The sequence below is a fragment of the Equus przewalskii genome, chromosome 7 (genome assembly GCF_037783145.1).
Source record: "Equus przewalskii isolate Varuska chromosome 7, EquPr2, whole genome shotgun sequence".
Taxonomy (NCBI): domain Eukaryota; kingdom Metazoa; phylum Chordata; class Mammalia; order Perissodactyla; family Equidae; genus Equus; species Equus przewalskii.
This window is the reverse complement of record NC_091837.1, coordinates 66,939,603-67,066,955: the sequence shown is the minus strand read 5'-3', so window position 1 is coordinate 67,066,955 and position 127,353 is coordinate 66,939,603. Positions and strand designations below refer to the sequence as shown.

At 41.6% G+C, this 127,353-nt stretch overlaps 1 protein-coding gene across 5 annotated transcripts; it reads right to left on the bottom strand.

Moving 5' to 3' along the window:
- Positions 1–47,273: 47,273 nt before the first annotated feature.
- Positions 47,274–123,935, bottom strand: ARK2N (arkadia (RNF111) N-terminal like PKA signaling regulator 2N). Of its 5 annotated transcripts, XM_008534502.2 has the most exons (6): positions 123,029–123,328; positions 90,999–91,783; positions 70,004–70,186; positions 58,684–58,810; positions 55,734–55,795; positions 47,274–51,247 (listed from the first exon to the last, which is right to left on the bottom strand). In XM_008534502.2, the coding sequence occupies exons 2-5, from the start codon at positions 91,711–91,713 to the stop codon at positions 55,768–55,770; spliced, it is 1,053 nt and encodes a 350-aa protein (XP_008532724.1). In that variant the 5' UTR covers positions 91,714–91,783; positions 123,029–123,328; the 3' UTR covers positions 47,274–51,247; positions 55,734–55,767. The 5 variants fall into 5 exon arrangements, with proteins under 5 accessions (XP_008532724.1, XP_008532723.1, XP_008532722.1 ...); XM_008534501.2 differs by lacking the exons at positions 55,734–55,795; positions 123,029–123,328 and adding an exon at positions 123,640–123,776; XM_008534500.2 differs by lacking the exon at positions 55,734–55,795 and having other exon boundaries at positions 123,029–123,488.
- Between the last annotated feature and the right edge of the window lie 3,418 nt (positions 123,936–127,353).

Sequence of the window (127,353 nt, the reverse complement as noted above, 5' to 3'; positions counted from 1 at the left end):
TCCCAGCAAGTATTCTTTAAGGCTAGGAGATAATGCCTTTCTTCTCCTCTTCATAATTTGTATTGACTAGAAGACGGATGTAAAGGCTGGAGCTGGAGCAACAATATAGGACCATAAAATGGAAAGAACATGGTGAATCTCATGCACAAGGTAGAGAAGCAGGTTTGAAAGAGCCTGGACTATAAATGATTTCATAAAGCCATTCTATAAGCCTTGGACAGCCCCTCCATGACTTCTTTAAAACAGAAGAGAATTGCATTCCTTTCTCATTGAATCCATGTTATTTTGCAACTTTCTCTCACTTTCTCCACATGCAGCCACGCGTAAAATCACCATGTGACCACTGATTCCTGCAGACAGAGGTGACCCGTTTTGGCTGTGATGCTAAGCTTAGTTCAGGTTTATGGAAATGTGCAAGTTGTCAGTTCCTAAGTAGAGGCACAACTTTCATGCACATCAAGAGGCAATCAGGAAGGGAAAAGCAGGGGGGAAGGTGCCTGAATGTAGTCAACGAATGTTAAGGGCGGATCGAACAAATTGGGTGTGACAGGATGAATGGCATGGCCTGTCCTTGCAGCCAGTGGGGGCAGTATGACTTTATCTCAGTTCCTTAGTTCCCTCATTCTCCCTCGGCAGTATCCTCCGTGGTTGGTGGGGGCGGGTGAGGCGTGGAAATCCATGCAGGGGGCAGAGGGCAGTCCCTAGGTTCACCATCCTTGGGGGCTGGTTCTCACACTTCAGTGCAGAAGAATCATATGGACAACTTGCTTAAAAGGTAGATCCCCAGGTCCCAGCCCCTGAAATTCTGACTCAGGAGACCCCAGGGCAGGGCCCAGGAACTTTAGCAAGCCCTGCCTCCTCCCAGGTGAATCTCATGCAGATGGTGAGGGGCCATCTGGGAAAACCAGCCGTGAGATCTAGACTGTGGGCCCCGCAGGCAGCCCGCACCGTGTCTGCTTTGCTCTCCACCGTATGCCCAGCACCCAGCACACCACCGGCAGCAGTGGCTGCTCAGTGCCTGTCGGTTGGCAGTGGGGGGCCACTGTGCGATCTTGAGCAAGAGAGTGACTTTCAAAACACTTCCACTTCTGCTGGCTCTGCTGCTCTCAGCCTGCTGAGGGAGAACAAAAGACATTTCTAATCCAACAGGAACTGAGGAATTTCTTTTTTAAAAAAATCAGATTCTCAGGCCAGCATTTTGATCCTCAACCTACTTTCTGACTTTGCAGCCAACATCTGATTGGCCTGCAGTGAACTCTGTGTTGGTATGAGGTGACTCATCTTCTGGAGACGGGGCCTGAGAAGATGCTGAGGGAAGAGACAAGGTGTGGAGGCGAGGAGGAGTTTGGGGCCCGAGGCCTCACATTTGCAGAGCCTCCTACTGGTGTCCTCCCACCTTCTCACCTGGTGCTCCTCGTCCCTCCCTACAATGGGCATGGTGGCTCTGCTTGTCCTCATTTCATGGGTGAGGAAACTAATGCTCTGAGAGGTTAGGTCACTTGATCCAAGTCGAGGGCACAAGATTCACACCCAGGTGAGCTGCCTGGCCCTGGTCACTCCACCACGGGACACTGCTCAGTGTTGGCATTGTGTCACTCTCTGTCCCAGCTCCCAGAAGCCAGGCTGACCCCACACCTCGTTGGAGGCATTGGCCTCACTTCACAGTGGAACTTGAGGGGCCTGGGATTCCCACCCCATCCCCTCAACATTTCTCCCCAAATCAGGCACTGTGCCTTCAAACGCCACCATCCCTTACTCCTTTAGGTTCAACGGTTTAACCAGTGAGCCATTCTGTTCGCTGGTTAAAAACGTGGCTTTGGAAAAAGCAGTAAATGTTCAAGTAAATTTATGCAAGAGCCCCCCTCTGACCTGTCAACCCTCTAGAAGCTGAGTCTTCCCACAGCTCAGGAAGCGCATGCTCAGCCCTCCTTAGCGTATTTAACGGGTCAGCTGAATTGACCTCCAGAGCCTTTTGTCTCCTTTCCACTCTCCTGGGTCTCCTGTCTATACTTCTCTGGGTAGTCTCGGTGGATGGAGTCTCAGGTTTGGCCAGGCAGGGGGGTGGATTCAAGGCCTTCAGAGGTTAGTCCTCAGAATGGGGAAGGGGGAGGGGAAGGCTTAGGGCAGAGGCCCAGCCCCTACCCACTAAATGGCTGGCCTGGGAGGGAGGTGGGAAGAGGTCAGAGGCCAGCCGGACCTCCTGGGCACGTCCCCCTGCAGGCAGATGTGGTCCAGGCTTCACCCCACAGTGTATTCAGGTTGCATCATTAGGGCTGAATTGATGGTTGATTACCAATAATAACGGCTCCAAAGCAAAGCCAGATGGGGAGTGTTCAAATTAAATGGAGAAGGAAATGAGCTACCATCCACAGGGAGAATGGCTTTGCGGGGGGCCTTGGCTCAGGGACTCTCAGAAGTAGAAGGGACAGTTTACAGAATCCAGTCCTTCTCCCGACTCCGGGTCCGGACGGGAATCTTCGTTGTAGCATCACCCACGAGTGGTCACTCATCCCTTTGCAAGAATACTTCCAGCGACAAGGGGCTGCTACCTTCCTATGTCTGTCCTTCTGGGCCCCATGTACTCGTCTGTACATTGAGGGGTTTACCCAGATTCTGTCCAGAGTCCCTGCCTGCTCCAACACTCTCTGACCCTTGGGTTCTTAAACCCTTTGGGACATCTGAGCCAGATGACTTGTCCTTAAATGAGGTTACAGCAGTAATGGCTGAAGGGAGCATCTGACATGTCTAACCAAGGGTCTGCAGTGTATTCATCCTAGGTGCTTCCAGACAAGCCTGTGAGAGTGGGTCCCAGGTCCCTGCACAGCCCAGGGGGCCAGGCGACCACAAGACACCCGGAAACCACCTGAGGTGAAAATGTTACTGCACAAAATTAAGGTTGTCTGCCCAATGCACACAAACAAGACAATTAATTATGACATCAGCCTGTGGGGGCAGAAATCAACTTTATTCTGCGAGATTGACCTGCAGGGAGACAAGGGGCATTTGCCCTCTGTCTCCCCGACTCAGAATTTGGGGCAAAATTTAAGAGGTTATGGAGAACAGGCTGGCACACAGAAACGCTGGTGGCACAGGTTTTGGTTGGTGGGCTTCAAACATTTATGGCAAGGTTTTAAACCTTTATGACGGGGTTTTAAACGTTTATGACAGGGTTCTAAATATTTCCAATGGGGTCCTAAACATTTTTGATGAGATGGGGAAGGAATTTTAAAACTGAATCTTCCTGGGTGACGGACTCCACGTTTCTGATAAGAATCCAGCTTTCAAGTTCTGATCATGTCTCTGTCCTTGGGTTCCATGGGGAGGAGAATCTTTAGTTCTGAGGTTGTTTCAGGTCACAATTTCTTCTTCTTCTTTTTTTTTTTGGTGAGGGAGATTGGCCCTGAACTAACATCTGTTGCCAGTCCTCCTCTTTTTGCTTGAGGAAGATTATCCCTGAGCCAACATCTGTGCCAGTCTTTCCTCTATTTCATACGTGGGTCACCACCACAGCATGGCTTGATGAGTGGTGTAGGTCCACACCTGGGATCCAAACCCATAAATCCCAGCTGCTGAAGTGGAGCGTGCAGCCTGTAACCACTACACCACCAGGCAGGCCCAAAAGACAATTCTTAACCACTCTGTTGACAAGAGATGGGGTCAGTTGAACCAGTCCTGGAGGGCCTGTGGTTACAGGAGCACAGGGGACCTGCAGCCATTTCCTGGCAGACCACAATCTGGCAGCCCCAGGACACACAAGGCAGCAGAGGTGGGGAGTCTGCGTGTGTGGCTGTTTAGCCAGCAGAGCCCTGGTTGTGTTTGATTTTTGTTCCAAAGCTCCTCACTCCACCACATAGCCCCACTCCCTATGGTCTTCCTTCCTATTCAGGCTCACATGTCTCATTTCGTTTCCTGCCTGCCCCTGAAGGTGTCTGAATTTGCCATTCCTGGTTCATCCCTCTGCCAGGAAGCCCTCCCAGATTAACGCCTCTGACCCCTGCTCTTCCTGGGCTGGCCCTCCCTTCACCCCCAGCATGAAGCTAAACTGGCCCTGGGTTATTATTTTGCACGTGTTCTTAACTACCTTCATCTGCCCTGCTTCCTCAAGGCCCAGACATTTTCTGCATCATTTTTCTTTCTCTACGTTGCCGATGGAAGGTGCAAATATTTTCAACCTGGGCAAAATCTGAGCCTCGCTTTTTTGTTTTGTTTTGTTCATTTTATTGTAGTAAAATATACATAACATAAAATTTACCATTTTGACCATTTTTAGTGTACATTCACATTAGGTACATTCACAACGTTGTGCAACCATCACTGCCTTTCCAGAACTTTTTCATCACCCCAAAGAGAAACTTTGTACCCATTAAGCACCTCGTTCTCCCCTCCTCACAGCCCCTAGCCCCTCTACTCTACTTTCTGTGTCTATGCACTTGCCTATTCTAGATACCTTGTACAAGTGGAATCGCACAATATTTGATCTTTGTGCTCATTTCACTTAGCTTAGTGTTGTCAGGGTTCATCCATGTTGTAGCATGTGTCAGAACGTCACTCCTTTTTAGGGCAGAATATCATTCCACTGTACGGATAGGCCACATTTGGCTTATCTAATCATCTGTGGATGGACATTTGGGTTGTTTCCACCTTTTTGATGATTGTGAATAATACTGCAATGAACACTGGTGTACAAGTATCTCTTTGAGTCCCTCTTTTCAGTTCTTTGGGGTATCTATCTAGAATATGGTAATTCTATGTTTAACTTTTTGAGGAACCACCAAACTGTTTTCCCGAGCCTTCCTTTTAGATCCACAGAATATCCCCTCCGCTGTGAAGCTTCAGTCCCCAGCTCTCTCCCAGTGTCCCAAATCAAAATCAACCAGGTCCTCCTCTGCACTCAGAGTCACCTGTGCATATGACACATGCTGCCCTTGTCGCATTGGCCTCTGGTCATCTGTTTGCTGATGTCTAGGCTCTAAGTGCCCTGAGGGCAGGGACAAGGTCTTCTCTGGTCTCATGACCCCAGAGCCTCATGTGCTCCTGGCGTGAGGTGAGCCAGTGATGAAATGAATCCACGTTTGTTTGACTGGTGGGTGATCAGCTGCTCACTTGCTGACAAGCTGCCTGGTTGACTGACTGACAAACACAGCTCTCTCCCTGTTCTCTCTGCCAAATCATATCCTGTTATTCTTGGCTGGCACTGGGATGTTCATTACCTGTCTACCTGTGAAGTGATGAAGTGTGGGCTCAGGGATCCGATGCTTACTAGCTGCATGACCATGGAAAAGTTTCTGAAGCTTTCTGAGCCTCAGTTTCTTCATCTGTATGATGGAGGTAATACCATTACACACCACAAGCAGCTGGTGTGCAGACTGCATGTAAAATGCTTAGCAGTGTGCCGGCCACCACAACGCCCTGTCTGTGTCCTGATGGAGCAGCACCAGGGGTGATCCTGCTTAGTCTCTTTTAGGTTGATGCCTCCTGCATCTTCTTGGTTTGGTTTTGGACTTCAAATCCAGTACCTAAATCAGGATGGGCACAGAGTAGGCACTCAATAAATATCGAAAGAATGAATTACTAGTTCATCTTCAACCCCAGGAAGGCATAGCTTTTGCTATGGACTGAATGCTTGTGTCTCCCAAAATTCGTATTTGTTGAAACCTTATCCCCTCTTGTGACGGTTTGAGGAGGTGAGCCTTTGGGAGGTGATTAGGATCAGATGTGGTCATGAGGGTGGATCCCCCATGAATGGGATTCATGCCCTTGGAAAAGTCATGAGAGAGCTTGTTTCTTCTCCACTCTCTGCCATGGGAGGATAAAATGAGAAGTTGGCAGTCTGCAACCCTGAATAAGGTCCTCACCAGAACTTGACCGTGTTGGCACCCTGACCTCAGACTTCCAGGCTCCAGAACAGTGAGAAATAAATTTCTCTTGTTTATAAGCCACCCAGTCTATGGTACTGTGTTATAGCAGCCCAAACTGACTGAGACAGTTTTTTCCCAGCTACCAGAAGAATCTGAGACCAGAAACATGGTCTGTGAGTGTGATTAGTCAGGCTGCTTTTAACTATAATGAACAGGAAACCTTGTTAATGGAGGCTTAAACCACAAGTTCACTTACTGTTGACTTGACAAGGCCCACAGTAAGAGTAAATGTGGTATCAGGATGGGTTCACGGGCTCAACAATGTAATCAAGCCCCATACTCTTTGTACTTTTTGATTCCACTAACCACAGTGTATGGACTTTGTTTTTCTGGTTTATTGCCTCGTGGTCACAAGATGGCTGCCTAGCTCAGGCATCATATCTTCACATGATACAGTCCAAAACAGGAAGGAAAGGAAAGAGAGAAAGTCTTCTTCTCTGTGCAGCTTTCTCTTTTATCAGAAAGGAAAAATCTTTCCCAGAAGTTCCACCACACAGTAACCACTCCTCAGCCCAGACACATGTCTCCTTGACCAGAACTGGTTGGCATATCCATCCCTGGACCAGTCATGACACATGGGAATGGGATTGCTATGACTGGCTTTGACCACTTATGACTCACCCTGGGTTGGGCCTGACACCAGTTGCACCAATCAATATTGTTACGCAGGAAGAGAGGCCATGGCTGTAGAGTGGGTACCCATGAATTACACTGTCCCTCAGGGAGAGACATAGGCTGCAGACTCCTGAGCAACAGCTGCCAACATATGGGAGGATATCATCACCAGGAAGGAGTTAACCTGATTAACAAGAGTCAGTCTGGTTCTGAAAAGGAGCCTGGGCCCCAAAATGATCAGGCTTCAGAAGGCAAGCATTTGAATGAAGACCAGGAGGAACAATGTCAGCGTCTTTCCAGTGTGTGGTCCTTGCTGCTTGCCATCCACAGTGCCCAGCCACGTGGATGTGAAGGCAACTGCACTGCCCACCCAGGCTGCTGGGTTGGGTTGCCCTTGGCCGTGCCTGGCTGGACTCCATGCCCTGTCACCAAAGGAGTCCCCACTGGCCCGTACCTCCTACCCTCCTGGCTCCCTATGTAGAGGCTTCAGGTCTTCCGGGCTCTGAGAGGCCTGGAGAGGCTGGGGCTCTGTTCCTAGGGAACCTGTCTCCGCCTCCCAGCTGCAGCAATTTGAGAAGCAGCCCGTGGGGGCCTGGCCTAACTGCCAGGTGACAGAGAGATGAAGTCAGCAGGACTGAGGTCTCTAAAAGGCTCTGATCACTTGGTAGCACAATTAGAGCACAGTGAGAGGGCAGGCAGCAATGGCAGATGGAACAACACGCCTAAGTTTGTTCCCTTCCAAAATTCACTGAAGCCAAGAAAAAGATTTTTAAAAGACATAAACCTATAAAGACAGGGAAGACAGGAGAGGAGATTGCAGCAACAAATTTGAGGGTCTGAAAGGCAAATGGACAAGTGGTAACTGGAAATGGGCAGGCCCAAGGGAGCCAGAGCCTAAGCCAGTGGGAGAAAAACTGAGAAAGGATGTGATTTCACTGCAGAACTCTCAAAGGGCTCAAGAGCTGACCTCTATGGTACCCTTGGGATTGCGAGTAAGGAGGCTGCTGAAAATTAGGGAATTTGAGAAGCACTCCATGGCGCTGGGCATCTGCCCCCTTCTCCCTGAGGGCAGGGGGTCTGGAAGTTTGTTCTCCGCAGAAGATAAAGCAGAGAGTCTTAGGGCAAGGAATTACCTAGTGCCCCCAACACCACCTGTGATTTCTCCTTCCAACTCAGCCTCCACAACACTGGCTCCAGGACTTTGCCCTCCAGACAGATCAGAAGAGAACTCTCCGGGCATTTGGCCATCTGAAAGGAAAAATCTAAATAAAGACAGGGACCCGGAGGTTCCCCAACAAAGGACCCACCAAGATCACCCTACAGTGAAGCTCAAAGTCAAGACACCCCACTCACTACTCAGAGTTTCCGATCAGCATTTTGGTTCCTCCCCACTCACCACTACACTTAATTATAAGCAGACGCTCGAAGGTTACCAGACTTCCTAGTAAAACCTCTAATAAGGAATATAGAGACCAAACGACCTGGAGGCAGCAGAGACTATGCAGGAAGAAAAAAAAATTTTTTTAAAGATCATTAATATCCCCAGGGAAATAAGAGAAGATGTGGCATAGCAAGAACAGAACATTATTTTTAAGAGAACACAAAAAGAGTTCTTGAAAATCAAAAAACATGAGAACAGACATATGAATCTCAATAGAAGGGTTGGAAGATCAACCTGAGGAAATCTCCCAGAAAGTAGAACAAAAAGACAAAGACTTGGAAAACCCAGGAGCTCCAGCATCAGAATAACGGAACAGAGAGAGAGAGGGAACACAGGGAAAGTGGAGATGATGAAATCATTCTCAAAATAATTTAAGACTGTTTCTCCACTGGGAGAACATGAGTTACAGAGCTGCTGTAAGGATGGGTCCTGGGCCTTCACCTATGACGTGTACCAGGGTTCAAGGAGGACTTCACATCTCCCAGTAAGTGGTAAGGAATAGTCTTTACTGCAGAAGGCCGGATCTGTAAGAAGAGACATGAAGACAAGGAGTGGGAACCCCTGACTCTCCCATCATTCCACAGAGAGGCGTGTTGGGGCCAGGGTGCTGCTGGGACACAGTGTGGGTCTGGTTCCAGTGGAGGGACCCCACCCTCACTGCGAGTCTCTCTTTCACAGGCAGCTGTCGGAAAGCAGCCTTTTCAAGGGGGTAATAATAGGCTACTGAGCACCAGGCAGACTGGATTCAGGGCACTTGATGTTTGCAGCTGTAGGATAAGGCCAGCTGCCCAGCATCTGGTGACCTTGGAGTCTGTGGGCATTTGCAGGTGTACCCCCAGTCCCTCACTGGGGAAGGACGAGAGAAAGGAAGCTGTTGGTCCTGTAAGAAGCTAAGCTTAGGTGTAGTTCCTCCTACCAGCAGATGTGGACCCTGAGGCCCATGTGGCTTATGTCTAGGCAAGCCAGAGTAGGCTCCCAGGGTCTTTTTAATAATTCTGCACCGTGAAGACTGATGAGCTCACTGAGCTTCCGGTATAGTGGTGGAAAACAGCCCCATTCCAATGCACATCACTAGGAATTTTCAGACCACTGAGGACAGAAGAAAATCCTGTAAATGTCCAGGGAGAAAAGGTCACACATGAGGGGTCAGTGATCCTAATGGCTCTGAACTTCTCAGCATCCATACTGGCAGAGAAGATGATGAAGCAAGGCCCTCAACTTTCTAAAGGAACATGATTTCCACACCAGATTCTATATCCAGAATAATTATTAATCAGGTGGGAGAGTGGTATTTTCCAGGCATGCAAAGTGTCCAAAAATCACCAAGCCAAATCTTTTCTTAAGAAGCTACTAGAAGTTGTTCACCACTAAAACCAAGAAATAGAGATGCAGAAAACAGAAGATCCAACTAAAAGATAAACTAAAGGAATTTACTGGAGGAAGATGGAGGGAGACCCCAGAGGGCAGCCAGTCCAGACTGGAGCAGTCATTATCTGGCTCTCTGGTGCTATACCACGTTGCTCGCCTGACGATATGCTTTACCAAAGCAAGGGAGTAAACCAAGGAAGAGAAAGCCATGATCCAGGACACACAGACTCCCGAGTCAAGAGAAAGGAAAAGGGAATTTTAAGGATGATAGCAAAAGGAAGTCCCAGGTTAACAACTGAATGACGGGCCTAGAAAACAGTAAGTCCAGATTGGAGGAAATGAAGGTCTCCAGAAGGAACAACTCCAGGAACAAAAATTGGAAATGATAGATTACCTCCAATGATTGACCTTATGGAAAAGTGTCCTGTGGGAAGAATATGCAGAGGGTATAAAGAAAGTTAAGCAAATGAAAACAACAAAGCAATTATTAACTTCAGGAAAAACAAAAGCAAAATAAAAAAAGAAAGAAAACAATACCGTGCACTACAAAGTTTAGCTGTAAATAATTTTTACATGGGCATAATAATGTAGACTCTGAATGTTGACTTAAGCAAAAATTGTAAAATAAACGTATTGGAAAGATGAGAGCGGGGAAGGAGAGAGGATAGTTAGTGTGAGAGTGTTAAACCTCATCTATCATAATAAGGAATCAATTGATAATGCCTATAATTAAGTAATCAAAAGACAGAGCAGCGTAGGTATATTTCTAGACATACAGGAATGGGTAAATTCCAGAAGAAACAGGTAATAGAGTCTGGTGGTTGCCTTTAAGGAGGAGAACTGGGAAAGTGGGGAAGGGCAGAGCGGGGAACTCAGCCTTCCTTATGTCATCAGTCTTTTAGTACTACTTGACTTGTCAAAATGTGTGTATGTATCATCCTGATTTTTAAAATTAATTAAATAAAAGTATAGCAATATTGGAAGGCTATGACTTGGAAATTGTTCCAATGTCTGATTTGACTGACTGACTTGTAAACACTGTACAAAGACTAACAGATTTGTTCTTAATAGCTTTAGGTCTATGGTTTCCTCCAGGAGGGTGACTATTTCCAACACACACAATAAGCACTTGTGGAGTGGACGAATGAACCGACAAACGAACCAACAAGCCAGATAGCCACCAGAAGTAAAGCATACTCGTAAGAACCCAGTGGACGCTGGTGTTGTGTGCACGGACGCTGTCTGTTAGACGCCAAGGCAGAGACAGCTGCACGAGAGCAGGCAGGCTCTCTGTGAGGGATAGTTGGGACCCAGGAAACTCCTCCTCTCTGTAGGAGGTCTTGTGGTCCCCATTCCAGACCTACACTGGACAACTAGCCCCAAGGCATGGGTGCCTGTGTCCACGGGGACTTGGGCTTTGTTCATTGGTCTCCTTTGGTAGAAAGAAACCAAGACTCACCTAGACCACCTTAAGAAAGGTGGGCACGATGGTCAGGAAATGTGAGGACTGAAAGTGGAACGGGACAGAAAGCCTGGGAAAGCCACCAGAGGCAGTTCTCTGGACCTGTTCCTCCTCCCTGCATGTTCTTCTCTCTTGGCACCGCTGCTTCTCTCTGGGAAGTGGACATTGTCGAACATCCTTGCTAGGTTTGGGGGAATCTCCATCCTCCTCGCTACTGAAACCAGACCTTGCATGCAGCCTCCTTGGCAATAAAGGCTCAGATAGGTGACCCAGATTCTACCAGTTAGTCTCACCCACAGGCTTTGACCAGACATGAGCACCTGAAGAAGAAAGTACCATGGGGCAGAGGCATCCAGCTTGGGGACAGTGGCATTGGCTTTCTCTATGGTGTGGCATGGGCCTTCCTTCCTGGGAGTTAAGTCTCAAGCCTTCCCAGCTCTCCAAATGATTCCATGTGGATCTTGGTTTAGGTTACCCCAGAGTAGATACTGACTCAAATATTCAGGTGTAAGTCTATATTTGAGAGGGATCCCAGAAAGACAATGATGGAAGAGAGGAGGAGAGACAGAAGAGGGAAGGAAGCTAATCGAGTATGTCTTATCAAGTGTGGTGGGTTGCTTATTTATGGTCCCTTTTCCTCCTATTCCAGTATCCATGCTCCTTGGTCACATGACATCACCACTCTTCCCATCCAGGGGTGGAGTGTATCCCTCCACCCAGTGGATCTGGCCAGCCTTGGGACTTGTTTTGACCATTAGAACATGGTAGAAGTGACATTGAGTGGGTTCTGGAGCTGTGGCCTAAAGAAGCTCTGCAGTTTCTGCTTGTGTCCTCTTGGAATGCTGCTCTGAGACTGCCTCGTAAGAAAGCTGGTCTAGCCTATGGGAGGATGAGAGGTCACGTGGAGAGGGACTGAGGTACCCAGCCGACTGCCAGACACATGAGTGAGGCTGTCTTGGACCTTCTATCCTGACCAGACTCCAGTGGAATGCCCCTGCACGGGGCAGCTTAGGTGAAACCAGCAGAAGAGCTACCAGCCAACCCACAGAACCGAGAGAAAAGATTAATCATTATTGTTTGACACAACACAATTTTAGGGTGGCTTGTTACCTGGCAATAGGTAACTGTTATATCAAGCTGTTTACCACTCAAGGTACCTGGAGTCGATCCTGCTGGGGAGCTCTGGGAGACAGTGTGGAACGTGCCTCAGAGTTATCTCAGTCGAGGGAGGGGGGAGCTGCGGAGTTTATTCACCAACTCCCCATCCGTCTTTGTCCAGAGCTGCTTCCTGGGGCATGAACTCTCCAGCACTTCTGGTTTGCCCAGCACACAGGCCAAGTGTGCTCCCTGTGGCCAGAGATCTGTACATTGTCACAGCAAGCGGACTTGGGCATGTGGCAGTGAACACAAGGGGGTCCAGGCAGGGCACTGACAGAGCCTGCTACAGTGTGTAACCTAGTGTGCTTTTCGGAAACTTCTTCCCTGTTTAATCAGCTAGAGTCAGTGACTGTTGCTTGCAGCCTGGAACCCTGACTGATGAACACGTGCCTCTTTCCAGTCCTTCCTGGCTACCAGCTGACCTGGTCCCTCTCTATTCCACAGACCAAATTCTGGAGGCAGCCAACTGGATGGGCTCTGCACACCTCCACTGGCCCTGACGGGCAGAGCTCTTCCAGCCAGATGGCCACCAAGTGGCCTGCACGTGGGCTGCTTGCAATCAGGGACCTGCCTGGACCAGTCAAGGTTCAGTTACTTCCCTGAGCAGGGCCATTGAGTGTGTGCAGGCACCGTGACTGATCTGCTCCCACGAGGTGGGGAGAGGCATTTGTGTCTGAATTCCTGCCCCGGCCTTATCTCACCGTGGGGACTTGGCCCATTGTTCCTCAATTCAGAACCTCTGGGGTGTGGAGCCCTCTGTCCACTGTGGGGGAGAAGTTAGGAGTTCTTGGTACTCAAAATACTTGCCCCATCCCCCAGCCTCCACCAGGAGCCCCCCGCTCCCTGATGCCACTTAGAAGTGAGATGCATGCCTGCACTCCAAATTGGAAGCTGAAATCCATTTTCCCACATAAACCACATTATAAATGGTGACCAAGTATAGTTAACATCGCACTGTTAATGATAAACTTCAGGAACATTATGAGTTAAATAGAAATTTGTGGACTGGCCTGAAAAACCAACCACCATTTATAACTTGGTTTCTATGGGAAAATGCATTCTGAGTTCCACATAACTGGCTCACATAGAGATTTCTGGAACACAGCCTGGTCACAATGTTGGGAACTGTAGGTGGCTTCTCAGTATACCTAGTGAACATGGTCACTGTGGGTAGTTAATAGTGGGCTCTTGCTCCAGGCTCAGAGAGCCCTGAAGAAACCTGTAGGATACTTGGGGCAACCTTGTGGAGCACCCCATCCCTTCCTCCTGGAAGCTTAAGGGGCCTTGGAGCTGATGGGGGCACCAAAGCGCATGTAGATCCACATGCTACCCAGGGTAATGTTCCTGACAGTCTCTGCTTGTATGCTCCCAAGACAAAGGCGCTCACTGCTTCAAAAAAGAGATTTTATAGGGCTAAGTGTCACTGTTCAACAATTCTTTCCTCTATTGAATTGAAATTTGTCCTCCTCTTTCTCCCATCCCAGTGCCACACCTGCAATTTCTACTCGTCCTTCAAAATTTCTTGAGCTTTAACTTCCCTGTGGCGCCTTCCCTCAGCCCCATCTTCCCCCACATCAGTTAGAGTAACACTAGCTGCTGTAATAAATACCTCAAACATTTCAGAATATATCTCCACTTACCAAATAGTGGGTGTCTTAGTCAGCTCAGGCTGCCATGACAAAATACCATAGACTGGGCAGCTTAAACAACCAACATTTATTTCTCAGCGTTCTGGAGGCTGGGAGGTCCCACGATCTCATGCTGGCAGATACGGTGTCTGGTAAGGACCTTCTTCCTGCTCATGACGCGCGTCTTCTCACTGTGTGCCCACATGGCAAGCAGAGATCATCTCTTTCGTGTCTCTTCTTATAAGGGCACTAATCCCATTCATGAGGGCTCCACCCTCATGACCTAACTACCTCCCAAAGGCCCCATCTCCAAATACCAACACACTGAACATTATGAGTTCAACATATAAATTTGGGGGGACACACAAACATTCAGTCCACAACAGTGGGTGCTCCTGGCTGGCAGGCAGGCAGCACTTCCCATCTGCTAATTTAGGGTTCTGGCTCCTGCCAACCTGCCAACCCCGCCTCAAGGGTGGGTAGGAGAGCAGGGAGAAGGCATACCTGCTTCTTAACGGTCAACACTTCTTGTCTTGGAGGTGAGCCACCACTTCTACTTAGTGCCATTGGCAAGAACTCATCACATGGCTCCACCCAGATGAAGACAGAAGAGAGGCATGGAAATGTCACCCATAGCTACACAGGTGTTTCTTTCTTTTTTTTTAAAAGATTTTTTACTTTTCCTTTTTCTCCCAAAGCCCCCCAGTACATAGTTGTGTATTTTTTAGTTGTGGGTCCATCTAGTTGTGGTATGTGGGATGCCGCCTCAGCATGGCTTGATGTGCGGTGCCATGTCTGCGCCCAGGATTTGAACTGGCGAAACCCTAGGGCACCGAAGCAGAGTGGCGAACTTAACCACTCAGCCACGGGGCTGGGCCCAGACAGGTGTTTCTGATGACAACTATGGAACAAGGAAGCAGAAGCACAAAGTTTTGATGGACTTCAAGTTGTCTTTGACACACACGCACAAACACACATACGCACGCATGCACGCATGCACTCCAAGCGTGCTCTCAGCAGATGCACGATTCTCAGCCAGTATGCATGTATTAAGACACACACAGAGCTCAGGCTCATTGAGGCGAAAGATCAGACCAGTCCCCCTGCCCTAAACCAATCCTTGTGTCCTGGGGTCACAGGATACCAGCGGGGGGTTGGGGGGGGGGGAAGAATGCTCCAGGAAACCCTTCCTTTAGCTGGAGACACAATGGGAACAGAAGCATTTCTGATGAGGACTGGATCTACCTACAAATGCACAAGCTTGAGAGAGGCCCTGAGAACTCCCTGTCCCCAAATGTTCCCTATTGGTGCATGCCAGCAATTCCACCATTAGAGCAGGCAGCTGAGGCCCGTACTGTACGTGGATAATGGGCCAGCAGCAATCAGCTCTCATATTCACCCGGCACTTACTATGTGCCAGCATTGTTCTCAGAACCTGACACTGTTGACTCAGTTAACCCTCTTTCACCCTATGACTGACTTGTATTATTAGGCTGTATATTACAGATAGGGACATTGAGGCACTGAGGTTGAGTCACCTGCCCAACATCACAGAACCAGGACATGGAGGAGCTGGGCTACAATCCCACATTGGCTGCAGAGCTGGAAGTTGAACCTTTGGACCATACTACCTTGTTGGACACCAGGAGGCCCTCAGTCTTTTGCACTCCTCTGCAAAGCCATCCCAGCTCCCTCCCATTCAAGGGAAGGCAGAGAGGGGAGGAAGCACGAAGACTGAAGACAGGAGGCTAGGATGAGTTCCTCATCACGCACCCCTCCTCCGGAGCTCTGGGCCCTCCCCATCCCATACCCGCCCCTCCCACCTGCCTGAGCATGCCCCAGTTGGCCACCTGTTGCCAGAGCATTGCAGAGCAGCTGCAGTGTCTGGAGGCCCCCTCTGGCCCCTTAGAGCGAGGAGGCCCCGAGGCGGAGGAGGGGAGGCTGACCTGGGCCTGAGACTCCTAGTGGGATTTTCTGCTGGGGCTTGCAGCAAATCCCTAGCCCAAGTTCCCAGGAGGGAGAGGTCCTTCTCCCCTGCCCCCTACACACCCCAACCCTGGCGGCCTGAACCAAACCAGCTCCGACTCTGCCCACAAGGATCCTCACTCCACTTGCAGCCCCAGTGGCTGAGAGCCCAAGGCTGGAGTAGGAGGCCAGAGGGGTGTGGGTCCCACCATCCCCAGGATGGGAGGTGGTCCAAGCCACAGCCTGAGGATCAGAGATGGAGACTCCCAGGGAAGCCCCTCCCAGAGACTCCTCCTCATACAGGGGATGGTGAAGAAGGCTCGGAACACTTGGGTCCAAACTCCTGTGCCAATGACTAGAAAATAGCTTAGAATGCACATCACCATTTGCGGTCTCAGTTTTCTCATCCATTAAATGGCCTTACCGCCCCCGGTCAAAGCCTCCTGGGACTTTGCATGGTATTGGATTGTTACTAACCCGGTGTCTGCACTGCCCCTTCCCTTAAAACAATTTGCCTCTGTAGCGAAAAAGCACCCCCAAATTCCTGTGTGTGATATTCTGCAGCCATGAAAACGAACGTCATAGAAAAACACTTCATGTCGTGGAGAAGTGTTCACTGTCCACTGCTGAGTGAAAATGGCAGGTTACAAAGCAGTGGTTCATGTGATCCAAATTTTATTTAAATATACATATGTGTGTGTGTGTGTGTGTGTGTGTATGTATGTCTAAAAATAAAAAGCTACCATTATGCTTATAGGGTAGAATAATTATGGGGAAGTTTTAATTTTCTTTTTTTTGCTTTTCAGCTTTTTAAAACATTTTCTACAAGTATTTGTTATCAGATTAAAATTTTTTTCCAGGTACCCAAAACCTTGATTTTACTGTGTTCACTCCCCTGCCCTCACAGCACCAAAGGTTCTTTTCAGCCCACATGATGACGTCGGTGAGAGAGCCTTCATGCTGGAAGCATCTGAATGGGGCAGTGGTTTTTACCTCTTTTGGGAACCACAGACCTCTTAGAGAGTCTGATCGAAATTGTGGGGCCCTCTCTGGAAAAATTCACATGGATGCAAACCATGCGATTCGGCAGGAGGTTCTTGGACTCCGTGAAGTCCGTCCATGAACTTCAGGTTAAAGGCTTCTGATTCAAGCAAATCCCCAGGTTTCAGAGATGAGGAAGCAGGCCAGGAGAGAGAAAGCAACTTACTAAAGGTCATCAGGAGGCTAGCGGCCTTCCGGTTCCTTTAAGGCTTCTATATTCTGGCTCCCACCAACCTTCCAGCTTCACCTCCCACTACTCCCCTACAGACAAATTGGCCTCTACTCAACACACTGGGCCTTCTCCAGGCTTTCCTCCAGCCATTGGTCTCCACCCCTCTGTTCATGCTCTTTCTCCTCCTCTTTACCTTCCAAATCCTCTTCATCAGTATCAAGACTGGCTTCAGTTGCACATAAGTGATATGCCATAAGACTAGCTCAAACACCCAAGGGAACACTCTATCTGGGTAAAGCACGTCTAGAGGTGAGTGATACAGGGCTCGTATGGTAACTCCATCAAGTTGTCAGGAACCAGGTGTCTTCCACCCTTTTTGCTCTGCCATCCTTAGTGTGCACAGTTCATACCCAAGGTTGCCTCAGGGACCGAGACCTCTACCAGGAAGCAGAAAGAAGGAAGGCAGGAAGAGCAGTAAGGACACCTCTGCCCTGAGTCACTTCTTTCTAAGGAGCCTTCCCAGAAATCCCACATGCCACCTCTGTTGCATCTCATTGATAGAAGCTAGGCTACTGGCCACATTGAATTGCAAGGGAGGTTGGGAAATGTAGTCTTTTCAACAGGCACGCTGCTCAGGGCTGTGTTACCGGGGAAGAAGGGTGGGGTGGATATTGGCCAGGCAATTTTCAGCGTCTGCTGTGTCAACTCTCAAGCCCACCTCATTGGTGAAGCCTTGCCTGCCCCCTCCCAGCTGCCAGCAGTCTCAGCTTCCTGTGCAACCTCCGGGTCCATGTCTAAGCCTATTCCCATCTCTGGCTGTTATTTAAATATTCTACTGCCATTAAATTAGGGGGATTTGATACATTGGAAACATTACTTACATTTGTAACATTGATGCAATTCTGTCTTAAAATCTTTTTTTTGTTTTTTTAAAGATTGGCACCTGGGCTAACAACTGTTACCAATCTTTTTTTTTTTCCTGCTTTATCTCCCCAAACCCCGCCCCGGACACAGTTGTATATCTTAGTTGCATGTCCTTCTAGTTGTGGGATGTGGGACGCTGCCTCAATGTGGCCTGACGAGCAGTGCCATGTCCGCGTCCAGGATCCGAACCCTGGGCCGCCGCAGCGGAGCGCATGAACTTAACCACTGGGCCACGGAGCCGGCCCCTGTCTTAAAATCTAAAATCTACATTCCAATTTTGTCAATCACCCCAATAATTTTCTTTACATCACTATGAAAAGCAAACTTACTAAGAAATCAAGACTTATTTCTGGTTCTTTTTGTCTTCAGATTGAGGGACAAAGTACTGTGTTCAAAAATTACTTGAATTACCTTTTTTTTTTCTTTCGATGTGGTTATTTTATTCATTTGAAATACAGTTGAATTCATTTATTTCCATTTGAATGCAGTTTTAGGGGTCTCCCATCCTAGTTGATTTTATTGTCATGTTTTAACATAGAGAGTATTAACATAATTCCAAAAGTCAAAACCACATAAAAAGATACATTCAGAGAAATATCGCTCTCATAAACTCCCCTCTGCCTCCCTCTCCCACCTACGCCTTGAAGATAACCAATTTCATTAGGTTTATCCTTCCTATGCTTCTTTTGAAAAAAAATATAAGCAGATATATGCATGGTTTCTTATTTTCTCTTCTTTCTTACATAAAAGATAGTATACTACTTGTTCCTTTTTGCATTTTTGCTTTTTTTGCTTAACAGTGTATCCTGAAAATCACTCCAGATCAGCTCATTAGATCTTTCTCATTCATTTCACAGCTGCGTAGTATTCCACTGTTTGGGCATTCCCTGGCTTATTCATCCAATCTCTTGTGCTTTGACATTTGGAGAGTTCCCTATGTTTTGCAATCACAAATCATGCTGCTACGAACCGTGTGTACTTATGTATTTCCATATTGTTGAGGTGTATGCTCAGGGTAAGTTCCTGCAATGGGGTTACTGGGTTGAAGGGTAAATGTAGACGTAATCCTCTTAGGTGTTGACAAGTTCTCCTCTGCGGGGCTGTGCTGTCTTGCATCTCCACCAGCAATGTCTAAAACAGCCTATTTCCCCACAGCCTCACCAACAGAGTGATTATCAAGCCATTGAATTTTTGCCAATCTGATGAGTGAGAAATGGTATCTCAGTGTAGTTTTAATTAGCATTTCCCTTAATATTTCCATATTTTTAAGGGCTATCTTTATATCTTTATGTATGTGTGAATTGTCTGTTCATATCTTTTGCCTATTTTTCTATAGAATTTTAACTCTTCTTTTCCTTCAGTTTTTAAATATTCTTTATATACTAAGGATATCTCATTTTATTATTAGTGTGTAGTGTTGACCTCCTCTGTGCCAGGCACCATTCTGGCGCGTAGGGATGCTGTGCCTGAGGTGGTCAAGTTTGGAAGAAGAGAAGAATATACTAAGAGTTATTATAGAGACATGAAAAAGGTGGGAAGGACCTCACTGTCTGATGGAATCCAGGAAGGCTTCACAGAGGAGGTGACCTTTAGAAAGCTGACTATCAAAACTACAAAACAGAAAGACAGATGCAGGTGGGGAAAGGCTAGCGGAGAGGAGGGCATGGCCCAGGTTCCAGGGGCCTTTCCAGTACCTTCTGACCCCTAGGCTTGGAGGCTGAGCTCAGACCCCTCCCACTCAGCCCTCTTCCTGGGCCATCCCAGTGTCTTTCCCTGGAGCCCTTGTTCTGCCTGGCCTGTGATCAGCCAAGGCCTGTCAGCTGCCACAGCTACTCTTACTTACCCAAGTTGGTTAGACTAGTTGGGGGCAGTGGATTTGGTTCTTTCCTCCTTTAGACCCAACTACTCAGCTGTTTCAGGTCCAACAGGCCTTGCAGTCTTGTTTGTGGGCCTGAAGACATCTGTGTGTGTGTGTGTGTGTGTTGGTGTGTGTGTGTGTGTGTGACGAGAGAGAGAGAGAGAGAGAGAATGGGGCACATGCCCAGGAACACCCAAGAGAAATGTAATCTACACTGAGAGGTCGTGTTTCCTCCCTATGCCTGCAACCTGCAGGTTTGTAGTTAAAATTAGCTCTCGCCTTCCCTCTGCCACCTGAGACTCCTGCCATCCCAGGCTGGGGAAGATTCACGGTCCTGTCTCCCCCACCTGTCCACCCAGGAAACGGAGGGGACTCGGGAACTGGCTGGGCAGGGAGGCACAGAGCTATGAGAGGCTTGGCCCAAAGTGGTCAGGGAGGGCTTCCGGGCAGATGTGGGCTCTGAACTACTGTGAAAGTTGAGAGGGATCCAGAGAAACTGGAGAGGCAGTGGGGAGTGTGAGCAACACAAGAAAAGATATGGATCCAGCCCCCAGCACAGTGTGCACCCAGCACAGTGTGCACATTGAGGAAGGTCCGTAGCAGCTATGGAGACATAAGTTCAGACAGACCTAACAGGGGTAAAGATGCCTGCAGGTGCAAGCCTGGGAATGCTGGGAGGATCAGTTAGGGCAGGTATACTGCTGTGATAAACAGACGCTGGATGCAGAAAGGCTTGAACATAACAGAAATCCATTTCTCATGTCCCTGTCCAGGGCACGGTCCAAACCTAGTCTGGGGACAGCTCTCCTCCAGGAGGTGATTCAGGCACCCAGGCTCATTTCATTTCACGGTTCCACCATCCCTGACCCAAGGCCCTGTTGTGTGCAACCACCTGAGGGAAAGAACTTGGCGGAGGCACGCCCACTCCTTAACAGTCCCTGTCCAGCAGTGACACACATCGTTTCCACCCACACTCTAGCAGGTAGTGGCCACCCTTCCAGGTATTTGGGAGGTAGTCAGGGGAGCCCTTTTCCTTTAACGGGCCCTGCTGGAGGCATAGACCCCAGGTCCTCACCTGCTGACCACGGCCTCTGCAAACCTGAGCCTGCTCTCTTGCGTCCCTGTTCTAGGGTTTGCTGGCCTGCATCTCCACATTTCCTGGTGACCTAAACTGCAAACTTGGGCTCTCTTCGCTGGATGACTTTGGACCCTGACACCCCCTACATGCGCACACGCACATGAAGGCTGCCCCCTTGACAGCAGACCCCCGCCTGCCCTCAACACTTGCCTCTAGAGAAGCCTCCAAAGGGGATCCAATCCCTACAGAGCATGAAGAATGATGCCCAGCTCCGGGTCCAGCCCCAGGCCTTGGGCTCACACCCTTTCAAAGATACTGATAATAGCTAACTAAGGGAATGTGCCCGTGAGGATGGGCCCACCTGTTCCTCTGCAGATCAAGGGGCCCAAATCAGCTACCTCTTCTTCCAGGGACAATATCTCCTGCCCAGCCTGGTCAGCCTCTGGCTTCTAACACTCACCTCCTCCAGGGAGCCTCCTAGATTAATACCGCCTGACCACAACCTACCATGCAAAGCCTCAGTGAGGGCTGGTACATTTGGTTCACATGTGATCTATGGAAAGTTCCAGAGTCATTTAGGCTACAGGAATCCTTTCCCTCATTATAGTATACCCCTCTAGAGCAGAGTGTACACACCTATCCATTCTCGTTTCTTCTTTTTTCCACTGGTTTAGGTGCCACCGTGGAACTGTTCTGTACCTTCACACATTGAAAGTCTGAATCTCACTAATAGCACTTTCAAACGGCATCGACATGGGGACAGTGCCGCCAATGGCCACTCATCTGCGATCTGCTCCATGGTGATCCTTTCCCTACCTATACACAGAAAGAGATTTCTTTTTCTGTTTTTAACTGTGTTTTAAAGAGAACGTTGCATCTGTCCTTTGTCCTTTGTCCTTTATCCTGCAAGCCTTGAAATGGCTTCTGGATAAAAGAAAAAGAAGTATGCCCTTAAGAAATAGTTAATCAATACATTCCCATTTTTGAAAATTGTATAGGCTTTATGTTTTTATATAAAAAATACATGTTAAATAAATCCAAACTATATTCCCAGAAGATACATTCAGAGATGGTTTTTAAAGAGTTTTCCTTCCTCCCTCTCTCTTTGCCTCCCTCCCTCTCTCTCCTTCCCTCTCTCTCTCTCTCTCTCCCCCCTCTTCCTCCTCCCTCCCTCCCTCCCTTCCTCTCCCTTTCTCCCTCCCTCTCCTCCATAGGGTACCTTTCTAACAGGTTTCATATTTTTTACACATGCACATTCTTGTTTGTGCCACATATCATTTTAATTAAGGTAAGTGGGTTGTGTTATGGATCTCGCTCTCTGACTTTTTCTCTCCGCTGTTTTTAAGCTCCTCCATTTGGCCGTCTGTACATCAAATCTGTTACTTCTGACTCCTGTATGTGGGGAGGCATCAGACAGATCTGAGGAGAGAACAGGGAGGCTGGCAGCCAGCAGACAGGACTTGTGAGAGTCCAGGGGGTTATCTGAAAGGGCACAGCCCCGAGGCCCTCAAAAATTAGATTTGTCTAATCGAATCTCCAGCAGGGCCCAGCTCCTTAGTCACACTGCCAAAAGGCTGCTGTGGCTGCCGTGTGTCCATGTCCATCCAATTAAGCTTGGATTAATTTCCGAGGTGTTGGCCTTTGTTGGGGGTGGGGGACAGCAGGGATCTGGGACACCCAGCAGGCATTTCAGGGGACAGGAGTGAGCGAAGGTAGGGACAGGCGGGATATTCTGGGTGGCAGCCCATCTCATCAGTTCAGCTGGGCTCTGGGGAGCTGCTTCTGAAGCGCTTCCTGTCTGTCCCTGATCGCCGGGCAGGGGAGGTGGGGGTCTTGGGGTTAGATCTTCGTTTTTGTCCCCTTCGCCCCAGCTCCGAGGACCAGGGAATAGAAACTTCCAGACGAGGGCTGTGGACCCCAGGGTATGGGGCAGAGAGAGCCTGGCACAGGGTCCATGCCCAAGCATTGAGGAGAGCCCGGCAGGCCAGGAGCCGGCCTGGCAGGGTGGGCGGCAAAGAAGGCCCCTCCTCAGTCCCCACTGCCCACTTGCCAAGGTCCCCGCAGGAGTTGGGGGACCGAGTTCCGAGTTCATATCAGTGCTGACTCTGCCCTGACTGGCTTCAGGAGGGGAAGGGGGTTACGGCTGAGGAGACTCTCTCTCGTAGAATGGCCGCGCCTCTCGAAATTCCCTTCCCCAGCCCTGTGGGGCCCACAGAGGCACCTCGAGGAGGGTGCCAAGCCCCCGGTCTCTCCCCAGTCTGAGTACTTGGGTGAGAGCCTTTGAAGAAAGGGCAATGCTGCCATTTGAACGTCACTACAAGGCATTGCCCTGTCTTAAATGAAATGCATTCGGTCCTCAGCACCTTCATGAAATGAATTTATTAAACCCCTTCTCTCCTGAACAGGCACTGTGGTAGTGTGAGGGCCTGAGAACCTGGGGGATCAGGGCTGCCAGGGAGAAGGGAAAGGGGAGGCTGGGGAGCCTGAGAAAAACTGCCAAAGACGCCCAGCCGGCGCCACCCCCGACCCTGCTCCCCCAGCCTCCTTCTCTGGTTCCAGGCTCCCCACCTGTTCCTGCTGAAAAGGAAAGACTGTCTGCAGGCTCTCCCCTGTGCCAGGGACAGCCCCCAGCTGCCTGCAGAAGGGACCCAGATGGGTGACACCAGAGACTCTGGTTCCCCAACCCAGTCTCCCCAGCCCCAGACAAAGGACGGTGGTCCCGGCTGAGCTGAAAGGAGATACTGGCTGAGCTGGACTGGATTTCAGGACGAGCCTCTGGCCTTTGGCATCTCACGTCCTGCCTCCTCTGTGTGAAGGAGGGAGAGGAGCCTGCCACTAGCCTGGGCCTCAGAGGAGGGAGGATACCCTTCTCTTCCCCCTTGGCCCACGTCAAGGTAGGAAATGACAGCGAGTGGCTAGCGTTTTTGAGTGTAGGTGTCGGAATCTGTGCTAAGTGCCTTCCATGCATTATCACATTTGAGGGAAGCTTACAGATAAGCAGGCAAATTCCAGGGTCAAGTGACTTGCCAGGGGAATGGTTAGGGAGGAGGTAGGTCAGGAATTCGCCCCAGGCAATCTGGCTCCAAGCACCAGCAATACACAGCCTCCGCTCCAGGCTTGTCTCGGAGCAGAAGGCTCCCCTGCAGCAGGGAGCAGATCTGGGCTCCACCGGCTTGGCCCTCGCTTCTCTGACTCTCGGTGATTCCCATGAGCCCCCCAGGCCGTGGTTCTCATCCTGAAAGTGAGCGGGTATCAGATTTGCTTAGGAAACTTTCCAAAATGCACCTGTCCTCTCCCCACTCCAGGCTGTACCAGAATAGGCTGGGGTGAGGTGCACAGCGCATACATGGCAAAGCTCCCCCAAATGATTCCGGTGCTGCCTCGCCTGCTGTCCAGGGACCTGTACCCATCAGGCCCGTGGGAGAAGCGGCCTCAGACTCATTTCATGTTCTGAAGGAGCCCCAAGGCTGCTGCCGGCTTCCTGCCCCACCCCATGGATTCAAAGCTCTGCTCATTTCCAAGTCGGGCAGAGGAGTGCAGACATGACCACATAATCACATATGTCAAGCACCATGAAGTGTGGGGACAGCATGGAGAGAGGTTTCGGGGCATAGAGGTGTAACTTCAGGCTCCTCTACTGCCTGGCCCAGTGCCTCGGGACCTCCCCAAGCCCAGGCTGTGGCATGGGCTGTGGTTGGTTATTCCACCTACATTGGCATAAATTTGAACATTTCCATAATAAAAAAGTGGGATTTTTTTCCTCAATGGTTTGCAGTGAGGATCAAGTGAAATAGTGGATGCCATGTGCTTTGCCTCCGCAGGCGTGAGGGATGATGGCAGGATTACGCCGTGACACATCTCTTTAATTCTCTGTAGCAGAAGGTCTGGTGGAAGGTCAGGGCACTAATCCTGATGGGGGAGAGACGCAGGCCACAAACACAGTCACAGATCTGTAGGGCAGGGACACAGGGGCCTGAAGCTTATACAACGTATTTTTTTTTTTTGGCGGTGGTGGGGGGAGGGGCTCTGTAAGAAAAAGAATACAAAAATGACAAATACAAAATTAGCACAAACCTGAAAATTTATCTAGAATGGGAAAAGAAAGCATAGCAAATCACAAATGTTAAAAAGATAAGAAATACCGCAAACATCACAAAATCCAGAAGAATAATATAATGTTTTTATTAATTTACAGCCCAATCCACTTCTATTGTACTTTTTTTCTATTTTTTCGGCGACATATTCTTTGATTACCTCTTCTTGGAACAATCCTGTAATTTTTTTCACTAGAGAAAATGGAAAGATATTCTAGTCTTTCCTCTAACATGGTTGATCCAATTTTTTTTTTATGGATAGTTTAGAAAATGTTCACGTTCACAAGTTATTATTGGTATTGTCATGTAAATGTTTAGGATTGTTGCTAAACTTGGGCAAACCTCTATCAGGTTTTTTTGTATGTGAGCCATAAGAATTCAGGGCATTTCAAGTTTTCATCTTCAAATCAGCCCGAAATTTAAACACAAAAAATCTGACAAATTTTATTTCACGTGATCTCACTTAAAAAAAAGTGTGGTGTGCATTATGTTAAAAAAAATTAGGGGCTCTAGAAGAGAATATCGGCAGTACACGCTTTGACATCAGCTTCAAAAGAATCTTTTCGGACACCATAACCCCTCACATGAGGGAAACAATAGAAAGAATAAACAAATGGGACTTCATCAGACTAAAGAGCTTCTTCAAGGCAAGGGAAAACAGGATTGAAACAAAAAAACAACCCACTAATTGGGAAAAAATATTCACAAGATATTTATCCGACAAAGGGTTAATCTCCATAATATACAAAGAACTCACACAACTCAACAATAAAAAATCAAACAACCCAATTACAAAATGGGCAGGGGACATGAACAGACATTTCTCCAAAGAAGGTATACGGATGGCCAATAGACACGTGAAAAGATGCTATCATCAGTAATCATCAGGGAAGTGCAAATCAAAACTACACTAAGATATCACCTTATACCTGTTAGAATGGCAAAAATATCCAAAACCAAGAGTGACAAATGTTGGAGAGGCTGTGGAGAAAAGGGAACCCTCATACACTGTTGGTGGGAATGCAAACTGGTGCAGCCACTATGGAAAACAGTATGGAGATTCCTCAAAAAGTTAAGAATAGAAATACCTTATGACCCAGCCATCCCACTACTGGGTATCTATTCTAAGAACCTGAAATCAGCAATTCCAAAAGTTCCATGCACCCCTATGTTCATCGCAGCATTATTCACAATAGTCAAGTCATGGAACCAACCTAAGTGCCCAGCAACTGATGATTGAATAAAGAAGATGTGGTATATATATATACAATGGAATACTACTCAGCCATAAAAAAAGGACAAAGTCATCCCATTCACAACAACATGGATAGACCTTGAGGGTATTATGTTGAGTGAAATAAGCCAGACAGAGAAAGACGAACTCTGTATGACTCTACCCATAGGTGGTAGTTAACATATGGACAAAGAGAACTGATCAGTGTTTGCCAGGGGAAAGGGGGGTGGGGGGAGGGCACTAGGGGTAAAGTGGTGTACCTACAACATGACTAATAATGATGTACAACTGTAATTTCACAAGGATGTTAACTTTCATAACCTTAATAAAAAAAAAAAATAGGGGCCAGCCCCGTGGCTGAGTGGTTAAGTTCGTGCACTCCGCTTCAGCGGCCCAGGGTTCGGATCCTGGGCGCGGACATGGCACCCCGTTCGATAGGCCACGTTGAGGCAGCGTCCCACATGCCACAACTAGAAGGACCCACAACTAAAATATACAACTATGTACTGGGGGGATTTGGGGAGAGAAAAGCAGGAAAAAAAAAAAGAAGTTGTTAGCTCAGGTGCCAATCTTTAAAAAAAAAAAATTACTCATGATACTTGTTGAAGACGGTGAGGAAGACTTTACTCAAAGGGAGCTACTACAATGGGGTTTTGTGGTAGGGGACAGAGAACAGGCTCAGCTCTGATTACAACAAGGAAAATTTATAGCCAAGGAGCAGGGTTGGGGGTCAGTGGATGGAAAATTACTAAGAGAAAATTTCAGGAGTAAGGATTCTGGCTAAATTGACCAGCAGGGTTCCTGCTGAGGGCAGGCCAGGGTGATCACACATCACTTGGGGAGGGGGAGGATGGGGGTGATCGGATATGGAGGGTGGGGGATTCTGGCTAAACCAATTTAGCAGGATTCTTGCTAAAATTGGACAATGCAGAGACAAAGGTGGAAGCCCAAAAGTCAGGGCCCAACTGGGCAGAGAATTCCGAGGAGCCTGACTAGAGTTTGGTCAAGGAGAGAATCTTTGTCAATTATAGGATTGCACTTCCATTTTGAATAGGGATTGACAAGAACCAAAGTTTCTGATCTTATGCAGATGATCAGAAGAATATTCCCCAGACTAGCTTCTGGCTCCACCATTTCAAACTTTGTTTCTCCTACATGACCCACATGTTCCATAGACCAGCCTCAGGGGACAACTCATACTGTGATACAACCTCTGCCCTGCACCTTTGTGTCATGGTGCTCACAGTGAGCCCTAGGAAGCCATTTCTACACTGGGACAACTGGCAAGCATCTAACTGTGCCTGGAAGTGACTGCCAGCCCTTCCTCCACTGCAGTAACTTCCTGTCACCTGCCAAATGTCTGTTGAGTGCCTACTGTTCAGGGGCCTCAAAGGACCCTTAGTGCAACTGTGAAGCAAGCAAAGACTATCTTTAAATATCACCAGGATTTCTATTCTCACCACCCCTAGTCCTGAGACTTAGAACCTCTCGCCTGGATTTGCAGGGACCTATAATCGGCCATTTTACCTTCATCTTTCAGTGTGTCTTGCACTCAGCTCCTGAAAGACCTGATTGCATTGGGTGCATAGCACTGTGTCTGGCATACAGCTAGGGCTTAATAAATGTTACTGAACTGAATGAATGAATAAGCAAATGAATGTCACTCCCTTAAGAAGCCTACAAGGCTTCCTACTGTAATACCAATTTTCTGGGAGTTTCAGTTAGTGTATGCTGTTCTCTCATCCCCATAATATGTCGTTATCGTTAAGATTATCAGTCGAGTTTGGCTCAACAATAAGGTCATTTGCTGACCTTATCTTTGCCATTGTAGTGACCATCAAACCCAAACAGTTCTGCCTATCTTTCAAGGCCTTCTACAATCAACCCCACCCTATGCATCTATCTAGAATATGCTCCCTTACCCCCTCGCTAGTCTATTGTTTCAGTAAAGAGCATATCCTTACACATGGAGGACATACATTTTACTTTACTTTAACATGATATTTATTGGATTTTAAAATAAGTCAACTGTAGAAAAGTTGGGAAAATCAAAATAGCCCAAAGGTAAGAAGCATCTCGCAGCGGGGCCTCATGGCTGAGTGGTTAAGTTCGCCCACTCCACTGGTTGGGACCCTGGGCGCAGACATGGCACTGCTCATCAGGCCATGCTGAGGTGGCATCCCACACAGCACAACCAGAAGGACCTAAAACTAGAATATACAACTATATTCTGGGGGGCTTTGAGGAAAAGAAAAAAAACAGGTTGGCAACAGATGCTAGCTCAGGGTCAAGCTTAAAAAAAAGAAAGCATCTCGCACAGTCCTTGTGGTAGTATTCATTTTCTTGCCTTCTCTGTTCAATGAACGTGTACTTAATTATCTCTATGCTTCTAACAAAATCGAGAGAACACTGTTTTGCAGCATGCTTGTTTCCGTTTGTGATAACTGAACACATTCCTTTGTGCCTTCGTGTCTTCACCTCTAGACACACGAATCTTAGAGTCGAAAGGAACCAGGGCAGGGCAAGGAATCTTCGGTACCATTCAGAGAACGTAGCTAAGAACCGGCTTGGGCTGCAATATTCCCAGTGAACGGGAACCCCTGTTCCCAGGGCAGCCTGTCTCACGGCGGGCGGGAAGACTTCCTGGGAGGCTCTTTCCTTCTCAGGGAGCTGAGAGTGGCCTCCTGGAGCCTCTGTGTTGTTGTCCCGCCCTCTTGAACAGCACAGGATAGCCTACACACTCTTCCTGACAGCCTGTCAACTCTCCAAAGAGATACACATGGACCCTTCTCCAGGTTCAACGGTCCTGAACTCCTCACCGTCTTAAATATCACCCGCATTCCCATTCTCACCATCATTCTTCTCGTCACGCTATTAAACCACGCCATTCAGGGAGAACTGCAGGTGTCTCTTAGTTACTTCTGTATGATCTTTATTTTCCAAATTTTCAACCATAAGCTTATATTACTCCCATTACTAGAAAAAAATAATTTAAGGCATTTTACTTCTCTGCTGTTCTGCTATTATTTTTTGCTCATAATTAGCTGAATCTTTAAGTGCCAACAATGCACTCAGTGGTGCCATCCCTCCCTGCCGTGTGCTTCCTCTGGCTCTTCAGTGACTGGACTAGGGCCCTGTGGCCTGCCAGCAGGGACACCTCTGCAGGTTGCTGTTGATTGACTCATCCAGCTCCTCCAGAGAAAGCTGCATTGTTGATATTGTTGCAGACCTCACCTACCTGTGCATCAGCTGCTCACATTCTCTCGTGTCCACACGGATAGCGGGGCAGCTTCGTTCAGTGCCTTCCCAAGATACCCTCTGCCTTCCCTAAGATGCCGACAATAAACATTCTGAGTGAATGAAAAAAAAATCCTTTGGTAATGGGAGTTTTGTTTGACATGCTTTAATGACTTAATTCTGGAACGAGCCTGGTTCTCTGTAAAGTGCTCCCAGACCATGTGTGTAATAATTCTAGAATGCTGTTGAGTGGCATTAAGCTTACACCCCAGGAACCATATTCTCTCTTTGAAAATCAGGACATTTTGCTTCCTATGGCTGGTTAGTCCTGCCTTTCTTCTCTAACCCATCCTATAAGTCCTGTCTCCTCAGGCCATTTGGGATCATTCAGTGGAGTCACCCTTTCCTGAACTCCTGTAATCATTCACAAACAAAGGGAAACAGCAGCAATAGTAACAGCTACCACTTATTAGAGCTTGCTCTGTGCCAGACACTTTGCTGAAGGACTTTACATACTTTATCACATGTATCATTTAATCATTGTATTGTACTTTTGAATATATAATTAACATTTCAGTCATTTGAATAACAGGGCTATTATCATCCCCTTTTAGCAGCTGAGGAAACTGAGATTCAGGGAGGTTCAGGTTCCTGCATTGCTCACCGTCCCTCAGCTGGTCAACAAACTATGGTTTGTCTGGGTCCAAAGTCCGAGCTCTCACTTCCCTACCACCCAGGCATTAGCATCTGTGTTACACAAATCAGCCCTTCATTTTGTACCATTCTCCTATTTTTTCTGGGGCTTTAGTCTTAATATTCCTGGCACGTCTTAAGCAGCACCGAACATGGCCATAGGAACATAGTCAGTGGGTCCTTAGTGGCTAAGTAGTTTTTCTTGAGCCACTGCCTCTCGTCCTGACCCTTGCTGGGTGCCGGTAGCATCTGTCACCTCCACCGCCAGGCACTGGGAGAAGCTGTCTTGAAGCGGGCTGGGCATGGGTTCAGAGAGGGCCCAACTATCTACACCCCTCACTGGAGGATGAAAGAGGGACCATATCACAGAAACCAGGGGGATGTACCCAACCCCCTGAGACCCGGAGAGAATAACATTGTGAGAAGTTTCCACCTTCTGTTCTCTCCCACTGAGCCTCTAGGGGCCGAGGCCCCAGCTGACAATTCTGATAATCTAATTCTCAACAAGGCCTTCCTGGCTGGTAATTGAATTCTGTGTTTTCCTCCCAACCCAATCAGGGGGCCGCACCCCCACGTCTGCTCAACTTAACACCCGGCTGGGCATCTTGGGAGAGGCAGAAGCGTGGAGACCCTCCTCAGCCTCCAGGCACTTAGACTTCAGTTACCACAGGTACAGGACTGACCATAGGACTGAGTGGCACATCCGTGATTGCTGTCCTTTCCAGGACAGTCCCTATGGTCAGGAGGGCTTCAGGAGGTGAGCCCTGGAATACGTCTGTGCAGGAGGGGGATGCATTGGAGGCAGGATTCTGATGGGCGGGAGGAATGGCAGGGACATGGGCAAAGCCCTGGAGACAGGAACATGCATGACACATTCAAGTGACAAAAGTGAACCGGTCTGGATGGGCCTTCACTGCCTTCAACCGAGGAATGACTCCAAAATGCTCCAACAGTTCCCAGGAGGTGTGTGTGCGTGATAGGGGGGAGGGGAGGGGAAGAGTGTGTCAAAGGTCCCCTCCAACCATGCCTGTCAGTGGCCAGTCTACAGAAGGAAGAGAAACTTGGGCTGGGGCTGGGTGTAGAGGGGTTGTGGCCCAACTCAGTACATGGACCACCCAGTTCGTCCAGCCCAGAAATGGGACATTTTCTCATCTCCAAGTCCTGCGTATTTCACCAGCTTAACAGCTCTTCTATAACCAACCCCCCTACCCCTGCCAGGTGGGCGACCATCATGTCTGACCTGCCTCGTGCCTCCCTGATCACTCTCCTCCAGCCCTGTTGCTCTACACATGGTCCCCTCGTACCTGAGGCTATCCAGTGGCTTCCCAGAGCTAAGTTTAGGTACAGAGCGTGGGGATAAAGCCTTTTGTGGCTTTGTCCTCCCATCTCTCCAGTGTCAGCTCTTGTCACACTAAGCTCCCCAGATATTCTGGCTCATGCCTGGGCCTTTAGCTCAACTTATAATTATAATCCCATACCAACAGTAATAAGCAAAATTTCTATTATGTGCTTAATCCTCATGGGAACCCCATGTGGATGAGAAAGAGAGGTTAAGTAATTGGCCTGTGGTCACACTAGCTAGGAGGGTGCAGCAGGATTCGCACCCAGATGGTCATCTCCAGATCCCACCTTCTTCCACATTAGATTACAGTCCCTTTGGAACCTTCTATGGGCACCAGCCATCCCCTCGCTCCTCCACATTTCCCTCCAACCCATGTTAACTCACAAGCCCCGACTGCATTTAAGGTTTCTGCCTACATGACACCCCCTCCAGTAAGCTTTCTCAGATGCCCCACTCCCTGGGTTTGGGTTGGGACAGCGGTTGCCCTACTTTTGTGAGGGGCTGGCCTCATGGCCAAGTGGTTGAGTTCACGCGCTCTGCTTCAGCGGCCCAGGGTTTCACTAGTTCGGATCCTGAGCGGGGACCTAGCACTGCTCTTCAAGCCATGCTGAGGTGGTGCCCCACATAGCAGAATTAGAAGGACCTACAACTAGAATATACAACTACGTACTGGGGGGCTTTGGGAAGAAGAAGGAGAAAAAAATCATCTGGGAATCTTTTAAAAAACTACTGATGCCTGACTCCCACTCCCAGATGTGATTAAATTGATACTGGGTGCCCCCAGATGACTCTGGTAACCACTGGCAGTCGTTCTCAGATTGGAATGTGTATCAGCATCACTGGGAAGACTTATTAAAACAGCTAGCCGGGCCCACTCCCGGTTTTCTGACTGCACACATGGATGAAGGCCCAAGAAGTTGCATTTCTAACAAGTTCTCAGGTTCTCTGCTGCTGCTGCTGCTGGTCTGGGGGACCACGCTTTGAGAACCGCTGAGCTAAGGAGTCTTCCAGGCATCCACGTGTCCCCAGGGCACCCAGCGCCCATCATCACCGTATCACTTTTGTTGTAATTGTCTGCATGCTATTCAGCCACATCAGCCAGGCCGGGAGCTTTCTGCTCAGCTATCTTCCGTAGGAGGTGTCAACATAGGTGTCAACATATGTCGGGTCAGTGAATCCAGGCAGGCTTTGCGGTGATGGCACGCTGCAGCAGTGCCTGCTTCTGAGTGGAAAAGGCGTGGCTATTATCACCAGTGCTGTCTTTTACTGAGCATAGAAGGGTAGAGAAGGTCGTCCAGGCTACAAATGGAGAAAAGGGCAGAGCTGGGATTCCATGCGGCAGCCTGGCTCCCTAGCCCACACTTTTTAATCTCTGTACTGAGAGGTCCTTTTCAGGTGATCCCAAATATCCCCCACCCATGTCCCCACTCCCAGGCTCAGACTCCCAGTGGGTTTCAGAGTATGGGTCTCCTTCTACTGGGGGGTGTGAGCAGCATTTTTTAAATGACCAAATCTCGGACAGAACTGAACAAACTAGAAATAGATCAGAGTGCACCCATGCAGTAAGTGTTGCTTAGCAAAACACACATGTGCATAAACCTACACTGGGTTGTGATGTAAAATGCATGTCTTCCTGTGGCTCATGGTGAAAAGGTCTTCAAACCTCAGCTGAGAGAAAGAGCCTCCCCCACATCCCCGCGCAGCCTGCTGCTCGCCGGTGAGCCAGGGCCGGCCAGGGAAGAGCGAGGCCGGCCCCTGCTGGGCGCTGCCAGCACTGCACCAGGAGCACCACATGGCGGCACAGGGGTGGAGGGGGGTGGGGGGGCGCCCTGACTTGGTGGTGGGTGGGGAGGCAGCGCCAGTTTCCTCATGGGAGAATATCAAAATACAAACAAATTTTAAAACAAAACGTTAGCTCACTTTAGCTTCCAAAATAAGTACCGCCCTGATCACCAGTCTCACACTGTCTTCACTGTGGTCTCATGGCTTTGTCTAATCATCTCATCTCCTCAGGGAGAGCTGAAGTTCGTAGGGGCCCCTTGGGTTCTTACATCTCCACCTGAGACCACTGTGGTGAGGTATGGTGTGGGTGTTCGACCCTCACTTGCTGACTGATTGATGAGCACTGAAGAAGCTGTGGAGGATCACCAAACATTTAGCTAATAGTCTCAGCACCCACACAAGAAATGTTAAGGCTCACGTCTTTTTCTTGTTGCAAAAGCAGAGGCGAATGTGGCATCTAGAACATGTTAAGCAGCTACTATGAAGCAGGTACTCATGTATCCCGTTCCATTAAGCCTTTGTCCCTCCCTTATTATCCTCGCTCTGCGGATGAGAACACCCAGGCCTAAGATCATAAGGTTGATGAGGAGCAAGTTCCAGAAGCCCAGCCTTCTGACTTGTAGGCCAGCCCTCTGGAGACAAGAGGAGAAGGTAGGGTGATCGGGACCCTTTTCCCTGCTGGGCCTCTTATTTGCCTCTAGCTTTGCTCTGCCTTTCAACTTCTCCTTGCCCTGTCTCTGGAAGAGCTAATACTTTACAAGGTGAGATGATGTCTTGAAGGGTGAGGCCTTCCTGGTTTAAAATGAGTAGTTGTGCTGGGTTTGGACATAAATCTTAGAGGTCCCCAAACCCTAACTGCTGGATCTCTTGTCTTTTAGAAAGCACATTTTCAGAATTTTTTTTTTTTTAAAGATTTTTTATTTTTTCCTTTTTCTCCCCAAAGCCCCCCGGTACATAGTTGTGCATTCTTCGTTGTGGGTTCCTCTAGTTGTGGCATGTGGGACGCTGCCTCAGCGTGGTCTGACGATCAGTGCCATGTCCGCGCCCAGGATTCGAACCGACGAAACACTGGGCCGCCTGCAGCGGAGCGCGCGAACTTAACCACTTGGCCACGGGGCCAGCCCCAGCACATTTTCAGAATTTTTAACCATAACCGCTTTCTATTGGAGGATGAGTCTGTCTAACAGGAAGCTTTCTTGTCTACTGTGCACCATGACAATTTAGCCTAAGCCTGTTTGGGGTGGGGAGCTCAGGAGGGCTGAGTAAATAGAGGGAGGATTTAGAGATGAGGGCAATTTGTGGGAAATAGATGTGGAGCAGTGAAGGGAAGAGGAAGAGAAAGGTACTCACAAAATGGCACAAGGGTGGGCACCATAAAACCCTAGAACCAGCTACACACCTAAATGCTTGGTGCGAGTGGTTTTGGAGAACAAGAGAAGGGTTTCATGTCCGAGTTTAAATCCACAGCAGAACAGGGAGAGCACAGAGACCTCAGAACCAGGAGGCAGAGGGGACCCCAAAAATCTAAACCCCAAGTCCACAAACATCTTGGAGAGAACTTGGGATGTCCATAGGCATTCCACAGAGAAGGGGTGTTTCAGCTGACGTCTCAGGGGAAGCCCGAGTTTCCACAATAGCCTTGTGCTCACCCCTGGAGCATACTAGCAAGAAAAAGGACAAACTTCCCAAGGAGACTCTTTAGGGAGAGCAGAGCATACAAATCACAATAAACAACCATATACAATCAATCAACAAGTAGTTCTTAATCACAAGCCTCTTACCCCACCACTATCCCCTTACCATGCAGACAGCTGTCTCCTGGACATGCAAAGAACACAAAGGCCCCAGGTTAACCCCTCAACAGTCTGCACCCCCTTCCCCACAATATATGTATAACTACACCCATCCTTGCCTCCTTTCAGCTTCAGAAGGAAGTTTTCCTTACCTGATCCAAGTGAGTGCACCTGTGCTCTGGTTTGCAGTACTACAGATGTCCCTGGGCTCTCTCTTCTATCAATCATCCCCTTTCCTGTAACCCTACTGGTTCTTTATCATCAGCATATACAGGACATCTGTCTTTTCAGTATCTTTTTAAACTCTCCCTCCACTCTATAGCTCCTCCTAGCCAATCCCAACACCCCTTCCTTTCCTTCCGTTCAAAGATCCTGGAAGGAGTCTGTACTTGTCTTCACTAACTGCCTTCCAGTCATGCCATCTGCTCCTCCAAACTGACGTCTACCCCACATTGCTGATTAAACTACTTTAGCAAAGGTCCTTGTTGCTAAACTAAATGAACAATTATTAGTTCCTACCACCCCTAACCCCTCTGCAGCATTGACCTGCTGGTTCTTCTGGCTCTGGGAAACTCTGGATTTCACAGCACCACTCTAGGCTGCTCGTTTGCAATCTTCTTAGAATAGAGTTTCTCAACCTCAGCACTACTGACATTTGGGGTTGATAATTCTTTGTTATGGGGATCTGAAATGTGCAGTCTAGGATGTTTAGCAGCATCTCTGACCTCTACCTACTAGATGCCAGTAGCAGCATCCATCTCTCCCCACTCCTTCCGCCATGTTGTGATAACTAAAGATGTCCTCGGGCATTATCAAGTGGCCCCTGGGTGAGAACTACTGCCTTAGAAGGGTGCTTCTCTTCCACTGGCCTCTTAAATACGTTTTCCCTGGGCCTGCGGTTTTACCTGCCACCTTATGCTAATATATAAGTCTACATCTCCAAAAGTCATGTGGCCACTGGCTGCCGCCCATTTCCACTGGATGTCTCTTCAGCATGTCAAGCTCAGAGTGAACTACCCTCTTCCTCCCTTAGTTTGGATTCTCCAGAAGCAGAGCCTGAGAGAAGGACTCAGGTGGAGGAGGTTTAATTGGGAGGAAATAGGAGTGAGGAATGAGAGTAAGAGAGCAAAGGAGGAAAAGCCAACATAAGGTCCATCATCAAAGTCACTGCTGTGAGCACTGGAGGCTCAATTCCACTGGGATCTCCTGAGAAGCATGCAGAATGCCTCCCAGAATTGTCCAACCAAAAGATGTAAAGCCAGGCACTTATCCCCTGGCTAGAGCATGTGAGCTGGGGACATCCATCCACTAGCTCCCATTCTCCATTGTTGAGGGTTGTCCCAGGGCCACTAACTGCCCTAACTTCTGGGCTGTGTTTGAGCCACGCAAGCCAGAGACACCTGTGGCTTTGACGAAGGCCCCAGAATAGACATCAGACTGATACACTCCATGTGCTTCAACTGGGTGGGCTGTCAGCATGAGTCCAGGCCTACAAAGAACTGTCTACCATGGCTGTAGCTGAAAGCAGAGGTCGATGAAGGCGACATGATGCAGAGCACCCAAAGTGTCTATCCAGTCTGCCCCTTGCACAGCTCTGATCCATTTATGCCCCACATTAAGTCTATTCAGTCGCTTGAGTCTTCAGTGGCCAGCCATAAACTAGTGAAAATACTCTGTATAGGAGACTTACTGAGACAAGCCACAACCCCACTCACTGCTGCAGCAAGTCCACAGGCTGAAACTGCTGATCGTTATCTTTCTTCCCCACCACCTGTTCTACATTTTCCTCATTGTCAGCTGGTCTAGGTTGTTTGCCTGATGGAGTGACTCAGACCTACATCCCTGAGGAGTCTGAGCCCTCTGCTGACTTGGCCTCCTCAAGCCATGACTGCTGCAAGGACCCAGTTTCTGATATCACCAGGCATGGAAGCCCCAAATTCTAGAGGAATCTCAGAGCGATTCCTGAGGGAATCTCTTGAGTCTAGACATCCTCTTACTTGGTGCAAGTGGACCATTGAGAGTGATGATGAGAGGGGCCAATCCTACACCCACCCTTGATTCCTGGACCCGGGTATTATAGCAATTGGGACACAGCACCATAGATCAGCTATGTGTTAGATGATAGCACGCAACCTGAGTGTCATCCTTGAGCTGGGACCTCAGCTGAGTTTTTTATAAACCATTCCATCATGTTGTTAGGTCCACCGCGTCCAGTGATTTGGTATATACCACACCATCGGATCCCGTGGTCACACACCCATTCTTGCACCTCCTTTGCCATAAAATGGGCCTCTTACTCTGAGGTGATGTTATGAGGCATCGTATGTAGATAAATCAGGCACTCTGTAAACCCTCACATTAATGCTAGAGTAGGTATCAATCCCAGGAAGGATTCGCTGCTCTTTCCAAGGTGGAAGGGGCCTGATGTAATCAACTGCCCTCAAGTAGCTGGCTGATCAATGACTTGGGGCCTGCCTCTGTGCTGACAGATCAGTCAGCAGAGGCAGTGACCAGATCCGCCTTGAGAGGGAGCTGTGCTGTTGGGCCCATCCCTGGCCTCCATCTCTCACCATAGCTACCCCATTCATGGGCTCATTGTGCAAGCCCTGGGATGGCTGAGGACAAGGGTGACCTCCACAGGGCGTCATGTTGTCCACCTGGTTGTTCAGCACCTCCTCTGTGGTGGGTGATCTCTGAGAAGCATTAGCATGAACATAAAGACCTATATACTTTGTGCCCACTCCCATAGGATCATCCACATGCCCCTTCCCCAGACTTCCTTGTTTCTCTTCTCATTGTTTTCCTTTCAGGCCCCTGACCAACCAATCAAGTCCTTTGCTGCTGCCTAAGTTTTGTATCCTTATGGAATACATACATTTCCTCTTATAGACTACACTGATGAACAGGTATCTGCTTGAGGTTCTGCCCACTGAGAGAGGGGTCCACTAACCACTGTCTTTCAGGGCTACCATGACTGGGGCTTTAGTGAAACTAGCAGCCTGTTTTTGGCTAATACCAACACATTAAAGCAGGCCTAGGATCTTTCTTCCTCCATCAGCTGATCACAAGAACATGTTCGGTGTGAACTGAGAGAAAATCACAGATAGAACAGGGGGGTGTGCCTTGGAGATGTGGGGAAGAGGCATGTGCAGCTAGTCTATTTGTGCAGCTTGCTTGTGCCCTCTGGCCCTGCTCACACCCAATCCTAGATGTACCACTTCCATCTTAGAATGACTGCTGTTGGGCCTACCTAGATTTATACCGTGAATGGTACAAAACCCAGCTCATGATGGGCAGTTCTGATGCCTCTGTCAATTAACATCCCATAGTCAGGGCCCAAGAGCATACTGGAAGCTGCTTTTCAAATGGTGACTAGTTCTCTGCTGAAGATGGCATAGCCTTGCTCCAAAACCTGTGGGGTCCATTATACCCCTCTCCTACTGGGGCTTGCCAGAGACTCCACACTGCATCCTAGCCACGTGAATACCTCTAGCACTCCTGGATTTGCTAGGTCATATGGTCCAAGCAGCAGGTCAGCCTGCAGTGTAGCCTGGGCTTGCTGCAGAGCCCTTCCTTGCTCCAAGTCACTCAACGAAAGGGCGGAAGCAGGATTTCCAAATTTGGTCTGTATTGTGTCCCAAAGCCAAAGAGGTCCACCAAGCACTGTCTCCTTAATGGCACAGGGTACAAAGGGCAATAACTTGTCCTCATCTTAGAGGGGTGTGATACAGGACACCAAAAAGCCTCCGTGACATTCTCCAAGCCTGATCTTTTTCTGCATTTCTTACTCAGGGAATGCAATAACCTGGAAGCCTCTCTTCCTGACTCTTCCTCACTCACATGCACTGCACCCTTCAACCCCCAACACTGTCACCAAGTCCTGAAGATTCATCAACCTCTTAAATTTCTTTATTCTGACCTCTCCTCCCTGTTCTTCTTCCCACCACCTTGATTCAGCCTTCTTCACTTATCTGTTCAATTCCTGCAGAAACTTCCTAATCAAATTCCTCACTTCCAACCTCAATTCTCTGATTACCACCAGCTCTCCCACCCATTTTACTGCCAGGGACAGGTGCTCTTATTCCTCCCCTTCACACAATACCTTAGTGCCCCCATCATTTCAGAGGTACACCTTTACCGCATTTAGATGTTTATTTTCTGCCTCTAAATGTAGGCTTTTTGAGGGTGATGTGCATGTTCCATTGGTGGAGACCAATAATTAGAGTGTCTGTGGGACGTTAGTGAGGCATTCAAGGCCCTTTGACGCATGGCTCCCAGCTACATTTCCAGCTTACTCCCCACCACTCTCCCTCTCCCAACTAGCAGCTCCTCTATGGAGCCATGCAGTCCTTCTCACCTCCATGCTTTGCCTGAGCTTTGCGCCTGGAATGACACTCACCCACACCCTCCACTCTCTACTCCTCCTGACCCCAGAGTTCCTACCCATCCTGCAAACTAAGCTCAACTGTCATCTTCTGCAGGAGCTCTTTCCCCATTTGTTCATTCCAACCCAACGTTGGCTTAGAAAGCCTTTGGTTCCCACTGCACTGAGCTCTGTCTTAGCTCGTCAGGCTTTGTGACAATGGTTTGTTAGACCAGACAGAGCAAGTTACTTGAGGGTGAGGACTGGCTTCTAGTCACCTTCATGTCCCTGGGGTCTGGCTCAGTGCCTCGCACACAGCAAGCATTTACTAAGTGTTTGCTGAACCCATGAAATCTGCATGGTACAGATGTAGCAAACTGGCAGCCTGCAGGCTAAATCAGACCTGCAAAGTTTTGCTTGGCTCACACAGCTCCTGGCTGAGCTAGGCCAAACAGGATTGATTCAGGTTACAGAGCTGGTGAGACTGATGACACGGAATTGGGTTCTATTCTCTTTGGTTGACTCTCTAGCCAACCAGAGATGTACTCAGGCAATACACCAGACCAAGGATGCAAGTGACCACAGCTCCCTGGGGTGCCCTGTCCCTTACAGCACAGATTCACTTGCAGCTCAAAAGTCTTGGCAGCCTGTATAGAATAAGGGTTGGAGCACCAGATTGCCCCAGGACCACTGCTTTTTATCCCATGCCAGAAGGATTCAGGGGATGGGGAGTGGGGTGGGGTTAGGGTGGGGTGGCACAGGTCCATCCTATTTGTATTTCTTCCTGTCAGGCCTGTTTGACCATGGCCACACAAGAATGTCCACAAATCAGAAATTTCACATTTACACTTTTAAAATCTAGATTTCCATTTTCTCTTGAAAAATCGATAGATGTGGCAACATCAAACTTGTACTCTCATGACAAGAGATGCAGCTTTCCCCTTAGGACAAAACATAAACTCTCTCCAGTGTGCCACACTCCTCACTTGTCTGGCTCAAGGCATCACTTCCATTACCAGTCTTGCTTCCGTAGCCATCTGAATCTACAACTTCTGGAGTGCTTTCAATCATCCTATGCTAGTCTCTTACCTTAGGTGATCCCCGACTCCCCACCCTGGCGGTAGGGCTGCAAGTATCCTCCCCTCATAGATGAAGAAGTTGAGATCCAGACAGGCAGCTGACTTTGGCAGGTCACACGGCTTGTTAGCAGTGAAGGCGGGACTCAAACCCAGATCTTCGGACGTCTTATTTTTCTCCAGCCCATGCCAGTTATCACATACCCAAACTGTTGCTTGCTTTCTTTAAAGCACTTCACTTCTGTTCCAAGAATGTTGTAAAGAATTAACTTTGTGAAATTGTTAGCAGCCTACAGACGAGTTTTATTTGGTCTACATGCTTCTTAGATGAGCTAGCCAAACAATGAGGACTGGTGTGGGGCTGGCAAGACTGGTGGCATGGACTTAATCTCCATTCATTTACTCCTTATGACAATCCCGTATTATTCTATTTTACGGGTAAGGAACCTGAGGCACAGAGAGGTTAGGCAAATGCAAGACTGATATTCTGACAGTATACGCTAGTTTGGTTCTATCAGTTGTTAAAATAATGACATATTTCAATTGCAGCTGGCAGACAGCCCGTGCCCTGAGCCGCTTGAGTGCATTCCCCACCACCCTGGTGGCTCCCCCAGGTCCGCAGTCCAGCAATGAAGGTGTTAACCCCATACCCACCACAGGGGCCTGTGCCAGCCATGCTTCCAGTGCTAGTCTGACTGGCTGGTGCTTGTGCTCAAAGAATTCTGAATATATCACTGCTGAATGAAAGGTTTGTATTTTTAATGGTGTACATTTTTAATGTCACAACAAACAAGTGTACTTGTTTACAAGTGTACAAGTGTACCAAGAGCCCAAGAGCTAAACAGTAGAATTTAGCCGTCTACTTTGGGATGTGGAAATTCACTAAATGGATGAAAAAGAGGTACTAGCCAGCACTGCCTAAAGTCCAGGTCCCAACACGTTTTCTGCCTCAGCACCTCTGAGGGACACCACAGACTCTCAGCAGTAACTTTCAGCACCCATCTTCAGCAGCTCACAACCAAGAAAGGGGGCGGGGGTCACTGCAGCAGAATTTCACAGGAGACAGGGGTGTGTATAATGAGAAAGTGCCTCAACTCCCACCCCAGTGTGACTCACTGCCCAAAGGATGCCGCTAGGGCCACTCCTACGGCCACTCCGGCAGGATGTCAGCTGTCAGTGGCTGCAAACATTCTAGGCAAAAGCCCAGGGTGGGTCCTAGGAGCTAAAAGGCTGCGGTCCTGACCTTGCCCTGAGGGCAAGCACTCACATTTCAGTGGGGAAAGGTTGGGCTCTTTCTATAATCTTTACCTTGGGGGGCAGGTTTGAATGGGAGGGAAACCTCACCAAGTCACATCTCTCTTCACAGAAGGTAGGTCCCCTCCTAAAGCTGCATCTCAGGGTCAGGGCAGTCTGCATCCAGTGAGGAAGTTGGTCACGCTTGCCTTCAACTACTGTCATCTTGGTCTCCTGAGTCCTCCTTCACAGCTGTGTTGCAACTTCCTACTCTTTATGCCCCCCACTAACTACACCCATTTTCTGCAGAGTCTATGGCACTCATTCATGCCAAGATATGAACAGCTTAAAGCAGCTCAAATCATGGTATCCTCAATTCCAAAAGTAATTGGTACTTTTTATAACAGCTTTTTGAGACATAATTCACATACCAAAAAATTCACCCTTTGGTTAAAGTGTCTGACTCAGCAGTTTTTAGTATATTCAGAGTGGTGCATCATTTTAGAATATTTCCTTCACCCCGAAAATAAATCTTTTACCTATCTGCAATCATCCTGTATTTCCACCTGCCCCTAGCCCATGGCAACCACAAATCTACTTTGTTTCTATAGATTTGTCTATTCCAGACATGTCCTATAAATGAGAGAATATGCAGTCTTGCGTAACTGGTTTATTTAACATGTTTTCAATGTTCATCCATGCTGCAGCATGTGTCAGTACTTTATTCCTGTTTATGGCTGAATAATACTCAATTGGATGGTTCTACCACATTTTGCTTATCCATTCCTCAGTTGACGGACATTTAGGTTGTTGCCACCTTTTGGCTATTATGAATAATGGTGCCATAAACATCTGTGTACAAGTTTTTATGTGGATATATGTCTTCATTTCTTTTGGGCATATACCTACAGCAACTCTATGTTTATCCATTTGAGGAACAAACCATTTTCCAAAATGGCTGCACCATTTCACATTTCCACCAACAATGTATGAGGGTTTTGTTTTCTCCACTTCCTCACCAACATTGTTATTTGACTTTGAATCTAGCTGTCCTAGCAGGTGTGAAGTGATATCTGACTGTGGTTTTGATTTGCATTTCCCTGATGACTAATGATGGTGAGCATTTTTTCATGTGTTATGAACCAACTGTATATCTTCCTTGGGGACATGACTATTCAGACCTTTTTTCCACTTTTAAAAATTGAGCTGTCTTTGTATTATTGAGTTGCAAGAGTTCTTTATATATTCTAGATTCAAGTCCCTTATCAGATATAAGATTTGCAAATATTTTCTCCCATTCTGTGGTTGTCTTTGCACTTTCCTGGTAGTGTCCTTTGAAGCACAAAATTAATTTTGATAAAGTCCAATTTTTCAAATTTATATTCTGTTGTTGCTTACACTTTTGGTAACATATCCAAAAAGTGTTGAGGGCATCTAAAAGGAATCAGCTTCAGATCTTAGTCATTCCCACTAATATCATCTGGAAGGTCATAAAGAACTTTATTCCTTCTACTTGAGACAGACAAAAAATTTTAATTTATGAAATACTTAAGATATACATACAGGTACAAAGAATAACATACATCTGTGTCCCTACTACTCAAGAAATTTTACCAATAAAGTTCAAGTCCTTGTGACCCCTTTCTACCTCCCCTTCTGAAGGTAATCATTACCCTGAGTCTGGTGTTTATTATTCTCATGCTTTTCTCTATATTCTTACTATATGTGTATGTATCCTTTATCAACATGTAGTATTGTTTAGTCTTTTTAAACTTCATATAAACAGCATCATGTAGTATATATTCTGCAACCTGCTTTTTCTCTACTCCACATTGTTGAGATTTATCCATGTTGATATGACTGATACAAGTGTAGAAATATAGCTCTAGTCCATTAATTTCCACAGTGGCTAAACATTGTATAAATACATTGTTTATCCATCCTATAGACAGACATCCAAGTTGAAATAGCCAAAAACTGGGAAAAATGACACTAAACATTTTTGAGCACATAAACTAGTTTCTGTAGAACTATGGCTTTGCTTTCCTTACAACCCACAGCAAAGAATGCATTTTATATCTTGACCCTATGTGCACATACATATATTTGTATGTATGTATATCACCACGTAACAAAAGTTTCATGTAACATTTGTCTCCTGTTATCTTCTATGTTGTTCTATTTCCTTAAATACATAAACAAAAGACGGTTTACAGACAATAAATTGACTTCATGACTTCCCTATATAGGCTACCACCACAGTTCAAAAACTGCTCAAGGGTATTATCCCAAGCAGTGGAATTGCTGGGTCATGGCCTGTCTTAGCTCGGACTGTCATAACAAAATACTATAGAGTAGGTGGCTTAAACAACAGACATTTTTTTCTCACAGTTCTGGAGGCTGGAAGTTCAAGATCAGGGTGCCAGCATGGTCGGATTTGGGCGAGATCCCTTTTCCTGGCTTACAGACAGCTGCCTTCTTACTGTGTCCTCACATGTAAGGCTCAGGTCTTCTCCTCTAAGAGCACTAATCCCATTATGGGGGCTCCCCTCTTATGATCTCATCTAAACTTAATTACCTCCCAAGGCCCCATCTCCAAATACTATCACATTGGGGAGTAGGGTTTCAGCATATGAATTTTGGGAGGGACACATTCAGTCCACAGCTTGAGGTACACGCATATTCAGCTTTGCTAGACAATGCCACTGTTTTCCAAAAGAGTTATAGCAAATTATGCTTGCACAAGAAGACAAGCAAGTTGCCACTGTTGTGCCTCCTCACTGGATTTAAATATAATCCTATCTGATTCTGCCTATGTGAAATGGCATCCTGTAATCTAAGTATAAATTCCCATAATTAGTAGTGAGCCTGAGCATCCTTCCTATGTTTATTGGCCATCTGTATTTTCCTGTTCCATAAACTATGAGACAGGGAATCTATCTACACAGGAAAAGTTTCCATGGCCATTTCAGAGCCTGAGTTAGGACACATACTCCAGTGTGTGGCTCTGATGTGTGACCAACCTGCCCAAGAGAAAAGGGAAGCAGTCAAACATTACCTTCTCAGGAAGACTTCCAATTCTTCTCAGGCCAGAGCAAAGTAGAATCAGCAGCAAAAAGAATAAAGAAAAACCAGGTGGAGAAAAGAGGTTTTGTTTTTCGTAAAGCTAAAAAGTCCTAACTTGGGCCACAGAAAAAATCTGCTCTTGAAAAGTCTAGCTATGTAAATCTGGATAAGTTGTTATTCTTCTGTTCTCAGTCTTCCAATCTGTAAAATTAGGATAGCAATCTGTACCACTTCTTACCCTCATGTGGGAATTTGGAAATAAAAATTCTTTTAAAACTTAGAAGATAAAGAGTTTGTAGAAATCCGAGGTTCTGTGGGTGTTAGTCATCCAACGCCTTCCAAAAGCTTAAGTGAGACGAGAGAACTGTAGACCTTTGAACAGCTTTTCAGAGTGAGCAGCTCTCCTGAATTCCTGCCTGAAAGGCCTGATGGCACTGCAGAACAATAAATTATCCCCTAAAATAACACAGCCCTACCTTTCAGTCTCAGAAAAGAAATCTAAGAAACTCTTCATGTTCAGGCATAGAAACCAAATCCCTTAGTGGTCAGATGGCCTTTCTGGGGTCTCTTGTTCTCTGGTTCAGGTCAGTCACCGCACCTTTTGGTCTGATCCCCTTCAGGCTGCAGATGCAGATCCACCCTAATGTCAGACTTGCTTGTGTTAGAGTCAATCACAAGAGTGAGGGCTCTGTAGTCCACAGCTCTTCCATCCCATTCTTAGGATGAAGCAATCACAGAAAGGAAACAGAAATGACTCCTCTGAGGTATCAATTATCAAAGCACAAAGGAAAAAGCTGGTACCAAATAGCTTTCTTTACCAAAGAATAAGAAGGTAGATCGATATAATTTATAACCAAGGGGTGTTCCCAACCAGCAGGCCAGGATCATACCAGCTGCTGCTTCCACACCTCCTTTCTGAGGTTTTGACCTCACTGCCAGCACTCACTGTCATCCTTTACTCACATCAACCCCACCAAATGGGGTGCGAAGACTTGGCAGGAAAAAATTATCCCTGAACCTTATCATACAAAGGGAAACTGCCTAAAGCCATCTCCAGCTAGAAGACATGCCACCTGCAGAGCAGTACAAAGGCAGCTGAATTGAGCCAAGTGTTACAATGCTGGTGGGCTAGTGGGTGCTCTTCCCGCATCTCTATGATGTTCATGATCAGCACTTGCATCTTTTTCTGAGCTCACTGCTGCTTCCAGTATTTGCTATTGACTTTTTTTTTTTAAAGTAGGCTTTTTGGTGAGGGAGATTGGCCCTGAGTTAACATCTATTGCCAATCTTCCTCGTTTTTTTTTTTTTTCTCCCTAAAGCCCCAGTACACAGTTGTATATCCTAGTTGTAGGTCATTCTAGTTCTCTATGTGGGATGCCGCCACAGCACAGCTTGATGAGTGGTGTGTAGGTACGCACGCAGGATCGGAACTGGCGAACCCCGGGCCGCTGAAGCAAAAAACACCAACTTAACCACTTGGCTGTGGGGCTGGCCACTACTATTGACTTCTTTTGCTCTAGGCAGACTCTCTCAGCCAAAGTTTCACCTTAGCTCAGGAACTTCCCTAATTCTGTGAGTCAGTGTTCTAACACATGGAGTTAAGGAAGGAAAGGAAATCATACCTACCAAGGACCCAGGAGGATCACTCCTTCAGAGATCAGTAATATGGTTAAAACAAGACCTAGGAGAAATTCACTTTGGTTGCAAAATTGGACCTAAAGAGATATTTACACATTCAGTAAAGATTTATCTATAATTTTCCTCTGTTTGGACTAAAATTATAAATAGCTGTCATCTACTTTCATACAAAAAAGGGATGGCAAAGCCAAAAGCCGGCAAAGAGCAGGAGGAGGACGCCAGAATGAGAGTAAGCACTACATACAGATTTTTTCACTTACTCACAACTTGTCTTCAGAAGCAGCATCCAAGGACAAAAGGATTCAAAAGCAAGGCCCTAGGTAAACAATTTTCTTCTAGAGCCCAAGAAAAGAAGTTTTTCACAAGCACTAATATGCTAATATGTCTAGGTCTCAGTAAAATATAGTATAGAAGAACTATTGCAAAAACCTGAGAACATTTCCTAATTATTAACAGATCTCTTTCCAGTGCAAGTGGAACTAAAAAAATTCTTGAGGAACACTAAGAGATCCAGGAATTAGTGTTTTAATAAATATAGGCCTCACTCTCCCTGGTTCCTCATTCTCCTTTATGTGAAGATAGTTACAAAAGTCATGAGACAATGTTAATATGGTAGTTCCTATCATTTTGATAACCAAATAAAAAATAGGAAAACAGAACCAAATTAGGGGAAAAGTTCTTTAAGCTATTTTTGAAACATCCTATATTTGCTCCCAAGTTCAACTGCATGCAAAGTGCATGCAGTTACCGCGTTCTACCCTGGTGCACTGGGCTCTGGGAAATAATGTCAGCTGAATTTTGTTCTCAGGAGCAAAGGTTCCTAGCACAAGGCAGCCTTCAGCCCTCTTTGAAATCCACTGGTCCTAGCTGGCAAAGGAAGTGGGGGCTACAGGAAAGCTAACATCCAAAGACCACTTGCAAAACATTTTGGGAGTAGGATACAGCTATTGCTTGGAAAAATCAGACATCTTATAACAATAAGATCTGATAACAAAATATAATTCACTTTCACATCCAAAAGCTAACTTGGGAGCTGCTCCAGGCACATCTAATTAACTGAAGCAGATAGAAAAAAAAAATCCTCAGAAATTATCGTTGTTTAAATACACTCTATTTTATTTTGTCTTAAAATAGTTTAACCTTTATGCTACAGACTTATTTCAAAAAACAGAAAATCTTATCTTGCACCAAAAAATATATATATAACACTCTGTTTTATTATTTTTTTCTCCAAAGACCATTAAATACTAAATGGAAACAAAAACTAAATAATGAATGTAAAGAACCAAATTTCGTTTTAAAAACTAGAGTTGCACATTTTAAAACAATTCTAAGCAATGATTTGTCGTCACTGCATCAAGTCCACGCTCACACTCCAGCAACAGCAGATCTGTTAACCACCAAGTGCATTGGTTCCTAGCCATACAATGGCTAACATTTCATTTTCATGGTAAGAGGAGCAAAAGGCTTCAATGACCTTTGTACTCTTTAAAAAACAAAACAAAACAACAACAAAAATATTTCCTAGTTATCCAGTGATTTTTTTTTTAAGATCACTACCCTTTAAAATTCGTTAAAAGAATAAGAAGTACGTAGTGTTTTAAATAAAATGAAAAAATACAACAGCATCAGACTAAAATACGTGATTATTTTAAACAAACAGTGCACAATCTGAGGAAGTCTGGTTAGGGCGCAATTATTTTTATATATACATGGAAGTCACATCATACACATACTGGAAAATAGGGATTAGGGGCTCTTTACCTTTAAAAAAAGTTTAAACTGAAAGTCAAAATTGTGTCCCCAGCTTTTTGAAAAACCTTGTGACACAGTATAAAAAAGCAGGCAACACATTCATTTTTAAGTTACCTATGGTGCTAATCTGCTAAAAGTAACAACGAACAATTGACTAAATTAGCAAATCAGACGGTTCATATTCACAATTGATAATAATAAAAGCAGAGTTTATGGGATGCTCAATCGTAAAGAATAATGGAGTTCATTCAGTCTGGCCCCTTCCATCAAAATGAAAAGACAACTACTGGTGAGCAGCAATTACATGTTACAGGGCAGTGATGATGATTCAACAGCTAGGTTACAGCTCTGTGGTTTCAAATTGGGGAATCGGGGGGACAACCAAATTAGTGCCATAAACCGATCTGTGATCAAGTGTACCTCTTCAGCAGAGATATTACTTTGAACAGACGATGTCCTGTGAAGCATAAAGAAGTATTTATGCTACCAAATGCAAAACTTTGGTGAAAAAAGATCTCTTTAAAAAAAAATTCAAATGTCACAGGAGTTGTTTACCACAGAATTTTATCATTAATACCTTACCAGAAACAACATCCCCATTCTATGGGTTCTGGCAGTGAAAGAAGAGTTGAAACATAATCTCTCCAGAGTTAGTAGGTGGAAAAGTCCCAACCTCACAGGAGAAAAAGCTGATGGTCTCTACCATCCCTTCCCCTCCCCTTTTTTCATCTTAATTTCTAAATCTCTGTTCTGGTGCATGAAGTCAGGTAGTCAGGGTGCTGGGATAGGGACAGACGAGGGCAAAGTTCAACCTGATGTAAAAGCAAAAGGCCAGAAAGAGCTTGGTTACAAGTTCACTCTGATCCCAATCCACAGTGCAGACAGCACACCAAAAGAATTCTCTTTAGAGGATGATTTTTAGGGGCTAAAGAAAATATGCCATGGGAAATCATGTGCTGTATAGAACTGGACAAAACATACTGTTAACATAAGAATAGGTAATACAAAAACTTTATAATGGGGCTCTGCCCTGATACTGGGGAATAAATAAGCTGTAAAAACTTCAAGTCATATGATCCACTCTGTTCTTTTCCCAATGATTTTCCTAGAAAACACAGACCAGAAATGGTACATTTCTGCTTTGTCTAGCATTTTAATTCAAGTCAAAAACAATATGTAACAGTAAAATTCAATAAGTTAATTCTAGAGTAAAATGTGAAGGTCCAAGTTACACCAGTAGTGAATCTGCAGAAGGTCCTACTTCGCTCTGCCCTCTGGGTCTTTGGTTTTGTCTAGAATTGTGGCAATGTGAGACTTGATATATGAGGTCTAAAACTGGAAGTTCATGATCTTTTAAAAGCCTGATCTATTAAAAGTAGATTGACAGAAAAATAAAAAGTTGATGAAGAACAGAGGCCAGATCCAATGAGATGCTATCAGAGAAGATCAAAGAACACATGCTTAAATACACGCCTATGGAAGAGGTAAAAAGAAGAACTACAGCAGCAGGAAGCAGGGTAAAGAGATAAACAAGTCTTTACAAAAAAGAGAAGAAAAGGCCAGGCAGGTGGAGCCAGGCAGACTGATGCATGCGCACGAAGGGGCGTCTCATTCATCTCAGCGGCCCCACAGCACCCACCCCGCACAGTGCCTTATGCAGAACAGGCACTTGGTAAATGTGTCCGCTGAATGAAGACTGAAAGTGGTAGTTCTTATGATAAGAAAGAGCCACCAAGGCATTTGGGGAGGGAGGCAAAGGGCTATAGCAACATTATGTGGTAAAAATGGAAAGAAAAACAGCAAATAAAGACTGTGGACAAACAAAAGGTGAGGTCTTCTAAGCCAATGTTACTTCACTCCTTCCTGTGCACAGTATATAGTGTTCTGACTTTAGGTATTGCTTGTAAAATAATTCACTAGTAACTATAACATGTTATAGGAAAAAAGGTAGAAACTAATGCCACAAAACTCCAACACTGGCATTTCCTGAATTCCCTAAAGCTCCTACTACCCTTTGCTATTCCTTTTAGATACTATAAAACCTACAGTGCCAACAATGTGCTTTGCATATGGTTTCTTATGGTGTATTTTGATTTTTCCACTTTTAGAAGGTAGAGGAGACAAATACCCAAATATAGCATCAGGTCACCTTCAGCTCAAGTGTTAAAAACTTTTTGAAGACCCTTTATGGGAATACTAGCTATGAAAGGCGGCACTGTCCTCTTAGATTTGCAAGTGCCCACAGCCTTAGAAACCACACAACTTTTTATATTCTTCCTAAGTAATAGGTTTCTATGTTCTCCCGTTATTTGAATAAACCAGGAAAAAAAGTTGAGGGAGAGAGATTTTCCTACTGATCTCTCAATACTCTCTTCAGATGCCCAGAAAACCTCGTGGTGGGTATCCATCTGAAATGCCTCTGCCCCAAAAGGAGACATGTGCCAAAGAGTTATGAATTATTGCAACAAGGAGACCAGCTAAGTCACCTTAGCAGTATTTATAAACACAAAGGGGCATGTCAATTACTTGTGTTGTGGGAAGTCAGCCAGGAGCAAAGTCAGGAAAGAAGGCAGAAGACTTAAGCTGGAAGAAAATACTTTTGTCTTCTATTTTCAAGGACAGGTTTTCAAATGCACATGCCCTACTAGGTGCCCACAAGGACCTACTAATATGTGTGCAAATGCCCTAAGGTGGGAGTGCCAATGGGTGGGCTGACAGTGGTCAAGTCTAGACATTAATTTTATTCCACAGAAAAATAAATACAAGATTCAAAAACTGAAATCCATTTCACCTGGTAATTGAAATATTATTCTAAAAGGAAGGCAGAGTTTCCTAAGATTAAAAGTCACCAAGTAAAATGAAGTTGTCTAATAAAATTCATCATTCTCATATTCCTACTGAGGGAAAGAAGAAATTCTTTTCTCTGTGATAAGTTATTTTCCTACGTGACTTCTTTTAATTACCAAAAAAAAAAGGGAGGGGAGCAATTTTCCATGAGTTTTGATTATACAAATGCCACAAACAGCTTCTGAGGCTGAAGCTATGACAATGAACTTCCATGTCACAAAGAGGAGGAGGAAGAAGTGGAAGGGAACAGTGCAGAGGAAACACAGTGACATTGTATTACAGTAGGTATTTACGTCTGCTATCCTCATCCAAGGTAAGGTCAACAACTTCTGCAGGTGAAGCCCAAGTCTGCTGGGGAGTCACAGCAGTCCATGACTGTGTTTGCCGGCTGCTAACATACTGCGTGCCCGAGCCATGCTTCCACGAAGAAACACTCTGAATCACACCTCCTCGAGGATGAACACATCTGCGATTGAGATGAGGAACAAAAGCATGGTTAATCCCACAACAGGAAAAACAGAAAGCAATACAGCTTCAGCAGCACTGAGCAACACTTTCAGTAAGATAAGCCTACTATGCAAGTTCATGAAACCCACAGCCAGTATCCTTCCCTTTTTCCTTCCTCTCTCCATGTCTTTCTGTCTGTTTCCCTTCACCCTCTCTGTTTAGCCTAACAGAAGGCCAAGGGTCTTGTCAGAAACTCCTGAGTTACGGGCCAGCCCAGTGGCATAGTGGTTAAGTTCATGCGCTCCACTTCAGCGGCCCAAGGTTCAAAGGTTTGGGTCCTGGGCTAGCACTGCTCGTCAAGCCACGCTGTGGTGGCATCCCACATCAAACAGAGGAAGATCAGCACAGATGTTAACTCAGTGACAATCTTCCTCAAGCAAAAAAAGGAAGACTGGCAACAGATGTTAGTTCAGGGCCAATCTTCCTCACACACAAAAAAACCCCCGAGTTATGTCTAGATTTGTTGCTGACAAGGGACAATGGATGTTTCTCTGAATTCATTTAAACCTCTGGAATCTTCAGGACAGTCAGCAAATAAATCCAGAGCAAAATTAAGATGCCCAAACAATGTTAGTCTGAACAAATGAAAGAGTAAGGAAATATAGGAGAAATTTGTTCTTAAAATAAGTTCGGTGCCATATTTGGTAATAATACCTTCAAAGACAGTAATAGTAATATGCCTTTACAGATTAAATTTCTAAAAGTCTGTGGGTACTAGGTCACTCATAATGGATCAATTTCCCTCATCATGAAGGTCACAACAAAAACACTTGGCTGCTTATGCTTTAGATTCAGTGATAGTAACACTACTGAAGTACTCAGTTAAATTCTCTAAATGTGTTCTAGAAAGAGACAAAGTACTGCCTTGCTGACAGACAAATCTCACCAGGAGTTCACTGGAAGAAAATTGTTTCAGAAACAGTGACATGTTGAGTTTCACATTCCAGTCAAATGACAGAACTGTGAGCCTCCAGGATGAACCACTGAGTAAGTTCTGTTTCAAATGAGAAGGTGGGCAGCTCAAGCTATCATTGTTACTTATGTCCTCCTATCTAAATTACTGACCAGTCCCTATGTGGCATATGTGAGAAGAGACAAGTGGCATGACTCTAGTCACATAAACTACTATAACAGATCTTGAGCAGCTGTCCTGACAACCTGTGTACAATGAGTGATGCTAGGTCACTTGAGAATGCCAGCTTTGAGATTCAATGCTACCCACACCACCACGTTCAAAAGAACATTAGGGTAACAATGGTCAAGGCTCAGTGGCAAAACTGCCACAAAGATCCTTAAGCTACTGGAAAGGGCCCTGCTCCTACAAAGGCTAGCCTGAAAATGACTCCCTTACCAAGAGAGGTGCTGAAAAGCAGATCCCTTGAGGCCACAGCAGGGGGAGAATGTAGATTTTTTACAGTCCCAGAGGCCCATCATCTGTTCAGAAATGGGCTAAGTAGCTCCTAACCCAGAGGCTACCACATTTTCAAAGATTAGCTAGTGAAGAGCATTAACATACGGGACATAAGAGTCCAAAGTCTAATCCAAATCTGTCCAACCCATTAAGTACACTCTGATTAAGTGTTCATGTAGTCGTGGAAGAATGTCAGCCAAAGGAATCCATTCAGCATTTATAGAAATGGTTTTGATGACTGATGGTAATAGAATACTAAGTTAATTAAGTAGTTTCACCTCATTTGACAATCCCAACAGACCTCTGAAGTAGATGTGGAAGTTATTATCCATACTCTACAGACAGGGAAACTGAAGTTTAAAGAGGTTACATGATTTGCCCAGGGTCACACTGCTTGAAAGTGGTAGGCTAAGGATCTTCAAAGCCAGGTCTGATTTTGGATCTAATGCTTTTCACAACATCATGCTGTCACTTTACAAATCTGTATACTAAATTAGGTAAGGCAAACAGCAAGAGTCGGCAGAGCACAAAGATAGGCCAAGACTAACAATTTAAAAATATAAAGTTCTTCAACAGTTGAAAAGCTCATCTGTACATGTACTAATGGAGTAAAGATGACTAGAAACTTAGTAGGAATTCAGGGAATAAATGGCTACAAAGAGAGTCAATGCAATCTCTGGCAGAATTCCTAGAAATATTTCTGCATTAAAGAGGTATGTAGTCCCAACTGTTAATCTGTGCTGCTCCCTAAGTGATCATACAATGTAACATCAGGTAGTGGTTTTAAAAGGGATCTGATCCATGGGGCCGGCTCTGTGGCCGAGTGGTTAAGTTTGCGTGCTCCACTTTGGCGGCCCAGGGTTTTGCCGGTTCAAATCCTGGGCGCGGACATGGCACTGCTCATCAAGCCATGCTGAGGCGGCGTCCCACATGCCACAACTAGAAGGACCCACAACTAAGAATGTACAACTATGTACCGGGGGGCTGTGGGGAGAAAAAGGAAATAAATAAAATCTTTAAAAGGCATCTGATCCAAACTGCTCATTTTACAGAAGAGAAAACCAAGACCAAAAGACAATCACCCTGGGTCGTAAGCAAATTAAGCACAGAACCAGAACAAAATCAGGTGTCCACTGCGGAGTTTATTTTCCACTAAATAAATATACCTTCCTCAGACTAGACCTAAAGTACTATACTATGTTTGATTGTGAAGGGCACTGCCTGGCCCCTCTTTGCAAAAGTTAAAGTGCACACATGACTTTTCTGTGTGTGGTATAAGCCAATAAACATTCAAACAATTTTTTATGATTTAGTGACTTCAACGGTCTTAAATAAATGGTAGCTAGGAGATGGAGGAGCATAGAAAATGGCTTTTAAGAAAATTTTTTCTTTAAAAACTAAAAAAAGGTCAAGCTAGCAAACAAAAGAGTGCTGGAGAAACACTTCAACTATTTTGTAAGACAGTGTACCTTACAAAATAACTTATCAGACAGAAAAAAATTTCAGGAGAAAATGGAACCACAACAACTGTTATAAGCTTATGAAGATGTTCCATAAAGAAGGATGTGAGAGGCTCAAAATTTTGTAAGGCAACTAACATAAAGCACAGATTTTCATATATTATCACATATCCTTTTTGTAGATTATGAAAGATACGGGGTGAGAGGATATTCAGCTATATTTTAATTGGCCCAATCCAATTGCAGTGCAGATACCAGCTTTGTTCTCACAAAGCATTTAATCTGTATATGACTGGTAATAGGTACAAAACACAACCGAGAGTCATATTTTGAGTCTTATAACCAAGAAAATGCTTGCGCCTCGCTTCCCAAAAAAGCACTTTATAAACAATAAGTTTTGATGGAATAATTCCTGCTCTTCATACACTAAAACCAAAACAGGAGAGACTTCACAGTGGAAAAGAAGAAAAAGCACAGAAAGAGGGCAGGCTCTGATAGTCAGCTTTTGATACACTTAACTATTCTAAGAAAACATTAAAAATTAATTATTTTTGCTCTCATTTACAAAGCCTGAAGGTGATCTCTTAGATAATATTCCTACTTATTTTTCCTAAGGATCAAATGAATCCTTGCCGCTTTAGGGAAATGCTTCTCAGCCTCCCTGGCTTTTTTAGAGTTAACGTTAGTAATTGGTTCTAGGAAGCAATCAGTCTTAAATGCAAAAGACTTCCTGCATCAATCCTTCTGCTGAGAGATGAACCAACATTAACACCAATGACCACAGGATCAAAGACTACAGTGAAATGAAGTAAGGGTCTGATTAGTCACAAAAGCTTCAGATAACAAGTACTGAAGGAGCTGTTTCAACATAGTTCCATCACAGAAAGATCTGCACTATATGGATTCCCGTTCCTACAGCAATTACCAAAGAGGCTGATAGAAGAGAAGGAAAAAGGACCAAGGACGAAGAAAAACACTGGCATGAAGGTCCTAAATTAAAACTTCTGGCAAAATTAAGTGGGCAGAGAAGAACCAGAGATGCTGGAAAAATCTCTCTCTCATTGGCAAAGAACATCTTGTGAAACAAGACTGCCCCAAAATTAACACTTGAAAATGGTAATGTTTAGGTAACAAGAGTTCATCACAGCAATACAAGGCAGCCATAAAAGATGCATTCAACCATTAGTTCAGAAAGCATGCTTTCTAGTCTATGACTAGAGCAAATACAAATGCTAAGTGAAAGCATCAAAATCTAAAGTAAGAGTAGGGAAAGAAATTAACATGCAAGAAAAGAAAAACTATAAAAAAAAAAAGGCACATCACAACTAGAATTACTGAGTGCAACGGTCAAACAAAATGCTTCCAAATACAGAAAAATGGTACCCAGTGCAAATCAGAGCAACCACAATGCCAAGGAGAACAACTCAAGGACCAACTCTGAGTTTTTAAACTCTCAGAAAGCCCACAACAAGGCAGAATATTGAAAGAAAAAATAAGGACAGGATAATTAAACCCAAACAAAACATCTATGCATGCAAATCAAATTAGAAAAGATGTGGATCAAAACCTAAAACCTTTTTTCCAAGTGATAACCCTGCCAGAAGCCCATCAATACTTCATAACTGCAACCCTAGACCTGTAAAAGAAATAAATTCCAGATGAGATACAGGTAGCCAAGGGGCAATTCTGAAGCAACCAACAAGCAAGCCTCTTCCCCACCTGATTCTCAGCTTTTTAATCTCAATGTCTAAAAGATTATCAGGCTTCTTCCAAAGAAACTGCAGAAAAAATTTTCAGAAAGACAGAGAAAAGTCAGTGAGGCTCTAATCAGTCCTAGAACCAATGACCAAAATAAAAGATCCCCTCAAAATGATACAGGAGTCAATTCACAGTACTCCAACAGAATCTGCCAACTCTACATTCCATTGCATGGATAGTATTAACCACCACTGAGATTTCAGAATGGATCTGTCACCTCCAAGATATGATTTCCCCAGGGTTCAAACCAAAGGATCAGAATAATACACATCTTTATACTTTAAAGCATGGAAGAAAAAGTCCTTGAAAGTAATATTACAGCATATTATATAAAATGCAGCCAAAGTCACTTGACTCAGTTCAAGAGTAGAACAAACATGTTTATAGAGTAAAATAACAATCTGGATAAAAGACCAACAAATTCAGAGAAGGGTAAACTAGAGATAACTTGTGTGTATGTCTTGTGTATGTTGGAGGTGAGGAGGAACTTAGAATTTAAATTTCCAAGCTTTAATAGACATATAATGATAATTTTAACTCCAGATACCAAAAATATGGGGAGAAAAAGAAGCTAAAGATTTCATGATGGAAGAAAAATTGAACAAAGGCGCTGAAAAAGAAGGGTGGCTCACTCTATATATTTCGAAGCACAAGGAAACAGTAAAGAAGGAAGAGCTGGTGGGAGCTAACAGAGAACTGGACCTAGTGATGTCTCAGCACAGAGTAAGAGATTACGTAAACAACACAGGTTATTACCTACCCTTTCCGACTTAAGTAGGAACACATGAGCAACACTGAATTAAAATTTGAAATGTAACTCCAGAGAAAGCTGATGAATGCATAATGTGCTCTTGGCACAATTCAAGATAATTTATTTACATCGATCTGTCTACAGGCAGGGTAAGTTTTATAGTAGATAGTCTGAAATAAAAATACTATAATATTCTAGAAATATCCTGACATGAAGCTTAAAAGGATAATAATGCCGTCTATGTTATAAAGAACAAAGGTGAAATAAATTAATGACAAATACATGCTGAAGTAAAGGAAGAAATCAGGAGTTCTATCTTCCTTATCAGATGGATAAGTCAGCTTCAAGGGAATAGATGGAAAAATGGAAGAGAATTTAACAGGCAAAAGTTTTGGATTAAGGCAGAAAAAAGAGAAAAAAGAATGAGATGAAAGACTAACGAATGAAAATTCTTTCTCACCAGAACAGGTGAAATGACCATCGAAAAAGAAAAGAATAAAAGGAAGCAGCTATGCAAGGATACTTATGGCATAAATATAGGATAGAGAATGAAGTGCCAGCCCAATACTAGTTCTGATAAAGGGAACTGGCCACTTTTGGGGAGACAGCATGTTAAATTATAATCTAACTCTACATCATTAAAGTCCCAATTGTCTAACTGAAAATTGCTCTCAGAAAGTAGTCCTCATTAGAAAATGGTATTCTTCAATTTATGTGCCTGTGTATTTTCCCCCCCTCTCTACTTCTTTTATATAAGCAACAGAGGAAATGCTGGCGAGTGTTTTATTACCTTGCTAACCAAACAGTAAACAGTAAAATCAGCTCTAAGAGCAAGGTAATGTAGATACTGGTTTACATACCTATATATATAGGTATTGGAGAAATAACGACTTAACTCTTGTGGCATAGGAAAAAAGTTGTTTGCTATAGAAAATACAGACTTCCCCAAAGTGTGAATTTTTGGGGGCGTGTGTGTGTGTGTGTGTGTATGTGTTCCTGAGAAGGCTGCAACCAATTCTTAGGAACACATCTTAAAGCAAAAGTCAGTAAATATTTTCTGCAAAGGGTAGACAGTAAAAATATTCTGCAAAGGGTAGACAGTAAATATCTTAGGCTTTGAGGACTATAAGCTGTCTGCTCAAACTCCTCAATTCTGCCAATGGAGTGCAAAAACAGCCACAGACATTAAGTAAATGAACACACAAGGCTCTGTTCAATAACTTTATTTATGGATAAATTTTACTTTAATTTCATATAATTTTCACATCACAAACATCTTCTTCTTTTTACTATTCCCCCCAACCATTTAGAAATGTAAAAACCATTCTCAGATCAAGGTCCATACAAAAAAAGGCAGCAGGCCAGATTTGGCCCATGGGTTATAGTTCACTGGCCCCTACCTTAAAGAATGACAAACTTCATAAAATTATTTTTTAATACTACACACTAATTTGATGTCTTGTGGCTTTTTTTTAATCCCAAGAAACAAGATGCCCTGAGTCACGTGAACATCACTAGAAATACACTCTGTTAGGAACAGATCAAAGTAACATGCAAGTTTTCATGAAAGACAAGGAGAGGCACTCTAGGAAACAAGCAAAAGAGGTATGATGTCATATGCATATTTCCCAATTGTTTGCTCCCAATATATTTCAAGATAAAGTGAAAGGCAAGAAAATATGAATGAAAGGGGGAAAAGAATGGTGATAGATATGCCATAAGAGAAAAATCTGTCAAGCCATCTAGACATTTGCTAAAAATAAGAGAAAAACATCAGTTCTAATTCACATATACGTATGGTTCAGAGGTTTTTGATATGAGACAACATGCAAAACATTCTGAAACTCACACCATGTCTAATCAAAAAGTGTTTCTTAAACCACAAGAAGCTGAGAGAGAGTTCCCACCATTCACACCAGCCATGCCGTGAGGCCTAGCCTTTTCTTCTCACTTGTTTTCTGGTTAAAATAAAATTCAGAATTTAAAATATCAGAATACTCCAATTAATACCTTACCTTGCATGTTCCTGAACTCCCACGATCTCCACTTCACTATCTGAAGAGGCAATGTTAATTTCTTCATTGAGTGGTGCATTGCCAGCAGAGGTTTTGTCACTTGCTAGGAATCCTGGATCCAAATGACCTGAGAGAGAAGGGGAAAAAATAAACACTACATTTTGACTTCTCACAAGCAGCAGAAACAACTCATTGACTCATTGTTTAATCATAGAAACAGAATGGCCTTATGAGAGCTTGCCATGGTGAAACTGCTACCAAGTCAAATGAGCTGGGGCAGTGTTCTGTTAAAAAAAAAAAAAAAAAAAAAGGAAAGAAAAAAGGTTTTGGGGCAGCATAGTGGTGTAGTGGTTAAGTTGGTGTGCTCCGCTTCAGCAGCCCAGGGTTCACAGGTTCAGATCAAAGGCACAGACCTAGCATGGCTTGTCAAGCCACACTGTGGCGGCATCCCAAATAAAATAGAGGAAGATTGGCACAGATGTTAGCTCAGTGACAATCTTCCTCACACACACACACACAAAAGTTAAAAAAAAATTAAACAGAATATACACACTCATGGCTAAAAGAATGTTCAAACATGGAAGTAGATAAAAGTAAGAACTCGAAATCTCTCACTCTCTAACTCCCATTCCTTAAGAGAAAAAAAACTTCGAGTACTTTAATAAACATGTATATGTACATATAGGTATATACACAAACTGTGATAATACTATTTTATTTCATAATGCTTTTTGCATTCAACTCCAGTCTGCTATTAAATGACCCGCATAACAGGTTTGTCACCACCTAGAGGGCAATGAGGTTCTCTACTGCTTATTATTTTAATAGAACAAAATTCTAAACCAGAAAAGCTCAAAGGCATATATGGAATAAGCAATAGAAGTAATCATTAATATCAAATTTATACTGGGATGCTTTATGAAAGATTTAACAACTTCCTCTCAATTATTTTAACAATTTTCCCTAAAGGAATGAAAATTTGACAAAATCTGATCTAAAAGGGAAGACTAGAGGCAGATCACAATTTTTGCTCTGAGCAACTGAAACATAACCTGTATGTTGCGAACAGTCCTCATTAGACAGAAACAAATCACATGCTCTGGGGAAAGCACAACAGTTTGGGGCACTGGGGCATGTAAGGACTTTTTCACGAGGGTCTTCATAAAGCATCTATTACATGGTGCAATAAAACACATTCTCCAACATCACAGAAAACATGAGCTTCACAGAAGCCTCTTTGAATAAAGGCTAACGGCACAGCATCAAAATACACAGCTCTATTAACAATCTTAGCAAGAGTTAAAATAATTCGGCCTATGTACCCAGCTCTTGAATGCTCTGACTTAAAAGAATATATTTTAGAATATCTAGAAGTTAACATAGAATAAACAGAGTTGCAACAGGTACAAATTTTCATTTACTCTTTAAAAGATATTTTTATTTGCATACAGTCATCTGATATAAAATTATTCCTCCATATTAAAAAAAAATCCTCTTTGTGACACCTCATATAAACGAAACCAATGTCAGTAAGATTTTACACATAGAACTCTCGCTTTCCTCTCCCTCACCCCCTCACTTCACTCATTCCAATGCTTCAAGGTCACTGGGAAACCTGGTATTTTCATACTCCTGCCAACTTTTAGTGTAATCCTTTTAGAAAATTACAGACAGTCCCAAAGCAAAAACCTTACAACTTTTATACTCTCTGACCCTGTCATCCCATCTCTGAGAATCTAGTCTAAGGGAGAAAGTTTTAAATAAGCAAAATGTTATGATGTCCAAAGATAGTCACTACAAGAGCTATGCAGAAACTTGGTAAAAGTGTATGTGTCACGTACAGTGTCACATATAACACTATAAAAATATGTAGTAATGGGTAAAAGCTGTGAAAAGTAATCAAGTTTGAATACGAGTGTGATTACTTTTACTTTTTTTCTTCTATTGAAAATGATGCACATATGAGAAAACAGAAGATTAAAAAGACTTTTATATAAAACTGGTGATTGAGATTGTATTACAGTCTGCAAGAGGTTGTTAACCTTTTGTATTAAAGAATAATCTAGATAAGATTCTATATGGCATTGGCAGTACGCACCTATCTTCAAACCCTAAAAGCATACAAAAGGTGGCGTTCACCAGACAAAATTGTTTTGTTAAAACTAGGGTGGTCACTTAAATGGAGTTTGGTTAAGTCTGGATTTGGTAAACCTAGATTCTTACTCTGGCCCCAATATACCGTGCCTATGGCTAAGTCTTTTATCCAATTTCTACTTCAACTTTTGTCAAGCACACTGTTCCTACTGTACCACAGGAAGGAACACAAATTGAGTCTTTTCTTTTTTCAAACCTTCAACTTGTCCATAGTCACTATTTTGAGCAGCTTTGCTTTGAGCATACTATCACAGTTTACTTCATCCATTTGTTCCTATAGTAAATACTTGTTTATGACATACTACTTACTGTGCTAGATGCTAGGAATACTATGGGGAACAAATAAGGCAGGTATAGTCTCTACCTTAAATGAGCTTCAATATATTCAGGGATAATAAAAAGCAGTCCATTGCATTACAGCTTGAAACTGCTCTGACAGGGAGGTAAAGAGTGCCCTGGAAGCACACAGAAAAGGAACATTTCCCAGACTTGAGGATAATCAAGGACGCTGACCTCTCAGGGAAGAGTAGCCACAGGTGAGGAGAAGCAGCATAAGGAACATTGTGTTGCCCTTTAGGGTATACAAGTTGGGTGAGATTTGGGGTAATGGCAGTAAAAAGAATAATGAGAAACCAGGCTGGCAAATTCAACAGAGGTCAGATGTGGTAAAGAGTCTGACCTTGACCTTAAGAAGTAGGAAGCCACTGAAGGATTTAAGCAGAAGAGTGACATGATCTGATTTTTCATTTTAAAAAATTTCCTTTTGGAGTGTAGAAACAGAACTAACAGCAAGCAGGGAATACCAGAGGCAAGGAAACCAGTTAGACTGATAGTTTCCTGGGTAAGAAATGATTACAGCTGTACTAGGAAACAAACAAAAGGGAGAATACTTTGTGTTCATGTACATACGGAGGGTTAGTAATGTTGGGAATCAGGCAAATAAAAGAATACAAGAAGCAAAAAATGATGCCTAAGTTTCTGATTTAAGAACTGGATAGAGTCACAGTGTCATTCAGTGCACCAATGAACAGCTGAGGTTGCTTAGGTCATGATGATGACGTGCCTCTGAGATGTCCAATAGGCAGCTGGAGGTACTGTTTGTTCTAGAGCTCAGGTCAGAGGTCTAGAGAGGAAATAAAAATGTGAAAAATCCTCAGCAACAGGTGGGAAGATAAAGGTCATCTAGAGGAGTGAAGGAGGCCTGGAACAGAATCCTGACGAACATCAATAATTAAGGGAGGGGCCAGCCCTGTGGCCGAGTGGTTAAGTTTGCACGCTCTGCTTCGGTGGCCCAGGGCTTCGCCAGTTTGAATCCTGGGCGTGGACATGGCACCGCTCATCAGGCCATGCTGAGGCGGCACCCCACATGCCACAACTAGAAGGACCCACAACTAAAAATATGCAACTATGTACCGAGGGGCTTTGGGGAGAAAATGGAAAAATAGAACCTTAAAAAAAAAAAATATATATATATATATATATATAATAATTAAGGGATGGGCAGAGGAAAGGGAGCTTGTGAAAGTAAGCAAGAGAGAGATATGAAGCCAAGACACCATGGAAAGAGCATTTCTAGGAAGAAGTGCTTAATAATGTTCAACAGAAAGGTCTGATAGGAGGAGGAAGTAAGTAGAGTCTACCAGAATCTGTGGTAAGATGACCATACATGACCTTGGCAAGGGGAGCCTCAGAGGAGTGATGAGGCAGAAGCCAATGTAGCAAAGCAAGCTGAAGAAGAACAGAAGGAAAGGAAGAGCAGACACATTTGAAGAAGTTTGGTTATGGAGGAAAAGGCAATAGGATGGTACCGAGAGGAAGATGGGTTTGAGGGAGCGTGATGTGTATGTATGTATAGTTTTTAAAGATGGGAGAGATCTGGCCATATTTAGAAAAAAGGCAGAGAACAAACAGGTTTCGTGGCAGAAAGCTGAGGTAATTTTGATCTGTGAAGAATGCAGCCAGGCCATCTGCAGAGCACAGGTGTGGGCAGGGAGGCAGGGTATGGGTTTAGAAAAGCGAGTAGCCACTATGAAGAATGCTGCCTAAGGAAAGCGGGGTGTGCTGGGCAGCACTGACAGCCAGGATGAGGTTGCAGATTAGAAAGTTAACATGACCCTTAACTCTGCAACTACGTGATTTTCTCCAGCTAGGCTTAGCAGTGTGGACAAAGGCTCCAAGTGTGCGTCCAGGGGTCAGACTTTGCCAGCTGCATACAACAGGAAAGCCATCTATACAACGAGCTGAGCATATTGGCAAAGGAGAGTTGGGTATATATGCTAGATAGGGAAAGAAGAGAAGCTAGGAGGGGACTGACAAAGGACTACTGGATGGGTTCAATGAGGTAGAAGAGTAGTGTAGTGAAGTAACAGTATGAGAATACAGAAAAGCCCCCAGTGGAAAAGGAGAAAGCATTAGGAAGAAAACCAATGGTTATGAGAAGTAAAACGCTGTACTGCCACCCTCTCAGCCACCTACAAAATAAAGCTTCTGGGACCATCCATTTTTCTCCCATCTTATCCCTCACTCTGTTGTTGCTGCCCTTTGCTCCAGCTACCCACTACTCATCTTCCTACAACTTTACCACTGCCCTCTGGAATGCCAGCTCTATGGAAAACGGCACTGAACTTTCTCTTCAGCTCCTTGTGGAAACCTGACTATTCTGAAAATGCTGCCCCCCTGCAGTCCTCCTCAGTTTTGGGTCCTGCATCCTTATGTACGGACACCAACAGCTCTTATCTTCCAGGATGCTTCCCTTTCACTGCCATAGATTGAGTCCAGGACAGTTTCACCCATTCATGAAACATGATTGGCACCTGGCTTAGTTTCTCTGTCTCCACTTAAAATCCTATTATTATTATCCAGTACTATATGTATACTCATTCATATGAACAACCACCCCAAAACTTTCCATGCCTACTCACTAAGAAGCAAGGAGCTGAGCCACAGAGCCACTTAAAGCCCCCTGTGGTAGACTCACAGCAAGGGGCTCAGCCCTTACCATCCTAAAAGACAAGCTAATTGAATTAAAGCAAAAAAAAAAAAAAAAAAAAAGGCAGATCGTAGGAGTCATAGTTGCTATAACCAAACTCTTTCTCCTTGATTACTCAATGCTTTTAAAAAACAGTAATTAAGGAAACACCAGAACACGACTTAATTAGTTAATTCTTAGTATCTCTGTGCCCAGTTGTATCTCCATAGTTCTAATTTATAATTCTAACTTGAGGAATGTTCTGTGAAATGTCTCAGTCATCAATATTTCTGAACAACCAATTTTCACTGATTAGGTCCATCATCCTGATCCTACCACCTACACAGCCTCATTTCAGATTTGGAAATATCAACACTTTCTTTTTAAAGGAAGAGGAAGAAATAAAAAATTACTATGCTGCTTTTGCTCCTAATTTTATAATATCTTAAGAAAAATAAGGTAACTATCACCAATATTTAAGATTCTTCTGACTTTATTCATCCATTATGGATCCAGAAACTAATAATTTATATACTGCTTTCACATTATTACATCAATCTAAACCATTCTGGCAGTGCAATTTTGGCCATAAAAATTATAATCCAATCCTGCTGGCGTTCAGTATTGTTACAAGACCTGTACAATGCTTTAAAATTGATCACTGAAAAATCAGGGTCTGCTCTTACAGTCAATATCTTTATTATTAGTTTAAAAATGAGTAGAAGATAAAATAAGGGATATGAAGTAAGTGATGGGGGCCTAAATACAAGTTCCCTGGTGAATGCTCATAACTCTAGAATAATAGTGTGAGAGTTTTGCCACATTTCACGTCAGAGCCATTAGATAAAATGTGCCACCCACATAACAAGTCACCTGGGATACACACTAAGTCTGCAGGATGCCATGCTCTAGAAGAGACACTAAGACATTATCCAATAGCCCAGAATGCCTCCTCTCTTCTGTCTATTTCAGAACCAGCACAATTAGTCCTTTTCTCTCGATGTAACCCTCTTCAGCAGGTCAGACATTCCTTTGGGAGCTCCTGTGCAGAGCCTGATGTTCTCTGGCCTTTGGGCCATCCCCTAGTTCCACCCCACCCATGACCTCACAGGAATCTAATAGCAGTGCAGTGCCTAAAGCACACATAAAAGTGAGTCAAAGATGCTATGAGGTTCTTCAAATACTGTCAGTGGTAGTAATCTATTCCTGGTCTAGGATAAGAATAAGCCCTGCAGAAAAAGTGTAAATACCACAATTACCATATATTAAACTGAAAATAAAGTGGAGGACTTATATTTAGCTATTGTGGCAGCTGGCTGTCTCTGTGTAGGTCTTTGCCTATGTAGCTCTTTCGAAAGATAACTTCTTTCACTCTGGGAAAATTCTAAATTTTTGTCCTCCCACTACGGACCTTTCAACAAATAAATAAGTCAGAAAGAAGCAGCATAGAAAAAGTAGTACCTAAATTATTATGGCAAACATTTTCTTTTTGTCTTCAAAAGAAATAATTTAGCTACTTTTTAAATCATAAATCTACTGGGTAAGAATTAGTCTTGAGCTTTTTGCAACACATTAAAGGAAATTATTACATACTGGATGACAGTGGCATGTTAGGTATAATGAAGGTTAATATCTTAAGTCACTGCTCATTTAGCTTTAAAATAAGCAAATTATTACCTTGTGTTTAGTTTTTTCAACAAGAATGTTAAAAACAACTTTTAAAAGCAGGGGAAGAGGAGGTCAGAAACTAAAATCTTACAGTCCATATGAAGCATGTAAACAAGAGGAACCTGACCAAATTTGATCTCCTTCACAAGACTGAAGTGCTAAGAATACATGGCCATTCTCATCTGATTATAAAAAATACAAAGCTCTACACTAAGAACAGGAAACCCAAGATTTACTTCTCTGTACCACAACTAAGCCTGTGTTATGGACAAATCAAGATTACAATCCCTATTTTAAGGATGAGGGAAATACTCATAGCCTACCTTCTTGACGAGAAGGCTGATGGAAAAATGAGATCATTTGTTTAGAATTTTTAATTTCCCAGGGGGAAAAAAGCTCTAAATAAATTTAGTTTACCATAATTATAAGCCTTTCACACCAAGAGTACTTCAGAATTCTGTTTCTCTTAGCTTCATTTACATCTATGCTTATAGTGAGCTATTACCAGCAATAAAAAAATTAAGCCTTTTTCAGAAATCCTGGTAGTTTCCTAAACATGTCCGACGCAAGAGTTATCTGGGGGTGATTATTACAAACACATTCCCAAAGCCCATTTCAGATCTACTTACAAGAACACTCAGGGAGAAATCTAGGCGTCTGAATATTTATAAACACCCCAGGTAATTTCCATGCTCAGGCAAAGTTTAGGAAATACTGTAGCAAGAACAATTAATTCCAGGGCAGGACAGTAAATCAGATATCCACTGATTGGGTCCATTAATCACTTTCTTACTCAAGTCTACTTCAGCATAAATATATTAACACAATGCTGGTTAGCACACCTGAGGGCCTACTGTGTGCTGTATCCTGTACTATGCACACTATATATGTTATTTCACTTAATGCTAACAGTAGCCTTTTGGGGTGGATACTAGTTTTATCCCAGTTTTTTAGTTTTGTAGCTAGGGAAAACTGAGGCATTACATAATTTACCTGAGGTCACAGCATTTCTAAGTAGCTGCTGGTTCAAAACCAGGCTGTTTGTTGGCAGCAGCTGCCATCCACTACACTGTTCAATTCTAGCATCAAGTGAGAAAAGTAAACATGTGGCAAGAGTTGAAAAGGAAAGTTTAGGTCTTTTGTTCACACCAGTGGCTTTCCTAATTTCAACTCTTTTGCCTTGGTCAAAACTAAAACTAAACCATAAAAACTGTTTTGCATACAAGAATATCATCTAATTGCTTGGAAAAAGAGACAAGCTATTCTATCTCCATGTGATCCCAAATGGAGTGGGGCTGCAGACCTGGTCTGAGAAGTTGCTGTTGATTAACCCCTGAATAGTCTGTTTAACGACTGGGTTTTTATTTTATTGGGAGGGACAGAAGGAGGGCTCAGATTAACCATTAGAACATTTATCTTAAACTCAAACCACAAGAACGACCATCTAACTAATACTAATAGTCCAAGTCTCAAAACTATAAACTGGCAATCGAGCATAAGTTCTATTGACATTCTGTAGTGACACATCCCACATACAAAAAGCAGAGGAAGACTGGCACAGATGTCAGCTCAGGGTGAATCTTCCTCACCAAAAAAAAAAAACAAAAACAAAAAACCCTCTATATGAAAAGCAAAAACAAAAAAGTAATTGCTCATGTTTTTCCCAAGAATTTACTATAAAGTGGTCTATATTTAATGAGAAGCATAAGGAAACAGGGAAACAAAACTGAAGTAGAATGGACCACTTAATTTTCACGGATGAAAAATGAAGATAAACTATCCAGTATACAGAACAAATTATATAACTTACAAAAACAGATTCCACAAAATGTGGTCCAATTGCTCTCCTTTGATATAAAGTGACACTGTAAGTGGATTCAAATTTGCAAGGTGGGTATCCACTATGACAGTTACATCAAGACTAGAGTGTGTTATTGTTTTATTTATTACTCACATACCTGCACAGTCAGATCTAGAAAAAAAAAAAAGACTCTGAATGAGCCAATAAATGGCTTCACAAGAAAATGTCATGAGGATCTGTTGAAGAATGATGACCACATCCCATGATATACAAAAATTTACACATAATTTATGGCCCAGTACACACATATGCTCCCTTACATCCTAGAGAAATTACCACACACAGGTACCAAGAGACACGTACAAGAAATGTTAATGGCAGCATAATTTGGAATAGTACACTAAACGTCCAATAAGAGAATGGGTAAGTCAACTGTGATATATTCATCCAGTAGAATACTAAATAGCAGCGAAAACTGAATGAACTAGAGCCACACTTATCAACAAGAACCTCACAAAACATTGAACTAAAAAAAGCAAGTTGCACATGATTACCTTCAATGTAATACCAATTAGTATTAAAACATGCTTGTTTACAGATACATAACAAATGCAGTAAAAATATAAAGAAATACACAGGAATACCAAATTCAGGACAGCTTTGGAGTGAATAGGGGAAAAGGAAGGAGAACAGACAGTCGAAGCCATGGTATTTCCCTCCTCACATATTTTTGCTATGTTCTATTTCTTAGACTAGCTTAGAGCTTAGAGGTAAGCACACAAAGGCTAGTGATGATTTAGATAATCAAGGTAACAATTACTTGAACCTGAAAATGTGATGCCATCGCCAACACTGGTGACTTTAATGATATTTTAAGACCCCAAACCTTGCACTATTAAGTTAAATAAGATGAAACTGCTGGGTTTGTTGTAGGTCAAAAAGTCAAGTATTAACAATTCCATATGGTTCAAGCTAACATTAAAATTCTTGGGGCTGGCCCTGTGGCCGAGTGGTTAAAGTTCCACGCAATCTGCTTCAGTGGTGTGGGTTTGTGGGTTCAGATCCCAGGTGCAGACCTACTCCACTTGTCAGCCACGCCGTGGAGGCATCCCACATACAAAAAGCAGAGGAAGACTGGCGCAGATGTCACCTCAGGACGAATCTTCCTCAGCAAAAACAAAAACAAAAAACCAACCTCTATATGAAAAGCAAAAAAAGAGAGTAATTGTTCATGTTTTTCCCAAGAATTTACTATAAGGTGGTCTATATCTAATGGGAAGCATAAGGAAACAGGGAAATAAAACTGAAGTAGAATGGACCGCTTAATTTTCAACGGATGAAAAATGAAGATAAACTATCCAGTACACAGAACAAATTATATAACTTAAAAAAACAGATTCCACAAAATGTGGTCAAACTGCTCTCCTTTGATATAAAGTATTACTACTTAATTCTTTTCAAAGTGCTTATACATATTAATAAAGCCTTAAAAGATCATTATTGGCCAAAGCAAGTATTTATGCATATAAAAATTGAAGTCCAGGGGAGAAATGCTTTGTCCAAGGTCAAATAGGCAGTTAGCAGTCAAAACATAGTTAAAACTAAACCCAGGTCCTGTTCCAAAATTAGCCACAATAAATTAATCAGAAACTCAACAAATGAAATTTTTATTAGTTCCAATCAAAGATTATGAAAGGAAACATTAAGGACAACAATCTGTGGGGTTCTGTCTTTTTTGTTTCCTAACAATCTGAATATAAAAAGTTCTAAACTATAACCCATTGTTATTTTTATAATACAAAACTCATTTCCCATAAACACAGTATTTTAGGTAGTAATTAAGTTACTAGATGAGCTCACAAAAGCCGGTGTAATTTATAATTTAACTAGAAACCTACAGTCCTTCCATAACACTAAAGAAAATACACATGACATAAGCAGTCTGTCTCTCACTCCTCTCCCCCTCTTTTCTCAAACTTAAGCACTAGTACTTTTATAAAAAAGGTTTAAATTAGAAAGAATATTGAAAGAAAGACTTTTGAAGAACATATTGAAGGAGTGTTGGAGGCACTGTGCAAGGTTTTCAAAGGTGATAGGAATGGGTTTTTTGATGAATAAATATCACTCTTAAGAATCACCACAGAACCAAGATAAATAATGCAAAACAGGGAGATAGATTTTCCTGAGATAACAGAGGCAGAAACTGAAAGAAAAGGGTTAGAAAAGACAAATATGAGAACTACCGTAGGGGAATTAACAGGGACACCGCACTGAGTGGCAGAAGCAGCAGCACAGCAGTGCACAGGAACAGCCCCACAGGGCAGGTTTAAACAGTTCCTTCCCCGAGCTGTCAGGTCACCGTGCAGAGTTAAGTGAGGGAAATCACGGAGAAATGGGGAAGGGATGGGGGAGGGAGGGAGGTAAGTCATCTAGGTATTTTTCACATTAGGCATTTTTAACTCAAGAAATATGTCTACTGAAATCTACCTATGCCTACAATTAATGTCTTATGTATTCTCATTTTGCCTCCTTCTGATGAGGAAAGATGCATGACGTGCTACCCAAATCTCCTTTTCAGTTATAACTGGCACCCTGGATAGTCACAATCATCTAATGCCAGATGTCTCTGGTTGGCCTGCTCTCCTCAGCAGGGTCCACTACAAGGAAAACAGATGCCAGGACACATGCACATTACACCATTAGAGAAGGGGGAGGGGAGGGAGACCAACCTGCCTCCGCATTCAGCTCCTCTAGAAGCCCGCTGGTCCTCCAGGTAGCTCCTGTGTCCTGGCCTCCTACAGAATTACTGTGCTCTTGAACTACTGCAGCCGCCAATAAATTGTCCACATTTACCACTTCTGGGTCAGAGCTGGTGTCAGACATATCATAATGAGCTACAACTGGAGGTCCATCTAGGGAGGAAAAAAAATGTATACTTGTATCTAACTTGTGGGGTGAAAAATACTTCCGAAACTAAGAGCCCTAAAAATGCCAGTGGCCTTTATCTTATTATTCTCTCATCAGAAAAGCTGCACTTTATACATCTATTTTGCATATGACGTGAAAGTGGAAAAGATAACCCGAGTTTACAAAGATGAAGGACACATTTGGGAAGGAGGAAAAGGAGTGTTATTATGAAGAACAGAAGACAGGACTATACTGAACAATGTTACACTGAATCCCTGTCATACTTCTTTAAAGAGCAAAAGATTAAGGGGGAAGACTCCACAGAGCAAGTAAAACAGACTGTTTAAAGGAAAAAACTGATGCAAACTATTAAAATTCAATTTAGACTTTTTAAGAGAATGAATCTAGCTCTTTCTCTTAGTAGCTAATACTAAAAGTCCCTAGTAGATTCAGAGAAGAAAATCAAATACATATTTTCATCTTTCTAAAGAAAAAAGATTAACACTAAGAGCTCTACTTGACTGACTGATCTACTTCCAGTAAAGCCCTTTTATAAAATCAGGGATGTTATGCATTTTACGACATTCCACAAAAAGAAAATATTCGCAAAATCCATCTTCAGGATTTTGCTTTGGATGTCTTAGAGGGGTCCCTTATGAGGAATATTTATATTTTCTTTTCCATGAGAAAGACAACCAGCTGACACTCCAAGGAAATGATATGCAATCTTATGGGTTATTTTAGTGGAAGATATTAAGAGTTCTTACTGGAAAAATAAGAGATCCTTTCCACCTCCGAATCACCCTAACTAGCTGAAAAAGGCAGCTGAGTTCCAAAGTAATTACACCGCAGTGATTCATGCTAAAATAACTCAATATTCATGCTTGTAGAATAGATCCATGCTTTAAAACGCTAATGCTACCCTTTTTCTAATGTAACAGCAAAAAGCAAAAACCAAGTTTTCATTCAAGTATGAAATACATCCCTTACTACCTCCATTTCAGAATAAAGCAGAAATAAAGGAATGCTGTTTCTCCCCCCAACAGCTATTTATGAAGTGCAGGCAGATCATTTATTTCCATAAAGATTTTTTAGTATCATCCAACAAATTAACATTAAACACCTCTATTTTATGAAACTCTTGACTATGAAGGAATACATACGCCAATGAATTATTAAAATAGAACACAATGAAGGATTACTGTTTTAATACAAACATCCATTGTGTAAACTGTTACTGAACAAAACATGGAACACACTTGGGGTATTTATCCCTTATAACTAAGTTCCTAAACCACAGGTTTATGTAGCAACATTTTTAAAATAAAAAATGACCAAACATAAAGCAAATGGGTTAAGTGCCACCGTGTAAAGGACAGACATGTCACAATATGAAATTCTGACGATCATGACAATTTCAGTTGACTACTTAGAAATAATTTCCAATTCCCCCAAAAGGGTAAATCAAGTTCATAAAATTCAACAGTGTAGCCTTGGGATCAGTTGGTAATGGATTTTAGTTGGTAATGGATTTTAGTTCAAATAGCAAAAAATTGGTTCATGTTTGAGGTTTTTCTTTTCTAAAAAAAGAAAAGAAAGCTGTATCATTTATGGAGTTCTCGTCAGAGTTCAAAATGACTATTATGGAATCAAGATACCGTGTGATGTCCAAATACTTGAGTGCAGAAGATAAGAGGGTCAAGTACAATATTGACTATTTGACCAAATGTTCTAGTTTAAAAGGGCTTTATTAAGTGTTTTGTGTTTGCAAAATAATTAGAAATTTATATCACTAATACCATTCACAGACTCTTGCCCTCACATCCCTCCCACAACCACCAAATTGAGGCAATAGGTCAACAGTCAAGTCAAAATTGTACCACTCCTATATGTATAATCATGCAAATAGTATAAGTATATATGTACATGCAGAGTAACATCACCTACCCATGGAAATAACTTGTCTGAAAGTCTTCATCAGTAGGAAATACAAGCATAAACTTGTTATCTGGCTTCATTCTTGTATCTTCCATATTTCCAAACAGCACACCTTATAGCTTAGCTTAAATTTAGTATTCATCATAAACAAAGACAGTAATATTTTCATATTTTAATTACACTTAAAAGTTAAAATAAATTATCACTGTCACTTAATTTTCAGTATATTCAAACGATGACAAGTCAATACCATACAACTTTAACAAAACAATGGTTGCCTTTCCAACCTTGTCTTCCAACAAGAAATCACAATTAAGGATCTTGTGTTCCAAGGTCATCTTACACTTCTCGTTGGCAAACCAAGATTACATAAGATGTGTTTAACGCACTTAGCAGGGGGTCCTGGACTTTTAATCACTAAGTGAATATTAGTTAACTGATGGTGACAATTTGTGATATTCTTTTAAAACGTGATTCCTGCTACACAGCAGAATTAAGAGACAGGTAAGATCCTGTAATGATTTCATCTGCCTTTTAAAAGAAGCATCTCTTGGGGAAAAAAAAAAAAATCAAACCACTAAGGAGGAGCTAGGAAAACTCAGCACATTAATAACAGAGGCAGCTATTTATGGTTCCAATTTGACTCTCATCAATTCATTACAGGATGGAATAAACATGGAGGCATTGTCCTTCCTCTCACTTGACTACTCCTCTCTGCAGTTAAAACAATTACACTGCTACTAAGATTATCTGACTTTCAAAAACATCAAAATAGTCACTTCAAGTTACACATGGAAACATTTCCCATTTAAAATTTAGTCACTAGGGGCTGGCCCCGTGGCCGAGTGGTTAAGTTCGCGCGCTCCGCTGCAGGCGGCCCAGTGTTTCGTTAGTTCGAATCCTGGGCGCGGACATGGCACTGCTCATCAGACCACGCTGAGGCAGCATCCCACATGCCACAACTAGAAGAACCCACAACGAAGAATACACAACTATGTACCGGGGGGCTTTGGGGAGAAAAAGGAAAAAATAAAAATCTTTAAAATTTAGTCACTGGGGCCGGCCCCCTGGCCCAGTGGTTAAGTTTGCACACTCTGCTTTGGAGGCCAAGGTTTTCACCGGTTCGGATGGTGGGTGTGGACACGGGGCCGCTCGTTGGGCCACGTTGAGGCAGCATCCCACATGCCACAACTAGAAGGACCAACAACTAAAAATATAGACAACTATGTACCGGGGGGGATTTGGGGAGCAAAAGGAAAAATTTTAAAAAATAATAATAGAATTTAGTCACTAATGTAAGCACATTCCATGTTTACAACATTTAAGGTTATCCAACCTGCACATTCTCCTATCTGCTAACTCTGATGTGTCACAATCTTAAAACATAAATTTATAATAATGAACTTCCTAGTTTTTCTACAACCATTAAAAGCATCTCTCAGTAAACGTAAATTTAACACAATTAGTTAATAACTATTTGGTCTAGGTTAATCCAAGTGCTGTTTCTCCTGACTGAAATTTTTGCTGCTCGTCACAAGGCAAGAAAAATTAAAGTTGGGCAATCCACCAACTACTTTTTGTTTAAGAACATCACCTCATCCATTTTATGCTAGAAACAGGTTTGTACACTCTCACTGACCTCCTAGACGATAAACAGGTTCTAACTTTTCAAATACCAAAATACAGATGTATCTGTGTCATCACACATCCCTCATACAGTGAGGTTTGCCCTTTTATGACCTTAACCTTAAACCTTCTGTATTATTGTCATCAAATGTTTAATTTTATAAATTAGTTTTCTTTCAGTCAAATATGTTCTAAGTCTCATGGAAATAATTTGAATCAAGAAAACAAAAAACGAGGCAAAACAAAACCTAACATCCTTTATTGTGTTTATCCCTGACAAATCCCTCTTTTCAAATCTGACAAACAAAAGCTCAGAATTTTAAAACTATATAAGGTAATACATAATTTACCACTCTTTGTCTTATAGACGAGAAATTGGAGTCCTAGTTAGGTGGAACCGGAACAGACTACAGTTGTTCTCACTGTTGAGGGAACAGGGAATATACAGGATGAGACTGGGAGCAGCATACGAAGTACATACAGATTTTTGGTAGCAAACACATAGGTTAAGGTCCTGCCTACTATTACTTAGCTGTATAACTCAGTTTCTTCACAGGGTTACGGTTGGGGTTAAAGAAGATATAATGCAGAACACAAAGCAGTTCAAATATTGGTCCAATGCCCCATCTACTATAATTAGCACCTGCTCTACTTCATTATTTATATGCTTATCTTCACGTGTAAACTCTGCTGTACACAGACTGCAACTTATACTGATCCTAGATTAATGCGAATTGTTAAGTAAATGCTTTGCTGAGATTAGAGATCATCACTAATGTGGCTTTTGTATTTTTATTTTTGTATGAAGTGAAATGTCAGCTTGGATGTATTCATATAAAAGTGTTTCAAAGCCAAACAGACATCATTTTGGATTATTTCATATTTAGCATCATCCTTGCCTACAGAGGCCTTCCACTAACAAAGTGTTGTCAGTCTCCTAGTATGAAATCTAAACAGATCTAGGAAACAGGAATTCCTCTTGTATCCCAGAAACACCTGGAAATGTCACTCCTCCTTCTCTCTCTATTGCTAAGTCTTAGGCCCAAGTAAAGGTGGGGCAATGGACCAATACATGGTCTGCCCCTTCAACTCCCAGTTCTATGGTTATAGTAATATACAATAAAGCTCAGAAAAAATTCCTTCTCTTCTCCCTACTACAGCCAATCTCCCAAAACCCCTCACTAGAAGAGGAAAAATCTATCTTGTTGCTGACGAAGGATGCCATACAGTGCCATTATCTACAACATCAAGAGAAAGGGGAAGAGGGCGAAAATCACAGTCAGCTTCAATCCAGATAGCAAGATTAAAAAAAATTACACCCGAAAGAAGAGTTCTTAGTAATTACCTAGCCAAGGGATCTAAGAAAGGGAAGTGTGTGTGTGGTGGTCAGGCGAAGAAAAGACGTGTGGGGGAACGAGGTGTGGTCAAGATGGATTGAGGGAAAAGAGCAACCACCTCAAGAGTTGCAGAAGGGAATTTGCATTTTACTAGAACCTACCCAAGAAAAAACGCTTTTTCACTACACACCAAAATATTTACCAAGATGAAAATTTATATTTGCAAATTAAAAAGAATATTTGAGAATACCTATGCTGTATTTTAGTACTACCAATCAAAAATAAAATATATATACCTAGAACAATTTGAATAAATAGCATTTTCAAAGCATCTTAGAAAAGATGATTACATCAACTAGAAAAGACAAAAATCTATATAGAAAAATGCCATCTCTAGAAAAACAGCTTTAAATACCAAAAACTACAAGTGTATATTTTAAGAATAATATCATAAAGCTATTTTAATAGAAAAGAAAAATGCCTGAGATAGAGCTAAATGAAAATGAAATCCAGCAATATGCACTGAAATTTTACATTTAGAAGTTAAGTCATTTTTAAAGTAAAATTGAATCAATGTTAATTTTGTACGTTTCCCATTATACTCATCTCAGTTATTAAAAATTTAGATGTTATAAAGTTTCCAAGGTGGGAATAAAGTTTTAAGGATTATGCCTGTTCTTATATCAAACTGGTAAATGACAGATCATTGTCTGCCCAGAAAAGTTACCTATGATACTAATGAAAGGATCAAAGAAGAGGCAAAAGCAAATACTCACGATTATCAGAGTAGTTAAAAAGTTGACCATAAGAAAGATTTAATTTTAACCCTTCACCACTAACTAGAGTTGGGAAGACTGAATCAAGAGAGCTTATTCAAAAGACAACTTAGGTAATTTATCTGGATATTCAAAGGAACCTAAAAATACAGAAAACAGGGCTCAATTTATCTTTCTATTTCAGGGACAAATCCATGACCTACTGCTTTGAGGATTTAGATCTATAGAGAACAAAACTAAAATATCTGCACTACATACACAAAGGAAGAATACAAAAATTAGATACAACTTTAGCCACATGCCCATGTCTGCGTACCCTGCTAAAGATAGATCCATTCCAGTTTTTTGATTATTCCTCAATTAGTCTAAATTTTGCTATTTTCCAAATATTCCTCAATTTTCAACAGAATAACTTAGTAGGACACATAAAGGAAAAGAATCTCAACCTTTTATGTTAACACTGGTATTTTGTTATTTCCTTTTTCAACATACCAATTACAAAAACTTGAAATTATCCCCAAAACATCATGTAAAAATCTATCATTAGTTATACTGACTACAAACTAATACTATTCATTTCATTGTGGAAAGGCAGTTTTCTTGACTCAGGCACACCTAATGTAGATTAACTGGTAGGGAATCACTAATGTAACAATGCTGTCCTCAACAGAGCAACAAGAAACATTTCTCTTTTAACATTTTTATTTATCTAGGTTAGCCGTTACACTTCAAATGCAGAGTTAGGTAAAAGGTATAAATAAAATAACAGTAATTTGATAACATTCTTCCCAAATCTTAAAGTTATAATATGAATAAGACTTCATTACCAAAGAATACACTTCCTCGTGGATGATTATTCCTTCACCTTTTAGGATGTCTTCTATTTTATGTTGTAGTAATTTAATGTAATATGAAAAGATGTACTCAATATTAGTAAACTAACAGTTTGGTTTCAATCCCCACTAACTTTCCTAAAGTTAGAAGAATTAAACACAGAAATCAAGAAAAAAACAAAAAGTGAACAAATTTGGAAGTAATTCATGTTGTTTACAATTCATTTACTCCTACAACTGTTATAGACAAATTAAAAAGAGAAGTTTCTTATCTGTACAATGGTTGAGTGCATAAACACCATTTTTTGGAGAAGATTTTGAGAAGAATATTTCTTTCAGAACAATTTTTAGAGAAGGAACTTAATAATAATTTAATAAATTTTAAGTTTAATAAATTTGCTGAAACTGTTTTGATACTTTATTTTCTGATATGCGGTATTCCACAAAACCTTTTTCATTGTACCCTCACTGTACTATTTAAATAACACAAACACGAGAGAGGGAAATCAATACAAGCTAAACAAAATATAACAGGTACAATTATTTTTAAAACGTTACCTTCTGTAATATAACTTGCCTATAATTTGTTATTCTGAACAAACGATGACAGCACAAAGCCTATTTACCATCTTTTCTATTACTTCCATGTAACTGTACCATTAGATAAATTCAGCTGTATATTAAAAGTGAAAATTATCAGTAATATTAATTTGGGGTGCTTTGTTTGCTCAACAAAAGGATTCACTACAGCATTTCTTTCATTAACAAGCAAACTGAATACATTTTAAATGATTTCATTCCTAATATTCTGACTTGCATATAAACTTTAAGTAAAAACTCTTATGTAAATTGAGACAAACCTAGACGCACAGACCTTTGCTGTTAAATCTACATAACACTAGGGAATGACAAAAGCAATGAAGCAAAATCAATCAGTTCTTGTATAATCTTTTACTCTGTCTGCTAGTGAAACAAACAAGAGGTCAAAATCCTTACTTGACAATTAAAAAAAAATAGATCAACTTTTTTCTCAGAGTTAATCACCCTAACTAGGTTTATGTATGGGCAACTCTTTTTTTTCCTCCATACATTTAGGAAGGAATGAATAGACAGTATATTAATGACCTGAATCCATTAAAATCCCTGTAGACTATTGCATAGTTATCTGTCTCCAGCAACTTGTCAAATATAACAATAAAAATACAGAATTTACTAATTAACTCAGAATTTTGAAGGTGAATACACATACATACACACACACACACTTGAGACTAGGTTCATTCCTCTGACTTGGTAACTAAAAAACAGATTTTTCTCTTGGAACCCCAAAATGACAGCATAAAACTTCATGCAAAATATTAAATCTTAAGATTTTAATTTTACTGTGTTGTGTTCTACATTAAAATTTTATTTGGGCTTTTATTACACTCAATTTTAATACTGCACACCAAGTACACATCAATATAATTAAGAGTTACTATTATCTAATAAGTTGCTCAAACAACCAGATAATTCTAATCTGCTGGTTAAACTCTCTTAAAATGATTAGGTAGCTAATGTCCTAGAACACTGAACTAGTACAAACTAGGCAGAAAGCAGTCTGTAGACAGATTCAGACAACACATTTACCTTTAGTGAGGGGATAATGCCCCCTTTTAAATACTAGCAACTGAATTCTATATGCACATATTAGAGAAATGAAATAATCCAAATATGGGATTTTATTCTTAAATAAAAAGCATTTCAACCACATCTAGATTAATGTCATATATAGGATGAAAGAAGTTTCTTCCCAGCATTAGCCCTTCATAGACTACAAAAAAGTCCAGACAGGACACATTCCCTATCCTTCTTAAACTTCTAGGGAAATTAAGGGAAAACCACACTAGGCACTTCTAAAACTATACCTACATAAAAATGCCACCACATAATCAAAAAGTAATCTCCACTTCTTAGTATTTATACTTATAAGTACTTATAATCTTAGGAATACAGACTTTGCCTCAGGGAAAGCGAATTCAGTAATTCACAACAGCAGTCACGTAAAAAAAAGTATTAAAACTACTTCAAATACTTACTTCTTTAAATGTCCACTATACAAAAGAAAACTCTTTTTTTTGAAAGAGTAACTTTTAAATTGTGTGACCTGGAAAAAGTATAATCATTTTAAAGCACAACTCATTATAAAACCTATTGTTTTCCAAAACAATACTCCTTAAGACAGTAACACATTTTCAAGGCACTGTGAGAAACTGAAAATCAGGATAAAATTTGTATATATGTTTCTGCTAAAAATTATTCTTAAGGTTAAAATCTCCAAATCACAAAATATCGAATTTTGCTTTAGAATAAGTTATAACATTTTGGCATATATTCTATGAATTAAATCAATGTATTCTAGTGTTCCTTTTCTTTCTACCAAAACCTTTATTTCCAACAAAACCTTTCTTTCCACATCTTTATCCAAAATTATGTAGAAAAGGTTTCCCAAAATTATTATCGTTCAACATCTGAAATGTTATTCTCAAAATGTTATTCTTACCTTGAATAACAATCATTAAAACCTATGTTTGATAATTCCATTGCCTTGAAATTTTTTCATTTTTCTCTATCTGTAGACCTCTTACTCAATTATATAATAATAACAAAAACTAAAGTATATCCAGTCAATACTAGGAATATGTCTCTATATCTTATTCTTAAAAGATAAATTCATACTTTCTATTTTAAAAATAAAAAGTATTTCAGTACATGCTTAATACATCAAATATTAAATCATGAAACAAAAAAGAAAGCTGGTAAGTGCCTGAAGTAGTTCATACATGCATAGAAAAGTAGTCATGTTAACACGTTGAAATTAAATTAATATTTTCTCATGTCTAGTAAAATCTCTGATCCCAGGAAGAAGTTGAAGACAGAAGAAACTTCCCTGGAAACATCTCATCTTCAAGTAAAAATTATAGATTAGTCAAAATCCAGTCAGTCATCCAAAACCACTATGCTCTTCCCGTTGATATAAAACTTAATTTAAAAAAAATATTAGCTGAAGTAGTTTACAAGTGTGGTACTATCATTTCAGAGAAAAACCCATCAGTTACAATAAATTCCTATATATTTTATGGTGAAAATTCATACTAATATTATGTATGTTAATGTTAAGAAATGCTTAGCATATGTTAAGAAATTTATTACAAGTTGCACAGTGTTCAAACTTTACCCCATTTGTCAAACACTAAGTTCAGGAAATCTGACAGTCATTACACAATAAAGATACTACTAATCTTTTTCATAAATGAGAACCGAGCACACTAACAAGGTTTTCCCAAAGTTAACTCCAAATTCTCATACATCAAGTTCTAAAAAGAAAAAACCAAATCACAGATATTTTTCAGTTCAAAACTAGGAAAGGAAAAAAAATGAGCTCAGGCTATTACAGCTAATTTACAAGTTGCAACTATTTGGATATAGAACTAAAGAGAAAAAACGGTGAGTTTTTCTGAGTAAAGTTACTGAAAAACTATTAAAATAAAGGTCTTGATTGTTTATATATGTAACTCCAAATACGCCATCTATCCCTCCTCTCACAAAACACAGAATTAGGTTTTTTCCAAAACTGCAACTTCATTAAATATTAAAATAATTAACTTTTTTCATACTGAGAAATTAAGTTATAAAGTTGGTAAAATTAATAAATTTTTATTGTAAGGAAATCCAAAAGAAAGCACAATTTTTTAAAAACTGGTTAGTGTTAGCAAAGCTACATATTCCTATTGAAAAATTTCATGCTAATTTAGCTGTTTCTCACAATATTCCTACCAAAGCATAAAAGATAAAACACCAGTATTTCGGGGGCTGGCCCCGTGGCCGAGTGGTTAAGTTCTCACGCTCTACTTCGGCGGCCCAGGGTTTCACCAGTTCGGATCCTGGGTGCAGACATGGCACCGCTCATCAGGCCATGTTGAGGCAGCGTCCCACATGCCACAACTAGAAGGACTCACAACTAAATAAAATATACAACTATATATTTGGGGATTTGAGGAGAAAAAGCAGAAAAACAACAACAACAAAAAGATTGGCAATGTTGTTACCACAGGTGCCAATCTTAAAAATAAAAAACAAAAAACTAGTATTTCCCAGTCCTAGGCAGCACATAAAAACAGATATCACACTGCAAGACTTTCAATCCTGTGATATTTCTTCCCCTTGACACACTCCACCGGTCCTTTAGCATGCTGAATGGCCATTTCTTTTCAGTCCAGGAATGGAAAACAAAGTTAAATTAGTAGTACATTGGCTAACACACTTAGCCACTAGTAACTTAAAAATCCATTCAATATACACCCTTAACAGAGTGACCATTTCATCTGTATCCTCTAGAGTTACCCCTTATATCAGGGTACTGGACAATTTCACTAGATGGTGTCTGCCAGGTTATTACCTCAGGCACTCAGCTTTAAGTTAAAGCTCAAGGTAAAAATTCACTTTTGTAGCAATGAAAAATAGTATTTTTCTCATGCATGATATCAAACTCCAGTCTAATCCTGCTCTCCCTACAGCATCTTGGATAGTACATCAGAGTATATATTTGCTCAAAAATTTATTTATTCTTCCTGCATATAAATCCTATTTAATATTATAATTCACTAAGACGAGCAACAAACTAGTTCATTAAATGACATATGGAAGAATGATGATATAAAAATATTCACGCAGTACATTTATTCATGATCTTCAGAGTGGGGTTAATTACATGATTCCCCCCACTGGAATCAGAAAAGAGTCAACAGTTTTTGTAGGGAATAAATGCTTAACCCAAGGAATTAACTACTTACCTATTTGGATTCTCTTAAGATTCCCTATTTTATATGTTATTTATATTTTTGGCAGGAATAAAAAGCATAAAGATGAGGGTCATTCCTATTATCGTATAAATATGGTTCTATGTTCCCAAAATATGCAACAAAACTCAAACTAAAATTTGTCAAACTCTGCTGCTTTGTTTTGAATATCTAATTTTTTAAAAAGAAACTGTTTACTATCGTAATTTTTAAAACATCATCAAAAGAAACTTACAATGGGCAAAAGCATATTCCCTCTTATACAATTCAAAAAGCAGACAGTTAACACAATTTTGTGATAGATTCAAAGGTTGTTCTGTAATATTCCCATTTTCAGCAAAGTTAATTGGAAAACTGTTATGAATCCTTGGGAATTCTAACATACTGTCAACATTTCAACAAGTCACATAAAAACCAAAGGGCTGCTGTGGCAGTTCTTGGGAATCAGGCATCTGCATGTAAGCACATGATTGGGTGATAGGGGAAATTCTTTGGCCAACTAGTTGCATTTAAGTTCCCTGGGTTCCAGTAGCTGCTTGTTCTCTTCGCCAGTGTCAAGGTGAGTTAGCTTTTCCATCCACACGCAGAACTTCTCCTCTGTCTGCCTCTGCATCTCGGAAAAACAGCTCATGGCCTCTTCTAGGACACTGCCTATGCAGTTCCTATCACATACAGCACCCCTGTCAAGTAATCCTGGAATTTCCCTGGGCGCTCCTTCAGATCCCCCAGCACGACTGAAGTCAGCTTTAAAGACATTGAGGCCATTTGATAAAACATCATTAATTAAGAAAATTGTATTTTTATTAAGACATGCTTATTCAGGAAAATGGTATAAGCATTACTAAGAACAGCCATATAAATATAGCATTGATAAGCAGCATTTAAATTAATTAGCCAAACAAAAGTAATTCCAAGAAAAATAAAATAACATACCACCACCATTTTTCATAGTTTCAATATATCTGCCTGGGAATATGTATTGTTACTATACAACTAACTATTTATCTGTAACAGTGGTTTTCAGCCTTTGCTGAACATAAAAACCTAGAGTGGTTTAACAAATACCAAACCCTAGGCAGGCTCCAAGGCACGGGAGGTCTGTTTTGTTTTGTTTTAAGCTCCCACATGATTTTAATGGACAGCCTTGGTTGAGAACCACTGCATCCTTGAATATTTTCACTGCTTTAACTTTAAAATTTTCAAAGTCATTCTGGCACCTAACTCATAATAAATTAGTATAAAATAATTTTCAACTGATTGATTCTTATCAAATCCTCTTGTTTTAAGTTAAAAAAAACATTTCTTATGGAAAACCACATAAAGGATATACACAATCCACGTGTCTCTCTGGGTCAGCTTTTTAGAAACCCTGGCCTATACATGGTTTTTAAAAGGTATGCCTCAAAAACAAAACCAAAAAAAGTTTGTGGTTTAGTCTGGGATACACTACAAGTCATATCCTCCCCCTCTGGAGAGTACATTAATGGCTCCAAGTTGTCCTGCAGTTAAAAAAAAACCTGTTTCCACACGATCCAGCACTTTCCAAATGTGTGATAGTGTACAGCTATTAATATCCAGCAGAACAGGAGTTTCATAGGATTCCAGTTTAGGATGTGCTCCTCTACATACACTATTTTATCCTTGAACTAGGCCAGATCATCTTTAGTTTGGTCCCATATAGTTTGGGTCTCTAATAAAACTAATTCTACTGAACTCCTCATTTCTTCAGGAAGCTATTAAAAATGTTACCTCCTCAGACCACTCGACTACACTATCTAAAATGGCTTTTCTACCTTATTCCTAGTCAATCTTTATCACTTATATCCTGCTTTATTAACATTTATAGTGCATATTCCTACCTGATAGCATATGATGAACTCATTTATTGTCTGTCTCCTCAAAAAAGATTAAGTTCCATGAGGGCAGGGACTTTTCATTCACTGTTGCGTTCTCAATGTTGCATAGTAGGTGCTCAAATATTTGCTGAATAAATCAATGATTGATGGAATCAATCAATCTTGGCCTTATACCATCTACCTACATTAAGAAGTCTTATAAAGAACAGTCCTATGCAATACTCTGTTGTATTTATCGCAGGGTATTTCTGAAAATGTGGTTCACTTTATCTCATAGTGGCTTTTTATGAAGATGCAAAAGAAAAATTTACCAGGTCTCAGTATCAAGAACAGCAATGTTTCTCCTGGACAATGAGAACTGTTTAATCAGTCATACCACCTCTTTTCAATGCCTAAAAGGATATGGAACAAATTTTTAGCCCAATTCTACCCAGCAAATAAAAACTTTACAAAGTTTATTGTTAACAACTTTCCCTCTAACTTCATCTTATTCCTTTTCCCCTGATTACTTATCCCCTTCTTCATGTTTCAAAAAAATCTTGTTTATATGTAAACTTCCTCAAAAGGGACATATGCTTCCCCAAAGTCTAGTATATTTAGCTTATGGAAAGATTAAACGGAATTTAAAGAATATTACACGTTCTTTAAGCAGTTTATCCCCATTTTAACTGCTGGGTAAACTTAACATACATAGAACAGGAAATGAGACAGCTACTTTGACCTGTTTCAGATTCTGGAATTGCTTATTTTTCAACAGGCATTGAAAAATGGGTATTTAAAAGCTAAATTCAGAAAATGGTGTGAAAATACTTATGCTGGAGACAGCGAGATAAGTTGCAGCATCATAAAGATGACTACCACTGATAAAGACTGACAAGACATTTGGAGGGCTTAAAAACAGGGACCAAACATACATTTGTCAAAACTCATAAAATGTACAACACTAAGAGTGAACCCTAATATAAACTATGAACTCTGAGTGATGATGTTTCCATGTAGGTTCACTGACTGTAACAAATGCACCACTCTGGCGGAGGATGTTGACAGTGGAGAAGCTGAGTATATGTGGGGGAAGGGAGTATATGGGAAATCTCTATACCGTCTGCTCAATTTTGTGTGAACCTAAAACTTCTCTAAAAAATAAAGTCTATTAAAAGAAAAAACAAAAACAAACAGGAACCATATTCTCACCTTAAACACACATATGTCCTTTTATTAATACTAAGATATAACCTACTTTGAGGAAAAAAATATCAAAAGTAAAGCTTATGCTTTTGCTCATACAAAGAATACAGGCACTCACTTTAAGAAATAAGTTAGGAAAAGCAGGCCAAAAATAATTCCTTGGCGCTTTAATATTAGAGATTGCCAAAGGTTACCCCAGTAAGATTTGAAAGCTTCTAAATCTAAGGTAACATTATCCAGACATTGTAGCACAGAGAAAACCACATTTAAACAATGCATACTTTTAAAATAATCACTTAAATGGAGGAGAAGACAAAAGTACTAATTCTTGTTAATTAATATAGAACTGTACTGTGGCTTTTACAACTAATAAGAGTTTTAAAAACTCAACTCCACAGTTCAGAACTTGATACTCATTGGCAGTAACAGAACTTATTTGAACCAGACTACCAGTTTCAGAATGATTTTAGCTATAGGAGACTTAACATATCACTGCTCAGCTGAATAGTTCTCAGCCCTGGCTGGTCACTGTCATCACCTAGGGATCTTTAAAAATGCTGATGCCTCTATTATGCTAAGTGAAATAAGTCAGACAGAGAAAGACAAAACACTGTATGATTTCACTTATATGTGCAATCTAAAAAAACAAAACTCGGGGCCGGCCTGGTGGTGTAGCGGTTAAGTGCACATGTTCTGCTTCAGCAGCCCGGGGTTTGCCGGTTCAGATTCCGGGTGCAGACATGGCACCGCTTGGCACCCCATGCTGTGGCAGGCGTCCCACATATAAAGTAGAGGAAGATGGGCATGGATGTTAGCTCAGGGCCAGTATTCCTCAGCAAAAAGAGGAGGATTGGCAGCAGATGTTAGTTCAGGGCTAATCTTCCTCAAAAAAAACAACTCAGAAACAGTACGTTGGTGGTCGGGCGCTGAGGCTAAGGATGGGATGGGTGAAGGTGATCAAAGGGTGCAAACTTCTAGTGATAGGGTGAATAAGTTTGGGGGATGCCACGTACAGCATGGTGATTGTAGTTAACAATACTGTATTGCATATCTGAAAGTTGCTAAGAGAGCAGATCTTAAAAGTTCTCAACACACAAATTATAACTATGTTAAGTGACAGATGTGTTGACTAATATTATTGTGGCAATCATTTCATAATATACACATAAATGAAATATTCACATTGTACACCTTAAATTTACACAACACTATATGTCAATTATATCTCAAAAAAGCTGGGGAAAAAATGCTGATGTTTGGGTCAGACCCAGAGATTCTGATTTAACTGGTCTGGAGCGGGGCCTGGGCATCATAAGTTTTTGTTGTTGCTTGCTGAGGAAGCTTTGCCCTGAGCTAAAAGCCATGCCAGTCTTCCTCTATTTTTACTATGTGGGCCCCCAGTACAGCATGGCCGCTAACAGAATGGTATAGGCTCACACCCAGGAACCGAACTCAGGCCACTGAAGAGGAGACGCTGAACTTAAAACACCAAGCCACCAGGGCTGGCCCATCATAAATATTAAATACTCCCCAAGTGATTTTAATACACAGCGAGATTGAAAACTGCATGGATCTTACTTGCCTTGTTTGCATTTACTAAGCTGAAAATAGGCAGTTCTCACCTATTTATTCCATTTCAGTATTTTGTTTTCAATATACTTAGTAAGTCTCCTAAATGGCTACCAAAATACAATCAGATTACAAGAGGCTTAAAATGGGGACTTGGGGCTTTTAGTCACTTCATATTCAATCTAGGAAAAGGTCATAAGATTTCCAATGTGGATTTGGGGTCTTCTCCCATGAGTCCCCACTGCTTAAATTAATACTAAATTTTTTCCAAGTAATTCAGTTCCCAAAGTTAAGAATCCTTACAAATCAATAAGAGAAACAAATGTGGCAGGAGGAAAACATGAGAAGAACATCAATAGACTGTTTACCAAAAGAACACAAATGGCCAAATATGATTTTTCAACTTCACTAGTGATCAAAGAAATGCAAATTAACACTAACAATTCTTGCATCTAATCGGCAAGGTTTTTAAAAAAATACTCAATAGGAAGAATATAATACTCAAGTTCCTGGATGGAATAAACTTAATATTCTTAAAAAGCAGTTTGGCAGTGTGTGTAACAGCCTTAAAGTGTTCATACCCTTTCTCATAATAGCAAAAATGAAAAACAGCCCAAAGGATCAACATTAGGGAAGTTATTTTATAGTTAACCAAATTATTCAAAATCCATATATTTTAAGGAGAATATTATGTTTTGGTTAATTGCTAAAAATGCAATGTTAAGAGGGAAATGAAGATAGAAGTATACATAGTATGATAAATTTTGCTATATATTGTGCAAGGCAACATACTGAAATGGTAACAAAAGCAGGATTACAGGTGATTTTAATTGTCTACCTCCCCTTTTTCCTATTTTCAAAAAGGGATTTAGTACTTAAAAAAATTTTTTTTTTTAATTTCCAAGCAAGAGGTAATTGATCAAGCATAAGTCTCTACCTCAGAAAAACTGTGAGGTAAGATGATAGTTTATCATGATGCATTTCAGTGCATAAACGTGTATGGTGAGTAATGGGTGCTGAGATTCTAGCTTCAGTGGGATTGAGCTGTTCTGGCCTGGTCACATGGATTGAGAATTCAGGTGATCTCAGACAGCCATCCTCAACAGCCTTCCTGACATTCTCCAAAATAGACCAATTAGATTTTCTAAATGCAAAACAGCCAAAACAGGGGCCAGCCCTGTGGCCGAGTGGTTAAGTTTGCCCACTCCACTTTGGCGGCCCAGAGTTTCACCAGTTCAGATCTTGGGCGCGGACATGGTACCACTCATCAGGCCATGTTGAGGCGGCATCCCACATGCCACAACTAGAAGGACCTACAACTACAATATACAACTATGTACTGGGGGGCATTTGGGGAGAAAAAGCAGAAAAAAAAAAGAAGATTGGCAACAGTTGTTAGCTCAGGTGCCAATCTTTAAAAAAAAAAAAAAAAAAAACAGCCAAGACAACTGACTCTTACCTACCAAGGTAAGTACTATTTTTGGAACCTCAGTCTGAGTAGGCATTTACAGTCATGCATCCCTTAACGACCAGAATACATTCTGAGAAGTGCATCGTACAAACATCATAGACTTTCACAAACTCAGATGGTATAGCCTACTATACACCTGGGCTCTATGGTACTAATCTTATGGGACCACTGTCATATAATCATCCATTGTTGACCAAAATGCCGTTATGCAGTGCATGACTGTATATGGTGACTATTAAACCACATAAAAGCAGGTCATTTTAGCCAAGACAAGGTGTAGTGACCCTGAGGTTTACTCTATGCTAAATATTTATGAAAAACAACAGTTACTCGAAAAACTTTTCCCCATTGCCCATGTACACTGGTGCACGTGAGTCTCTTCACAGAATTAATTTCTCGAACTGAATGAAGTCTGATGTCCATTATTCATATTCACTAAAAACAAAATTCCATGCAAGAGCAGACTCTACAGATCTAATCTCAAAGTGATTTTATAGAGAAACTGCCCCCACCCCCGGAGAAATAATGCTCTAATCATAAAACTGCAAAGAGTGATTAATAGCCAAAAGATCATCTACGAAGATAAACGAGACATTTGCTAAGAGCCTTGAATACTCAAGACCACCATATAGTATTTTTACATTAATATTCACTACAAAATACTCTATTTTTGCTCATCTGCAAGTCCCCCAAATGAAAGAACTGCCAGAATTATCTTGATATGATACCTCCAGATTCTTAAAACAGTAATATTTTTCAAAAACTTCGAAAGAATGATCTAGTATGCATACTAACCTGCCCATCAGTTAACTCTTAACTATAAAAAAAAAAACTTCACAAACATCCGTTGCCCAGATATCAAGTTCAACTATTAACATGCACTATGTAAGTCTGCATCATTAGTTATTTTCACTCTTTAAAAGAAAATGCATTAATTATTAAATTACTCAGCATAAAAGAACATTTAGCATAATTCCTTCAAATTTTAAGCTGCTGCCAAACAAAAGCTTATAAATAAAGCATTTTCTGAATGACTAAATTTGTTGTACCTTGATGAAAGAGTATAGCAAGAATCTTAGTTTTAACTTTTCCTCTTGGTTTCCATTCTGTGTAAACAGCTGGATTCAAATTTCAACATCCAAGAGATTCTCTGTTAGGCACATCCCATTTAAGTTCACCTGAATATCCATGCCATTGCACTCAAGTCAGTTCATAATTTATCCTGTCTTTACAATTTATAAAACTTTTCAACAACTGTCCTTGCTATAAGGGTGAATATACCCCCCCTTCCCCACAATCATAACGTGACTGAGGAAAAAGTGAGGTACACATAATTATTACATTAAAAATGCACAATGTCACAATTTTTCAGGGGTAACAACATGGACAGTTGAAATGAACTTGCTAATATTTAAACTTAGGCTATTCCATCTTTCCTGCTTTGCACAATTCCAGGGAAGACCACTCACCCTTGTCTTAATGTGAACAGCATTTCCTGAAACTGTGTAGTGCACAACCTAGGTAGTCATAAATAATGGTCTTGCACCTTACCTACCATTTAATTCTCCATGATTACCTTAGAAAACTCAACATATTTTCAAAAGCCACAAACTTACTAAATGAACAACAAAAACTAAATTATAGATTCAGATAATTTACTTCAGTTCTTCAGTTGGTATACAATTCAGAATAGACAAGAAACTGACCACTGGTGTTTTTGAAGTTTTAAACACTAGTCTAGGTAATCAATTAGCAAAGAAGTCTGGAAAATATGAACAAGGCACACCTAACTTACGTAAGCCATACAGGGAGAGAGCCCATGAAGACATTTCTCATGCCACTTCTACAATGGGGTCTATCTTCAAAGAGCATTTTGTTCACCCACCTTATTATCCCTTTCCATAAAAAGGCAAAGTACTGGGGTTACATAAATTTAGTGAGTGGAATTAAGCACTCTATCAAGAGATCCATCATGATCTTGATTAACAGATTAGAAGAGGACATAAAATGCATGAACAAACAATTTTACAGGTATTAATAAAGCTTTCTTAAAAATATTATTAAATGTAAAACTGAAATATACCTAGAACCTGCCTTACAACAACCCCAAAGTCTGCTTTTCTCATGCATTCAACTGATGAGCTTCAATTCAATCCCCTCCCCAGGAATTTCAACACAAGGAACTACCAAAGGAATTCAACAGATATTAAAACTGTAAGCATTTCTAATGACTGTTAAAAACACATATTTAATACACTATGTGCATGAGACTTTCATTATTATACTGTGAACACCTATAAAGTGCTTTAAAATCAGTTTTTCTGTTAAGTTTATATAAGTTTGGTTAGCTATAAATTTAATTAACCAATATGATTTTTCTTGAAATAGTCTTTGTATATCAGCAATATGCTGTCTTCATGTGTAGAAACAGAAACCTTTCAGAAAACTAGGAGGAAAAAAGTCACCCATAAAACTCTGAAAACCAAAACTTCCCCCTCTTTAATGTAGCAATAAACAATGCTGTCATGGTCTATTAAATACCATGTAGTTTACAGAATGTTCCTAATCGTAAGAATTTCTTTAATAATGAGATTCATCAATTAAGAACCATTCAGAACTCATCTTTCTTCCACTATGAAATCTCAAGACTGCCTTTGTAGTACACAGTACCAGACATGATAATATGGAGAAAGCAGATATGTCAAACATGTAATAAATTACAGACCCTTATATCAATGAGAGCTGGAACAAGCAGATTTCCATCAAACTTTTTAAAGCTTGGGGGACTAAGGGGGAAATTTTGCAAAAAAATGTCTTTTTCAATGAGAGTGACAACTTAGAATAGAAAAATGTGCAACAAGGATAACTAGCTTATCATGCAATGAATGAGGGGAAAACATAAAACATACTGTTTTAGGAGGATAGTTATTAGAAAACTTGAACAAAAGATAGAACATGTTATTTCAGACACCATAAGCTCAAGTGCACTGCCTATATAATAAAGCAAAGTGCCTATTCCTGAGGAGAAAGTACTTAGTAATAATGCTGAACAGTGAGTATTAAATCTAAGTAGCGCTAAAAAGGCAATGATCGGAGTTCAGATAACGTGTTACAGAGAAAGAGACTCATGAGGAATTCCATTACTTAAAAATAATCTTGTCCCTATCATTAACCATTTAAATATTTTTTTGCCGATGTGCTAAAGTGCACTGGAAACCTCAGAACAGGTTTTTTAAATTGGCCATGTCTTGTTAATACACTGCAGTCTTCAAATTTACACAGAGCTGCAGGTCTCCTGGACTTTTTCAAGTGTCACTCATCTAACTGGGCCTGACAGTCAAGAAACGCCATCAGGTACTCTACAGTCAGTTTAAAAAACATCCTCTACCTGGTATCTCTGCCGTGATTGTCTTGCTGCTCCCTGAAACCTCTTCATCATCATCGGATGAGCTCGTGCTTGAGTCACAAGTCAGGTCACTATCACTGGTACTACTGTCCTGCAACAGGTTATATTTCTTCCGTGCAGCAGCCTCCCGTTTCTGCCTCAGTAGCCTGATTCTCTCCTTGTGCTTCTGGCTTCGATGACCTTTAACCTTGGCAACTCGGCCATTCTGCTTATCACTGGATTGCCGGTTTTTCTTGGCAGCCATAGTGGATGTTTCACTTTCAGATCGGGACCGCCGAGACTTGCGCCCAACTGTGGCACCAGATACTCCAGAAGGGTCTCCTTCTACTGCTGTTTCTGCCTGGGAGGGTTCATTCTCTTCTGCAGAAGACAACGTATCTGAATCAGCCAGGTGACCACTAGAGGAAGGGGAAAGCATGCAGTGATTAGAGGAGTCACTCTCATAAACTCGGCCAGTTGTCGGCTTATCACTCTCTGTGGATGCTAACTGAGACTCAGAAGAGTCTCTTCTCAGTTCCATCAACAAGCAGGGCATTGAAGAAAGAACTGTAGAATCCACTACAGCATCTTTCTGAACTTGAGCTTCCAGTTCTACAGATCCATCTTCCTCCTTAGCTGTCTCTTTTTCAGATGTTTTTGGTGGGACTTCAGACTCAATGAGTTCTTCAACTTTTCCCACTGCCTCCTCCATCTTCATTTCAGACTTTCAAGTTAAATCATAGAGCAGAGTCTAGGAAACTATGTCAAAGAAGCAACAGGAAAGCAACCTGTACAAAAATACACAAAATCAATAAACAGAAATGGCAGATTATTTAATCAATACAACATGCCTACCTTTCTAAGTGGGTGGCAAAAGTTACCATGATGCAGGCCTTTAAAATATGTTATCTATTATCTGCTTGAACAATAATCAAATTCAAAGGACTTAGTACTATCAAAAAACTATACACAGCTACTAAAAATGGCACAATATTAATCCTCTATTACTCAACTAGCAAGGCCAGCAAGGAACCAAACATGGATTTCAACTTTAAAACTTTAAGTGTTCAAGAAAGGGATCCTCAAAACTCTGATATAGTTAATATGTATGTTTTGACTTTAATATAAATGAAAAAGAATGCTTCAAAAAAACTGGTCCAGAAAACAAGTTAACTGGAATGATCACTTTTACACTCAAATCCTCAAAGAAAGGAGGCAAAAGGGGAAGTTACAATGGAGTAACATCAAATGCACACTTAGTTAAAAAAAAAAAATTTCAACTACATGCATTTGACAAATGAGCAACCAAAGTTACTATATGCATTAAACCTCTCTGCCATTCTTCTCACTAGGAGTTGCTCTAGAGGGGACATTAAGACGAAAGGCCTGAATCTGCTGTTCCCTCAGTCCTTAGTTCCCACATACCTCTCATCATGATGAATGTGAGTCTAGGGTTTAAATATGTGTTTTGTTTCATAAACAATAGCCACTAAATACTGATCAGCTGCTTTGTGAACCCAGAAAATCTAGTACACTGTATTCTATGAATGACTTAAGGGGTTTAAGAGAAAACACCCTACACACATTTTCCACCTTATATGCTAACTTTAGAACCTAACATCCTTCCCCATCTGTGTATGCTACAACTCCACTTAATAATGGAGAAAGAGGACATAATCTTTAACCACAAGAGTTGTGACCTATACAGTCCAAACTTCATTAACTGGTAGCTTTTAAGAGGATGCTAAGAATCTGCAAGGCAAGTAAATACCTCACCCTGTGCATGCGATGTTAAAGAAGGCAATTATCATGATGTCTCATAGGTCACAGACAGACACGAGCATTAAGCTAGATGGTATGCTAGTCAGGTGCAACAAGCCATCCCCATCATTTCACTCCATCAAGTTACTTAATAGTTCAATATATGGTAGACAGCAACCAGAAGATATGTGAAAAGTCCTTTTATTGATCTGATATGCCAAGACCACTTTTTGCTTACTATAAATATGAATATTCTATATACCTGTTTTGTTTTTCATGGCCCTGTTCTGAGCTGCATTATAAAACAGGCATTCTGATGAAGTTTCTTTAAAATGTTCTGAAAACCAGAATATTCATGGCCACTGAAAACATTTATTAATTTAAAACAATCTTAGGTGTAGCCTATTTCACAAGTATATTTGCATCATTGCCAATTTTTTAGTTAAATGAAAATAAGCATAAGTGTAACACCATTCCAAAAGGAATGTAACACCTCTGAAAGCCAACAGAGGGAGTAAAAGTTAAACCAACAAACTGCCAGTGTCATAAATGAAGGATGCTGGCAAGAGAAACAAGAAATAAAATATTTATAGATATGAAATACCCCCAGATATGAGGAACAAACTCAAGATTTTCTGAGAATAAAAATGAGAGTTGATTCTTCTGTAGAAAATGTTATATATTCTGGAATAAAGATTTTTCTTAAAGCTGAAACATCTGAGAAATATGCTCAAACGAAATTAATATCAGCTACAAAGCACAAGCATCAAAAGTCTCAAACTAGGGCCGGTCCCAGGGCCAAGTGGTTAAGTTCGCACACTCTGCTTCAGCGGCCCAGGGTTTCACAGGTTTGGATTCCGGGCACAGACCTAGCACTGCACATCAAGCCATGCTGAGGTGGCATCCCACAGAGCAGAACCAGAAGGACCTGCAACTGGAATATACAACTATATACTGGGAGGCTTTGGGGAAAAGAAGAAGAAAAAAGACTGGCAATAGATGTCGGCTCAGGTGCCAATCTTTAAAAAAAAAGTCTCAATTTTTGAAAGCAGAAGGTACCGGACCTTTTCAAAGTACATAACATAACTTCAGGTTGAAAAGTAAATTTGTTAAATTGACCATAAAACTCTTGTTTCTTCAGTAAATAAATTGTATGGGTAGCATAAATGAATCTAGACAGTTTTTCCTTGTAAGAAAGCATGAGAATAACAATAGCCTTCCATATGACACATCAATCATCTTTCATTTCAAGTTCCTTACATCTAAGTGTTAACTGAGATTTACAATGATTACTGCTGCCTAAAAAAGCACAGTATTGTAGTCAAATCACTTAAATGGGCCCAGATTAATCACAAACACTGGTATCAACCATAAATAGGACACCAGTTAGTTCACGGTTAAGTCCATACAATGTAGCCATAAAGAATGAAAGAGTTCTTTATATATTGATATGGAGCAATTTTAATACATAATGTTAAATGAACAAAAAAGCTATATTAGGCCATTTGTGTAAATAAAAAACAAAATTATATTTATATATGAGTTTGTCTGTAGATGCAAAGAATCTCTAGGAGGATAGTTAAGAAAATGGTAATACCAGCTGCCCTGGCAAGGAAAGAGTGAATGAGGGAAGGGGAGTCAAAGACTTTCTACTGTATGTAGTTTTGTACCTCTTGATTTTTGCATCACGTACAAGTATTATCTATTTAAAAATCCATTCTAACATAAAACTCTACTGAAAAGTCTTCTGAGAAAAAGGAGCTGTGTATTTTCTGCTCTTGGCACCAATAACTACTCAGGTCAAATTTAGTCAGTGAATTCTATTAGAATTTCCCCTCTGTAGTGGAATTTTGTTATAATTCATAAAACACAAGAGAAAAAAATGTCACAGGAACTGGAAATACAAGCTCTGACAAAACTCCCTGCAGTGGAATAAAAATGAAGTACCCCAAACACAGGGGAAAAAGATGTCGTATGTACAGATCAATCTTCCCAAACAACCAGATTATTTACTGCATATATTGGTTTTGGTCAGGGGATAAAAAGTGGATTTTTCTGAATTACAAGGCCTTTCTGAGAGAACTGGATGACGACATAAGGAGATGGAAAGACATTCCATGTACATGGATTGGAAGAATAAACATAGTTAAAATGTCCATTCTACCTAAAGCAATCTACAGATTCAACGCCATCCCAATCAGAATCCCAATGACATTCTTTACAGAATTAGAACAAAGAATCCTAAAATTCATATGGGGCAACAAAAGACCCCGAATTGCTAAAGCAATCCTGAGAAAAAAGAACAAAACGGGAGGCATCACAATCCCTGACTTCAAAACATACTACAAAGCTACAGTAATCAAAACAGCATGGTACTGGTACAAAAACAGGTGCACAGATCAATGGAACAAAATTGAAAGCCCAGAAATAAAACCACACATCTATGGACAGCTTATCTTTGACAAAGGAGCTGAGGGCATACAATGGAGAAAAGAAAGTCTTTTCAACAAATGGTGCTGGGAAAACTGGAAAGCCACATGTAAAAGAATGAAAATTGACCATTCTTTTTCACCATTCACCAAAATAAACTCAAAATGGATTAAAGACCTAAAGGTGAGACCTGAAACCATAAGGCTTGTGGAAGAAAACGTAGGCAGTACACTCTTTGACATCAGTATTAAAAGGATCTTTTCGGACACCATGCCTTCTCAGAGAAGGGAAACAATAGAAAGAATAAACAAATGCGACTTCATCAGATTAAAGAGCTTCTTCAAGGCAAATGAAAACAGGATTGAAACAAAAAAACAACCCACTAACTGGGAAAAAATATTTCCAAGTCATATATCTGACAAAGGCTTAATATCCTTAATATATAAAGAACTCTCACAACTCAATCACAAAACATCAAACAACCCAATCAAAAAATGGGCTGGAGACATGAACACACATTTCTCCAAAGCAGATATACTGATGGCCAATAGGCACATGAAAAGATGCTTATCATCACTGATCATCAGGGAAACGCAAATCAAAACTACACTAAGATATCACCTTACACCCGTTAGAATGACAAAAATATCTAAAACTAACAGCAACAAATGTTGGAGAGGTTGCGGAGAAAAAGGAACCCTCATACACTGCTGGTGGGAATGCAAACTGGTGCAGCCACTATGGAAAACAGTATGGAGATTCCTCAAAAAACTAAAAATAGAACTACCATACGATCCAGCCATCCCACTACTGGGTATTTATCCAAAGAGCCTGAAGTCAGCAATCCCAAAAGTCCTGTGCACCCCAATGTTTATTGCAGCACTGTTTACAATAGCCAAGACGTGGAAGCAACCTAAGTGCCCATCAACAGACGAACGGATAAAGAAGATGTGGTACATATATACAATGGAATACTACTCAGCTGCAAAACAGAACAAAATCATTCCATTTGCAATAACATGGATGGACCTTGAGAGAATTATGTTAAGTGAAATAAGCCAGCAAGAGAAAGATAATCTGTGTATGACTCCACTCATATGAGGAATTTAAAACTATGGACCAAGAACAGTTTAGTGGATACCAGGGGAAAGGTGGGGTGGGGGGTGGGCATAAAGGGTGAAGTGGTGCACCTACAACATGACTGACAAACATTAATGTACAAGTGAAATTTCACAAGATTGTAACCTATCAATAACTCAATAAAAAATAAAATAAAATAAAATAAAAATGGATTTTTCTGGTAGAGGTAGTCAAAAGTACATGGCAGTAGAAAATGATAAAATTATCAGATGGGAGTTGCATTTTGTAAATGGGATAAAAGGCTCTCAACCCTCTGGTTTAATGCTCAAAGTGAATTTACAATGAAAGTACTACACATACCACACATGGCATTTATCCTATTGGAAAGCATTTTCCCCCAGGCTATTCTTCCCTCCCACCTAAAGGCAATCCTCTTCTATATGAATATTACAGCTCATCCCCCTCTCATCTCCCTAGAACCTTACACTGATTATTCCTTGGCACTCGTCCACCTCTCACACTCAACTGAACTGTTCATTCGTTTGCTCATTCCTTCATTCATTCAAAAAAATCCTCCTTCTACCTATCATCTCAATCTCACATCTCCTCTTGCAGGTACCGAATCTTCCTTCACAGCCAATCTTATTAGGAGAGTTGTCTAAACTCCCTGCCTCTATTTCCTTACCTCTCACACTCCCTCTCAACCCCAATCCCATATCACATCTGCTTCTATTAAACCAGTAAAACAGTTCTTACCAGGGTCATTAATGATCCCCATCTCTCTAAATCCAACATCGTTTGGCCCTCATCTTACCTACTGCCTAAGCAGCTTTCTTTACCTAACCACTCTCTCTCCTCCTTAAACTAATGTCTTTGTTTGGATTCCAGGTTTCCCTATTTTTCTGGCTGCTCCTTCTCACCCTACTTTATAGGCTTAATTCTTCTACACCAAACCTCAGGCATTAGTCCTAGGACCACGTCTTTTTCCCAACCACAACAGTGACCTCTTCTACACCCAGTTTCCAATACCATCCCTATACTAGTAATTTTGTTTCTCCATCTCAGACCTTCTCTGAGGTCTATCCCAGTCCACCCAAATAGCCATCTGACATCTCCATTTAGATTTCCTAAGGGCACCACAATCTCCTCATGCCCAAAACCAAATTAGTCATCTCTGAACTATCCTACTCTGCTCCTTCTTGAGTTTTCCCTAGCTCAGTAAATAGCACCACTATTATCTCAGTTGCTCATGTCAAAAACCTGAGGGTTATTCTTGACAATGCCTCCTCCTTTACTCACTGCATCCCATCATTCACTAACTCCTATCAATCCTACCTCCTTAGATTTCTAGCCTGTCCACTATTCTCCAGCTCCACGGTCAACCACTCTAAACACAACCTCCATCATTTATTTTTAAATGGAATGATTGACAATCATCTCCTGTCTCTCCATAGTCAGTCTTGCTCCTACCCACCAACCTGTTCTCCATACAGCAGGCAGAACAATATTTTTACAAGGCAAATATGACATGGTTATATGAGAAAGTTTTTTTTTTAGATCCCACATACAGAGCATTTCTTAAATGTCCTATAAGGTTGAGATGGAGGGAATGACTGAGAGGAGAGTAGTTAAAGGCAAATTGAGCTCTATATGATGTTTTTCTCTCCCCCTCAAAGAAAAGGGGGGGGTAATATGCAACAATTAAAAAAACAAAAACAGGCTGTCAATTCTGGACAATGAAAATGCAGGATTTGTTTTATTAGTCCTTGTACTCATTAAGAAACTAAGATGACAGAAGATGAGGACAGGTAGAAGAGTTAAACCATTGGAAGGAAGCAGTATACTGACCCCCACCTGAAGAGACAGGGAAGTGGAAAGTGTAAGGCTGAATGAGGCTACTGTGAAAATCTGGAGTGAGCGTGTTTCATGTCAGACTTCCTTGGTCAGCAAAGCTTAAGGCAAGGTGAAAAAGGAGGCAGGTTTGGGGGTTTGTGAAAAATGGAAATGGGTTATACCATTTGCTACCGAAAATCTGAAGGAGAATAAAACTGCTAAGTACAATAATTTACATGGAGTCAAAAAATACCAACTCACAATCTCAATTTCCAAGCTATTAACACAAACTTAACAGGAGGAAAATGTGATTGCTCTCCCCTGCTTCAAACCTCTGCCCACTTCTCCAGTTTCAATCTTAGACCACTCATATGCTAGCTCTCTCTAGCTACAAAAAAAGGTCATATAAACAATTTTTTCAGATCTCTGACCTTTCACATTCATTTTGTGCTGCTCTTTTGTTGGCTACTCTTTGCAGATAGCAGAATAAATATTATTTCCTTGGGGTGGCCTTTGGTATCTTACAGGCTAATAAGATTCTTGTTATATACAGATTACACACCTATTTTCCTTCATGATACTTTACATTACTGTAGTTAAATAACTGTGTTATTGTTTAAAGTCCATCTCCCATACATAAGGACATATAAAGGCTTAAAGGAAAAGAACAGAAAATTATATAACCAACTCCCCTCTAGCTGATTTATCTCTATGATTAACAGGTAAAACAGACCGTAAGGCAAAAATTATTATCAAAACAAAAGGTGTCATTCTAATCTTGCATGGCCCAATGATAAACGTAATGGGAATCTGTGGAAGTTCTCTTCTGAATGTAAATTTCTCTAGGAAGAAGAAAGCAAGGTCATCAGTTATGAATGAGGTGGTGGTGAGGGTGATCGGAGGACCAGGTGTGAAACAGCAGTGAGAAAGTGAAGAAACTACAGAAGTACAGTATATGATTTCCAGACAATAATAAGAGCACACTTTAAGGGTTGCAGCCATGAACTTAAAGTGTGACTGGTACACACAGGTGTATTGTTCTCCTTTCAAGTTCGGCTGTCTAAGTCCAACTGCAGAAGACATAGAAATTGGATTTAACCAGAATTGTTTTGCCCAGCAATTAGAACAAAGCAAGAAAGAAGCAAGAGAATGTGCAACAAAATGATTTTAATGATCACATCAAGAAGGTACAAGGCAGTGAACACGTGGTAGGACCGATGAAATGGACATACCAGTGGAGTCAGGGTACTGTAGAGTGAGCTGGAAAGACAGACGGTGGTAATCCAAAAGTGCTGTGAATGAAACTGAAACTAAGCTATTAGTAACTGACAAGATCTAACAGAGTGCTCCTCAAAGTATTACCCCTGAATGACAGCCTGCAATGAGAGAAGTATAGAAATTAAGAGTAACTGATTAGAAACTTACAGCAATTTCATATTGTCGTGACAACCAAACAGCACTTCAATTTCCTAGTAATAGATTTTGACTGTATTTTGCCCAAAAGAATCCACCAATGATGAATTGGAAATAAAAATATACTGGTCCTTCACAACAGACAGTGTGAGAAGTAACAATTAGAATATGACTATGAAAGCAAGTGGCTGAGGTAGGGTAGAGAACAAAATCATTAAGGAAGAGTTCACAGAACTGAGTGGGCAGTCTCAGAGGATCATCTATGTGTATACTGAAAACACCAAGAATTAAGACAAGACTAACAAAGGACAAAATGACAAGAAGCAAGGAACAAAAATTGTCACAATATAAAGGGGTCAGTGATCAAAACATGACAGCAATATGGGGATAAATGGAAGAGAAAAATTATCTGAAAAGTACTAATGAGGAACAAGGAAATCATTTACCCCTCCTTCTCCAGGCCAGAGGATAAGGACTACAGGAGAAAAAAAAAACACAACCACCTCTCGCAAGGTGAAGCAGTGCCCACGGGAAAGCCAGGTTGCTATTAGTATAAGAAAGTAAAGGAAAAATTCAGAGAGGAGGTTGAGAATATTGATGATTTTGCTGATGATGACCCAGAGAGCAACCTGGAAGGGTGCTGGAGATGGAGTGGAGGGAACAGAACAGGGAATGTGCAGTGCTTTCTGGAGATTAGAGTGCAGGAAATAAAAGGTGACTTAGTAGTTTGGAGCTTCTTGTGACGACATTCACACACAAAAACTTACGTAAAGCACTCATATATTTTCTTTTCCATCTCTATATTTGAAAACTTTAGTGCTTGTCATGACTCAGTAAATTGATTACACAACTAATAGGTGGCAACCTGAAGCTTGAAAAACACTGTCTACAGAAACACATGTGTCATAGCAGCACTGATTTTGTGATAGACAAAACAAAAACAAAACATCTAACCGACAGTGGAATGGAAAAATAAATTGTGGTAAACTCCTGCAAAGAAAGAGCATACAGCAGTGAAAACAAATAAAGGACAAGTACTTCAACACAGATGAATATCAAAAACAATGGTAAGCAAAAAAATAAAAAAAGAAACTGCAAAAGAATTTACAGTATGAGTTGTATAGAAAATTCAAAATCAGACAAAATGAAATGACATAGTATATATGAAAGCTTAGTTGTACAGTAAAACTGCTTTAAAAAGCAAGGAAATAGTTACCAGACTGTCAGGACAGTGGTTATCTCTGAATGGAGGAGATGTGATAGATTACGAGTATGTAGGGTTTCTGAAGTATTGGCAGAGCAAGACTTCTGGTTATGGGCAAGTGAGAGGGTCAGCAAATCTTCTCCCCAAAATGTAACTACAAAGCAAGACAAAATTGACAAAAATAGCCATTTTCCAGTGCTCTGGAAATAGGTCAAAAGTTTACACAACCCTGAGTGTTAATACTTGCAAACCTGCAGAATTTTGATTAAGAACAGTGGGAGTCTGTGGTGCTCTTGCCTGGGGCTGCAACCATTTCCCCTCACCTCCCAGTTTAGTAGGTTCTGCCTATTGAGGTGAGGCAGGCCCTGAGAATCTGCCAGTTGCACTTACAAAGGGGTCTCATTCAATTTGGAGTGGTTGGCCACATCTTTCTCCAGGGGCATTGTAAGACCAAGTGGCAACCTCTGCAGTAAGCCATCAGGATAGTCAAGGGTTCTACTAGCCTGTGGATGTGGACACGAATGGGTTAAGCATATTCTCGGCTGAGGCTGCATGATTATGCAGAGATGCCAAAAGGCCCAACAGAAAGTAAAAGCCCAGGCAGACTTGAAAATGGCCTGAACTTTAAAATGCGCTCCCCATAAGCAGAGAACAAAAATCCTTACTGGCAGGTGTTTGAGTACTTCTGTCCAAGCACTGGCTAACCAGTAAGCTATGCTAGAAAGGACAAGAGCAACCACCAGAAAGCCAGGCTTAATATTTAAAAGAGGAAGAAAAAAAAAAACAGCAGAGACATAAGCAACAACACACTGCAGGAAAACAGATTTCTCAGATTTATCCCAGTTATCAAAACAAAGAAACAGGAATGACACTTTCAAAAGGAAAAATAATCAGAATCCACAGTAAATATATTACCTAAAATGTCCAGTTTTCAATAAAAAAATCAAGGACTTTTGAAGAAACAGGAAATGTAACCTATACACAGGAGATAAAAAAGGAGTCACTAGAAAAATGAATGTCCTCAGATGTTAGACTTAGCAAAGACATCAAAAGAGGCATTTTAAATGCTCAAAGAACTAAAGAAAAATATGTTTTAAAAATTCAAGTATGATAACAATAAACTGACATATAGAGAATCTCAATAAGGAGATAAAAAGTATTAAAAGAGGACCAAATGGACATTCTATAGCTGAAAAGTACAAAAATTGAAAGGAAAAATTCACTAGAAGGGTTCAACAGGTTCAAGATAGCAGAATAAATACTCAGTGAACATAATGATAGGCCAATAGAAATTGCATGGTCTAAAGAATAGAGAGAAAAAAAATTAAAGAAAAATAAACAGAACCTCAGAAACTTATGGGACAACATCAAGAATACCAACACATGTATAATAGGAATCCAAGAAGGGGAGTGAGAAAGAGGCAGAAAAAATATTTGAAAAAATAATAGCCCAAAATCTCCTCTGAATTCGATGAGAAACATTAATCCATACATCCAAGAAGCTCAAAAAACCTCAAGTAGGATAAACAGAGATCCATAGACACATCATAGCCAAACAAGTGAAAAAGACAGAGAAAAATCTAGAAAGCAGTAAAAGAAAAATAATTCATCATACACAAGGAAACCACAAAGATTTAACAGTTGATCTCTAATCTGAAACACTAGAGGTCAAAAGGTAGTGGAATGACATTCAAAGTGCTGGGGGGAAACAAAAACTATTAACTAAGAATTCTATATCCAACAAAACTATTCTTTCAAAATGAGGGCAAAAGAAAAATCCCCAGATAGGGGACAGCCCAGTGGTGCAGTGCTTAAGTTCGCACATTCCACTTAGGCGGCCCGGGGTTTGCCAGTTCAGATCCCGGGTGCAGACATGGCACTGTTTGGCAAGCCATGCTGTGGTAGGCGTCCCACATATAAAGTGAAGGAAGATGGGTATGGATATTAGCTCAGGGCCAGTCTTCCTCAAAAAAGAGGAGAATTGGAAGCAGATGTTAGCTCAGGGCTAACCTTCCTCAAAAAAAAAAAAAATTCCCACGTAAACAAAGACTAAGATTTCACTGGTAGCAGACCTACTTTATAAGAAATAAAAAAGGAAACTATTTAGGCTGAAAGGAAATGATACCATATTGTGACTCAAATCCATAAAAAGAAATGCAGACAACAAAAAGTGATAAATATGTAAATTAACATAAAAGACTAAATAATTTTTATTTCTTCTCAATCTCCTTTCAAAAAGCTTAAGGTTGTACAAAGCAATAATTGTAACATTGTTTGCTAGGTTTATAAAACACAAAGATACCATATATACATAAATAATAGCCTAAAAGAGAGGGAGGAGATGGAGCTCTCTCATACTGGAGCAATGTTTCTATATTTTATTGGAATTAAGTAAGTATCAATTAAAAAAAAAACAAACTGTGATAAATGAAGACACAGAGGTAATCCCCAGAGCAACCACTAAGAAAATAATTCAAAAAATGTAGTTAAAAAACTAACCCCCAGGGCCAGCTCTGTGGCCTAGTGGTTAAATCCAGTACAAGCTGCTTTGGTGGCCCGGGTTCAGTTCCCAGGCACGGACCTACTCCACTCATCAGTGGTCACGGTATGGCAGTGACCCACATACAAAATAGAGGAAGACTGGCACAGATATTAGCTCAGGGTGAATCTTCCTCAGCAAAAAACCCCAAAAACTAACCCCCAAAAAAGGCAATAAAGGAGGTACAGAGGAACAACAAAAAATGAGACATTAGAAAATAAATAACAAAATGGCAAATATAAATCCAACCATATTAATAAACATATTAAATATGAACAGCCTAAACACTCCCATCAAAAGGCAGAAATTGTCAGACTGTATGAAAAAGATCCAAGTGTATGAAGTCTATGAGAAACATACCTTACATTCAAAGATAAAATAGGTTGAAAGAAAAGAACAGAAAAAGATACAATAGGTTGAAAGAAAAGAATGGAAAAAGACATAATATGCAAAGAGCAACCACAGGAGAGCTGAAATGTCTATTATCAACATCAGACAGGGGCCAGCCCAGTGGCTGAATGGTTAAGCTCACACGCTCTGCTTCAGTGGCCCAGGGTTTTGCTGGTTCAGATCCTGGGCATGGACCTAGCACTGCTCATCAAGCCATGCTGAGGCAGCATCCCACATAGCAGAGCCAGAAGGACCTACAACCAGAATATACCACTATGTACTGGGGGGGTTTTGGGGAGAAGAAGAAGTAGGAAAAAGGACGATTGGCAACAGATGTTAGCTCAGGTGCCAATGTTTAAAAAAAAAATCAGAAAAAATAGACTTTAAGACAAGAAATATTACTAGAGACAAAGAGGGACATTTCATAATAATACAAAAGTTACTATATCAGGAAAATCTAAAAATTATAAATGTATACATATTTATAAATATATATGCATTTAACAAAGGCTCAAAATACATGAAGCAAAAACTAACAGAATGGAAAGGAGACAATTCAATACTAATAGTTGCAGATTTCAATTCCTCATTCTAAATGGATAAAACTCGACAGAAAATGAGCAAAAATATAGAAGACTTGGACATTATCAACCAACTCAACCCATATGATATATACAGAACACTCCACTCCTTTGATGGTTACTGGCATATATATACAACCGGGTAGAGGGCAACCCCAATTAAGATGTGTACTATAAGAAGAGCAAAAAGAGAAATAATCAACTTTGATTTGAACTAGATAATGCTCATAGGAACACAAGTTCCCAAGAAAAGAAATATAGAAATAGAGATTTGGACATTATCAATATAAGTAGAGGTGGAAGCTGAATATATCAGCCCATCCAGGAAGAAAGCATAGCGTGAACAGAGAATAGACTTTAACAGACTTTTTATAAATGTGAACCAGTTGCTTTAGTGTATAAACTGGTAGGTAAAAAATTATCCTCAGAGAAAAAAGAAGATATAAAAATATCCATAAAATACACACAGAGAAGAAAGTATGTTTTCTTGCAAAATATTCTTAGATGTTTAACAACTTCCTATAGACTTAGAATTGTGAGAAAGGACCATGATTAAAGGAGTCTTACCTAAGAGTAACCACTACAGAAAACCCTCCTGAGGGTTCTGACGCAGCAATGGATAAAATCTTTAAGCACTCAGCCTAAGAAAGGCTTGCCTTTTACACCTTTCAATTTTACCCCTTGTGAGCAACAACCACCATTAACCATCCTTTACCACCACTATAAGGACACAAAAATGAATGAATAAACTGAAAGTGTATTGTCCTTCCTGATGTGACAAATGCAAACTGAAGTCACTTGCTGTTATAAGTCTACTGTTGCTACAGGCACTTTTCCGTTGAAACCACAAGTTGACACAAGCACAGCCCATTAAATGAAACTGCTTCTAGGCAAGATTTTGCTCCACAGTCATGTAAAATGGGGCATTCTAATTGGAGCACTCCTGCATCTGTTTATTTCATATCACCACCCAAGAACTGTAAGAAATACAAGCAGCTAATGCCTCAAACATGATCTATATGAAGCAGTTAACTTACACTGCTTCTCCACATGTACAAGCCATAGTATTAGATAATTCATGAATTCCAACTTTGGTCTCTGGTACAAAACAATAATCTGAGCTAAATATGGCTTTCTATTTAGACAAAAAAGCAACTTTAAAGAGAGTCAATGCTTGACTGACAAAACAAGAATGCTTTTGCCCACTAGAGTAGAGGCTGTATTTTCCTTATCACAGAATTGAAGTTTAAAGAAAAAAAGCCTTACAAGTGATCCTGTCTATTTCCTTGCAATGGGGGTCCAAACAGGACACATTCTACTATTTTATCTAACCTAGCTTCAAATACCAAGTGATAGGGCTTATAGCCACCTCCCTTGAGAGAACACTATGTTTCAAACAGAATTTATGACAGAGTTTTTCCCAAGATTTAGTCTACTGCAGTTCCTCATTTTATTTAAAATTGATACTAAAAATTCTGTCTACATCTGTGACCAAAAACCATCCAACATAAAAACAGCCTACAAGAAACACACTAAAATCAACCTTTCATGTGAGTCTGCTCTTATTTTGTTTTGTTTTGTCTTTTTGAGGAAGATTAGCCCTGAGCTAACATCTACAGCCAATCTTCCTCTTTTTTGCTGAGGAAGACTGGCCCTGAGCTAACATCCATGCTTACCTTCCTCTACTTTTATATCTGGAATGCCTGCCACAGCACGGCCTGACAAGCAGTGCATAGGTCCGCACCGGGGGTCCAAGCCAGCAAACCCCAGGCCACCAAAGTGCAACGTGCGAACTTAACTGCTGCACCACCAGGCCAGCCCCAAGTCTGCTCTTACTTTGAATATTTAAATTCTCTACCCACTTCCCTCCCCCCAAAAAAGTTATACTCACAAATTTTCAAAACTAGTAAGTAGATGTTAGACCACTAAACAACAAATTTGGGTATTGAGTTTTCTGCTCTTCAAATCAAAAAAGTCAGATTCTCTCCTCTAAGATTTTTCTTTTTTAAGAAATATTTGATTGAAATATTACCATAGAGAAGTGTACACATAAGTGTGCAACTTGATGGACTTTTACAAAATGAACATATCCATGTAATGACCTCACAGATACAAAACATTCCCAAAACCCCAGAAGCCTCCCTCATGCTGCCTCTAAGTCATTACCTACCCCGTAAAGGTAACCATTATTCTGACCTTTATTACCACAGATCAGTTGTGCCTATTCTTAACCTTCAAGAAGATATAAATAAATGGGGAATATTCTGTGTTCGTGGATTAGAAAAACCATATAAACTACGGTAAGGCAAAAGACCCAGAACAGTCAACACAATACTGAAGGGAGGACTGACACTGACACTACCCAACTTCAAGACTTACTATAAAGCTACAGTAATCAAGACAGTGCCGTACTAGCTAAAGAAAAGATACACAGATCAACTGAACAGAACACAGAGAGCCCAGAAACAGATCCATACAAACACAAACTGACCTTTGACAAAGAGCAAAAGCAATTCAATGGAGAAAGCAGTCTATTCAACAAATAGTACTGGAACAACTGAACATCCAATGAAAAACTAATTAATCTAGACACAGATCTTATACCTTTTACAAAAATTAACTCAAAATGGATTACAGACACAAATGTCTATATATAAAGAACTCCAGACATTCACAAGATCAGAACTAGAAAAAATGTCTATGAAGTGGATAATAATTTAACTGGTCTTAGAAAAGTAAGAAGGATTTCAATAAATAAAAACAAGAGTAAAAAGAGCGATTACAGAATCTTAAACCTAGGCTCCATAACAAGAGAGACATGAGAAAAATCAAAAGAAACAAGAAAGGTCAGAGATATTGGACTTCAAACCCAAGAAGGGATTTCACAGTTTCATTTTGATGATTTCAAGTTGATTAGACTTAGATGAGATGAGAGGTCTATTTCAGCAAAGACAATAATCCTGCAGAAAGATAGCTGCTGTCAGTCAGTTTTCATCGATGTTACTCTCAGTACTAATACAATATGGTGGTAGCCATGAGATACAGTGATCTAACATCTTTCAAAAAATAAAAACAAATAAAAAGTTCATAAAAACACCAGTCTTAAGTCTTGAAAGGGAATTTGAAGTGTTATGTTTCTACTGACAAATTATTATTCTTTAAGCCTCAGTTTCCTTGTTTGTAAAAGTTCAGTCCTTGGTAGGATGAAATGAGTAACACATTTACAGCACCAAGTATGAAGTATACAAACACAAAGTCGAATTTCAAGAAATAGTACTTTTTAATCTTTATATTCTCTCTTCCTCCTCTTCAGTTCAAGTCCATCACAGAACTAACAAGTCATTTCTCTACAACCAAGGATTCATTCACGCATTCAATATACATTTCTTGAGCACCTAGTGTCAATTACTACGCCAGGCACTGGGAAATACACAGCACCTTTCTAACAGAACTTGGAGTCTAAGGAAGAGATGACTGAATGTTCACACAATTGAATAACACAAATAAATATAAAATTTATTACTGTGGCAAGTCCAGCAGAGAGAAGGTACGTTGGCACAATGAAAGGAGAAAAATGAGGAGGAATGTAACACAGCCTAGGAGATCTACGAAGGCTTCCTTGAGGAATAAATAGGAACCCACTGTTTTAAATAGGGGAGGGAGACAGATTTAAGCTGATTTGTACTTCAAAAAGACCACTCTGGCTGCACAGTGGAGAACAGGAGACAAAAATAAATGTCAGTAGAACAACTCAAAGGCAAGGCAAAAATTAACAGTAGCTCTGGACTGATGGTAGTGGCAACAGACAGATGTAGACGGACCTGGTAGACCACAGAGCAAATACAGGGAGTGAGACAGGTAGGTGTCAAGGACAAATCTTTGGTTTCTAGATTCTGCAACTACTGACGGTAGAACCAATCACTAAGGGGACACGAAAGACGTGTGTAGTGAATGGAGAGGGGAAAGGGACATCAAGAGTCTGATATCAGGCATAGGGAGTTTAAAGTGCCTTTGAAACATCTAAAGAAATGTTGAGGATGCACTAAGATATTTAATACTCAGCTCTAAAGCTCAGGAGAGGTCGAGGATGGATTTTCCTGCCAATAACATTAAAGTATCCTTGGCATTTCTAAGAAGACACCAAATAAAACAGTGAATTAAAAAATTCAAATCACTGAGAATCAGTACCATTGTCTCTACTTGTATCTCTCTGCAGCTGACTCTCACTGTACCTAAAAGTAATGACAGATGAAAAACAAAGGCAGCAAAGTAGAGAAGAAAAAATAATGTAGGTAGGAGTCAGAAACTTGGGTTCTAATCTCAGCTCGGCCACTAACTGTATAGCCTAGGATGTGTACCTTTGTTCTTTAGTTCCTAATCTGTAAAACTTAAAAAGGACTAGGGAGTGGGAATACAGACTCTAATGGTTGTTATGAGAAAAAGACCTGTTATCAAGAAACAACGTAAGATGCTTCAAAAAGTCTAAAGCATGACAGACATGTAATGTACTGCCAAGCAAACTACTTGAACACTTCTTAATATATACTTGTATGTATGTAGGAAAGAGCAGCAGCTGTTTTAGCAGTATTTTAGTACTAAACGTATATTCTTGTAAAACAAACTGCAAAGAATTCAGCCTCTGGCCTGACTGGATCAGACTGTTTGATGCCCAAGGAAACAATACATGTGTTTATATATACAAAAACCATAACATTATTAAAATCAAGCTGTTTAATTTCCAGAAAATCAGCTAAGCATTTAAATGCATAACCCACCCTCAACAACTCTACAAGGTAAATATTATTACCCCATTTTACAGATAAGTACAAAGTTAGGAAATTTGCAAACACAGAGCCAATGCTGGAGTCAGGATTTTAACAGAAATGACTCCAAAGTCCAAGTTCTTCACCATTTATCACTCCATGGTATATCTCACCTAGCACTAAACCTTAAAATAATGAGCTGCTCAATAAATATTTGCTATTCAGGATAGTAATAAGGTCAATAAAAAGGTTGCTTCTGCTATAATTCTACTCTTTAATATTGTGATTTTCAGTCAAAAATGCTAAAGGATGTACTGCCAACACTTGGAAGCAATCAAGATGTCCTTCAGTAGGTGAACGATAAATAAACTGTGATACATCCACACAATGGAATATTATTCAGTGGTAAAAAGAAATGAGCTATCAAGCCACGAAAAGACATGGAGAAAACTTAAGTGCACATTGCTAAGTGAAAGAAGCCAATCTGAAAAGGCTACATACTGTATAATTCCAACTATATGACATTCTGGAAAAGGCAAAACTAAGGAGACAGTAAAAAGATCAGCAGTTGCCAGAGGTTCAGGGGAAGGAGACATGAATAGGCAGAGCACAGAGGATTTTTAGGGCAGTCCAACTACTCTGTATGATACTATAATGGTAGACAGATGTTATTATACATTTGTCCAAACCTATCAACTGTGCAATACCAACAGTGAACTCTAACGTTAAACTATGGACTCTGGGTGATAATGACATGTCACTGTAGGTTCCTCAGTTGTAACAAATGTACCACTCTGGTGGGGGATCTTGATAATGGGGGAGACTATGCATGTGTGGAGGCAAGGGGTATGTGGAAAATCTCTGTACCTTTGATTCAATTTTTCTGTGAACCTAAAACTGCTCTATAAAAATTAAGTCAATTAAAATAAATAAATAAAAAATCTGTTAAAAAAATCAGTGGTTGTCAGATCAATGGAACAGAATTGAAAGCCCAGAGATAAAACCACACATCTATGGACAGCTAATCTTCGACAAAGGAGCAGAGGGCCTACAATGGAGAAAAGAAAGTCTCTTCAACAAATGGTGCTGGGAAAACTGGACAGCCACATGCAAAAGATTGAAAATTGACCATTCTTTTTCACCACACACCAAAATAAACTCAAAATGGATCAACGACCTAAAAATTAGGCCTGAGACAATAAGTCTTTTGGAAGAGAATATAGGCAGTACACTCTTTGACATCAGTTTCAAAAGAATCTTTTCGGACACTATAACTCCTCAGTTGAGGGAAACAATAGAAAGGATAAACAAATGGGACTTCATCAGACTAAAGAGCTTCTTCAAGGCAAGGGAAAACAGGATTGAAACAAAAAAACAGCTCACTAATTGGGAAAAAATATTTACAAGCCACTTATCCGACAAAGGGTTAATCTCCATAATATACAAAGAACTCACACTGCTTAACAACAAAAAAACAACCCGATCAAAAAATGGGCAGAGGACATGAACAGACATTTCTCAAAAGAAGATATGAATATGGCCAATAGACACATGAAAAGATGTTCATCATCGCTAATCATCAGGGAAATGCAAATCAAAACTACACTAAGATATCACCTTACCCCCGTTAGATTGGCAAAAACATCCAAAACCAAGAGTGACAAATGTTGGAGAGGTTGTGGAGAAAAAGGAACCCTCATACACTGTTGGTGGGAATGCAAACTGGTACAGCCACTATGGAAAACAGTATGGAGATTTCTCAAAAAGTTAAAAATAGAAATACCCTATGACCCAGCCATCCCATTACTGGGTATCTATCCTAAGAACCTGATATCAGAAATCTCAAGAGTCCGTTGCACCCCTATGTTCATCGCAGCATTATTTACAATAGCCAAGATGTGGAACCAGCCTACATGCCCAGAAACTGATGACTGGATAAAGAAGATGTGGTATATATACACAATGGAATACTACTCAGCCATAAAAAAAGACAAAATTGGCCCATTGACAACAACGTGGATGGACCTTGAGGGTATTATGTTAAGCGAAATAAGCCAGTCAGAGAAAGATGAACTCTATATGACTCCACTCATAGGTGGAAGTTAGTATATTGATAAGGAGATCAGATCGGTGGTTACCAGGGAAAAGGGGGGTGGGGGAGGGCACAAAGTGGGAAGTGGTGTACCCACAACATGACTAACAAAAATGTACAACTGAAATCTCACAAGGTTGTAATCTATCATAACATTAATAAAAAAAAAAATCAGTGGTTGTCAGGGGAGCATGGAGAAGGGGAAAGAATGAATAAGTGGAGCAAAGGAGATACTTAGGGCAATATGATTATTCTGTTAGATACTGTAATGACGGATAGGCATTAGGTACTTGTCAAAACCCATAGAACTGTTATTCCATGTTATTTAACATAGTATTTCTGTTTTTCAACAAAAACAGTGAGCCCTAAAGTAAACTTGGACTTTAACAGTGTATCAATATTAGTCCGCCAATTGTAACAAATAAACCAAACTAATGCAAGATGTTAATAATAGGGGAAACTGATGGGGGGGGGAATTGCAGGAACTCTGCATTGTCTGCCTAATTTTTCTGCAAACCTAAAAGTGCTCTAAAAAGTGAAGTCTATTAATTTTTTTTTAAAAAACTGTTAGCTTGGAGTTGCTGGGGGACCAACTCTGCCCTCAAGAGAAGAAAGCCTGGCTGAAAACAAAGCCCACAAAGAAAAGCAGTAGAGAGCCAGTACATAAAGAGAGAAAAATAGTGCCCAGATGATATCAAATGCTCCCAGATATCCAACAGGGCCAGAGGCCAGTTGTACACTGGACTTATCACAGTTAAATGAACCTATTAAAATTCATCTTTGCTTTTAGAAAAATGTATGTGATGCTACTATATATGTCACAGTCGTCTTCTGCATAAACATCTTCATAGGAGCTAGGGTCACAGCATACAGAAAACCACTGCAGCTAAATGGCTTTACTTGTAGACTTCGTGGAAAAGGTAACAAGAAAGCAATCTGCATTACCCTGGCCTTTGCTCCTCAGCCTCAAAAAACTGGTGCTGCTGGTAAATTTTAGACACAGCATAAATACTCAACCATCAATTAGCCACGACCTCAATGTTTTCAACAAGTTTCAAGGGATATTTTAAAAAGCAAAAAAGATATAGACAATTTCATTTGAAAAACCCACTAAAAGAACGCTTCAGTCACTAATGATTTAAAAAAAGAAATCAATGAATGTTTTATTGCTTACTTGGAGGCATTTTTAAAAGCTGAATTTAAAAAGATACACAGAATAAGTGGTCTACTCACACTGACAACTATCTAAACAATTCTATTTAGGTTTTCAGAACATTTTAATTATTTTTATTAATTATTGCTTATAATTAACCTGAAATGTATAATCCTCATTTCTAAGAAAAGAATATGTAGGTCAATGGCCAAGATATATTTAGATAGATTTAGATAGATATATTTAGAACAGTTTCTGAATTTCCAACCTGCTTCTTAACCTAAGACTAGATCATGCTACACAAGTAGCCGCCCTTAACCAAAATCAAAGTTCTGAAGATCTGGATCTTTACAAAAGACAAATTAGGTTACACATTTAATAGACAAAATTTTAATGCAGACTTAAAATAAGTTTTCCTAACCTATTTGAAATTTGATATTTAAAATTTGGTTCTGCCCACAAATATATAAGAATATATCTCCTGTGTAAATCAAGGCACATCTACATTTTACAATGAAGAAGGTAAAGACTGGTCCCTACTTAGAACCACGGTTTCTTTATACACATCTCCTTACAATTAGAATAAGATCTGAATTTTTTTTTAAAGCCTACAAGGTACACATTGCTCAAATCTCATTTCAACATCATTTTGCCTCATTAGGCTCCAAAGTCTTCAGCACACCAAGATCTTTTCTGACTCAGGATTTTGCACTTTCTGTTCCCACTGTCAGAAAAGCACTTCCCAGCTCTTTGCGAGGTTGGCTCTTTCTTATATTTCAGGTCTCAATTCAAATTCACCTTAAAAAGGCCTTCCCTAAATGCACTGAATGCCTCCTGTTGCCCATACCTCATGATTCTCTATTTTTTTTCTTTTTCTTTTTTTTTTAAAGATTGGCACCTGAGCTAACAACTGTTGCCAATCTTCTTTATCTTTTATTTCTGTCTGCTTTTTCTCCCCAAACCCCCCAAGTACATAGTTGTATATTTTAGTTGTGGGTCCTCCTAGCTGTGGCATGTGGGATGCCGCCTCAACATGGCCTGATGAGTGGTGCTGTGTTCGCACCCAGGATCCGAACCAGCAAAACCCTGGGCCGCCGTAGCAGAGCACGCAAACTTAACCACTTGGCCACCGGGCCAGCCCCCTCTCTTTTTTTTTAAAGTGTCTAAAATTACCTTGCTTATTTATGTGTTTCATTTACTGTCTGTCTGCTTCATAGAATATAAGATAGAAGACGGCAGGAACTTTGTCTCATTGAATACTATACCCACAGCACCTAGAAAAAACCCAACACACAGCAGACACAATATTTGTTGAACAACAAATACTTATGCTTAGTATTTATCAAGCAAAAAGACATTTCACTAGGTCCTGTGGTTAACAAGTCCCATACCATTTAAAAATAAAATGTTTTATTAAAATAAAATCTTAAGAATGCTTTGATTTTTACAAAATTGACATTTTAAAATCCCATACATTTGTTAACAATTTCCAAACCATTTAAAATTTTTAAGGACAAACTCTGCTATGAGAGCAGTTAACATTTATTTCAGCTCTGATTTAATCTACAAATGTATCATTAGCATAACACGTGCCATTCAGATATGCATAATATTGATAAAGGGTTTAAAAATGAATTATTTTTTCAAAACAGCAGCCACAGGATATGCAAATGGTATGCCATATTCTTGCTTAGATCTATGGCTCAATTAGTACAAGCTATTAATGTTTAAATAACAAATACTAAGTCATTTCATAATTTGGTTTTGCCCACAAATATACAAGAACACAGCTTTTGTGTAAATCGAGGCATATCTTCATTTTACACTTAAGAAGACAAGACTGCTCCTTTGATAATTTTCCCTAAAAACAAAACAACAATTGCTTTGATTCATTTTATAGAAACCACACAACCACCACTTCTTTGGTATATTTATATTTGAAGAAAACTGTATAGTTTTCCATACTGCACTTAAAATTATGCCAAAGGCAACCAAATGGTTAATCAATAAAAGAAAAACTATGCCACATAAGGAGGGAAGAAAGAGTTATTAAGCAAGGGAGTTGCAGTCTAAATAGCCTCACAGCAGTCTAGTCTAAACAAATTTTTTAAAGCTATTTTTTTAATAGGCTTAGCTTCAAAATCCACAAATTGTTAGCTAGCTAACAATATTCAACTATACATGTCTCTTACTGAATTTATGACTCAAAAATGATGCACTCTCCTAGCACTAAAAATCAAAGTATTTGGCCTGCTTCTATACTTTGTAAAAAATACTTACTTCTTAAATGGATGGGACTTAAAAAAAAACCAAAGTCATGGGACCACCACCAACAATGTAGCTAACTCTAAGATAACAGAAGTTTCTGCCTCCAAGACAGTTATGACATAAAACAGATTACAGCTTGCATCCACTGCTAACTCATCTTTTTAAAGTAGTAGTAAGTGACTTCCCTAATAATTGGGACCAAGGTTAAAAAAACAAAATCCTCACAATCAGTTGTGGGTCTCTGAAACCAATCTCTTAGCTCTTTGTCAAACTCTGCCTACTCTACACCTAGAAACTTTAAAAAAAAAAAAAGAAAGAAAAAAAGGCCAAAATTCAGGTGTTTTGAAGTTTTGCCTGGTTTTGCTTTTTAAATAAACCAGAACAGGAGACAGGGACCAAGAGATAAATCACAACCCGTGAAGATAAAACTAGAATGAAGCAGGGCTTTCAAACAATACTGTGTGCCTACTTCCTACTGGTGTGTGCAACTGTCACAGATCATAAAGTGTTAGAGAAGCTGGATATCAGAATAGCTATTGTGACAATTTAATGGTAGGGGAGAATCACAATAATAGCAATCATGCAAAAAAAAATAGCACCTAACAATTGTTACCTTATTTTTCTGACTGTGGTACACAAATATACTGCTGTAAGAAGGTGGTTTTTAAAGCAAACACACACACACATATAGCAATGACTGACAAAATTTAAGCCCAAGAAATTAAGAGTTTACATGGGGGAGGAGGAAAATAGCACATTATGAGGAAAGCAATTAAAAACAAGTTATTTGTGCAAATGTTTTTACTCTCGCTCCTCAGCCCCATTATATTACAATCTCCTTTGAAAATAGGGATTAAGTTAATTATCTTCACTTCAGTTATAGTTCCTAACAAGTAACAATTAATACTTGTTGAATTGATGAACTAAATCATTTTTAAAGCTCACCAAGACCACAAATGAAATCTTTGTTTGCTTAATAGTACTACTGACTTGTATATAAAAATATATTCCAGGGGCCAGCCCCGTGGCTGAGTGGTTAAGTTCGTGCGCTTTGCTTCAATGGCCCAGGGTTTCACCGGTTCGGATCCTGGGCGTGGACATGGCACCGATCATCAGGCCATGCTGAGGTGGCGTCCCACATGCCACAACTAGAAGGACCCACAACTAAAAATATACAACTATGTACCAGGGGACTTTGGGGAGAAAAAGGAGAAATAAAATCTTTAAAATATATATACACACACACACATATATTCCATTACAGAGAATCAATATGATTTCTGATAGAGTAACTCTCCTTTTATCTTTCCACATAAAAACATAAGACAAAAACTGACACAACTGTTAATAGCTTAGTGAAGCTGTTTCCTTATATTTAGAATACTGTATATAAAGTGATTGTGTATTTATGCATAAAGATGCAAAAATTAGACACTACAAAACTAAATATCTTAAGCCGCATCAACACAAATATGATATAAAGAGCAGTTTCTCACTAAAAATCAAAATGAAGTCCCCTCTCCCCAGACATTCAGTCCTAGGAGAAGATTCATACAACAGTGATATTCCCATCTTTCCCCCTCTTCCCCCCCGCAGGAAGATTAGCCCTGAGCTAACATCTGCCAATCCTCCTCTTTCTGCTGAGGAAGACTGGTCCTGAGCTAACACCCATGCCCATCTTCCTGTACTTTATATGTTGGATGCCTACCACAGCATGGCTTGCCACACAGTGCCATGTCCGCACCCGGGATCCGAACCAGCGAACCCCGGGCTGCTGAGAAGCAGAACGTGCACACTTAACCGCTGCACCACTGGGCCAGCCCCCCAAGTCTTTTGAAATAGAAAAACTAACCACTTTTCCAATTTTTGTAAGTAAACAGTAACTTACTTTAATGACAACAATTCTCTTATCTTAAATAAGCACCAATATCTCAAAACAAATTTTGCTTTCAAAGGACTTCTTTCAATTATTTGTCAGGATTTGGGTTACTTTTTCCACTGAAAAGTTGCAGCATGGATAATGTGGACAGGGCAGGACCAAAGATGAGGACTGAAATAAAAACACCAACAGAATTACAATATAGTAGAAATAGTTGCTTTTCTCCACAGCAACTCATCCCTTCCCTTCACTTAGCTCTCGAAAGGAAGAGGCTGAAGAGGCCAAAAACAAGACAAAGTATAAAAGATTGAGAATGGGAATGATGAAAGGCATTAAGAATGAAGACTTATGAGTAATTAATTATTTTTGCCCCCCCTTAAAGGAAGAAAAATGAGAGAGAATATACTTTACAGAAACTGAATCTGAACAAACTTCTAAGCCTAATACAAATTAACAAGAAACCCAGGGGACAGAGGAACATGTTTAACACCACCACAGGAATGTAACTGGCAAATCCAAATTGTGGGAAAACTCCTGTGGCTTCAACAAATAATTTGCCAGGAAAAAGAAGGGGGGAAACCATAGATTACAAAACAATGCACAGACCTTATTTGACTCGATCTGAATAACTTTAAAAACACATTTATGAGATAATGGGAAAATCTGAATATCATATGATATTAAGGAATTACTGCTAATTATTTTTCAGTGTGATAATAGTTAATTGGGTTTTTTTTCTTCAAGAGTGAAGTTGACCAAGAAACTAGAGGGCTAAAAGGTTGGAGACACAGAAAGGGAACACTAAAAATTAATGCAGCTGAATGGATTTGGCCTACCCGGAACTGAAATATAAATTGTGAGACTGCAACATGGGAAGAGAGCAGCTTTGCCTGCTTGCCAGCCAACCTTCTCGCCACTGATATAAGCTCTATAAATAGACCAAGAGTGATAATGCCTGCTCAAATCACTTCGTGATGCAGATACTACCACTACCGACATCTATCTGGCCCAGCACCAGGGCTGTGAATAAACCAGCATCAAGTAAGAAGCCAAGGAAGTTACCAAACGCAAAGAATGGACCGTGGCTAATGAGAGACCCTCTAAGTACTCAAACGGACCATGAGTGTAATCAAGAATAACTGAAAACAAAGGCTCTAGATTTCCTCCAAGTTTTCTGCTCTGGCCATTTTCTATCTCCCTCAGAAGACAGTACACATAAAGATGGGTCGCCAAGTGCTGGGACCTAAGGTCCCCAAGATAAATGTTGCCAAAAACCTATTCTCTATACATGCCCTCGGGCTCATAGCAAATTGTTTAAGCGATTGTGGTGGAGAAAAATAACGGGAAATCCTTGATGAAAAAACGTTGATTTAAGAATAAACTATGCTTCTACACTAAGTTAAAACTAAGGCAGACAGGATACTGCTTAAAATCTTAACCACATGAGGTTTTTGTTCTTAATACAGAAATGAAAACAGTCCTGTTTTCCTAGAGTTTTAGTCCACACCCAACATCCCTATCGTCAACAATACCTTTCTCTAATTACAAGGCACCTGACAAAACGCTGACTCTGGACATCATAAAAGCTATTTTTTTAAACAAACAAGTCAGTGAAAAATAACTTCTACTGATCCCTTTGGTCAGTATCTTGTTTCCCTAATGTCAACTACACTAATGAAAACTTAAATTTCTAGGTTACCTAGGTACAATCCTAGTTTATCCACATTCTTGGGAATGGCGGTTATAAGTTTCTTTTTTTGGTGAGGAAGATTCTCTCTGAGCTAACATCTGTTGCCAATCTTCCTCTCTTTTTTTGAAGAAGATTAGCCCTGAGCTAACATCTGTGCCAATCTTCCTCCATTTTGTATGTGAGTTGCTGCCACAGCATTGCTTGAAGAGTGGTGTAGGTCTGCACCCAGGATCCAAATCTGCGAAGCCCAGCTGCCAAAGCAGAGCACGCCGAATTTAACCACTACAGCACAGGGCCAGCCTCTGGCTATAAATAAGTTTTAGCAGATTTAATTTTATTGCTCAATCAGAACTAATTTACTAATATATGGACTTGAATTCTACACAAAGAAAAAAATATCTTGTAAATGAACTGGCAGTACAAAAAAGGAACATTCATGTCTCTGATCATTTTCTTTTAAAATTAGAGACCTACTTAAGAAAAATGCTGGGGCCAGCCCCATGGCCGAGTGGTTAAGTTCATGCACTTGGCTTCGGTGGCCCTGGGTTTCACCAGTTCTGATCCTGGGCGCAGACATGGCACCACTCACCAGGCCATGCTGAGGCAGCATCCCACATGCCACAACTAGAAGGACCCACAACTAAAATATGCAACTATGTCCTGGGGGGCTTTGGGGAGAAGAAGGAAAAATAAAAAAATAAAAACAAAAAATCTTTAAAAAAAAAAAAAAGGAAAAGAAAAGAAAAATGCTATTTTCCATGACCTTATTTTATTTTTTTAAAGATTTTATTTTTCCTTTTTCTCCCCAAAGCCCCCCAGTACATAGTTGTATATATTCTAGTTGTGGGTCCTTCTAGTTGTGGTACGTGGGATGCCACCTCAGCATGGCCTGATGAGTGGTGCCATGTCCGTGCCCAGGATTCGAACTGGTGAAACCCTGGGCCACTGAAGCCAAGCGCGCGAACTTAACCACTAGGACACCGGGCGAGCCCCCTCCATGACCTTATTTTAAAGGATTTTACAAAGAAAAAGACTAACTCCATACTATAGTTGTTTTGTTTGACAATACTTTTTTCTCCTACAGCCTACTTTTCTTCTCCACATTTCAGAGCAGGAAAGAAACTTAGAAATCATCTGGTTCACTAGATTTGAGTTCCTTGGGCAGAAATGGTTTCTTTGATCTTTGTACCCATCCCCATCTGGCACCTAAGTGCTCAATAAATGGATTTTTAATTTAACCAGGTATAAATACTCCCATATACAAATAAATAAGTTCTGTGGATAACTTTCTACTTCTGGTTAATCTTCCTTTAACTTGAAAAACTCATCCGAGTAGTTTTAAAATTAAATAAAGTCAAATTAATACTCAGGATTTATACCCTCTATCAGTTGGCTATTAAGTGTCAGAATCTGAGCAAAGAGGAATGGGGTCCCTATTTTGAATAAACACATGAAAGAGAATAGAAACAAAATTTAAACAGTGTAAATTAAAGCCACAAACCCTAAATAAGGAAATCATGAAATCTGAGTCATACTGGTCATTTTACAGTTTTTTAAAATCACGTTTACTATTATCGGCTGCTACTAATATGTTATAATAAATATGTGTAATATATACAACACACATTTCCTCTCCTAAGCTAGTTCAGGAACACAGAAGAGAATAAAACAAGTAAGACACTTCTAGTTTCACCCTGCTCCTTCCTTTTACCACAAGGACCTGTAGGCAGAGTGTGAGAACTGACTGACCATCAATCCCACTTCTGCTGAGAAGCTGCCCAGAAAGAAGCAGAAAACACTGTTTATTTCCCTTAAGTTCAATCATGACTCCTGAAAGAGTAAGGAAAGTAGGTACAACTAAAGATAAAGGCTAAAAGGATTCAGAAAAGTTTCATGACAAGAGTCAAACCTAAATTTAAGACTGGAATTTGACAACTCAAGAAAAATAACTACTTTAGTCTGATGATCAATAATCAACCCAAAATAAAGAAATAAAACCAAGAAAATTTCTACTCACTGAAGGATAAAGAAAAATCTTTCAAAAGGAATGCCTATCTTGTCCTTCACATTCCACCTGAGTTTTTTCCCCTAAAAGAGGAAAATGAGTAACTCATCAGCAGACTAAGGTACCTTCACAACCTGGCCCTCCCTTCATCTACCCTACGTGTCCCTCTGGAAATTCACGGCACTGGTCACACTTAACCATTTAAGCTCAGTGATACTCATGACTTCACTTAGGCTGTTCCCTAGCCTGGAATGCCCACTTGGAAATCCATCTGACACCTCAGGTTTAAATGTGTTTAAGTCCTTTACCATCTGGACCTTGTCAGTCTTTCTCACCACTATAGCATTAGCAAGCAGAGCACTATTATGCACAGTAAGCAATCAACAAATTCATGTTATGAGAATAAAAAGGTTCCACCCAAATGTTTTGTCCTCTGTGTTTTCTCAATAGCTTGTCTCCCTTTCTATAGTCTCATAACTTTTTATTTAGTTATTAATACGTTTGTTTCATTTTTACTACATAATTACAGCTACGCAAGGAACTTTATTTGAGCCCAAACGCTTTCCTAAAATAACAGAGAATGCTGAAATCATTATGGTTCAAAACAATACACATTAACAGTACAATTATTTTTCACCTTTTACAGGTTTTTTCAAGTACTGTCAATTTAGTAAACATAAATATACATTGTATTCATATCTCTAGTTAAGTGCAGGAAAATTAGGAACGTCTAAGATGATTTATCAAAGTTATAAATGTAGGGTTTGAGTCTCTAGTATATACCAGTTCCAAATTTTAAAAACAAAAAACAAAAACATTCTAACCGCCCATCAGTCAAGTCTATTCATGCATACATCAGAATAAAACCGTAAGACTGAAGATCCCAGCAAAACAACCCCTGGAATAATAAGTGACAACACAAGCTCCCAGAAGTTACTAGTCATGTAATAAAACAGACTTAAGGTACCAATGTCACTTATGAAACAGAAAGGTTTGAAGGACATACATTGAAGACTCAGTTCTAACAGAACTGCATTAAATTAAAGCTCAATTTACCTTTAACATACAAGTCGTGGATTAATCATGAAGACTATAAAATAGAGTATTATTATGACACTCTTTCATAAACGCATTTAAAGGTAATATAAACTTGAACTAGTAATATAACAACTACATTTATGAAGCTAACAATAGGGCAAGTTTCCAGCTCCAAAATCCAGTCCATGCCATTTTTCACAAAAAGATGTCAGAAGAAAAAATTTTCCACTAAGGAATCATATTTAGCTGATGCACTAAGTATAACCACCCTTGAAGTTTTTCCCTTTCACATTTTATACACCTATTTTGAAGTTTACATCTATGTTAACATTACGAAAAAGACATGGTTTGAAGTTTTAAGATTACAGTGGTACTGAGAAGCACTCTGAATCTGATTTAGAAATGTCTAAAAATATATTTCGCATTTAATAGAACCGCGTGAAACTTCACTAAGGTTCTTTTTAAAGTAGCACTGGTCAAGGCAGTAAATTCCATCTTAGTTTCCTGAATTCAAATTTAATCCATTACTTTATATTTACTGAGCACCTACGGTGCATAAAGCACTCAACTAGGCATCGTATCAGCCAGATTACTCAACCAAAACATTACACTTCCTACTTAACACTGTGACTCCTCAGGACATCACGTAATAACTATCAATTGCAGGCCTCTAAAAATGCTTGTTAAACCAAAAGGCAATGCTCTTACTGGAGGAATCCAGATTGCCAGGATCAGCAAAACATTAGGAAGTTAATAGACTCCATCCTTAAAATATCCTAGAAGAAAGGGAGTGATTCTAACTGTTAGCAAGGGCCCAACGACACTACACAATAACAGCCTGAGCAAAACTGCCAGATGTATTTGTAATTTAGAGGCCCAACCTTGACCAAGCATCATCAGTGGGATTTTTCATCCTAATGGGCGGAAGGATTCAGAAAGCAGAAGCTCATCCAAGCATCAAGTGCTCCAGCGCTTCAATCTGGGAGAACGAGTACAGACGTTCATTCCTTTAACCTGTGAGCATCTATCCTGTGACAGCGGAGAGGACGATTTAAAAGGGAGAATGTATGACGGGCGGGGCTGTTGGGGGGACTGCTGAGATGGGCGCTACAAGAAATAAAGTAGAGCACGAAGTGCTACTGGGGAAGAGAAGAGACTTCTCTCTGGGAAGAGTCAGAGAAGACGATGATCTTTAACAGTTTACATCCTCCCTGGTTTTCCAAATAAAGTTGACAAACTCGCTAGAAGAGGTCAATATTGGCGACTGACACATCCCTCCCGTTGACTAGAGGCGTCTGCCGACCGAAGGCAGTGGAAGCGCCGAGAGGCAGGCGGCGCCAAGCTGAGAAAGCCTCTCTTCCCTTCTCCTAGGCCCCGGCGGCCGCCCGGGCTCCCAGGAGTAGGGGCAGGTGTCGGCGTCAGACCCCGGCTCGCGGGGCTGGCGGAGTTGGCAGAACTGCCGCCACCGCTTCCCCGGCGGCCCCCGGCGCCGCAAAGTTGCGTGAAGACAACTCCAGGGCCGCAAAGCCGCTGCCCTGCGCGGCCCCTCCAGCCTCTTCTCGGCCCCCGGGAAAAGGGACCCGCCTGCCCGGGCCCCAACGGCCCAGGGAAGGGGGGGCTCGGCCCGCCAACTCGGCCGGGAGAACGCGAGGGTCAGCAGCGGGCGGGCAGCAAGGGGTCAGGGCTGTCCGCCCCCCTCGTTAGCCCCACCGGGGCTGAGCGTCCCGCCACGTCCGAGCGCGAACGCCCGGCGCCCGGCAGCCCCCCCCGTCACGACCCCCGCGCCCGGACGCCGCAGAGCCCTCCCCGCGGCCCGCACCGCTCCGACTCACTGCGACCCCTCCCCCGGACGCCGCCCGGTCCCACGGTTCGACCGGCAGCCGGGCCGGGGCCCTGCGCCCCTTCCCGCCTCACCTGCGCTCCGCGGCGGCTCCGCGCCTCCTCGCCCGCTCCGCACGCCCCGTCGGGGCACGCACCGACCTCCCGGCCGGGACTCTCCCGGCCTCGGTGACTCGGGACGCGACGGCCACCACCGCCTTCTCCTCCTCAGCACAAGCCCCGGCGGCGAGCAGAGGGTCGCGGTCAGAGCCCCGCCGGGGCAAAAGCTAATCGCGCCGCCTCCGCAGCCTCCACCACCAAGTGCCTTCACTCGTCCGCGCCGCCCGGAGAAAATGTCACCAGAGGCCGTTCCGCTCGGCGCCTCACTTCCGCCCGGAACCACAGAGCCCGTGTCCGTCGGCTAGAGCGGCCGCTGCGGCGAGGGCCTCCAGGGACTGGAGCGGGAAGCCGAGGGAAGCCAGACAGCGCCATCTGGCGGAAGGAAACACGCGCTCCTCCCGCTGCAGAGCGCCTGGCGCGCCGGCACCGGCTTCGCGGCTTCTTTCTCGCGCTCCCTCCATCTGATCACGCAGCTCCCTTCCAGAAATGTCTTTCCCAGCGGCTGGGAAAGGCAGTCAATGCAAGCCAAGGGCAATGCCCTAAGAAAAGGACAGCGCTCCCTTCGCCGTGCGCTGCTCACTACTCACCCCTCCTGAAGCCTTTCCAAATGAAGCTCGTGGTGTCTGAATCCTTGAGTCACTCCAGCAGCTTGTCCGCTCGCTTCTCTCTCCACTTTTTCACGGACGCCGACAGCTCGGCTCGGGGAGACTCGACTGTGCTCTTCTCCTGGGGTGGCATCACCATCCCGTTCAAGTTTCTGGACGGGAATCTTGCAGGCCTCGCAGATAGACCGCCACCTGCTGGTGAGACAGGGGCCTCCAGGGAGACCCCGCTCCGCCCCTGCGCGCGTTGCAGACGCCCCAAATTCCACCTCTGCAGAGTCACTCCTCTGACTTTCGGTTCACCCTGGGAAGGGTGACGCACCGGCGCACTCTATGAATTTTCGAGGCCCTTCCTTGAGGTCTGGGATCGGGAGAAACTTGCTGGATGTGGGACCCAAAGAAAGGTGAGGTGGGCGCAGGCCACCTGGCGGGTGCAGGGCTGAGAAAGAAGAGGTGCTGAGAACAAACTTGCCAACTCAATATCTAGCCAAAGGCCTGCGCTCCCTAAAAGTAGGACTTGGAGAAATAAATGAATAAATAAGGGCTTGAGGAGAAAATATAAAAGGTCTTTACCTTTTCACGCCATGTTGGGACCTGGGGTGATGCTCCTCAAGAGGACATTCTGAAAATCACAGGGCTGGTCCCACACTTCCATTAATGTCGGTGTCCCCTTTAGGTCAGGCCCTTCAGCTCCTCCAGTTTACTCATTTATGCTGCCTCCCTACGGGCCCGGGAGTTTTCCATCCCTGACTAAATGAGTAAATTGGTAAAATAATTTTATAATAATAGCTAGCTGTTATTTTAATGCCTACAATGTGCCAGGCACTGTACTATGCATTTAAATGGGTTCATTCGTTTAATCCTTAGAACAAACCTATGAGTTTGGTAGTATTACTAGCCCCAGGTGACAAAGGTGGAAACTGAGGCACAGAATGGTAAAGTGACATGCCCATGGTAACACACCAGTAAGTGGCAAGACTGGACTCCAGCACAGACAGAGCCTGCCTTCTCCAACCGCTACCACCAACCGCCTCCTCGAGATTCCCTGAGATCGTGGTGTGCCAGATAACCGTTTCATCTATGTATGTTATTTTGCCTGTTCATTCTTTCATTTATTCATTTATTTCTCTGCTACCTTAGTCGTCAAGGAATTTGAGAGATTGCGGGGCGTCACAAGAACCCAGGCTCATTCAGGAGAAAAAGAGGAAAAAAAATAAGCAGCTACTAACATCACAGCTGTCAGTCTTGGAATGAGTGAATGTGGACTAATACATTCCGTTTTAAAATAACTCCTTGACAGTCTTATCTCATCAATGCTGTAGAGATCCTGGAGGAGGACCCTGACTACTGAGGTACCCTTTGGGCTCCTTTTCCTGTTTGATACCAACACGTCAGTTCCCTACAGTGAATGGACTGTGCATATTTTTGGAGGCTGGGGCATTTGATATCCTAATTACTAATATCCCTGTTACCACCATAGTCAGATTGCTACGTAGAGCAAGTGCTTTGTTCCCTTTCTGGAGGAGCACGAAGGGCTGGGCCGTTGATCCCGCTTCTGCCCTGGAATTGTCTCCTAGAATCTCCTATGCATCACGAACTCAGCTCTCCAAGTTCCTGAAATCCCATCTCCATAAAACCAGCCCAGACACCAACTACATCACCACCACCCTTACTACCCCTCCATCCTGTTGCCTCTACCGAAATGCCTGCCAAGACTCCTTTGGTCACGCTGTCCTACAAACATGTCCACGCCTAGGGTGATCTGCAGTGTTACTGCTGAATCATACAGTGTTACTGCCGCCATTTGCCCCCGTGGGTGAATGACTGGGGCTCCTCTGTCTTGGGCTCCCACTGCCTCTTTGCAATCAGGTGATTCCTCTGACACCCATTCTGTATGGAAAGTCTGTAACTTCTAGTAAAAAGTGGAAATAAATGCAAAGGACAGTTTTAAATTTTTCAACAGTATGTATTGGTCTCTCTTTTGATGAAAAGAGCAGCTCCGTGTGGCACAGCGCCAGGCCTTGTGGGACCTCCGGGGTGGGAGAGGTGGGGACTCCTCTGACACAACTAAACCAGCACCCCACTGCCCATCTCAGCACCTGTTTGCTCCCTTCATAACATTTGCCCTCCTGTGTACTTGTACATATTCTTCTTTCTCATCCATCTGATGCTCCAGAGAGTAGAGCAGTGGCCAGAGTGTGTTGTCCTGCTTGGTGGCAGACAGTCTGAGTACACGGTGTGCATGGAGGAAGTCCTTCTCAGCATCTAGCTGGGGAGACAGAGAAACCTGAAAGGATGTCCAAACAAGGAAGTGGTGCCAGATGCCAAGTGGATGAGAGGCTAGGAGGAGGCCAGGAGGAGGGCAGGAGACGTGCAGTTGAGGGTAATCGGGGAACACCTCAGGGAGGACCTGGAGCCTGCCTGACAGCTGTTAAAAAGGAGAAAGAGAGTCAGCTCCTTGAGGGCAGCGCCCACGCCATCCTTCCTTATAGCCCCCTTGATGTCCAGCACAGGGCCTGGCAGATAGGACACATTCAATAAATGTTTGTGAGCAAAGGAGCAAGTGTGTAGAGAAGCTGACCTTTGGGGAGAAAGGGGCGAGACATGGAAAAGCCCTGGGATGTTTGAAGGATGAAAACTCAAGGGCCAGGCTGCCTGTGGCTGGACAGCAGAGAAGTGAGGAGAGAGAAAGGCGGGAGGGAGGTTGTGGGCTGAATGTGAGTGTAAGGAGTCTGGGCTTCATGTTTCAAACACTAAGGGGGAAGCAGGGTATGACGTCCTCACCAGGACTTCTACTGAGTGTTATGGTCAAGACCAGCAGAAAGCAAATCCTCCCGGGCCCACTGACATCTTGGAGAGGAAGGAGAGTGTGTGACCCCGAGCTGACCATGCCAAGGGGCAGGTGGAGTTTGGGGGAGGATTGTGGAGGGGGGAGGCTAAAACTGAGGACTGCTGAAAGAGAAGAAAGAAAGGAAGGCATTAGGAAAGAAGGACCTTCCTTGTGGGTGGTGGATGGGACACGTCCCAAAGACGCACTGATTTGGAAGAAAGGACTTCAGAGCAACTGAAACACTAGCTTTAGGAAGAATGTCTCCAGTCCCCCACCTTTGCCTCTACAGCTCTGAAAATGACAGTATTTAAGTAAGAACATCAGGGGTTCTGTGGTATAATTAATAATACACATTTAGTCTTTGTCATCAGTCCCTGGCACAGAGCACGCAAAACTCTTGGAATTTCCCCAGAGATAGGAGTGTCTTTTGTTATTCATAAAGACCCCTTTCAGCCACACTTGAGTATATGCTAATGAGATGGCTCTTGGTGGGCCCCTAGGTGGCTTCCGGATAGGGGCCGGTTTGGCAGAGGAAACAGCCTCACGGTGAGAGGGTTGGAACTTTCAGCCCCACCTCCGACTCCAGGATGGGGAGATGGGCTGGAGCTTGAGTTCTATCACTGTTGGCCAATGATTTCATTAATCATGCCTACATAATAAAATCTCAGTGAAAACCCCTAAATGTTAGGGTTTAGAGAGCTTCCAGGTTAGTGAACTCATTGAGATGCTGGGAGGGTAGCATGCTTAGAGAGGGCGTGGAGGCTCTGTGCTCCCCCCAACCGTGTTTCTCTTCCATGGGGCTGTTACCAAGTTGTATCCTTTATAATAAGCCAGCAATACTGAGTAAAGTGCTTTCCTGAGTTCTGTGA

Coding starts and splice junctions, on each gene's coding strand:
- ARK2N (XM_008534501.2), bottom strand. CDS start 91,713: ATGAAGATGGAGGAGGCAGTGGGAAAAGTTGAAGAACTCATTGAGTCT. Junction 58,811..70,003: donor GGAGCTGAATGCGGAGGCAG/GTTGGTCTCCCT, acceptor CTTCTCTCTCAG/GTCATTTGGATCCAGGATTC. Junction 51,248..58,683: donor GGAGTTCAGGAACATGCAAG/GTAAGGTATTAA, acceptor TCTCAATCGCAG/ATGTGTTCATCCTCGAGGAG.